The 104310-nt window shown below is 43.3% G+C and overlaps 2 protein-coding genes across 15 annotated transcripts; both read left to right on the forward strand.

The window, feature by feature from the left end:
• The first annotated feature begins 32126 nt into the window (after positions 1 to 32126).
• On the forward strand, positions 32127 to 50215 carry TIAL1 (TIA1 cytotoxic granule associated RNA binding protein like 1). Of its 10 annotated transcripts, none has more exons than XM_019725284.3 (14): positions 32149 to 32635; positions 34730 to 34795; positions 35306 to 35367; positions 38871 to 38967; positions 43595 to 43744; positions 43984 to 44038; positions 44194 to 44281; positions 46185 to 46260; positions 47452 to 47560; positions 47875 to 47970; positions 48084 to 48168; positions 48424 to 48547; positions 48886 to 49025; positions 49838 to 50215. In XM_019725284.3, the coding sequence occupies exons 4-14, from the start codon at positions 38956 to 38958 to the stop codon at positions 49962 to 49964; spliced, it is 1062 nt and encodes a 353-aa protein (XP_019580843.1). In that variant the 5' UTR covers positions 32149 to 32635; positions 34730 to 34795; positions 35306 to 35367; positions 38871 to 38955; the 3' UTR covers positions 49965 to 50215. The 10 variants fall into 10 exon arrangements, with proteins under 10 accessions (XP_019580841.1, XP_074195076.1, XP_088647958.1 ...); XM_019725286.3 differs by having other exon boundaries at positions 32150 to 32635; positions 43646 to 43744; XM_074338975.2 differs by lacking the exon at positions 35306 to 35367 and having other exon boundaries at positions 32142 to 32635; positions 43646 to 43744.
• Positions 50216 to 68331: 18116 nt separating this feature from the next.
• Positions 68332 to 103669, forward strand: RGS10 (regulator of G protein signaling 10). Of its 5 annotated transcripts, none has more exons than XM_074338976.2 (6): positions 68332 to 68463; positions 68955 to 69047; positions 79536 to 79654; positions 80844 to 80930; positions 90576 to 90719; positions 103318 to 103669. In XM_074338976.2, the coding sequence occupies exons 2-6, from the start codon at positions 68999 to 69001 to the stop codon at positions 103462 to 103464; spliced, it is 546 nt and encodes a 181-aa protein (XP_074195077.1). In that variant the 5' UTR covers positions 68332 to 68463; positions 68955 to 68998; the 3' UTR covers positions 103465 to 103669. The 5 variants fall into 5 exon arrangements, with proteins under 5 accessions (XP_074195077.1, XP_074195078.1, XP_019580835.1 ...); XM_019725276.3 differs by lacking the exon at positions 68332 to 68463 and adding an exon at positions 98892 to 99037 and having other exon boundaries at positions 68914 to 69047; positions 103318 to 103448; XM_074338977.2 differs by lacking the exons at positions 79536 to 79654; positions 80844 to 80930 and adding an exon at positions 98892 to 99037.
• Positions 103670 to 104310: the final 641 nt, after the last annotated feature.

Here is a 104310-nt window from a genome sequence, read left to right on the forward strand (position 1 = left end):
AGACAAGGGGAGGCCAGAGCCACTTAGATGGACACTGTGGCCTCTTTCTAACATCCTGATGGTCAAGTGAGTCGGGAGATAGAGGTCATGGCAGTGAGTGTTAGAGCAGAGAGGGGAATAGGCAATGTGTGTTCAGATTATGCCCTGAAGACCTCGACGATAAGCTCTAGAAACACACCCTGGTGGAAGGGGAGGGGGAAAATCAATATGGCTCAGCTGCAGAGTTTCAAATTTCAGCATTATCTTTGCATCTGTTTATTATTAAAAGTTAAACTCCACCCTCCCTGTGCTCTGACCTCCTGTGACAGGTACATCCTGTACCAGGCCTCTGGGCCTTTAATCATAAACTATCCTGTTTTGCTATTTAACTGTCCACATTCTTCCCTGAAAGGACAGCAGGAGCCATAAAAATGGGGACTCTAGCTTTAAAAGCTAATTTTTAAAAAATATCAGGCCTTGTGCTAAGCATGTCAGGACCTGATCTTATTTTTATTTCATCCAGCAACCCTAGGAGACATTAAGCCCATTGCACAGATGAAAAAACTGGCTTTGAGATGTTGAGTAACTTGCACAAGTTCACAGGGCTGACCAGCAGGGAGAACCAGGATTGGAAACCAAGTCTGTCTGATTCCACAGCCTGTGCTTAACTGTCAACTTTAACACTCCTTTATCTTTTGCTGCTTGCTTCTCTGTCCTCAGTGAGTCTTAGCTCAGCAGCTGTACTGGGTTGAATACTATTCCCCTCAAATTTGTGTCTACCTGGAACTGCAGAAGGTGACCTTATTTTGCAGATGTAATCAAAGTTAAGATGAGAACATATTGGATTAGGGCGGACCCTAATCCCATGACTGGTGTCCTTATATGAAAAGGAAAATTTGGACACAGAGTCCCACACATGGAGAATGTCATGTGATGGTGGAGGCAGAGATCGGAGGGATGCGTCTGTAAGCCAAGGATTGCCAGCAAACACCAGAAGATGGAAGAGGCAAGGGAGAATTCTCACCTTGAGTCTCCCAGGGGGCATGGCCCTGCTGACACCTTGATTTCCAATTTCCTGGCCTCCAGAGCTGTGAGACAATAAGTTGTTTTAAGCACCCAGTTTGTGGTACTTTGTTAAGGAAACAGATATGCAGCCAGACCATCCTTCTTTATCTCCCATCGCAAATATCACCTTAATCCATAGCAAGAACCATCCTTTGGAACATGATTGATAGATTATTTCATTTGTCCCTCATCAAGCACAGCAGCACGCAGGGAGCCTTTCTTGATTCCTCATCTCCCCACCAAGCAAAAATCAACCCTCTTCCTGTTTGAAAAACTATCTCCCCTGAAAAGTACTATGGCCGGCCCGGTGCCTCAGGAGGCTGGAGCACCATGCTCCTCAAACGGAGGTCGCCTGTGTGATTCCCACATGGGCCAGTGAGCTGTACCCTCTACAGCTAAGATTGTGAACAACAGCTTTCCCTGGAGCTGGGCTGCCATGAGCAGCTGGTGGCCAGCATGAGCCCCATGAAGAGTTAAATTACATTACAACCTGGTAAACACTGTTGCAAAGATAAAATATTTTCAGAGTCTAAAAGATAGTGCAATCAACCCAGTCTGGTGAATCTGGGAAGGCTTTGGGGGTGAATGGGCATTTGCATTGAAAAAATTTTTAATTAGTAATAGAGGTACATGATACAGAACTCAAAAGGCACCAAAGGATACTGTATTAGTTGGGTGGTTTAGAACAATAGAAATTTATTGTCTTACAGTTCTGGAAACTAGAAGTCCAAGATCAAGGTGTCTGCAGGGTTGGTACCTTGTAAGGACTGCAAGGAAAAAATGTGTTCCGAACCTGTCTCCTGGCTTCTAGTGGCTTCCTGAGAATCAGTTCAACCTCTGCCTTCATCTTCACACAGTGTTCTTCCTGTGTCCAAATTTCCCCTTTGTATAAGGAGACATATATGGGATTAAGGGCCCACACTACTCCTCTACAACTTCCTCTTAACTAATTCCATCTGCAATAACTCTATTTCCAAATAAAGTCACATTTTGAGATATTGAGGGTTAGGCCTTCAGTATATGAATTTTGTGGGCCACAATTCAATCCATAATAGGTACTCAGTGAAAAATAAATCTCCTTTCCTCTGATGTCCCCAAGCCTCCCAGGTCCCTCCCCTGAGGCACCCAGCATCCCCAGCATACTAGGTATTCTTCCAGGGTCCTCTATGCATTTACCAACATATATGTGCACATTCTTCCCACACACAAATGTTAGCACACCACGTGCTCTGGCGTTCTCCTTACTCTTTTCTCTTAACAATACCCCTGCAAAATTTTCCACATCAGTCCATACTGACCTTCCTTTTTCCTTTAAGTGGCTGGGTAGGAAAGAGTCCATTATTTATTTAACTGGCCCCCTATTAATAGACATCTAGATAGTACCCAATCTTCAGCTATTACAGACAATGCCACAATGTATATTCTTAGGCATGTGTCATTTTGCATGAATGTACAAGTAGGTCTATTAATACCTGGAAGTGGAAGTGCTTGATCAACGGATGAGGGCATTTTAAAATTTGAGATGTTTTGCCAAAGTGCTCTCCAAGAAGGTCAGAGAAGGATGGCCTCGTACCAGCAGTGTTCACAGCACACATTTCCCCAAAATCTTACCAGCTGTGTTAACTAACATTCCAATCTTCCCTAACCTTGTATATTCCCTTTGTACTTTTAATTTGCATTTCTATTATTATGAGCATAATTGAGCACGTTTTCATCTGTTTCATGTTTAAGAGACATTTGGAATTCCTTGTCTTTGAAAAGGCTGTAACTTTTCTTTGCCCCATTTTCTGCTGGGACTGAGGAAGAAATAAAAGGATTTTTACGGTTGCAGAAAAGGGAATCAAAAAGGGCACCCAATAATTGTGGGGCACTCGAAGATAGAGACTGGCATTGGAAACGGCTTCAGGACCTACCACCTCTCCAGCTGTTTGAGATTTCTGGCCCAGGCCTTCCTCCTCCTCTGCCTAAGCAACAGCCTGCTCCGGAACCAGGGGAAGCCTGGAAATTAGATTCTGGGTTTAGAATTGCAAATTTGAGCTGGGACTGAAAATTTGGCTGAGAAAGCACTAGTCCCCCCGTCCCCCCCCCCCCCCCCCCCCCCCCCCCCCCCCCCGCCAGTCTGGTTTAGATCTAGGGGGCTGATTTAAGCTGATTTAAGCTTGACTGGGGGTTGGGGGGGAGAAGAGGTGAGAGCTTGTTGCACAAATTAATAATAGGCTTCAGAGAAAGATAAAGCTTGAAACAGATATATATCTTGTGTGTGTATATATGTATATATGTGTATATATGTATATATATACATATATATATATCATAAAAATATGGTCAGAGACCAGGGTAAGAAATTTCTCCCAAGGCCACAACATGCTTCTGTGTTGTTGTTTTGTTTTTACTGGCTAGGGTACAGAGTTCAAAGTCAAATAAACAGACATTTCTGTCTAAACCTATTCTTGTCTTCAAAGATATGACTGAGTATGGTTGAAGAGTTGTTTGCCCAACAGAGAAAGGATAAAAGTTACACTGTTGGTTTCTCGGCCACCATGTGGTTTGCACTCTGGGGATTAGCAGATATTGGTCATACGTCCTATGTTATTTCCAGTAGGTACACGAGGTTGCTTCCAGAGGGTCTGTCCAGTCTCACTGTTGTATTCTTCCACTCTTTGGGGATTTATTGAATACCTCCGGACAATACTCCCTAAATTTGGTGGTGGGGAGGATTCAGACGTGAAAGCACTGACCTGTGCCTTTCAAGATGATAGACTCTAGTTAGGGAAATAAGACTCCTGTGGGGTTTCATTTTATATGTCAACTTGGCCATAGTGTCCATATATTTGGTCAAATATTATTCTGGATGTTTCTGTAGAGATGTTTTTTGGATGAGATTAAGGTTTAAGTTGGTGAGCTTTGAGTAAAGCAGCTTACGCTCCTTAATGTGGGTGAGCCTCATTCAAGTAGACTGCTTTTGAACTTGGACTATAACTCTTCCTTGGGTCCCCGGCCTGCTGGCCTACCCTGCAGATTTTGGACTTGCCTCTCTACAATCCCATGAGCCAATTCCTTAATCTCTCTCTCTCTCTCTCTCTCTCTCTCTCTCTCTCTCTCTCTCTTTCGCTCGCTCGCTTTCTCTCTTCCCCGCTGACCGATACAACTACTATAGCTACGTGATCCTCAGAGAGTACCTGACATACCACAGGATGAAAGAGATGCTGAAAGGAGGGAGGAAGTGAGAGTCCCAGCCGTAAGGGAGGCCTTGAGCAGGATTCTGAAGCAAGGTCAAGTTTGAATAGGTGGTGGGAGAAAGGGCTTTCTGGGAGGGAAAACAGCAAGAGGAAATGTGTGGCGCTAGGCCCCAGCAGGGGACTCATTCCAGAGACACTGGTTCTCCTAGCACTAGGTGACTTCCCCATGGTAGTTGTCGCAATTGCAACTGGACACTTGTTAGTGGGAGTATATATTTAATGCCTATCTCCCTCTTAGGCTATAAACTGGTGTTTTTCGAGCATATGTATCCCCCATGCTGACACTGATCAACAAGTCAGTGTTGAATAAATATTTCTGGAATGAATGAATCTACTTTGTCCTCCTATTGAATTGTAATCTATGGCAGAATTAATTCCCTACCTTGTTTCAAAAGGGGTCAAGAAATTGGCGATGATGGTTACGAGGATTACTTTTTTCATGATGGGGAAATAATGTTACTACATCTCATTTGAAAAAACATACTCGTAAATAATTTAGACTATGCACAAAAATAGAAAATAGAGCATCTGTAGTTCCATGAACCAGAAACGAGATGTGAATGAAAAAACAAATCACCATTAACTGTAAAGTGTGATACGTTATCATGGCCACATTATCAGATTTTTTTCCTTGCTCTTGAGCCAAGACCATCATATTTATTGAGCACATACTGCTGTGTATTAGAGACTGAAATGTAAAGGTAAAGTGAATAGACATGGGGTTTCCCTGCCTTCTGGGAGTGTCTAGCTGATTAAGGAAAGTCTTCTAGAACCAAAGCTGTTCCCAGCTTTGATATTTCTGTGCCATTGCTTGGCTGCTGGACAGACAGTCTCTTGTTACTGCGCTTAAATACGCGTTTTTCTTTGCCCTTCCAAGGCTGTGGGGAACAAACTTCTCAGAGCATTTCTCTGGAGACATTTCCATTCTTTACAAAACGGGTTGTTAAATTTGAAGGGCTTTTTCATTTCTTTCCTTAGATCCCTCTGGAAACAGCCTCCGTAGTTTAATGATTTTTTGGGGGGTTGTTATTTATGTTTAAAGATCACATTTTTCTACTGAACAGGAGCTATTCATCCTGACAGGCCAAACCAGTTTAGTTTTTTTCACTTTTCACTAAGAAAAAAGAAACATTATTCTCAGTAAATAGAGAGGAGTAATTAGCACCATTTTCTTTGTTCATGTTTGGATTTTCAAATGTTAATACTTTTTAAGTACGTAAATAATATATAAAATATATCTTTGTGTGAAAGTGTGTTTTAAATTTTACACTCACGTGTAAATCAAGCATTTCATCCCACAAGACGTATCTGGCCTTTCCTCACATTCTTTGGAGTTGTTCTTACGAGGTGTAGGCTAGAGTTTAATCTACTTGCACCTGAGAAAAACCTGTTATGATTTCCCAGAATTCCTCTGTTTCCCAGATTAATTTCATTCAAAACCTATGGATTATCCATCCAACTATGCCATGCTGTTGACTGGTGAATCAGAGCAGGTGGCATTTGCCTTCATGGTGTTTATGACCTTCTGAGGCAGCCTGTACCCTCTGGGACAGGCTTGGTGCCCCCCTGGGAGCCCATACAGTGTTCCAGGCCCAGAGCACCCCCATTTGAAAGTCGGGAAAAGCATGCACCAGCAGATAATTGGTGCCATTTATTATTAGTGCCGTTTATGATTCTCAAAGTGAAAATCTGTTGCAGGTACAGCTTAATGGGAGAAAAGTTGCAAGTCAATTAATTTACACTAAAGTAATAATAATAACAGCAAACACTTATATGGAGTTTTCTATGTGTCAAGCACCATACTCTTAATTCACTTAACCCTCCCAAGAACCCTAAGAAGGAAGTGTTAGTGTTATCCCTACAATGGTCTGACTGTTTGTGTCCCCCCCAAATTCATATGATGAAATCCTCACCCCACCAGGTGATGATATTAGGAGGTGGGGCCTTTGGGAGGTGCTTAAATCAAGAGGGTGGAGCCCCCGTGAATAGGATTAGTGCCCTCATACAAAAGGCTCTGGAGAAATCCCTAACTCTTCCACTGTATGAGGACACAGCAAGAAGATGCCAGCGATGAACTGGGAAGAGGACGTCCACCAGAACGTGACCATGCCGGCACTTTGATCTTGGACTTCTGGCCTCCAGAACTGTGAGAAATAAAGTTCTGTTGATTATAAGCTCCTTAGCCTGTACTGTTGTGTTATATAACAGATTGAACAGACTAAGACAATCCCTATTTCACAGATGAGAAACAGAGGTACAGAGAGCCCAAGTAACTTACCTAAGGTCATACAGTTGGAAATGTCAGAGCCTGGATATAAACCCAGGGGAGCTGGCTACAGAGGGTGGGCTCTTAAACAGGCCATGCAACTTCCAGAGGCTTCTGCAACATAATGGTTCCCCTATCCAAAGCCAGACTTCACCAAAGCAACCCATTTCTTTGTTTTTTCCCTTTAAGTCACTCTACAAATGTAGTCTGAGACATGAAATTGGTCCTAGGAATTTAAATAACAAAACCTGCAACTGGCATACTTGAACTTCACTCACTAATGTGGGAAACTTGAGTCTGCTGCAAGCTGCTTATTAGTAGGGCCTGAACTACTAAAAAGGATTTCTTTTCCAGACATTATTTTCTGAATTGGTTGGGAGGTTGTTTGTAGGAGAGTAAGTTATTTGATGAGGAGTCCACAGGGAGACATTTCTTAGGCTTCTGATTAAACCTTTCATTAGGCAGATGTGGCCGTCTTGGTGCTGAACAAAGCTTTTTGCTTAATTTGGATGCCTGTGGAATTATATTCAGAGGGATTGCTATTAAAGGAAACCAGTGAAGGAGCAGTCATTAGTTCCTCATAAGCATGGATGTCTTTTTGTAATGGAGACTACCATTTTCCTCAAATCATACATGGCCCCTTGTGAACGAGAACCTGAAGAGGGACGGATGCTTGTATGTTTAAACAAGTCTTCAAAGGAAGCTTCAGACCTGGCCTCCCTTCCAGGGTTGCTGTTGTGTAGGCCCCTGGAGCTGCCCCCAATCCTCATTCCTGTTTCAGATCCTTTAAAAACTTCCCACTGCTCTCTGGAAGAGCCCAAGTGCGTCACTGAACCCGCCAGGCCCGTCACAGTGTCACCTCAGCCGACTTGCCAGCGTTTCTCCCACTCAGCCTGTCCTCAGTCCCACTACAGCATCTCACTTTCCCCCACACTAACCAGTGCAGGCTGCTTCCTGCTGGAGATGCCATTCTCCCTTCTCTTCGTCCGGGTCCTCTCCGTCTCACCTTTCCAGATCCTGGCAGAAGTCTCCTTAGGGAGTCTTCCCCATCTGCCCAGATACTTCTAGTATAGCCTTATCATACGCAGATTATAATTGTTTGGTTATGGGTGTCTTCATGTCTGAACAGAGCGGCCAGGGACCAACCTGTTTTCATTTTTCTTCCTTCTGTCTACCTGTGGCCCCTCCATCCAGCACAGTGCCTGGTGAGCAACAGCTGTCTCAGGCAGGCTACGCTCCCTCAGTTCTGTCCCACCCATTATGTCACCTTAGCAAGACTGTCCTGACCACAGCCCTGTGCCAAGATATCCATGTTTTGGACCACGTGAACCTTGCCTCCCCCACATGTCTGGGCTAGGAGTGGATCTCAGCAAGCCAACCCACAGGCTGTGATGACCTGGGAAAAAAGATGAACTGAGCCATCTTAGTGTGCTTTTAGGGATATACAGTAAGAAACGTGGAAATAACTGGCAGGAGGAGATAGGAGGGGTGGGGCTGAGTCACATGAAAGGGAGAACACAGGAGTGAAGACTTAAGGACACCTGACACTAACGTGCCCAGAGTGGCCTTGGCTCCAGGGTACCCTCCAGCGGTTGTCTCTAGGAGGCCTGGCTGGGCTGTGGCCACTGTTCTTGATTTGTGAGCCCCAGTTCCCCTTTGTGGTAGCCAGCCCCCGAGATGGCCACAGCCTCCTGGTACTCGCCTGCCACCCTGAATAAGGCGGACCTGTGTGACTAATGGGGCCTGCAGAAGAGATAGCGCATGGCTTCCAAGTTAGAGCAGAGATAGAAAGATACTGCAGATTCTGCCTTTGTCTCCTGAATGGTTCCTACGGTGGGAAGCCCGTCATCATGTTGTGAAGACACTCACGCAGCCATGTGGAGAGGCCCACACCAGGAGGAGCTGAGACCTCCCACCAACAACCAGCACCAACCGAAGCTGTGAGTGAGTCACCTTGGCAGTGGTTCCTCCTGCCCCAGTCGAACCTTCGGATGACTGAGGACCTAGCTAACATCTTTTTTTTTTTTTAATTAAAGTTTATTATGGTGACTATTGTTAGTAAAGTTACATAGGTTTCAGGTGTACAATTCTGTAACATATCATCTGTATATCACATTGTGTGTTCACCATCCAGAGTCAGTTCTCCTTCCATCACCACATATTTGATTTTTTTTTTTTTTCTGGCTAACATCTTGACTGCATGAAACACTGAGCCAAAACCACCCAGCTAAGCTGCTCCCAAATTCCTGACCGTGAGATAGTAAATGTTTCCTATTGTTTTAAGCCACTAAATTTGGGGATAATATGTTATGCAGCAATAGATACAACTAATGCATCTGTCTGTTTCTTTACAATAAAAATTCCTCATGTTGTCTCTGTGGAAATACTTGCTCTTCACTCTATGCTGCCTTGTGTGGGTGGTGGGTTCCCGTCTGCATAGAGGGCAGCTTATGTCCTGGGGTTAGCATCTGCTCTGCTGGACCCAGAGAAAAGGAGTAATGTCATTCGTTCTCTCTCTCTCTCTCTCTCTCTCTCTCTCTCTCTCTCTCTCTCTCATTATCTCTCTCTCTCTATTATACATATCAATAACACATTACATATATTTTATGTGTTACAGTTTTTGAAGAGTTTTTCATATCTCGTGATGTAATTCTACATCTCAGGTATACTTACAGCTATAGATGAGAACTTCTGCATTAATACACGGATAAAGCACTTTTGCTTTTCCTCCACATACATACAGGATCAACAGGTTTGCTTTTTCAACAAATATTTACTGACTTCCTGCTATGTGTAAGGAATTAGAAGATACAGAAAGGAAGGATAAATTAATCTTGCCTTCGGGAAGTTTATAATCTAGTAGGAGCATTAAAATGTGTACATAAATAACTAAAATATCATGCAGAAACTTCTAAAGTCTTAAGACCCAGAAATGAGTCCTGGCCTTGTCCTAAGTGTCACACTAAAAGCTTTAAATGGATAATCTTCCTGGCTAGAACGTGACATCTATGAGGACAGGGATTTGTCCATAACTCTGACACCTGGAACAGTACTTGGCATATAGGAAGTATCTGTTTAGTGAATCTCACTGAATACTCACAGCCTTATGAAAAAAGCAGAGTAGTTAAGTGGTTGAAGAGTAGGTTCTAGAATTAGTCTTCTGGATTTGGAGCCTGTCCTCATTACTTGCCGGCAAGTGATCTTGGAAAAGTCACTAACCACTCTGTAACTTGGTTTCCTGACATGAAAAGTGAGGATGATAATAGTACCTGGTTACAGGACCTAACAGTGGTACGTCACAGAATTATCCTGAGGACCATATAAACCAATTCATGTAGAATACTTGGAACAGTGCCTGACACGTAAGCACTGAAATGTCAACTCTCATTACTGTCACTATGATGATTCCCATTTTACAGACAAAGAAATAGAGTCTTGGAGATGTTTAAGTGAGCCGTACCCATGCTTTTAACTGTATCACTCATGTATTTCCCAAAAAGGTGGTAAAGGAAGGCAGACCAAGATTCGTGTCAGTATATGTTCTTATAGAGATAAGGAAGAGTTGGTCACATCTGACGATGAAGATCAAATGAGTAGAGAACCTCCTCTGAAAACAGTCTGTTCTAAACCAAGGTCAACTAGAGTCTGGCCACAAATTGCTCTCACTACTTCCCCTGTCAGGGTTGGGTGTTACTGGCAGGAAGCCCCACTGAGGGGGTGGCCAGAGGGGCTCCCTGTTGGAGCAGCCAGTTTTGCACAACGCAGGACTCATAGGGCATTTATAGCACCATTTAGCTACATCCAGGATAGCAGGAGTAGTAATCACACTGTCTGCTGCTGTAAACTCTATTTGGATACAATAATGTTTTTAAATAACCTCAAATACAATTACCACCCTGAGGACGGGGATGACTGGAGGAATATCATTCAGATCATTCATTAAGTAATTACAGACCTCCACAAAACAGCGCATGCCTGGAGGGCTGTGGGGATGAGTCACAGAGCTGAGCTCAGGGGCCAGAGGGGTTCAGCGCTCTTGTGGCACCAGCATCAGGAGGTGGCATTCTTGATTGACAAAGAGGGACTCTGTCGCTCCTTGCTGTCTCCCTAGCACCCGAGGGAATGTGCTACGGGAGGCTCAGAAATACTTCCATGGCAGGGCCACCTACAGGGCTTCAGAAAGCTCCACACCTCTCCCTGGTTGCTCAGTGCACTTATAACCAAAGAGGAAGCTCGGAGAGCTGGGAGGGGGCAGGCAGGGGGCCGGCAGGTGGTTAATGCCTTTGTTGTCTTCAGCACTGTGTAGAAGAATGTTTACTAGCAGCAAAAGGGCACCTCTGCCCTACAGCCTGGGGAGCCCTGTGGATCTCCCAGCCAGAGGATCTTAAATTCCCAGCACATAGGACAGGGGTTTTGTTTAAAATTGTAAAAGGGTTTGCAAAGCAGTAGGAGGCCTGCCACCTTGGACAAGTCACCTTTCGAACCTTGGTCTCCTCAGCTGTAAGTGGGGATAATATTGGTGTCCACCTCAAAGAGTTATTGGATCAAATGATGTAAAGGGTATAAAGGTTTTAGCATAATGTTTGGCCAGAAGCCAAGACTCCGTAAATGTGAGCTATTCTTCTTCTTGCTGTCATCTGACCACAGGCACAGGCTTACTTATATCATCAGAGGAGAATAGATTCAGATCTCTGTTCCCTCCCCCTGGCGTGCTCCTTCTGGCAGCTTTCAGGCCCTCTCGACATTTGGCCCACCTTGTGATGGCTCAAGACTGACTACCCGAAATTCTTTCCCTGAACTTTTAAAATCAATGACAATTACACACTTGTCTCCTGAACAGCAACAGTCCCCCAACAATTCCAGGTTAAAATTGGCAGGCACCACCCCCCGGACACACCACCACCTTTGTTTTGAAAAGACATTCTTTAAGAGAAGTATAATTGAGCCTAGCTGGCTATCCTACCCTATTTTTCTAGTTTCCTCCGAAGTTAATGTCAGACATTTCTGGGGCCAAAGACTGGATTCGCATTTCTCAGCCTAGGAAACACACCCATCTGGATTCGGCACAGGGAGCATTCGTGCTCCAAGCATTTCCTGTAATCCAGGCCGCAAGCTTGGAAATTAAATTCTAGAAGTGATTTTCCATCCTGGAAGCTGTTTCAATTACAGCTTCTTGCAGATGAACCTCGGATAAGCAGCAATCTTACAAGCTCTGGCACTTATGTAACACAATGAAGAGACCACCTGGAGGCTGAGAACATACCTGCTGGACAGAGCGACATACCTGCTCCAAGCACCTGCAACGTGCCAGACATCAGGTGAGACTCTGAGCAACTGTAAGGGACCCAAACCTGAGCCCCGTCCTTAAAGACTTACAGTCCAAGGGGGGAGGCACATTTCAATGTAACAGGAGCCTTGTAATCGGCGGTAAACCCTGGTGCTACGAAAGTATTAGCCCAGCTTGGGGTTGGGGATGTGATTGATATCTGAGCTGAATCTCCAGACTACGTAACAATCAGTCGTGTGAAGAAAGATGGGAAGGGCATTTCAGGCAGAAGGAAGAGCAAGCTAAGACCCAAAGGTCTGAAGCTGTGTGTGTGTGTGTGTGTGTGTGTGTGTGTGTGTAAAGCCAGGAGTGTATTCAAGTGCAAGGAAGGGAGTAGCAGGAGACCAGCTGAGTATACCTTGTCCATCACCATCGTTTTTAGCATCAGCAAGTCCTCTAGGAACTGCCCTAAGATACCTTCAAGACACCAGATTTCTAGGGCGTGAGATTCAGTGTGATGAGCCCTCCCAAGATGCTCCCAGGCCAACCATTCACATTTCTAGGCTCTACCTTTAGAGGGCAATGGGACCTAAGGATTACAATTAGAGTTCAATGGGTGGCAGGTTCAGCCAGGCAATGGAGACTGAGGCACCAGAGCCTGGAGGGAAACTCCAGGACACCGCAGGCTGTAGATCCCAGGAACAAGATTCAGGGCAGTTTCAGAGGTCATTAGGCAGGTGGCCACTTTGCTCAGCGTTCCGCCAGTGCAGAAGCAGACAGATCCTGGCTCACGAGGCAGGAGCCTTGCACCAATTCGGTGTTTTTTTTTTTTGTATCCTACTCGATTTCGGTGAAGGGTGCAGAGTAAGGGAGGGCTGAACATATAAGCTGCGACGTCTGGCTGCCATCAGCTCACCCCTGGCAACCCCAGTGCGGGAGTGAACAGGGAGCCAGACAGACCCCAGTTCAAGTCCTAACCTTGCACTTGGCTGTGAGAGTTAAATGACTGAATTTCGCAAAGTGCCAGATTCTTTGCTGTCAAAATGGGGATAATGCAGCTCGTGGGCTGTTGTGGGTGTCGAAGGAAGTGTTAGCATGAGGTCCAGTGTCACAATGAGAGTTGAATAATAGTGGATTTTATCCAGATGCCACTGCATAAAAGGTTCCAGCCAGGGGCTAATCTTGAATTGTTCAGGCTACTTGGGGACAGCGTTACCTGATGTCACCGTGGTAGGCAGCGAGGTCAGCTTGTGGGTAATCACACACTTGGGAAACCAGAGTTGGTTGTTCCGAAGGGCCTCCAATGGGCTTTTCCTCCTTCCTGCTCTCCTGCTTCTACTGAGCTCTGCTTTTGATTCCAGCAGCTTCTGACCACCCTCTCCAAACAAGGCTGCCGGAAAAAGGGCGCCCAGCTGGAAGTGACTCAACCTGGGTTTTCATTCACTGTCATCATAGAACCTGTTGAGACTAAACCCTTCCACTGCCCCTCTCGGTTTCAAAATCCCAGACAGAATGATTTTAAACTATTAACAAGGTTGTTTTTTCATGATAGAAGAAATGCAGATTCAGGGTTTAAAAAACAAACAAAAAAACACCTCAAATAACCAGGTCACTAAAGTTGAGTTATGTTCTCCTGGCCTCACCTTCCTCATCTGTAAATGAGAGAAAATAGTAATACCTTCCTCCGAGGGCCATTGTGGAGATTAAACGAAGGCATTTGAGAAATGCTTGGAGCAATGCCTGGTAGACAGCAAGCACCGGATATATATTAGAGATTATCATCGGAGCCATTCTACTTCCAGAGATGACATAGGGTCTTTTTCCAGAAATAGTCCATGCTTACAAAAAAATGTATGTACATACACATGCACACAGAGGGCTGTTATAATTAATGCTCTGTAACTTACTGTTCTCACTTAATAATCTTGCATGTTTCCATATTAATGCATATTGGTTGCCCATATTCTTTTAGAATAATGGCGCAGTATTTCATTGGATGGGTATGCCATAATTTATATGACCAAAGGAGAGCATTTGAAATATATAATTACATATTTGTCTGGAGGTCTTATATTCAAAAATATATGCAACCATTTGAATAATTCAGATATCCTTTTTCGACATTTACAAGTCTTATAAACTTGACCCACATTGTATACCAATCGTGCTGCTGAGAGGCAAACCGGAATCTCAAATCAAGAGCTCTGTGGACCAGACTGGACATGCCTAATAGGCCGGTTAAAAACAGTGTATGTTACTATACATATTCCAGGTTAATTTGGAACAGAATAGAATGTTAAAGGAGGTGTAAAAGTTGTTTGTTCAAGTTTTTAACTACACCGTAAAAGGACCAGTGGTTTTACGATTAATTTTTCCACTTGGCTTCCTGGCACCTCAAATTCAATCAGTGTCCTGCTGTTCAGAGGATTTTGAAGCGTGCAGAGTCTTAATTGAAATGGAAGTCCCTGAAACCAGAGTTAATACCATGAGCAACAGGGAGTCAAATTTATGGAGGTAAACTGTTGCTAGCTCTGCATTTCAACAACTTTTGGCTCCTGGGGTCCATTTCAATTCTGATGGTAGGCTGGGTGGTTAGGAGCTGGATTAGGCCAGAGCAGAAGCTCCCCTGATTCTGCTGAGCTTTGGGTTGCCTTGGAGTGTAGGGTCCAGTGACTCTGATTGGGTAGCCCCTGGCATGTGACGCTTACTGAATGCACCACGCACTGTGCTGGGAGCTGGAGATACAGAGGACCACAGGATGAGACAGGGTCCCTGTCCTGTAAGATTCTAGTTGGAGAGACTGACAGAAACAAGCAAACAAACTAAATAGAGCTTGTGATTATACCAATAAGGAAATGGACGGTACTGAAATAGAGAGAAACTGCAGGAAGCCACTTTCCATGTTTGGTTAGGAAGGGGACACATGAGCTGAGTCTTGATAGATGAGAAGGGCCCAACTCCAGGAAGAGCTGAGAAAGACCTTTCTAGGTAAAAGGAAGAACAAGGGTGAGGCCCTGGGGTGGGAAGAGCTCAGTTTGTTTGGTGAACTGAAAAAAAAAGCCTGGGTGGCTGGATCATAGTGAGGAAGAGGAGGGGAGAAACTATACCAAAGGGGCCCATATCTTGCAGGGTCATATAGACCTAATCAAGGAACTTGGATTTTGTTCTCAATGCTATGGGAAGCCACAGAAGATTTTAATAAGCAAAACAGTGATGTAATCTGATTACCATCTTTTCAAAAAGATCACTGGACTGCTACTGTGATTCCCCAAAAATAAGACCCAGCCGGACAACCAGCTTTAATCCGTCTTTTGGAGCAAAAATTAATATAAGACCCAGTCTTACTTTACTATAAGACCAGGTCTTTATAATATAACATAATATAATACAATATAATACCACGTCTTACATTAATTTTTGCTCCAAAAGATGCATTAGAGCTGATTGTCCCGCTAGGTCTTATTTTCAGGGAAACACGGTATGTGGTGAATGCATTGAACGGAAGGAGACCAGTGGAGAAGGTGGCAGCTGTTTTCTATGCAAGAGGTGATGGTGATGGAGGCAGCGGCTATAGCAGCAGATGTCCAGCTTAGTTATAAATCCCTTCCAGCTGGTCAGAGCCCACGGTAGGCTCCAGGATACAAAGATTCTCCAGGGATTCCCAGTCAACCCACTCACCTATTGAGCGCTTGCCTAGCACAGAGAAATATGGTTGGTGCGATAGAGGTTATAGGACGCCTCTGGACAGACCCCTGTCTCTCTGGGTAGCCCAAACACCCCCACATGATAAATTATATTGTAAGTTGCCATGCCTCAGGCACTGGGGACCATGGGCACAAGAGCCACGGCAGCAGGAATGATTTATTCAACACCACGGGACCCTTGGCAAACCTGTCAACTATATACTCTCTATGACATGTTTCGTTTTCCCAGCCAGGAATACATGTTGACTCCATCCCACACTAATGCTCTACTCAGTCCCTACCTGCCAGCTTTAGCTACCTCAACACACTCTGCTTTTTATAGCAGTGCTGTAACCCAAGTGGATTTTTCATTTTTGGTCTGTGTAGGGGAGAGATTTAAGGTCTGCCTCTACCTGCTGACTTTGCCAGCACCCCTTTTCTGTGGGTGAACAGAAAGCCCATATCACAGGCTTGGGATTAAACGAACGTTACATACGTTTAGAGAAGACAAACCTCAGTGCAAGACCTCTTGGGGAGACAGGCCGGGGCTGAGCTTTGACAGCTTTTAGAAGCTGGATTTGAGGGTGCCCGGTAGGGAGACATTCTACAGTCAGGCAGCCTGTGGCACTTCTCTCTGGTGGCTTTTAAGACCTTCTCTTTGACTTCAGTGTTAGCAGTTTCATTACATCGTGTTGGGCTGCGGCTTTTTAATTTATCATACCTGATGTATAATACTGTGATTCCCGTTGTTAGGGCTGAATCATTCCTCTCTCAAAGAAGTGTGTTGAAGTCCTAAGTCCCAGTACCGTAGAATGTGTCTGTGTTTGGAGAGAGGGTCTTGAAAGAGGTGATTAAGTGAAATAAGGTCTTTAGGGTGGGCCCTGATGTCCTTATACGAGAGATGAGGACACAGATACGCACAGAGGAAAGACCATATGAAAACAAGGAGAAGATGGCCGTCTGCAAGCCATGGAGAAAAGTTCAGAAGAAACCAACCCTGCCTACATTTTGACCTCAGACCTCCAGCCTCCAGAATTGTGAGAGGATAAATGTCTGTTGTCTAAGCCACCCAGTCTGCAGTACTTTGTTAGGGCAGCCCTAGGAAACGAATACACCTATCGCTAAGGGTTTGTGTCTTTCAAATTCTAGAAAATTCTCAGCTACTTCTTTTCAGCTGTATTGCCTCTCGTTCTTTCTCTTTGTCCTCTTCTGGACTTCAATTTAATGTGTGCAGACTTTCTACTCTTTCATTCATACTCCATAACCTCTTTCATATTTTCCATCTCTTTCTGTGTGTGTTGGGTAATCACTCCATATTATGTCCCAGTTCATTCATTTTTCTTAATATCTGTGTCAAATTTGGTGTTTAATCTGTCCATTAAGTTTGTTTAAACAGTTATGTTTTTTTTCATTTCTAAAAGTTTCATTTCTTTTTCACATCTGGGCTTTCACTTCTTGATAAGAATCAGATCACTTACAAAGGAATGACAATAAGACTGCTAGGAGACTTCTCTCTACCAATAATAGAAGCCAGAAAAGAGTGGACAATATCTTTAAAATTCTGCGAGAAAGTAAACTGAAGAATGAAAATGAAATAAGAGAACAAGCTTTTTGGTTGCCTTCTGGTTATTAACTGGGAATAAAAGGATATTACTTCAAATCAAATAAGGGGGGCAAGAGGGTTGGTTACTAGAAAATTTTGGAACCACTATAGTAGTAACTGATTCAGGAAAGAATCGTCAATAGATGCCAAAACCATTGGTAAAACAACGTTGGGGAAAAGGATATTTACATGGACTCAAATTATTATCTCACAGGTTACTTATTAATTACAAAGGCTAAAAGTTATCTTTTCAAAACAGAAATCTGGAGGATATCATCTTCACCAAGTGATCAAACGCCACATGACCACTCAGGGGACAAACCAACAGGAAGTAGCTTCTGATGGGATGTATTGAGGACACAGCATCACCTATACAGGATTCCTACCAAAAATATTTAGCCTGAATCTAATTGTGAGCAAACAATAAGACTAATCCAAATCCAGGCCTAAACTTCTAGAAAGTGTTACTGTAATTAAAGAACAAATATAACTGTGACACATTAGTATTAGAAATAAGAAGGGAATGGAGGGGAGACAGGGCGAAGGTAATGTACTCGTTCTTAGGATGGATGGTGGGTTCTTAAGGATTCATTTTCTTCTCCTTAACAACAGCATACGTTAGATGTGTTCTTTAGTATGTGTTACATATTGCATCATGTTTTAAAATGGCATTTTGGCTAGGGGAAGCCAGGAATGCCCAGATTCTACCTTTGGCCTACCACTTCTCCCTAGACCTAGTTCCAAAGCAGGTATTTGTATAAAGGAGGCAATGACAGGTAACTGGGAGGTTAGGGGATCATTGATGGTTCACGCCAAACTCCAGTGCAGGGAGAAGAGGTAAGCTGGGCTGGACAAACACTGCTCCTTTTTCCCAAGTTGGTTGAACTGTGAGACCTGCTTACAGGTTCTGAGGTCTAGTATTTATACCCCAGAGCTCAGACTTGAGTCTCAGATTTTGCTGCTGTTTGGGAGGAAAAGTCAGTTTCACACAGATTCAGTATCATAGGGAGAATGTACCCAGAGGGCAAGATCAAGGGAGTCCCTCAGAGCCAAGTGCAGGGTTGCTGCAGATTGGAGAGTGGGAGAGGAGGGAGGAGAGGCAGGATGGTCAGCATTGTCTGGGGAGGGAGCAGGCCTGCCCTTTTTGACTCCTGTTACTATTTGACAGGAAGGGACTTAGGAAAGAGAACCACACTGTACCCTGTGCTGCCTTTTACTCAGTGACTGTCCACTGAGTGGGCAAATGTGGCCCACTCCAGAGAAACTGCTGTTAACACTGGGGTGGAATCAGGTGGGAGGTAGGAGGAGGGCAGGAAGGGACTCGGGATTCCTTCTCCCAGAGGACAATCTGCTTCAAACAGGGCAGCTCCAGTTTAAAAACATTTAAATTGACACAGTTCTTGAGTCTTAACAAATGTTACCTTGCTTGCTTGCTTTCCTTTCCCCTCAAGGAGCCTACAGTCTCCTCCGATGAAGTGCTTGCCCAGACCTTTAGGTGGGACAGGTATTGTCAGCCTTATTGGCTCCTGAGTGGGAGCTACTGACTGGGCCCTTAGGGACAGAGCTCCCTCTGCTGGCTCAGAGCTGGAGCCTTCAGGATGTTGAACACAACCCCTCCTATGGGTGACATCAACTTCAAATAATTGTCATCATCATAATCTACAAGAGGCTGTTTATTATATAGTACAATTATCTATTGCTGTAGATTAATAATGTTAATCTCGGTGAGCTCAGTCTTCTCATCTGTAAAATGGATATAATAATTCTGTACCAGTCAGGGTCCAGTAAGGAAAATAGAAATTACACTAGTTAAACATGTGTTGGAGGACGGAACAAACAAAACGGGGAGCTACCACCCCACTGGTGGAGGAAGAGGCTGGGATGATAAGAACTGTTTCAGTCATCCATTGCTGCATTACAAATCGCTCCAACGCTTAGAGGCTTAACATTCTCTGGGTTGGCCAGGCAGCTCTTCTGGTTTCACCTGGGCTCATTCATGCCGCAGTCTTCAGCTGGAAGGTTGGCTGGGCCTTCTGGATGGTTTGGCCTCCCTCTCTATGCCTCTTTCATCCTCAAGCAAGCTAAATTGGGCTCCCTCACGTGATGGTGACAGCAACCGTCCAAGAGAACAAGTCCCAGTGCTCAAGGGCTCATCCAGCCTCTGCTTGCCTGTTTGCTGATGTCCCATTGGCCAAAGAAGGTCACCTGGCTTAGCCTGAGTCACAGCGGAGGGCGACAACAGGAGGGAATGGATTTCAGGCAGCCTGATTCATCAAGGGTCGTTGGTGTAACAATCAGCAGAACCTACAAATTTAGAGGAGGGGAGCTTAGAGGAAGGGGGTCTCCTGGGGCTCAGACATCTGAGGAGTGGCCACTACCTGCTCTGCTGGAAATGTGAAAAGAAGTTGGAAACTGGAACTGTTTGCTGCTCTGGGGGAATCAGCAAGCAAATAGGAAGAAATGAATCCCTTCTCTTCTCCTGTCTTCCAAACTCCCCCTAGTGGCCCCTTATTGGCCAGCTGACGAAGAAGAAATGTCGCTTGCAGACCCCCAGCTCTTGGCAGATGGTGGGAGCTGAAACGCACCCTCACTGGCTTGCAGGCTTGTGGAAGACCGGTGCTGTTTGCACAGTGCTCAATTCAGAGGAAATGTTCGGTGAGGAATACCTAATTTTATTATTATTAACTCTTTAATTGTTTTGAAGCATAATTGCACTGAGCTCTCATTATACTAGGTGCCACGCGGTGGAATACAATTTGGAGACACCTGAGGTTTTATTCTATCCCAGTGTTTTCTTACCTCCCTCAGTCCTCATCCATTGAGACAGTAACATTTATCGTGTCAGGGGAGAATGTGTCAGGGGCTAGGCCTGTCCTAGAAGCCCACAGAGCTTTTGAGTGGATTTTTCAAACATTACTTAAGATAGTGGTCTTGACAACTACACCTTTCAATTGCAACAGCTGGGCTTATTGCGCGAGGAAAGATTTCCTGAGGTCTCAGAGACCAAGGGCCTGGAGGGCTCCGAGTACAGAGCTGATACCAAAGGTGCAGAGTGGAAAGGAAGCGATGAGGTCCTGGGGACAGTTTTTTTCTTACCCCGAAGGAGGTAATAGTGACCAACAAGTAGGAGAGAAAGAAATGGGGGTGGGGTAGGAGTGCTTTAGCTGGATCTGATATACTGGGCGTGACAGAAGCCCCACACTCTGGCCCTTTTCTGGAGTTATAAGCACACACATTGCCGTGGGAGTGCCAGGAAAGCAAAGGTCTATGTATTCTGTCTCCAGGAGACAGGGACAGCCTCATCTCTGTCCAGCAGGATACAGACAACACACTCCAATCCAAAAGAATTGAATCAAGGAGCTATTTACAAAAGTGTGGTCAGGGTTTAGTAACAGGAGTTGGTACGTACCCTGGTACTAATAATAGCTGGGAGCTATGTCCCACTTTTAGGCCCGATGCAGCAAGAAGAAGGACCAATTACTAGAACCTGGTGAGCTGTATGCTGAGGGCTGCCGGACAAGAGTTATGATTTGGGGGACACAGCCAGCCCATTGGCGACTCAGCAGGCAGGGAGTTGGGGGAATAAATACTGTCCTCTTTCTCTTTCTTCCTTCCTGCTGGTACCAGGGTTGCCAGATTACATGGGAAATACTTATGCTAAAACACTGTTGTTTATGTGAAATTCAAATTTAACTGGGTGTCCTGTATATTTTCTGGCAAGCTTGGCCATTATTCCCCGTTAGCTAAATCCAGACAGAAGCAGAGCCCAGGAAAATTTACTGAGACCGCCGCGAGGGTCCCCTTGGGTTTCATCCTTTCAGCAATGGGAATAATAGAAGATTTTCAGGAAAAGGATAAACACTTTATTAAATAATATTTTATTTACTATTCATAGCAACACTATTCATAATATTAGCATAATATTATGCACATTAGAGAAGAATGAATAAATTGCAATGGTAACACAATGGAATAGTATACAGCAGTGAAATCGACTTCAGCCACATGCAACAATATGGACTTTTTTTGTTTGTTTTTATCAGTCTCAGTTATTGGTGGATTTTTAAAAAATTTATTGGGGTGACAATTGTTAGTAAAATTACATAGATTTCAGGTGTACAATTCTGTATTACATCCTCTATAAATCCCATTGTGTGTTCACCACCCAGAGTCAGTTCTCCTTCCATCACCATATATTTGATCCCCTTTACCCTCACCTACCACCCCTCCCCCCTTACCCTCTGGTAACCACTAAACAATTGTCTGAGTCTATGAGTTTTTGTTTCTCATTTGTTTGTCTTGTTCTTTTGTTGTTTTTGGTTTATATACCACATATCAGTGAAATCATATGGTTCTCTGCTTTTTCTGTCTGACTTATTTCGCTTAGCATTATACTCTCAAGATCCATCCATGTTGTCACAAATGTTCCTATATCATCTTTTCTTACCGCTGAATAGTATTCCATTGCGTCTATATACCACAACTTCTTTATCCATTCATCTATCGAAGGACATTTGGTTGTTTCCATGTCTTGGCCACCGTAAACAAAGCTGCAATGAACATTGGAGCACACGTGTCTTTATGTATAAATGTTTTCAGATTTTTTGGGTAGATATCCAGGAGAGGGATTGCTGGGTCATATGGTAATTCTATTCGTAATTTTTTGAGGAACCTCCGCACTGCCTTCCATAACGGCTGCACCAGTCTGCATTCCCACCAACAGTGTATGAGGGTTCCTTTTTCTCCACAGCCTCTCCAACACTTGTTACTATTTGTCTTGTTGATGATAGCCATTCTGACTGGGGTGAGATGATATCTCATTGTGGTTTTTATTTGCATTTCTCTGATGATTAGTGATGTTGAGCATTTTTTCATATGTCTATTTGCCATTTGTATGTCCTCTTTGGAGAAATGTCTCTTCAGGTCCTCTGCCCATTTTTCAATTGGGTTGTTTGTTTTTTTGTTGTTGAGTTTCATGAGTTCCTTGTATATTTTGGATATTAGCCCCTTATCGGAGGCACTGTTTGCAAAAATCTTCTCCCATTCAGTTGGTTGCCTCTTTATTTTGTCAATGGTTTCTTTTGCTGTGCAGGAGCTTTTAAGTTTCCTATAGCCCCATTCGTTTATTTTAGCTTTTACTTCCATTGCCTTTGGAGTCAAATTCATAAAGTGCTCTTTGAACCCAAGGTCCATAAGTTTAGTACCTATGTTTTCTTCCATGTAGTTTATTGTGTCAGGTCTTACGCTTAAGTCTTTGATCATTTTGAATTAATTTTGGTACATGGTGACAGATAGCAGTCCAGTTTCATTCTTTTGCATGTGACTATCCAATTCTGCCAGCACCATTTATTGAAGAGGCTGTCTTTTCTCCATTGCATGTTTTTTGCTTCTTTGTCAAAAATTATCTGTCCATATTTATGTGGTTTTATTTCTGGGTTCTCAATTCTATTCCATTGGTCTATGTGTCTGTTTTTCTGCCAATACTATGCTGTTTTGATTATTGTAGCCCTGTAGTACATATTGGTGGGTTTCGATATAAATTCCTTAAATGACAATATTTAAATTTTAAAAATCAAAGCATATTTACTATCTGTAGGTTACATGTCTTAATTAAATGTAATGGACATGACATCATTTTTAAAATAACTTATTGCAGAATTAATCTCAATCTCTATGTATCATTAATATATTTAAGTAGGCAATTTTGTGTTACCACAGTTTCTTTTCAATAGAATAATTTTCTTTACACGTTTGCCTCCTATTCGTTTTAGCATATTTTTATGAAAGTGTAATTTGCATATAGTTATGTAACTATTACAGAATCAAGCTATAAAACAGTTTAGCACACCCCAAAGTCTCCCCATCCCATAGTCGCTCCTCCTCCAGCCTTCAGCCCCTGCAACCAGTAATCTGTTTTTCATCCCCACAGTTTTGCCTTTTTCGGAATTTCATATGAGTGGAGTCATACAGTACATAGCCTTTTGAATCTGGCTTCTTGCATTTAGCGTAATGCATTTGCGATTCATTCTTATTGCATGCCTGTTTCATTCCTTTTCATTGCTAAGTGTATTGCATTGTATGGATGATGTACCAGTTCATTTATCCATTCAGAAGTTTAAGGACATTTTGGATATGTTATCAGTCATGGTTCTCCAGAGAAACAAATCCAATGGGACATACATATAAACACACATACTTGTACATGCGTACATACATCTGTATCGCTATAAGTCTATATCTTCTGTAGCACTATCTGTATTTATCTATGAAGAAATAATTTTTTTAATGAATTGGTTCATGTGACTGTGGGGCTGTTAAGTCCAAAACTGTGGGGTAGGTCAGCAGGCTGGAGACCCAGGTAGGACTTTGGTTACCTTTTTAAAGCAGAATTCCTTCTTTTCCAGGAAGCCTCAGTTTTTGCTCTTAAGACCATCAGCTGATTTGATGAGGCCCACTCACATGATTGAGTGTAATCTCCCTCACTTCAAGTCAACTGATTGTAAACTTGAATCACATCTACCAAATCCTCCCATAGCAGTATCTGGACTAATGTTTGACCAAACAACTGGACACCATAGTCTAGCCAAGTTGACACACAAAATTAACCATGACAAGATATTTCCAGATTTTGGTGAATATGAATAAAATAACTATAAACATTCCTGTATGGGTTTTGTGTGGACATGAGTTTTCATTTCACTTGGGTAAACAATGTGGAGTAGGATAGCAGGATCATATGGTAAGTATATGTTTAATTTTACAGGTAAATGCCAAACTCTTTTCCAAAGTGGTTAAGGGGGTGAGGAATTAAGGTCGAGCCTCTTTACTGATGACTGTCGAGGTTTGGGTCCTAGTCTAACAGACTGTGAGACCAGGGAGTTGGAGGACTACAGAAAAGAGAACGTCAACACCTCTGGAGGACGTAACAGCTTCCTGCTACCCAACTGTAACAGACCACAGATTTGAGGACCCTTTACTTTTCATGTAGATCAGAGGTTTGCGATTTTTCTAAATGACTTTACACACCGAAGCTTCTGATAGCAGAAAAAGCTAAGATTGCTATGGGCTGTGTTTTCAACATGTTTGTTTCTCATTTGTCGAATTTCACATTTAGATCGGCCTTTTACCATTTATGTTTTAGTTGCCTGATTTTATGAAAAGTAGGGCCTTTCATCATCTACAGGGCTGAAACCTAGTAATGGGGAGGGGAGGGTTAGTTTTTCACCTGGTGCAGCCATGTCGATACTTTTCTTTTTAGATTAATTCTAATTTTTATCAGATCTGTGTACATAAAGAATCAAATTGATCTATAGGGTTTGTTAGGAAAGCAAACCTAACCTTTCCAATGTCCTGTTCCCTAGAATCATCAATTTTCGACTCTTAACTGAATTTTTAGTTTACCTCCCTGTCTTTAAATAGCTTGACTATATTGCCACTTCCTGCTTTCTCAGTTTTAGGTATTATCTGTTGACCTCACACTATGAAAGATAAGAATTTATCTTTCCTTCACCCCTCATCTACCACGCACTCTCACATTTTGTGACCTCCCATCCACCAATATGTGCTATACTATAATGTGGCGTAATTATACTATAATAAACATCAGTACTGAATGTTTTTGTTAGTATGACCATGCAAATGCTATGCACAACTGAGCCAAATCATACAATATAATTACTTTTCCTTTCCTGTACAACTTTCTTTGAAAGGAATTGGTAAATGTCTTATTTTCTCTTCCCTCAGTTTTCCATGGTTTTATTATTAACATATACCCCAATTCTCCCTCAGTTGTTTGCTCTCCTTTCAATCAGATGAAACAATTTAGGTATTCATTACATTTCATCTTCTTGAAGAAATCTCTCTCAGATCCTTTTAAAAGATTGTGGTAGAATGCATATAAAATTTACCACCTTAACCATTTTTAAGTGCACAGTTCGGTGGCATTACGGGCATTCACATTATTGTGCAACCATTACCACGATCCGTCTCCAGAATTTTTTCCTCATCCCAAACTGAAACTCTACCCATTAAACAAGAACTCCCCATTCTTTCCTCCCCCCGCTCCTAGCTCCCAGCATTCTACTTTCCTTCTCTCTGAATTTAACTATTCTTCATACCTCAGATAAGGGGAATTATACAATATTTGTCCTTTGTGATGGGCTTATTCCACTTAGCATGACGTCTTCAAGGTTCATTCCTGTTGTAGCAGGTGTCACAATCTCCTTCCTTTTTAAGGCTGAATAACATTCCATTGTGTGTATGTACCACATTTTGTTTATCCATTCATCCAATCGATGGACACTTGAGTTGCTGCCACATTTTGGCTATTGTGAATAGCGCTGCTGTGAACATGGAAGTACAGATATCTCTTTGAGATCCTGCTTTCACTTCTTTGGGATGTATGTTCAAAAGTGCAATTGCTAGATCAGGGGTGTCCAAACTGCGGCCCGCAAATGCATTTTTAATTGGCCCGCAGCAAATTCCAAAAATATATTTAGTTTACTTAAATAAACCACATGAGGCAGTACGTACTTCACTTTGAGTGAGTGGCCCGGCTATTTGTGTATTTTACCGCATATGGCCCTTGGTAAAAAACGTTGAAAAAAGTTTGGACACCCCTGTGCTAGATCATATGGTAATTCTATTTTTAATTTTGAGCAACTGCTATGCTGTTTCCACAGTAGCTGTACCATTTTACATTCCCATCAACAGTGCCCAAGGGTGCCAATTTTTCCACATCCTCACCATCACTTATTTTTCTGGTTTTGGATTGGGTTTTTTAGTTTTTTTGGATTTTTTTGATAGCTGCCATCCTAAAGGGTTTTGGATAGCAGCCTTTCCTTGTGGCTGTTTCTCATCAGTTTTTTTAAGGCAGTCCCTCTTCCTCTGATGCCTCCTTCTCCATTAGTGCCCTCACATGTTCTCAGCCCTCTTACCTACTATATCTTCCCCAGGTAATACATTCTCTCATGCTAAGACTTCAATTACACCAACACATTTATTACTCTCCAAGCAAGTCTGGGCTCCCACGTGAGCTTTAGACTCCTATGTCCATTTGTTCATTGTGCAGCTTTAAATACTTGCCCAGCCAGCAAGTGCAAAGCCAAACCAAATTTCCCTGGAACCTGTTCTTTCCCCTGTGAACAGCCCCACCATCTGGGTAGAGCCATAAACGGGGAGTTATCTCAGTTTTCCCTCTCTCCCACCTTTGTGCCTCCCTGTTATCTTGTATCCATAACTCTCTATCTTTTCTCATCGCTACTGGCTGAATCAACTCAACCTATGCCCCTTGTCTCTTGCCTGGACTATTGAAATTATGTCCCAGAAGCTCTCTCGCCCGAAATCTCTCATTCCTACTTGAGTTATCCTGCTACAATACAGATCTGACATTACTCCTCTGCTTAAAACCTCTGAATACATGTGGAAGAGTAAAGGACCGAGAATAGCCAGGACACTTCTGAAGAGCAGGAAGGAGACTAATCTATTAGGATTCAAACTTAATGGAGAGCCCAGAAACAAAGCTGTGCCTGTATGAAACTCTGGTATGGGACTCTGGTGGCCATGAAGTGCCCTGCTCAGACCTCCCTCCAAGATGGGAACCTGCTGTTAGAAGTCTAGTCAGGGGACAGCCTCCAAGTCTGCTCCAGGTTAGCAAACAGCAAGTTTACATCCATTGCAGAATTCACGCAGAGACCATGCTGTCTCCCAGGGCTGCTTTCAGCCAGTCAGAGATGGCGGGGGTACTGGAGCTGGGCCATTTCTGCCTGACATGGGACTCCTGTAAGGGGCAATCTCTGTTCTGGGGCTCCCCAGTGGCCTCGCCAAGGCTTTCTTAGAGCTGCACCACGGCTGAGGCAATTCGTAGCCAATCTTCCTTTCTCCCTTCTCTCTTTTCACAAGTGTCCAACCGCCATTGTGGGCATCCTTGCCTATTCCACTCCCTCCCCCTTTCATCCTTCACAAGAGTTGTCCTTAATACGTCTCTTACACGTCTAATTCCACCGTCTTCTTAGCAGTCAAACTGCACAATGACAGGCATGTCAGGTCCATTGGGAAAGGTTGGGTGGAGCTGTTCAATAAACGCAGTTTAAAAAAAATAATGGTTCTCCATATAGAAAAATATGAAATTGGACCCCTACCCCACATGTCTATAAAATTTAACTACAGGTAGATTAATGACTTAAATTTCAAATACAAATTTTTAAAACTTAGTAGATTCTATGGGTGAGTATTCTTAGAGTCTATAATTTAGACCTTGAGGTAGGAAAAGAGTTCTTAAACCACACACACACGACCACTTTCAAATGAAGAACTTTTGTTCATTAGAGGCATTTAAAAGGAAAGACAAATTATAAACTGGGAAAAGATATTTGCAATATACATAACTGAGAAGACTAGCTTTAGGAATTCCTTAAAGTCAATGAGAAAAGCACAGATAACAGAAAAATAGGCAAAAGATATCAACAGGCATTTTCAGAAGAGGAAACATAATAAAATAAATAAAATATGAAGAGATGCTCAATCTTATGTATTAAGTAAATGCAAACAAGGCCACATTGAGCTAACACTTGGGTTGATAAAAATGTAAAAAGTCTGACAAAAGCAAGTGTTGAGGAGGACGTGGACGCATCCATAAGCCCTTCCACACAGTGCTAATGGGAGGGCAAGTCCGTGTGTCTACTCTGGAAAAAATGCTTGACATTATCTTCTAAAATTGAATAGCACATACCCCATGACTCAACAATTCTATTTTTAGGTACAGACCTGAGCAGACCAAAGAAAGCTCTTGCACATCTCTAACCGGAGACACATACAAGAATATTCCTATCATATTTCCCCGAAAATAAGACCTACCTAGCTGGACAATCAGCTCTAATGCGTCTTTTGGAGCAAAAATTAATGTAAGACCCAGTCTTATTTTACTCTAATATAAGACCAGGTCTTATAATATGTAATATAATAATATAATATAATATAATATAATATAATATAATATAATATAATATAATATAATACAAATAATATAATACCAGGTCCTATATTAATTTTTAAAACTTAGTAGATTCTATGGGTATTCTTAGAGTCTATAATTTAGACCTTGAGGTAGGAAAAGAGTTCTTAAACCACACACACACGACCACTTTCAAATGAAGAACTTTTGTTCATTAGAGGCATTTAAAAGGAAAGACAAATTATAAACTGGGAAAAGATATTTGCAATATACATAACTGAGAAGACTAGCTTTAGGAATTCCTTAAAGTCAAAAGACGCATTGCTCCAAAAGATGCATTAGAGCTGATTGTCTGGCTAGGTCTTATTTTCGGGGAAACAGGGTAGCAGCACTGCTCACAATACTAAAAACCTGGAAACAACCCAAATGTCCACCAAGGAGAAATCAGACAAAGTGTGGCATGTTCACACACTGTAATATCATACAATAGTGAAAATGAATGAACTAAATACAGAAAATATAGCTGAATCTGAACCACGTTACATTAGGTGGAAAAAAGTCTCAAAAAGATACAAAGGAATATTTGCCTTTGAAATGCTTTATTTTTTAGAGCAGTTTTAGGTTTACAGAAAAAGTGTGCAGAAAGTACAAAGTTTCAATATACACTCTCCCCACCATGCATCCAGATTCCCCTATTATTATCATCTCATTTATGGGGTACAGTTGTTGCAATTGATGAACCGAGACTGATACATAATTATTAACTAGAGTCCATAGTTGACATTAGGTTTCACTCTTTGTGTTACACAGCTCTGTGGGGTCCACTGTTAAGTCATAGTTTTCCCACTGTAAAAACATGCCCTGTGCTCCATCTATTCATCTTCTCTTGGTAACCATTCATCTTTTTACTGTCTAGTTTTTCCTTTTCCAGAATGTCACATAGTTGGAATCATAGTGTGTAGCCTTTTCAGAGTGGCTTCATTCACTGAGCCATGTGCATTTAACAGTCCTCCATGTCTTTTTGTGGCTTGATAGCTCATTTCTATCTGTCACTGAATAATATTCTGTTGTCTGGATGCATTACACTTTATCCATTCACTTACTGAAAGACATCTTTCCAATTTTTGGAAATTATGAATAAAGCTGCGGTAAACATTCTCGTGCAGGCTTTTGTGTGAACGTAAGTTTTCAACTCATTTGGGTAAATACCTAGAAGCTATGATTAGCTTTGTAAGAAACTGTCAAAATGTCTTCCAAAGTGGCGTACTATTTTGCATTCCCACCAACAACGAATTAGGTGCCTGTTGCTCCACAGCCTCACCAGCATTTGGGGATGTCAGTTGTTTATTAGCCATCCATCCTAATAAGTGTGCAGTGGGAATATTCTTTTTATTACATCAAAAAACGATTCAAAAATGTGTTACACACACACACATACATTTTAGGAATACATATATGTGTATATATACGTGTGTGTATATATATATGTATATATGTATATGTATGTATATATATATATATATATATATATATATATATATATATATATAGAGAGAGAGAGAGAGAGAGAGAGAGAGAGAGAGAGAGAGAGAGAGAGAGAGAGAGAGAGAGAGAGAAACTTTGTAAAAAAAAAAAAGGGCCGGCCTGGTGGCTCAGGCGGTTGGAGCTCCGTGCTCCTAACACTGAAAGTTGTGGGTTCGATTCCCACAAGGACCAGTGGGCTCTCAACTACAAAGTTGCGGGTTCGACTCCTCGACTCCCGCAAGGGACAGTGGGCTCCGCCCCCTGCAACTAAGATTGAAAGGACAACAACTTGACTGGGAAAAAGTCCTGGAAGTACACACTGTTCCCCAATAAAGTCCTGTTCCCCTCCCCCAATAAAATCTTTAAAAACCAAAAAATGGTAATGACAGGATTCAGAATGATGATTACCCCAGGTGAGGGGAGGCAGCAGGATCAGTTAGTGTGTGCGGGAGGCAAACCACAGAATTAGATGTAATTGCTGTCATAGAACTTTTTTTAGGGTGGATGGTTCACAGCTATTATTACATTATTAAAAGTAACTACATGAATAAAGGTGGGTGTGGTAGGCTGAATAATGGCCCACGAAAGATGTTTATGCCCTAATCTCCAGAACCAGTGAATATGTTACGATATGGTACAAGGGTCTTTGCTGGTGTGATCAACTTAGTGGTCTTGAGATGGAGACATTATCCTGGCTCACAGAGATCACAAAGGGTTCTTGTAAGTCAAAGAGGGAGGCAGGAGGATCAGTCAGAATGAGATGTAAGGACAGAGCAGAGGTCAGACAGGAAAGAGGGTGCAATACTGTTTTTGAAGACAGAGGAAGGGGCCAAACACTAAGGAATGCAGGCAGCCTGCAGAAGCGGAAAAGGCAAGGAACCCATTCTTCCCTAGAATTCAGAAGGCACCAGCCCTGCCAATACCTCAATTTTAGCCTAGTGAAACCAATATCGACCTCCAGACCTGAAAGATACTACATCCCTGTAGTTGTGAGCCACTAAGTTGGTTACAGCAGCAACAGGAAACTAATGCAGTGGGCAGGCATGGGCCAATGATGAATTGCCTTATAGGTACAGCGCTATATACCAAGGTCCAATTAAAAAAATAAAACCTTTGAATAGCTCCTCACTACCTGGAAGACAAAGCCCAAACTCACCAGCTTGATATAAATCCTTAACGTGGATTCTGTAAAGCCCCTGCCCTCTAACTTAGCTCTCAAGACCTCCTACTCCATGCCTTCCCCCACTTCTCCCTCCTCCAACCATACGTTAGCTACAGGTCTTGGCCTCTGTGCCCCATTGCTGTTCCCACTGACTCTTAATGGGGCTCAACCCCCTTGTCATATTCTTTTTGAAGGTTGAGGTCCCTCCTCCCCCATATTGACATTACCACGCTTTTGCAGCACAGTGGACTCTCCTTACAGGATTGGGATACAGCTGTACGGCCCTCAGCATGTTTGTAGAACCAACACTTAAGGCATTAACCAGGACCCTTAAGTTTGGGCAGAAAAAAATAACACCTGTCTTCACCACCCTTCACTAAGCTGCTGGAGTGGAATGAACTCAGTAACGTTCTCCTAAAGATGCTTCGGGGTGGTGAATACCGGGAAGAAAGCATACCGTGAACTGTTGGGTGAAAAACCAAATTCTAGAGGGCTACTGAGCCAGTCTGAACACGGCTTCACACATGTTCATGCAAGAATTCATTCCCTGTTTACATGACGGATATCTATCAACACAACCTTAAGTTTGTGCATGTCTCCGCCCAAAGATTTTTTTTCACTCTACGAATTAAATAAGAGGGGAAGGAGGGCATTACCACCGCACCTTACGCAGCCTCAATGAGTCATCTTAATGGAGGCTTGCTTTGCTTACCCTCTTATCCAATGAGATAATGGATGGGGAAAACGCTGTAACTTGTAAGGCAACCTACAAGCAGGATACCTAAGCTAGGAATACCTATTTGCAGAAAAACGCGCCCCAAGGACGCGGCCGGCTCTTGGGAGGCTCGAGGGGCGCTGGCAGCGCAGCTCCCAGCTCGGCCCCGGCCCGAGGCCCGCCCCACATCCTCCGCGTGGGGCAGCGGTTGATAACCGCGGGCCGGCCGTTTTGCTTTACAGAGAAGGGAATGGAAGACCTGTTGGCTCAGACACCACGCGGAACCAGGGCACTGCTTCTGCCGCGGTTGAAGAAACCGCTCTCAGGTTGAACGGAGGCGGAGCAGCAGCTCAGGCTGAGCCAACTGAAGAGCCTTAAAATGCCTGGAGCAATTCACGGACAGCCCCCAGCGAAAGGCACTCTGGGGTTTGTAGTCTACTTCCCGGACAGCGTGGTTTTTTTTTTTTTTTTTTTTCTCCCACCTCCTTTCCTTGCCTTTTAACCTCGCCTTCATTCTCCCTCTCCCCACCCAGCACGCCGACTTCCTGGTCGCCTCACTTCCTCACGTACGACTACACTACCCAGAAGTCTCTTCTTCGCGTCCCAGGGCGGCGCGGGCGCCGACTGTCTCCTTTGGACTACAGTTCCCAGAAGTCCTCTGGAGAACTGCTTCTCTCTCTCTCGTTTCCAGGACCGCAATTCCCAGAGACTTCAGCTTCACGACAGTTGTCTTTTTACTCGCTGTCTTCTTGAGCTGGCTGGGTTTCAGCCGCCCAGCAGGCGCACAGTGACGACGTGATCCCTCGTGACCGGGCACAGGGTTTCCTCAGTTTTTCTCCCTACTCAGTTATTCCCTTTGCAGGCCGTCGCGGCTGGCCTGAGCGGTGACCTGGCGGGCCGCGCCTGCGCTCTGCCCCGTTTCCTGCCTGGCTGGTGGCGGCGGCCATTTTGTTCATCCTCCTCCTCCTCCTGCTCCTGGTTGGAGCGCAGTGTCCGGAGCGGGCTGGGGGGAGAGACCCCGAGTGCAGGGTTCGGTGCCTTTTCCTCTGTCCCCAGCTGGTGCCCGGAGCCCCCTCCCCTTCCTCCCCACCCCCTCCCCTCCCCAGCCCTGCCCTCCCCCTTGTCCCGGGATCGCTCCGTCGCACCCACCATGATGGAAGACGACGGGCAGCCCCGGACTCTGTGAGTACCCGAGATGGGGGTGCCAGGCGCCGAGAGGCCCGGGCACCGCGGGACGCTGTGGGAGGGAGCAGGAGAGCTGGGCCGAAGCCGGGACTCTCGGCGGCTCCCTGGCCGAGGTGGCGCGGACGCCTAGTGCTTTCCTCATCTGTCCCCTTTTCCTTGGAAAGGAAGCCCTCCCTTCTCCCACAGTCACTTCCTGGGGCCTGGGTCTTGTGTCGACCTTTTCCTCTCGCGCCTTTCTTTGCACACCTTTCTTAGGCCGGGTTTCTGCACAGCAGAGGCTGTCAGGCCCGGGAGAGCTCCTGCTCTCCCTTTGCTTTTGGGGCCCTAGGCTGGGCCGGGAGCTGTCCCCATGGGGGCAGGGCCTGGTGGAGGTGGGCCTGGGGGTGGGACCGCAGCCGCATCCCCTGCGGGCCCGGAGGAATTAGCACTCACTCCGTCCACCTTCCCAAGCTGAGCTCTCGGAGGAAGCCGAACACTCTTGCCACTTGAGCCCCGACTCTCTTTCTGCCCCACGTGCCCCCGCCCACGCTGTCAGAAACACTTGCCGAGCGCCTGCTACTTTTGAAGTGCAGAAGGGATGTCTTTTGCCACCGGAGCATCTTTCCCTTCTGGGATAACGAAGTTTACTTTGAGCACTGCCTACGCTAAAGTGACAACCAGTTGTTAAACTGCTTTTGTCCTTTTGGTGTTACCTCTTTTTAATCTGTGCGTCGAGACCTTCAGAGTTGGATAAAATGATGTCTGTATCCGCTATTCGGTGTGTGTCTTGTGAGCGCTCTTTCTTCTGTCTTGCTGTTGCTTTTCACCTGATGCCCAATCTAATGAATGAATTTCATCTTCCAACCGCTTATTCGAGTTTCCTTCCTAATGAAGACTGATGACTCAGCATTTGCATTCCTTTCCGGACAGTGTAGCACTCCTTTCTTTTTCCTGCATTAAAAAAAAAAAAGTCTGAGGAGTTTCTAATTAAATGTTTACATTTAGCCTTCGGTTTTCCTAATCTCTTGAAGCCCAACACACCTACCTCGAGTACAAGGAGTTAAATCACTGCTCTGTTTTGTCTTGCCTCTGCTTGGTATTGATATGATCGTAGTTCACTTGGCTCTGCTATCTGATGGGGAAATTACTTTCTGGGGAATAAATGAAGGTGGATGGGTACTCAGGAAGTTTGTCTAGCTGCCCATCTCTTCAGACCTACCAAGGAAAGTCCGTTCAGTAAAGCAAGTAGGTATCTGTTCCATATTGGTACAGGTTTGGTTTTTTGTTTTTGTTTAGTTTGTCTTGGGGGGAGGGCTTGCACTTTTTTATTCCTGTTTCTTTGATATCTCACTAAAGTATTTACCATCCTGTTTTGAGAATTGGAGGCCACCTTGTGTGCATCCAATGCTTGCATGAAAAGCCTGCTTAGTGAAACTTTTTTGTTTGTTGTGTGCTGTCTTCCATTTTGGCCTTCTTTTCCCAGAAAAGAGAGTTGGGACAAACTTGAAATTTGTCATTTAACATCTGTTGAAGCCAAGGCTTGGTATTTAGTTAGCCATGTGTACTTTGGTGGAATCCTGTGGGAAAGGTGGCTTTAGAGCCTGGCTAGCATGTAGTTAAAAGAAGATAAAAGTTACATTGTATCTAAAAATCTGAAATGTCATCATTGCATCATAATAGCAGTTGAATAATTGATAAATTTCCATGGCATATTTCTCATTAACTGTATTTATCTGTTGCTTATGAAGAGAAATTCCTGTTTTTGCTGTACTAATAATTTGCTATTTCAGTACCTTTAATTCATGTAACTATCTTTATATCAGCCAAGTCTTCATCTCCATGTCTTAGACTTTCTCCAATAGATTAATAAGCTGACTTCTTTGTCACTTACTTCTTACCTCTATCTTCTCCAATCTCCTGTTCTTTTTCTGAAACACACTTAGTTGTCTATATTTACAGTTGTCTAAAAATGTGACATGTATGCATATGACTGAGGAATCATCTTGAGCTTTGGTGTACCTGTATATCAGTACATGCTTACTATTCTGTCTTCCTTTTTCCTTCTCCCTCTCTTCTCATGGGAAGGGTTGTGTTTTTTTTTTTTTTTTTTAGACAAGGAGTGGTACATCTTCCTAGGTCTTACCCCTGCAGCACTTAGTTCTGCCTGGAACATAAGAGGTACTCAAACATTTTACAATGATTATACTTCTTTTCATTAAATTAGTATTAAGTCCGTTTTTTTAATTAAAGTCTTGATTTATTTAAAATTATAGGCAGACATGACTGCCAAACATGGTGCAGTCTGTGGATTTTAAATATTTTTTAAAACCTTCAAATGCAAAGTTTTGAGATAAAAGCAGATGTTTCACAATTGGGATTTTTGGTCAGATTTAATAAAAATAATGCATAGTAGTGTTTTTAAGTGTTCATTTTACATATTTCTCCTTAAAGGGTTCTTTAGATACAAGTAACATGATGAAAACTTTGAATACAACTTTAAAGGTTAATAGCTAGTAGTGTTTTATTTTGTTAGTTTATTTATGGAGGTCCTTTTAATTTACATTGTGATCTATGGATTAGGTTTTCAAATGGCTAATATGTTTTAAAAGAATGTACTCTTAACAAAGCTTATCTTAAATTGTTTTCTTAAAATGCCTGTGTGTTACTAGTGAGGTTTTTTTCCTGCAGACACACACAAGCTAAGACATATGGTTCTATCATCAGAAAACAATATGGTGTTTATAGCCTAGGTAGGTCTTTAAATATTCATTACCTACAGTATTACTAATTTATTTGATGGTATTTAAAGTAGTATAGAATTGCCTTGATATTGAGCCTAAAGTTTATTTGTCATGTAGTTGCTTTAAAGGTCTGTTTTCTGATGCTCTCTGTTATCATTTGACATTTATTTGGGGGTAATATGTATTGGGTAACTGGTGAGCTAACAAAACAAACAAAGGCGATCATGCTGTGTAATGCTGGTGTTGGACCAGGGCTTCCTGACACCTACCTTGTAGGACACACTTTAGACTTGTGTTGCGGGTAGCTTTGAGTGCAGTGATTAGATCCACAGAATCTGTAATACGACGTTAAGTTATAACGGGGTCCTACTGTAGTTTATTTTCTTCACCTATCCGGTGCACCAAAAAGAATAGGAATTGTGGATCTGGGATTATACCATGTGAGGCAATGCCACCCTTTAAGGCTGTTCTTTCTGATACTCAGTCAAAAGGAGGAAATAAACCAGTGATTTAGAGTATAATCTGAACAGCTAAGGGCAATAGCAGAAGAAAATGCTATTAAATCCCATTATAAAATTGACAAGCTATACCGTGGATTTGGCTTTATTGTGGCTGTAATTAAGCCCTTCGTTCAACTTAATCATATTCTTTTTTCCTTTAAAATGTATGTGAGTGTGTCGCTATCCCTATGTAGTAGGTCAGTTTACCTGTACCTCCTGCACCTTTCTTCCACCTTGCCTCCTTCCTAATAGGAAATATTGACCAGCTGATTAATTCCTGAGAGGCCCATTGAAGGGTCTTGTTGCAGTCTCCCCTCTTAATACCGGAACTTGTCAAGAACAAAAGCAAAAATGTTACTTTCATATAAATTTGGCTACAGTACCTTGTGTAAAAGTGCTGGTAATTTCAGCCTTGGTAGGGCTACTCTTTTCAGAGTGAGAGCACATTCAGATTTGGAAAAGTGTGATTAAGTCTTCTGAAAGGCATGATATTCTTAACTTAAAATTCTGCCCAGTTGGACATGGGAAGTAGTTTGGCAATGTGAACTTTTGCTTACTGTTTAACTGCCAAGTTTCTAGTCTCTCAAATTGGATTTTAACCCTGATGTTTAGGGATAAAGGCATCATTTTCCATTTTTAATGCTTTAGTTTCTACAGCTCCTGTTCTTAGAAGACAAAATAGACCTAAGGTATGCCTTTTTTTTTTTTTTCACTTAAGTTAAAAAATCTTTTTGGAATTTCCTAAATGTTTTTACTCTTTGACTTGATCTTTCAGTACAAGAATTTGAGCTGTTTGTCTCTTTCTGTTATTTATATATATATTCTTCAAGTAGAAATTTTGTATTTAAACACTTGGAACTTTGGAATATGTTCACTGCTTCATAACTAGAGCAGAAAGAAAGTGAAGCGTAGAAACTATAATTTAGGAAGAAAAAAAGATACCACTTCACTATAGTAAGAGGTGATATTCTTACCGGGTCAGTGTATTTTAAAATGATTCTCTGTGCATTATGATGAAGGTATACGTAAATGAATGAATTATAGAACTCTTAGTAAAGAAAAGGCAATCTGAGATTTGAGTAAAATTTGGGTGGGATTAGATAGTGAATTACATATCCTTTTTACCCTGGTAAATTAAGATGTTCTACAAGATGTTGTTGTGGAAAGCCTTTTTTATATAAGTTGGAATTTAGTTTGCTGCTTTACCACTGAACTTTCAGTGGGATATTTTTCAAAATGGGAAAACTTAAAATTAGGTTTTTTTGTAAGTATTTCATGACATTGTAAACTTCGATGAACAGTTTACTCTTTGGCATCAGTGCTGGAAATGTAAGTTAATATATCTAAATTTTTAAAAATCTATAAGAGATTGGAAGTAAGTTGACTTGGAATAAAAATCCAATGCAATAGTAACAGCTTTCATTGGACTGTTAGGTGTGGAAGGTAATTAATGCCTATGTAGTTTTTCCTGAACAAATCAGTTTCAAACAGTAATGCAAGTTTAAAACTATGTAAAATTTGTTATGTTAAAATGTCGTTCTATTTTAATTTTGTTACTAGTTAGTTTCAATATGTGAAAATCAGTTTTATCCACTCATTCTCTTAAAAATGAGCTAACCAGCACTTTAGCTTATAGATGAGTTTAACACTTAGCAGACCAGGGTTACTTGCTTGTTTTATTTCCTCTATAGGTAGGTCTACCTTGTACAAAAAGAAATTATTCCATGCTTGCATCCTCACAAACCCCTATGAGTTAAAAAGGGACAGGCAGTTGTCTGGCTAGCTCATAATCCTATAACCTTTCACTTTTGCTGGAAAAAGTGTGTCACTGCGTGGCCTGCCGATGGGCCTGTTCTACTTTAATTCTAAGGAAAAGATGGCATAGGTGGACTTAAACCAATTTGTCACATTGGGCTTGTGTTTCAGTTTTAGAGCATGTAAGTGAAAGGTATTAGTGCCCATTGCAATGAAATTCTTAGCTGAACTGGAAAATTGCTATTCATTCTTAATCAGATAATTTTCTTTTTTACATGTAACCTTACCTTTTTCAGTCTGTTTTTCCCTTTCAGAGTGTTCCATCTCAAAGCAGTTATGTATTTAGTATGGTAATAGATGCAAGGCTTATTTTGGTCTCAGTACTTAGTTTCCAGATGTTCTGTATTAGGAAAATAAAACTTCTGTCCATTTACTTTCCTGAAGAAACTGTGAATTTTTATATTTAATTGTTTGCTTGATGAGTTTCGTAACGGGCAAATTTTAGGAATTATACACTGAGTACCAGAAAGACATAAAAGTTTGACAATTTTTTAAGCTAAATTAAAATAAATCCATGGTACATGAGAAACCAAGGTGGTCATCTGTGGGTAGTGTGGTCTTTTTTTACTTTTTTGAATTTCTCTTTATTTAGGCTAGAAAGTTTTATTATTTTACCCTGCTCCAAAAACAAAACAATTGAAGACAGCATCAATAGTAACTTAGCAAGACAAAACAAAACCCTCCAATCTCTGTGTGTTTTGCTGTAGCTTTAATTCTGTTTTTCATTCATGTAATTGCTTTAGTTGGGGGTCTAAGATAAACTCACTTTATATCTAATACCCTTTGTGATCAGGTGCTTTAATGAATCAATATTTGTGGTGTGTGTGTGTGTGTTTGTGTTATACATTATTTTGAATTTTGTTTCACATCTAGAAATTGTAATCTGGAGATGGGTTTAAATTTTTTATTATTTTGATTCTAAACATCAGAAAATGATATATAGGGTACAGAATAATACGCAAAGTCACTTCGATTTGTTCTTTATGAAGTGTTTTGAAGTAGCACTTTAGTGGCCTAAGAACATTTGTTGCTTTCCTAGGTAAGGATTACTCTTACTTTCATAGGATCAGGGTTATTGGAAAATTTTTATTGAAGACAGGAAGTTAAAATGAACTAAAAGGTGATGAGTTAAATGATAACACATTAGATCCACAGATGAAAGAAAATTGCTGATGTTTTTTTCTTCTTCTTGTACAGATACGTAGGTAACCTCTCCAGAGATGTGACAGAAGTCCTTATACTTCAATTATTCAGTCAGATTGGACCCTGTAAAAGCTGTAAAATGATAACAGAGGTAAGGTCTTCCCAGTTCCATGTGCTGCAGCATGTTTAACATTCTGAGATACACAAGTTAATTAGTATCATTTTAAAATAGTATTGTAAGCCTCAAGTTATTCTGATGGAGAGATTCGTGTCTGTTGTGTCGGGGTATTACTTTGATCTGGCTGACAAACTGGGTTTGGAATGGACTTTTATTTTTGAGCACAAAGTTCCTGTGCTGTTATTCTCAAACAGTCGTTCTTCATGATGTAGTTATCGTCAGGTGAATCTGCTCGTCAAAGTCGTCACAGCTTATCTCAGACGATAACTTCCTACAATTCCAGTAAGGATGTTACCGATTTAGAGCGTGTATATTAATATTGAAAGTTCCGGGATTGGTTTACGTAAAAGAACATCGATCGGGTCATGAGCATAGTGCAGCCGCCTGCGTCTCGTGTTTTTAGTAAATACTAATAACTGAGCAGCTTTTTTGTAGATAGGAATTTAAATTGTTAGGGTGATAATTCTGTTTTCCTTCCCCCCCCCCCAAAGAAAACTACTTTTCATACTTTTCTGGTTAAGACTGTAGCAGTGCCCAGTGACTTGTGTTTCAGTTTGTTCTCTTCTTCCTTTTTGTTTATTCAACACATTTTTTGGTGGTAGTTGCTGTGTACCAGGTATTACGGTAAGTGCTAGGGGTACAGTGCTGAATAAGACAGTTCCTGGCCCCATAGAATTTTACAGTCTAATGAGAGAGATAGAGGAGTTAACAGGCACTAAGGATCCAGGATAATAAATGCTGTGGAAGCAGTTTCAGGTGCCGCCCCTGGATCCTAGTTCAGTCTTAGGCCTAGAAGGGCTTCTTGGAGGGGTCAGTGTCTAGGCTGAAACTGAAAAGGATAGTAATGGAAACTTGCTAGAAAGGAATTTGAAGAAGGGATTCTAGGTAGAGAAAGGAATGTTGATCCAGTCTGGTAGACAGAGTGGGAGTGCTTGTGAGAGAAGGAGAGGGAAAGTTAGAAATAGCAGCTTCGAGTTTCGGATGGGATTAGTCACAGAGATGCCAGGAAATGAGGCAGGAGTGTTTGGTAGGGGCCAGAAGCTGTGTTAAGGAGTTTGTGCTATATCCTGAGACAGAGGGGAACTGTTACAAATCTGTAAAGCAAATTGGCCTTTGACTTTTTTTCCTAACTAACGATAAACATCAGTCTGTTCTGGTATATTTTCTCCTTCCTGTCTCTGAATATTCATTCATTTATTCTTTCATTAATCAGAATTTCCTTTGTGGTAGGTACTGTTTAAAGCACTGGAGCTACGAAGAGAGGAAAACGGTTCTCTGATGATGCTTGGAGGGTTGGTGCTATGTGGGCTCGGTGGTGAGGGAAGGTGTTGCCTCTTTGAGCTGAGACAGGAGGAACAAGATGCTGCCATCTCTGAAGAGCTGGAGGCAGAGGGCAGTGCAAGTGCAGAGGCCTGGAGTTGGTAATGAGCTCGCTGTGTTTGTGGAACTAAAGAGCAGGGTAGCTGGAGCCTGAGCAGGGGAGGGACCTGGGGGGAAGTGAGTCTAACGAGGTAGGAGGGGCGCAGGTGGGGTTTGCAATCACGTCGGGCCGTACAGGCCATGGCAGAGTTTGGATTTTGCTCTGGTGGCGGTGGGGTATTTAGTAGGTTAATGTACTCTAATTTGCATTTTTAACGTTACTCTTATGTGGGGAATGACAGTTGTGTGGAGAATGGATTGTCGGGGACAAGAGTGGACAGAGGACAACCAGCTGGGTTTATTTCACTCGTCTCAGCAGGAGATGACGTGGACTTGTTCTCCAGAATGGTAGCCACAGAGATAGAGGTGGATAAACTTGGGGTATATTTTGGAGGTAGAATCAATAGGACTGGACTGGCTGTGGGACGGAAGGGAAAAGACGACATCAAGAATGACCCTGAGATTCTTGTTTGTCAATTGTGTGGATGGTAATTCTATTTATTTGCTAAAATGGGCGTGGCAGAGGGAGGCATAGGATGGATGGAGGGGGGTGGTGGGAATCAAGAGCTCTGTTTTGAGGTGCGCAGTAGACAGCTAAGGGGACATGATGTGTAGGCATTTGGATAAGCTCGTTGGGAGCTCTGCAGAGTCCGGGGCTGGTGATGCCAGCTTGCACAGCATCTGAAGCAGTGGCACTAGATGAGACGTAGTTCTTAGATCTAGCGAGTCTGATGGAGAAGAGTGCAGGGGCCTCGGAGCGAGCGTCTCAGCACTTAGTGACGCGTAGAGTTTGCGTTAAGGAGGAAGAACTGCCTTCTGAAAGACCCTCTAGTGAGGAGGGAGAAAAACCAAGAGAGCATGGCGGAATCTACAGGCGACTCCTTAGAGGAGGAGGAGAATTGTCAGCTGTTTTGAATTCTGTTTGAAAGTCAAGATGAGGACAGAAAAGGGATCACAGAGGTGGCAGAGAGGTGGTTGGTAAGTTCAACCCGAAGCCAGTGGCCTGGTTGGCGTGGCAGCTGCCTGGAGTGGGTTTAGGAGAGAATGGGATACGAGAAAGTGGAAAGAGTCACTAGAAAATTTTTGTGAAACATTTGATAAACATTTAGTGTTTTTTTAAAACCTGTGCGTGTACAACCATTTGAGGGAAGGGGGACTTGAAATGAATTTTCGTAATGATCCATACTCTATAACTCCCACACTTGGGCTTGTAAATAGTTGTAAGATCTCAGATTTCTCTTGTCTTGATCTTTCTGTCATCCAACAAAAATTGGTGCCAACAGTAATTTACGTAAGGACACAGTTGAATTTTAGTGTCCCTTGGTGGTGGTGTAAATGGGAAGCTTCCGAAGGGCATGGAGTCTAGTACAGACTGTCCAGGCATTTAATTTTCCTTTCCTGAATTTCATTTCAGTATATGGAAAACGCTTCCTTGCCCTTAGTTTTACGATTTTTTTACTTTAGGTATCGTTTGGTTTAGTTTCTAGCTTTTCCTTTTTGCTATAATAAATGTATATTGTCGATTCTGGGGAAAATGTTAAAAGAGTTTTACTCCTCTGACAGCTGGGATGTGACAGAAACCTGGTGTCTTAAATGAGATGAAGTGCAGTGTGATGTGAGTGTGAGCGCGTGTGTATAGATACATACGTTGAATTGAATCTGCGCGCTGCTGTGTACTACTGCTTAGGTAAACCGGGAGTCAGCGTGCAGGAGCGGACCAGGTTACTAGAGCCTGTTACACCTCTACCACTGGGCTACTGTGTGTTTTCCTACAATTATCGTTGTTTTCCTTAAAGGCCATCAGGGCAGAAGAGCAGGACTAAAAGGAAAAATCAACTAGCACAGTTTTAGCTTATTATTTACCTTTAAAGTCTTTTCTTCATTACTTGTAAATATTAACTTTTTTACAAGAGGGATTTAAGTGCATATTTTTATTTGGAGTCGTTTCCCCCATTTTCTTTCTCTACCTCATAAGAAACAGCGTTCATGTGACTGGGACAGTAGGACTTTGTATGGGAGCCCATAGTTTTCTTGTCAGTATTAATGATCACACTTTTTTTCCCCTCAAGGAAATGCCTCTGGTTGCTTCGCCACTATTGTTTTAGACGTCTTATTTTGGATTTTTCTTCTAAAACTTTCCTGGAATGAAAAACTGTGGTTGTTGAAAAGATCTTTATTTTATCTGGTATTTTTATCCCTTGTAAGTGCAACTAGAATTCCACATTTTAAATATTATTTTTTAGGGCATTTTACACTGAAAAGTAATTAATGTTTTTAACCTTATGTGAAAAATACATTTGTACAGTTGTGTAGCTCTCCAGTATTGGTTGCAGTTTTATAAATTTTATTTCCATTTTGGTTAGGTGGTCGAGTTGCTATAACTTAGGTAGAACTACTTTCTCACCGTCTTTATAAGTATCTATTTGTCAACTACTGTTAAGCATAATGTTGTAGAATATATTCAATAAAGATTTCTTAGCAGTATGTTTGTGATATAAAATTGTAGCTTTGTCCTGGAATATTTTATTTAGACACATTTCCAGAAATATTTTTCTTTATAACTAATGTATTTTTCTATCTTTGAATACCAAATTCAAAGTACATACAATTTCCTCCAATACAATAGACTATTTTGAAAGATCTGCACTTTTTCTATTTTTCTCATTTCTTACTTTTCTAGAAAAAAATACATGGTCTTGTTTCATCATATGTAGTGCTAATACTAGTTTTGATCAGGAGTAAAGTTTTTAAAGTTGGTTCATTTCTGTATTTTTTATAGTTGTGGGCTACAGTTAATGAAGGACTATGATGCATAAATAGAATTCATCCTTTTGAAAATAATGTTGGGAGAGAAGAGCAGTGGTAAGGAAGTGGTCCTTATCTATCAAAACTGAGCCTGAGGTTTTGTTTGGTCTAATATAATCTTCTATTTTATATTTATCACACTTCACCAGAATTCTGTATTTTTATTTTTTTTTATTTTTATATTTTGATTTAATACTGAGAGTCATGCTTCTACACTGCTTTGATAGTTCTGTTGGAGTACAACACTATTCTGAGGTACAAAGTGAGGTGTAGCTATAAATCTTATTTTTGAAGTATTAGGCTTTCATAAGCTTTTGCAATCTCACCTGTACTTTCCTAGCTATCAGTAATGTTTTCTCCTGGATTTTCTTCTCAGCAACCCGATAGCAGAAGGGTCAACTCTTCTGTTGGATTTTCTGTTTTGCAGCATACAAGCAATGACCCATATTGCTTTGTGGAATTTTATGAACACAGAGATGCAGCTGCTGCATTAGCTGCTATGAATGGGAGAAAAATTTTGGGGAAGGTAAGATAACAGAATGATGGCACCTGATGAGTGTATGTGTTTGCATGTCAAATTAGTTTGTATTCTTTCTTAGCAAGTTTTTAAACAAATATTCAGCTCTGCTGAGTGATCGTTTGCTTTATTCAGCCTAGTGCTTTTACAAAAATTATCCTGCTTATTAAGTGATTTGATAAATGGTAAGTGTTATGATTCATTATGACATGTCTAATAATTGTATTAAATATAATCTTTATTTTTAGGAGGTCAAAGTAAACTGGGCAACAACACCAAGTAGCCAGAAAAAAGATACTTCCAGTAAGTACGCCTGCTGCATTTTACTGTGGAAGAGTTCTGAAATTATCCTGGCAGCATTACCAGCTTAAATAGGGTTTTTCTTCCCTTAGTGTTGCCTATAAAAGGTTTAGTAGCTGATTTCTTAAGTATTTGATTACCAAATGCTTTGATTTCAGATCACTTCCATGTGTTTGTTGGGGACTTGAGTCCAGAAATTACAACAGAAGATATCAAATCAGCATTTGCCCCCTTTGGTAAAATATCGTAAGTATCATAATCAATACTATACTCAGTAGTGATAGGCAAAATTGTATTTGATTAATTTGTATCAGAATTAAGCTTTTCTTTCCCCAGTGTGATTTTTTTGTTTGTTTGTTTGTTTTGTTGTTTTGATTAGTAGTTGTTAAAAATGTTAATGTCATTTTAATGTTTTGGGGTCTTGTTTTCATCTAATCCTGTGTATAATAATTTTTAAGTGATTGTTTGTTATCTTTGAAGCAGATGTTTGGGTAGTAAAACCTATTATAAAGTCCAACTTTGTCAAATGTTTTCAACATTTGGTGGTTAAAGATAATGGATTAACCAAAAATAAATGATTTATACTGTGTATTAAACTTTTATAAGAGTTTATAAATGCGGCAAGTAGATCAATTTGTGGGTGTATTGTGGTTAAATTGGAAATGCGTATGTTTAATTATAATGATAAATGTGTTTTGATTTTTTTAGCTGAAAAGTAGTATATTATCATATTAAAATGTTTCAGTGTCTGAGCCATAAATGTGGGATTAATTAGTAGCTTTTTGTGGGTAGTGCTATTTTAATTTGCTAGTTGGGGCCCAGATGTGGTTTGATTTTTAACAAAGTTTATGATCAAATTTCACTGTATTTTGATCAAATATGTTGGGAAATTAAAAGTGGTTATAAGTTCTATAAAATGTTTATCAAAATTTATCTTTCTGATTAAGATGTTTATTTTATGTATTTATTTCCTATAGAAATGTTTTACTATTACTAAAATTTAGAAGTTAAATGTTTTAGTATTACTTTACAGGAGTATGTTTCAACTAAGAACAACAGTATTTTTCTGTATACAATTTGTTGTTCTATAGATTTAATTTATTTGAAAGAAAGGTTTAATTCTTAATTTTCTATTTTGATATTTGCTTTGCTTTTTAATCTCTAAATGTGGTAAGTAGTACTGTCTTAAAAATCAGTATAAAAAAATAATACAGGTTGCTGTTTTTCAATCTTTATTTATACCTGAGACCTACAATTTTTCTAAAGTCCAAGTCACAATTAAAAGTAATAGCATTCTGGTTATTTTGCAGAATTGCTCATAAGAATGGACAGGATCTTGAAGGCTAACTGCAAGGAACTGTGCACACTGGAACTCAGTTGTAGATTTTTTTCTCATTTCTATTTATTCTTATTATACATTATTTATATATACATATTTTAGTATTTACATTTTAACATTCTATATTCAGTGGAGTTCTATATTTCCAATCATTTTAACTTACTCACTAAAATTTCTGTGTAAATTTGTTGTTTTCGTACTGGTGTGCTTAGCATTGTTGTTAGTTTTTTATTCTCCTTTCTTAAATTTCTGAAAATGTCAATTTTTCAAAATTTACAGCTGCCCAAACTCCAAAATGATGGTAGAGAATTGACCAAGAAAAATAAAGAAATCTGTTAACAGGCCATGTATGCCTTTTTAATTCCTATTTTTTCCTCTTTTTCAATTTTTTAATATTTCATATATTTTGTATCACTAGGCAGAAGACATTTAACTATTTAGAGTTTGCATGGTAAAGTAGTTAGCATTGTGACAGTAATTTATAGAATCAGTAAACCTTAGCAGACACTAGCCAATAGAATATTAGAAAAGGAAACTATTGTTCCTATTAATCTTCAAATTTGAGCATTTATATTAGAAAGCACAGGCTATTTGATTAGGTTGCATGTTTATTACATGTTTTTGTCCTACTGCTTTTTTCTAACAGGTAAAGAAGCGTTAGGGAGAGTACAGGAATGGCTATAGTTAATTAGGGCTAACTGAAATTTTATTTAAAAAAAAATGCTCACAATACAGTGTGTGTGGTTCCTTTTAGTTTTTATTTTGAGGATGACTCTTACTTCCCTCATTTAGCTGTGCTTCTTTTCACAGGGATGCCCGAGTAGTTAAAGACATGGCAACTGGAAAATCCAAAGGCTATGGTTTTGTATCTTTTTATAACAAACTGGTACGTTCTTTCAACTCAGTTTAAAAGATTTCGTCAGAAATTAATTTCAAACTTGAACATTTTCAGATGTTAACTGCAAACACAGCTTTTATGTAATTTTGTGTGTTTTAATAATAGAGAATAATTCATTCTTTTTTCATAATCTTGGAAATAAATAACGGGAAAGATAGGCCAATTTAAGGAATAGTATTAAAGTTGCATTTGTGCATTGGTGAGGGTAAGATGTGTTAGAAGTAAAGCTCAAGACTAGGACAAATGAACCAAGCTCAGAATTTGGAGGGAAGTTGAATTATATTTAGTTTTAACCATGAAAATCTCTGTTTTAACTTTTTAATTATTATTCATACTTTTGTAGCTGGGATATTAATGACGACAGCAAATTATGTAAATGAAAATTAAAGCTATTCATCTTGATTTTCACATGTATTCTTTAAGAAAGGCACCAAACTATCTAAGGATTTGCATTAACTATAATATAATAAAGTGGGCTTTGGTATTAGCATTTTAGAATAGTTTCAGCCACTTAAATTACCTACATTTTATTGAAGCAGTAAAACAAAAGGCAGGAGTTGTATTCTTTTTTTGCTTAGATTCATTGCAAATTCACATTAATTGTGAGAATCTCAACTTATTTTTTATTGGTGGCAGCCATTTAAAAGCATTCTATAGCAATGCTGAAGTCTTCTTTCTTAAAATGAGTCTTTAATCTTGTATCATAGTTATAATCCATTTTACTAGAATGTGGATTTCTGGGGGGGGGTAGGTGATTTAGACTATAACATTAGAATTTTTACATATTCTTCAGTAAAAGTTGTATTACAAATCATTCATAAAATTGTTTGAAAACAACTTCGTCTTGTAGGATTTCTGCTTGTTTTTTGTTGTTTTCAATCAATGGGATTGTGATTTTTCCTTGCATATTTGAATTACGATAAATTTTCCATAATGCTTAAGTGCTGTGCTGGTGTTTTGAAATCTATAAATAATAATAGCTTTTATGAACCACTCAATTCAGATCATTTTCTTGTGATGCTAGTTCAGTTTTGTTTGTTTAGGATGCTTAGTGAGTTCATTTACTGATAAGATTTATTGAATCCAGCAGTGTCAGCATTTTGTTTCATCTTACTGGGTTTTATATACGACTGTTTTCTGTGTTTGTAATTGCTCTTTCTTTCTCTTTTTTCTCCACAGGATGCAGAAAATGCAATTGTGCATATGGGAGGTCAGTGGTTGGGTGGTCGTCAAATCAGAACCAATTGGGCCACACGTAAACCACCTGCACCTAAAAGTACACAAGAAAGTAAGATGTGTCTATTGTATGTGTTAAAATTAAGTGTACTTCACAAAATCATGTGCTAGTATTGTCTTAATTTCTTAAAATTTTATTAGCATTGTAAGACTCATTTCATCTTAAATTTAATTGTCTGAAAATAATTGAGGTTTGATATATAAGTGTATTTGGAGCTGTGAATCAGCTGATTTTATAGAGCAAATCATAGTGTCAAGAAAAAAAAATTCCATTTTCTCCCCTAAATGAAGCGTATGTTAAGTAATATATAGTAATCAGTTTTATAATACTGTACAGCTGTCAACATGTTTTCTTTCTGCATATAGATAACACTAAGCAACTGAGATTTGAAGATGTAGTAAACCAGTCAAGTCCAAAAAATTGTACTGTGTACTGTGGAGGAATTGCTTCTGGGTTAACAGGTACAGTGTTCGGTTTTCTAACCCCCTTCTCTGTGGAGCTTCATCACTGTTAGTACCACTTTCATGATAAACGTGAGCTTTAAATATTTTATCCATATGTTTTTGTTTTTCAGATCAGCTTATGAGACAGACATTCTCACCATTTGGACAAATCATGGAAATAAGAGTTTTTCCAGAGAAGGGCTATTCATTTGTCAGGTAAAATTCTACCTGTGATATTATTACCCTTACATTTGATCCATTCCTTTCAGTTATATTATTTGATCCGCTCAGGTATCAGAGTTTGTTATTTTCGTACTTCTTTGCAATGTAGAACTTTCAACTATCTATAGAGTGTACCTTAGGATACCAATACCAAGTTGACAGTTATAAACTAAAGAGTGTCTGTGTTATCTAGTGTGTTAAGTTTCTTTAAAAAAAGAAAAAAGAAAAAACTCATTATCTTCCTCTCAGATTTTCAACCCACGAAAGTGCGGCCCATGCCATTGTTTCGGTGAATGGCACTACGATTGAAGGACATGTCGTTAAATGCTATTGGGGTAAAGAATCTCCTGATATGACTAAAAATTTCCAACAGGTAATTCCATTTTTCATAGCACTTTTTAAAGTTTCCATCTTACATTATCTACATAAAAACTTGAGAAACTGTAAAATAAACAACAACAAAAAGCAGATAGCTGCTTTCAGTTGATTTTATTAATGCTATTTCAAAAGTGATTATTTTGCGGTATTAACTGAATCTTAATACTTTCTTTTCACAGGTGTCACCACCCCAATAAACTTAGACAATGATAAATAACAGAGTCCTATTCACATAAGGGTGCTTACTTAGTTTTTCTTTTCCTTGTGTCCCACTTTCTTCAAATACTGTGTTTCCTACTTGTTCCCTAAAAGAGTAACTTGCTTTTTTCCTAGGTCGACTATAGTCAGTGGGGCCAGTGGAGCCAAGTTTATGGGAACCCACAACAGTACGGACAATACATGGCAAATGGGTGGCAAGTACCGCCTTACGGGGTATACGGGCAGCCATGGAACCAACAAGGATTTGGAGTAGAGTAAGTTTGTCTTTTTCTAGTACAGAAACAGATACGGTTCTGACAAAAGAAATAAGAGTGTGTCTTCCTGGGGAGAATCTATTTAAATTACATGCCTTGAACTATTTGGAATTATAAGCATTTTAGAAAAAGTGATTTATGATGCTAAAAATGTGCTCTTTATTACCTATGGGAAAAGGGAGGTTGGGGTAACTTTTGGTGTGTCCTACCTCTGTAAGCAGTTGGTAGCTTTTGATTTACCTTCTTAATGTATTATCTACTTGTTTAGTTTTGCATGGAAAAGATAACTTTGTCTAGATATGTTCAGAAATTCAATGATTTATGTCTGTTGGCTTAAGTGAGAAGACTCAGATTTATCTGATACCCAGTAGCTTGCTTTTTTTCCTTTGTTGGTGGAGCGGGTTGGTCCCTTGTACTTTTTTCCTCCTAGGCTAGTGCAGACTATTATTTTCACTCCTTCTTTCTCTTTCTAAGATGAACTTGTGTTTTTAAGATTTCTTGTGAATTTGCATACCATGTGCAATATATGATAGGCAGATGATGTGTTGAATCATTTGTCATTTTTTAGAAATTAGTTTTGAGATGCTCTTCAAGGAGTCATTGTGTTAAGTTGTCGTTATCACAAAAACTTAAGACTAATATTGGAATATATATTCTACATATGTAGCTATGTATCATTTATTTCTTTGCTCTTTGTTATAGGTTTGTTGATTTCTTATTGTCTATTCTGTGATTAGGCTCTGCTTGATTTTTGTAGCAACGTATAGGTAATTTTTCCTTTGTGTTGCTAAACATTTCATTTATTTCTTCAGTCAGTCACCTTCTGCTGCTTGGATGGGTGGATTTGGTGCTCAGCCTCCCCAAGGACAAGCTCCTCCCCCTGTAATACCTCCTCCTAACCAAGCTGGATATGGTATGGCAAGTTACCAAACACAGTGAGCTGGGACTCGAAACAAAATTGTAATTCATGAATGCTTCGGTTTCCTGTGACACTCGGAAGACATGGAAGTAGACATCGGAAAATGAAAATATTTATTTTAAAAATGGAAATGTTTGGAACCTTTAACACAGCTTTGCTTTGGTGAAGGACACATGTCTTCTAGTTCTGCCTTTTTAAGTTTTTGTTCATGATGGATATGAACATGATTTTTCTTTGTGTACAAAAACTAAAATAAAGTCAATAAAGACAATTCTGACTACCAATTTTGATATAATAGGAGAAATGGGTAATACATTTTGATTCTTAGATACTATTCCATTTTTATCTTGCTGTTCAGTATTTTAACTCACTGTGTTTTTAAAAGAGCAAAAAAAAGGGAGGATCGTGAAAAACTGGGAATCACATATAAGTTCATCCTGAACCTTGATACTCCCCTCCCCTCCCCTGAGGTGGACCACATTCGAAGTCAGCAGAAAAAAGTGTGATTTGGAGAAGAAATGCATGGTTTTGGAGTCGTTTTGGAGGAAACATTTACAATCTATGCCTAAAGAAACTGACACCAGACTGCTGCAACCTACTAAATAAGGAACAGTGTTGTCTGAGTTACTTTGAGCAAATGGTAGTGGTGATCCACATTAAGACATATTTTTAAAACTTTAAGAAGTGTTATTAAAACTGTAGTAAATGACATTTCATTTGGGGGGGAAATGCCAAGTATGGTGTTTGTATTAAAGTCAGGCAGTCATACTTGTGCTTTTACATGGTTTAGATGATATACTTTGTAAATATTAAGTAACTACAGTGTTTCAAAAGCATGCTTCAACATAGAAGTAGCAACAGTGTAATTATTTAAAGTAACACTTAACACACTCCACTGCATTGAATGCAATGGATTGATAAGAATATTTAAGACTGACATTTCCAGGTTGGCTACTATGTAAAATTAAAACTACACAAATTATACAGAAAAAGCCTTAAATTTTAATTTCGTACAAATATTTGATGCATTAGTACATTTTAAAATGTCACTGGAAATTAGATTTTTTCCCCTTTTTTTCCTTTATATCACTTGGTATGTAAATACCTTGATTAAAACCTTGTAAGCCTATTTCAAGGTTCCTATAAGTTGTATATACAGGTGTTTTTTTAAAATCTTGAGGTGTTTTTAAAAATCAGATATATTTTGCCCAAGAATTTTTTTAACAAGATTGCTAAAACATCTTATTTAAGACAGTTCAATCTACCAATTTATAATTGGATATTCAGCTTAAATAGCACATGGAGTTGTGACTTTTATTTTTAACTTGTTTTTCTTGTGTGGGTATTGTGCATGGGATGACCAGCCTGAAGAGGCTGAGTTGTGTGAGTGCAGACAAAATGAATCAATTGGGTAGATGTATCAATTGAAGTTTACTTTTGAGGTATTTTTCAGCCTATGTGGATAAAATTTTTATCATAACAGGTATGCAGAGGAGATAAAAATCTCTGTGTTTGAGTTCTGACAGCTAGGGGGTGCAAATGTTCAGGCAGTGTATTTAAAATGTTTTGAGGCCTGGGCACCAAAAGGAGAAAACCCTTTACAGTTTAGTAAGTTGCAACTAACCAACAGATTACTATTTTTTAAACTTTTGAAGTCTTACAATTAGCTTTGAAATAATGATGGTTTTATAAATTGGTGACCACAATAATTTTGGTATTATTTACCTTCTTCCCCCATTTAGAAATACAGCCAAATGTTACTAAACGAAGATTTCACAAGGTCTGAAGTTCTTTATCCTTGGGCCAAATTTTTATGGCACTTTAATTTTAACCACAGGACTCTTCTATTACAAAATTTACCCTTATTTCTTTTGTTCATGGTTAGTGTCTTTGGGGATATTACAAAAAAATTATATTTTATAAGGAGAACACTCAAATTATATCAATTATGCCTCCTAGGTAAACATTTCTTGAATATATGTGAAACTTGAACAACTAAAGACTTTTTTAATATATTGATAAAAGCCTATTAAATTCTCAGTTTGCCTTTTTTTGGTCCGCCAGTAAATTAAGTAGCTTATTGCGATAACAGCTAAATAAAGCTGCAGTGTTTCCTAGTTGTGTATTCTATGACTTAATAGAAGTATCAGGACTGGTTATATTGCCATAGTAAACATGACTGAAGTGTCCTTCCTCCTAATCTGAAAGAACAGGATTTCACAATCAGGTCAGTTAGTGGAAGTCATTTCATATTAAATGGTTTTTTAAATATGAAGCTACTTATCCAAATGAAATGCACCATTTTAGAGTACAACTGTCAAGCTAACACAGACTGGAGATGATTTTGTAGCAAAGTGAAGTCAGTGCTATCTTGATCAATTTCAGCCTAAGAATTGTTGCCTTTTCCATGTTCATCACAAACAGCAGCAGAGATTCTTTGGCGTGCAACACATGTTTCTTATAATTATTTTGAGATTTATTTCGGTGATGTGTTTTTTGACTGCCATCTTCTTTGCCCTAATAATCTGGTATTTCCGCCCATGCCGTTCCCACTGAATTTTTATGTCTACTAGCAGTAAGGGGCTAAAATTGCCTGGCCAACGAAAGCCAAAGCTGTAAACCACAGTTGAAGTAAGTCTTTCAATAAAGACTAGACTATGATAAGTGGCCTTTACTTATTGTCGTTTATTACATAATTATTCCTTCCAGGCTGCCATGAAATAAGCAATTTTGTTTTAAGTTATTAAAGTATGTGTAGTATTCATATATTTAGGATCTATTTCTGTGTTCCATGTAAGGGTTAAAAGTCCATTAGCTTTATTGAATTAAATTTCGATTTCTGGATATGGAGGAGTAGAAATTTGTATCCTTATAAAAATGTATGCTCTGTTAAATATTATAGTAAAATCTCGTTTAGAGCACAAATAATGGAAATCACTATACCATGTTTGGGTTAATCTTTGGTAGTGAATAAAGATTGCATTCAACAAATAGAAACTAAGAATTTAGTAAACTAGCCAGACAATTTTCTAGCAGGTATGCCCAAATTAAATCTTAACCTATTAATTAAAAGTCAGCATTTGGGCTTCCACTTAATATACTATAAACATTGAGTTTGCATTTTTAGAATGTATTGGAAAGATGCAAAAATGACTTACACTTTTACTAGTTTATGTAAGGCTCCTCGTAAGTGGTTCAAATGAGTGGGTTTTGTTACCTATGAATTCTGCTATTGTATAGTAGTAAAGTGTCATACTTAATTGTGTTCAGATAGGTTACCATGAATTAGATTGCCATCTATGCCATTTTTAAACACGGAGATAATGTGAATAATTATGACTTTAAAATAATGTGTTATTCCAAGTTGTGTTTAATGTGGTATTTAAATGCCATATTAATATGAAACCTGGGCTACTTAAATTGGATCTATTTTGAAAATTAATGCAGATAGGCTCGGAACTGTAATTCACAAACAAGGTACTTTGTGTAAAGATCTCTTTTAGGGGCAAGAATGACTTGGTTTCAGAATTGTCTCAGTGTGAAGGAAGTTCAATTTATGTATAGGAAATAGAGGAGGGGGAAGTATACATTTGGGTTTTTTAAAATCTTAGGCAAATAAAGGGGAGGAGACACTAATAGTAATTGACCCTTTTGTCAAGTTAGGCTTTTGTTGGAAGGAATAGAGGTTAATCCATATAACATTTCATAGTTTGGTTTTTAAATGAATGTCAATTAGAGTAACAGCTGGCAAAAGGTATGTTATCTAATCTATGATTTCCTTAATGTTTCAACTCAGTTGTAATACATAAGCTAAAGTTTTTTTCCAAATTGTTGCTTTTTTTTTGGAAATTCACTAACCATTGTTTGTCTGAGCTGTTCCTCTGGGAAAGTGATCCAAATCTAAGATCTGGAAGTCAAAACTGAAGTGTATTGAGTAGGGGGGTAGAGGAAAGCCAGGGTAATTGTATGTTGAAAAGTAATCTGTCCAGTTGCCGACTTCGCAGCTGTGCTTAGCTTGCGTGTGAGCCTCCCGTTTTGATTCCGCTTTGTTCTGGTGGATGGACAGGAGCTTGCAGAGAGCCTGGTTATCAGGTGGTAACTGCTTTTTTGAAGTAAACCAGGTTCTGCTATATACCACGTTTGTCCAATTGGGATTTTTTTTGTTTTCTGTTCGTGTATCTTTCTCCCTTGGGTTTTTGATATAAAGAGATGTCCAAAACCATCTGGACAAAGAGGGCATGAAATATGGAGCGATATGCAACCGGGCCTCTTCTGAGAATTGACACTAATAGTGTATAAATTTCAGATTTTCACAGTTCATTTTATTGGTTAAAGAGGTACAAATTGAATTGTTCAACTTGTACGAGTTGAATGTGATTTATGGTTACTTTTGCTCACAAAAATGAAGCTAATTCATGAGTCTTAACATAGCTAACCAAATGGAGAATGCCCATGTAATCATTTTAGTTTGCTTATTTTTGAAAAGGACTAAACTTGCCCAAACATTTTTAGCTAATTTCCTTTGGCTGGGTTGTATGTCAGCATATGGCCCGGCTCGTACTTGGTTATTTAATGAGGATTTGGGTTGGGAAAGGCGTGGTGTGACTAGGATAATGAAGGGGGATTGATTCAGAAGAGCGTTGATGTGGGAATAGACAATCCTAGGCAGGTGCAGTAAACCATGCGTGATACTGACAATCAGATTGGGTGTTGACATTTAATATGGTATTTAGTTTAATACTGCATATTTCATCAAGAAGACTTAGGAGACTTACCAGGTTATTGAAAATATTACCAACATCTTTGTCTTATTTACTGGCTCTGATCATTTTTTTTTTGGGTTTCCTTTAAGGCATGTTTTTATTAATGTATCTACCTGTGTGTTAGAATGTCAGGCAAATGCTGTTTTAAAATACTGCTTTTGAGCATTTTTAGTAAAATGATGGGATTAGGATATTCTTCCGAATCTATAGTTTTTTAAGTCCAGGAATTATTTTTATTTTTTTTATTGGGGAATATTGGGGAACTGTGTGTTTTTCCAGGACCCCCAGTCATTGTTTTAAATCCAGTGGTGGAGGGCGCAGCTCACCGACCCATGTGGGAATCGAACCTGTGACCTTGGTGTCATGAGCACTGTAATCAACTAAGCTAACCGACTGTCCATATTTTATTTTTTAAAATGGGTGCCCTCACTCCTGGGTTGCTTTGCTATTCTTGTGTCTTTGGTTATGTCAGTCTGTCTCCATTAGAGTGTAAGCTCCATGGGGCAGGGACTTTTGCTAACTACATGAACCCTAGGACTTAATTAACAATACTTGGCTCGTGATAGATGTTCAGTAAATGCTGAATGTATGAATGTGCTTGAGGAAATGAAGGTAAACGTGTAGTTTAGTCTCCCTCATAAAACCAGAACACCACTTGGTGTCTACTTGAATATAATTTGATCAGAGTCAAATGGGTGCTTGTTAAAATGCAGATTCTGAAGCTACCCAGTTGTGGTTGAAGATAATCTGAAATAAAATTAATTAGCATGGGTTCCTTTTTTCCTCTTAGCTCTTGTCAGGAAGAAAACCATATTGGCCGTGGTCACACATTTTCCAGAAAAACAGGTTTTTTGGAGTTCTTGATCTCTGTAATGCTACCCAATATAGTTTGTGAAGCATCTTTCAAAGGACTAGGCTGTACTCCTAATGGTAATGTACCTGGGTGTACCCTGTAGGAATCATTGCCATCTTCAAGAAAGTGAGGGATACTGGGCCAGGTGCTGAATAGCTGGGGGTCGGGGGCAGGGAGGGCGGTATTATTTTAGGAAGAGGGGTGACCAGCAAAGCAGGATTGTGTTCCTGTACAGGCACATGTGAGTATAACAGACAATGTGCATGTCCCCTTTCTCTTCCCTACCACTGTCAGCTGTCACTGTGTTACTGTTGAATGGGCCCGTACTCATCTCCTGCTCCCTGATGGACTAGAATAGGACAGGTGTTCAAAAGAAAGAATAAGTAGAAATCTAAAATTAAGAAAAAGATCTTGATATTAAAATATTTTTAGGTTCTGGGAACAATGATCTAGTCAACTATAAACATTTTTAAGTATTTGAAAAATTTTAGGCAATCATTTCCAATTTTCAGTAACTTAACCTTAAACTGAAAATTTTACTGTGGATATAAAAAGCAAAACCAGAAAATATTAAGTATTAGAACCATATTGGTTCTAATATGGAGAAATTAGAACCCTTGTGCACTGTGGGTGGAATTGTTAAATGGTGTTTTTGTTTTGAAAAACAATATGGAGGTTCTTCCAAAAATGAAAAATAGAATTACCGTATGATCCAGCAATTGCACTTCTGGGTCTGTATCCAAAAGAACTGAAAACAGATACTCGGAGAGATGCTTGTATACCCATGTTTATAGCAGCACTAGTCACAATAGCCAAGAGGTGGAAGCAACCCAAATGTCCCTCAGCAGATTAATAGATAAAATATAGTCATACAAGGGAATATTCAGCCTCAAAAGGGAGGAAATTCTAACATCTTGGATGAACCTTGAAGACATGTTAAGTGGAATAAGCCAGTCACAAAAAGCCAAATACCATGTGATTCTACATCTATGAGGTATGTAGTCAAACTCATAGAGACAGAGAGTACTGGTTGCCAGGGGCTGGGGGAGGAGGGGTGGGAATTATTTTAAGGGGTACAGTTTTAGATTTGCAAGATGAAAATGTTCTGGAGATGTGTTTCACAGCAACGTGAACGTATGTAACCTACTGAACTGGACATTTAAATTGGCTAAGATAGTCAATTTTATGTTGTGTATTTCATCACAATAATGTATGTAATTTTTTAACCTTATGGGTCACATTCAAAAATAATAATAAAGAGGATAATCATTACTGCTTGGGCCTAGATACTATTTTCCTTCCAGGTTTGACACTATTCAAATTCTTCTCATTTTCTCCCTGAGAAAATGAGTCTCCGTGTAAATTTACTCAGCGTCCTGTTTGTCAGGTGACTGTTCTCAAATACTTTTCCTTTTGAGAAACCGTACTCTTCCACATTTTCTTTGCCCCATCAAATGTCCATTTTCTATGGCAGAACATAGGCATTTAAGATGTTCAGTGAGTTTAAATCTCAGCCAGTCATCGCTTATGAGTGGATTCCCCCTTGATTCACATTGCTTTAGGGCGACGGTAATCTGGCATTTTTAATCTAATGGCATAAAAATATTAGACGTGAAGAAATAAGGGGGATCACCAACCTCAGTGATATGCGGGGGTACTAAGTGCCTGCAAAATGGAGCAGGTCATATAGTCTTCATTCCTCAACTGCCATATATCCACTTAGCCTATAAAGTCAAGAACGGTATGTTTGCACTTGGAGAATTTACTGCTGTTTATATTAAGGGTGAAAGAGCTTTCTGGTGACCCTGACTAAAAAAGGTTGAGGGTGGTGGTGGCTGAGCACAGACTCGGCCTCAGCAGGAAAGAGTGTTTGCAGCTGTAAGGCGTGCCTGGCAACACATTCTACCTGCACATATAAATCTCTTCAAAATATGGACTGGATCCCAAGTGGCATTTGACAGCCTGTTATGTAAATGCGTGGGATTGACAGTCACTAAAGAAAGTACCGTGGCATTTATGCCTGGGAGCATATGAAAAGCTCTGTTAACAGTCCTCCTGTGTTTGTCACTGGAGATCATCTGATGATTCTGATAACCAGAAATCTGTGCTATTTGCTTCCTAACTCCTGTTTAGGAAAACATCTTGGGGCTTCAAACTGTGGATCTGATGATGGTTCAGTTTCTGGAATTAATGCCTCCTTGTGAGAGATGTAAGCTGTAGAGACCGTCTCTAAAATACATTTATCCAGCTGCTGTGCCAATGACCCTCACTAATGTTCAGCCTGCTTGCAAACTCATTTAAACATACGTATGTATATATGCATAGATATGCATGCAGACATGTGCATATACACACACATGTTCGTATGTGTAGACACATACATACACACGCACACATGTATTTTTCCACCCCAAGTATCTTTAAAATCTGAGTTTTTTCCTTTAGGGTGCAAAAATTCACATAATGACTAATTCCTTTAACAGCTGATAAAAATATCAAGCTTGTGAGCTGAAGTACATTTTCTGAGAACTTGGTTAGTATATATCTAGGAAGTAGTGATTCAGGAAAATTTCCATGTGGCTAAAATTTAAGCAAGAACGAAATGATTTGCTGTCCCTGAATTTTTGTCAGATGAATTTTTTATATGTTTACTACCTTTTTTTTTTTGACTTATTTTCTACAACTACGTGTAAAACAGGTATAAAATAGCTTTTTGGTGAGGTTTTTGGCTGATCAAAATGTAGGTGGAAATCATAAATGGGAACATTTTGATCAATCTTCTCTCTTTTGAATATTGCTTTCTAGTTCTCAGTTGGGTTTTATGATTTTATAAAGCATTTTAAAGAGTTTTAGAAACCAGCTTGTAAGCATTGATGAATAACCAGGAGACTTTTAATAAAAGTCATTAAAACTTCCATATTTTTAAATATCAATTAAAAACATAATTTAAAAAAATGTTTTTTATTGAATTCTGCCTTATGGGGCTGATTAGTTCACAAAATATCCATTGTTTTCATTAAACAGTAATGAACATTTGTGGGTGTATTATATGATGTCCATAAACTTGAGTAACATAACCTATTGCTTTTACAAAATGAATCTTTTAAATATGTCAGTTTTTACATATCAAAAATGTAAAATGTGTGTTTGTCTTAAAAAGTAGTCATCTGTAATCCTCTTCCCAAATGCCAATTTTTTTGAAGTTATTTTGGGGCATGGTTTATAAACCATACCAGAAAATGGCCCACCGGTTCTATAGCTGTGTCTCATATACCCCTCACCTCTGCGTTTCACCCCTGTATCACCCACCTCATTCTGCCAATTTTCATCAAATAGCTTTTGGCAGTTTCCAGAAATCAGTTAGGTCCACAAGCTATCGTTCACTATTAGAAATACCCAGGAGACTGTGACATTACAAAGAAGTTTTCACAAGGTCTGAGCAGTGGCGGCTGCCCTGGTGCCTGGGCAGAGTGTCTGTGTGATCACCCTGAGTGGGCCCGCCCTTCGTGGGAGATGTGTGTTTCAGTCCGATTATTCAAAAAGCCCAGGAACAGTGTTATTGTATTATGGTCATAGTTTGTATGTGTACACAAATACACTTTTTTTTTTCTTTTCAGAGGACATTTTTGTAAGGAGGGTCTTGGTTACGATTCTTGGAAATGCCAAACCCTTTTTCCTCTAACATTTAAAAATAACACGCGGGTACAGTGTCACAAAGTAGACACCTGGAACAAGGCTTTCCTTTGAAATCATTTTTTGAAAGGTATGAAGCAGTTGTGGAAAGAGCACCAGGAGGCAAGAGGCCTGAATTCCAACCAGACTGTGTCACTTGTCCCTGTGACACTGAGCAGTTCTCCAGACTTCTGAGACTCAAATGCTACATCTATAAATTCCTCTATCACGAGGGTCAGTGAAGAGCAAAGGAAAATATGTGTGACTGTGCTTTTTAATCCATGCAGACGACAACTTTACTAGCAGTTGGTGTTCCAGCCCCCATTACAGGTAGCCTAGAATAGTAGTTAAGACCCCCTGAGGGTTTGTTAAATGAGAACAGTGTTTAACACAGCTCCTAGAACAGTGCCAGCACATAGTAAGTGCTCACTGAAATCTGTTACTGTTATTGGTGATATCACCAAGTCTTACCCTCTTTTGTCGTGCACTAGGCACATGGTGATTAGTAGAATGCTTTAAAATTAAACTTTGTCATTAGAATAATATATATGTGTACAATAGTGTAAGAATGCTTTAAAATTAAACTTTGTCATTAGAATAATATATATGTGTACAATAGTGTAAAAGTCGATGAAAAATAACACTCCTTTTCAGCATCCTCTTCCAGGCTTATTCCTCAGAGGCCACCATTGAAAATTTTCAGCTGTTCCTTCAGACGTTTACCACCCTATATCATGAACAATATACATATATATGGTTGTTTCTTAACGCAACAATTTTAGAATTTTTCTGCTGAATTCCCATTATGGTAGATGAGGATTTAGCTGTCTTGCTTTCATTCTCCTCAATTCCCCTCCCGCAAATGTATCAAGGCTGACAGTGTTTACTAATTGACTATAATTACTGATCACAAGTAGTATATTTTTATGGTTCTCTTTTTTGTGCTGTTTGGGTTTTTTCTATGAGTTAACAATTGTCTGATTTTTCGTGGCTTAGTTTTTTATATACTTGTCACTAATTCTAACCAAATAACAGCAACAGATTTATCAAATGCTTTTCAGTACAATTTCTAAACCTTCTGACTCATCAGACAAGGCTCCTGGGACCTTCTCTGTCATGCTTCCCTCTGGACCGGCTGTCCTCACCCTGTCACACACCCATCCTACTAATGGGGGCTTTGCTTCTCTCCCTTATTGGGTCCCCTTTCCCCAGGAGCCTGTGTTTTCCTCCCTTTTTGTGTTTTCTCATTTTGTTGCAGTGTATCCTCCAGTAGCTTTCCAAGAAGTTCAGTGACAATCTGATTTCTGAACCTTAGAAGGTGACCTGTTTTTGATCCTGTAAGTTAAACTTTTTTAAAACAATTTTGTTGAGATATAATTCGTATACCATTGAGTTCACCCATTTAAAGTGCACAGTTAGATGGTTTTCAGTATATTTACAGAGTTGTGCAACCATTGCCATAATCTTAGGGCTTTTTCATCATCCCAAAAGAAAGCTTGTACCTATAGAACAGTCGGTCACTCCTTGTTTTCCCCGGCCCTCAAGGCTTACGTAACCACGAATCTGCTTGGTGTCTCTACACATCTGCCTATTTTGGATTTTATATAAATGTGATCGTACAATATATGATACTCTATCGTGTTCTTTCATCTAACGTGATACTTTTTAGGTTCATGTTGTAGCGGCATCAGGACCTCAGTTCTTTTTATGGCCGAGTGATAGTCTGTTGTATGGATATAGCACACTTTTTTGTCCGTTCATCAGCTGATGGACATTTGGGTTGTTTCCACTTTTTGGCTGTTATCAATAAGCAGTTAGGGGCGGCCGGTTAGCTCAGTTGGTTAGAGCACGGTGCTCTTAACCACAAGGTTGCCATTTCGATCCCCGCATGGGCCACTGTGAGCTGCGCCCTCCACAACTAGATTGAAACAACTACTTGACTTGGGGCTGATGGGTCCTGGAAAAACACACTTAAAATAAATGAAAGTTTAAAGAATAATAATAATGCAGTTATGAACATTTGTGTAGAAGTTTTAGTGTGGACATTTGTTTTTATTTCTCTTGCTTGGGTAGATACGTGGCAGTGGAATTTCTGAGTTATATGGTAATTCCATGTTTAACTTTTTGAGGAACTGCCCAACTATTTCCAAAGGGGCTCCAGCATTTTACATTCTCAACTCATAGGTGATTTTACAAACAGCTTTTTCCAGGTATAATTGGCATACAATGAAATGCACATATATAAAGTATGTGACTTAAAGTGATTTTTCTTTTTTTTTTTGGAAAGCAGAGCAGAAACTTTACTCTTTGATGAAGGAATTGAAGAAGGGGGAGCTCATGCTATAAAGGTATCTTCTCCACGATTTAAAATAATTTAAGTTTTGACCTACGTATACCTGTTAACCATCACCACAATCGAGATAATGAACCTATCCATCACCCCAAAACTTTCCTTGTGCCCCTTTGAAATCCATTCTTTCCACCACCCCAACCCACCCTATTATCCCCAAGCAACACTCACCTACTTTCTGTCAGATATAATTTAGTCTGCTTTTCTAGAAATCGATGTAAATGGAATCATACAGTATGTATCCCTTTTTGTGTGGCTTTTTCACTGAGCATAGTTGAGATTCATCCATATTGTTGAATATATGAATAACTCATTATTCTTTTATTGGTTCTGTCGTACCACAATTTGTTTATCCATTCAGCTGTGGATGGACATTTGGGTTGTTTCCAGTTTAGGGATATTACAAATAAAGATTCTATGAACATTCACTTACTAGTCTTTGTATAGACCTATGCTTTCATTTTTTCTTGGGTAAATTCCTAGAAGTGGAACGTTTGCATTATATGGTAGGTGTGTGTGTGAATTCTAAAGAAACTTTCAAACTGTTTTCCAGAGTGGTTGCACCATCTTATGTTCCCACCAGCAGTGTGCTCTTTGTAAGTTTTTTGGAGATTGTCTACATTTTGAAATTTCATGCTGGTGTACATTGTTGTAGGTCTGGCATTGGGCCCACGCTATGGGCTCTTTCAAGTTGGAGATGTTTTCCTCAATCTGGGCAATTTTCTTGAATCATAGCTTTAATATCCTCCCCGCTGTTTTCTCTGTAATGTCTTTCTGGAACTCCCATTACTTGGACTGATTCTCCAATTTTTTTTCTCTCTCTCCTATTGTACATGTCTTCATTATCCTAATTTTTAGGAGATTTTCCTAACTTTTTCTTCCAACCCCTTTTTTGAAATGTTTTGTTGCCACTTTATTTTTATATTCCACGCTGTCTTTCTTGTTTTATGGATGCAATAACTTCTCTCTCTCTAAGATAATTACAGTTTTAAAAAAGATTTATTCTACTCTCCTGTCTTTCTCCTGAATTCTTACCTTCCGTTTGTTGTGATTTCTCTCTCTCTCTCTGTCTCTGTCTCTGTCTCATGCTGGAGGCATTCCTGAAATGGCTGTGATCCTTGAATCTCTCTCATCTTTGAGAGGGAGGGTCAAAAGCTCTTGGAAGCTGTACGTGTGAAAGAGGCCTGTGGACAGTGTATTTCTCTGTATTTAGTTAGGTGTGCTAGCTTTGGGGAATCCTAAATGTTAATATCTATCATGTTTTGTTTATTTCTTTGGAGAGAGAGATTAAATTTTTCTAGGACAACTGGCTGCTGGCCTTCTGGGTGCAGGGAAGGGAAGAAGCCTCACAGTTCGAGACGCAGACCTTCACTCAGCTCTCCTTGTAAAGCCCAGGGCCTCATCTGCGCGTCAGCTCAGCCAGGGGTCCCCAAGACCCCTCTGTGCCTACAGATATTTCCCACAATGATTTCTGGTTTTCTGGGGTGGGGTGGCAGGTCGCCTGAGGCCTTACACAGACCACTTTCCAACCACTGTTGGTTGAAATCTCCGTTATCGCTTCTTTTTCCCATACACTTTGCCCAGGTGGGTCTATACCTTATTTTTAAAATACACCTTATTTTTAATGTCTTTCCTGTTATCCTAGTGGAGTTTTGGGAGAGAGGAGACACGTATTTCTTCGTTTGATCATTAATACATTTTTGTTGAGTGCTTACTGTATGACAGGCACTCTTCTAGGTGCTGGGACAGCAAAGCTTAGATTCCAGGGAGAGTGGAAGGTAGGATGGAAGTAGGGACTGCACGGAGAAACAGACGACACACGTACAAAGCAACATATACTGTGGTAGGAGGTGATACGTGCTATGCAGAAACGTATGGGAGGGATGGAGGAAAACGGGGCAAGAGGGGGGGGGTTGCCAAGTTAAACACAGATGGGATGACATTTGGATAAAAAGACCTGAAGAAACTGAGGCTGTGTGCATGCAGCATGCACGCACCCAGGTGCAGTATTAAAGCCAGTGCCAAGGCTGGCAGGCACAGACAAGCAAGGTGGGGAGTGGGAAAGGCAGTCAGGGGAAAATGCAGGTCTCATCAGTCTTTATAAGGTCTTGGGCTTTGTTTTGGGGCAACATGGGGAGCCCCCGTGCAGAGTGTAGAGCAGAGGGTTGATATGGTGAGACTCCCCTTGTTTCGAAACGATCATTCTGGCTGCTGTGTTTAGAACAGATGACAGTGAGGTGGAGGCAGGGCGCCCTGGGCGCAGGCTGCTGCCCTCATCCAGGCAGCGTGAATGAGGGTGATGGGCGTGGAGATGGAGATGGTGGGAGCGTGGGCTTCTGGGTTCAGTTTGAAAGTAGAAGCTGCAGGATTACTTGTGGATTAGATGCGAGCTGTGGGGAAAAGGATGATCAGGAATGATTCCAACGTAACTGGTCTGAGCAACTGGAAGGTAGAGTTGCCTTTCATTGAGACAGGAAGGCTGCAGGTGGGGCAGGTGAGGGCAGGAAGAGGAGGGTCCCATTTGGACACAGTCAGTTTGAGATGTCTTACGAGGTGACCAAGAGGAGATGTCGAGCAGGGAGGCCCAGGCTGAAGATATGAATGTGGGAGTTCTGTGGTATAAAAACGGTATTTGATATGGGACTTTGGGTGATAATGATGTGTCACGTGGGGTCGTCAGTTGTAACAAAAGTAGCCTCGGGTGAGGAAGGTTGATACGGGGGCATATATGGGAGACCTCTGTACTTTCTGTTTAATCTTGCTGTGAACCTAAAACTGCTCTACAAAAATAATGTCTGTTTTTTAAGAAGTGGTATTAAAATCCACATGGCTTGATAAGATGGTCAAAGGAGTACATGTACAAGAGAAGAGAGGAGATCCACAGACTAAGTGTGTGGACATTGCATTGAAGAGGAAAGGGAGGTGGCAGTGGGAAAAGCAAATGTGACAGAGGGAAAACCAGGAGACATCAAAGGAAGAAAGTGGTTCAAGAGGGAGGGAGGATCGACAGGGTCACTCCTGACAGTGGGTCCAGTAAGACGGAGTCAGAAGGGACCGTCAGGTTTCCCAAGGCGGAAGTCATCATGACCTTGCAAGAGCAGTTCACTGGGGTGATGTGGATGGGAGTCAGACCAGAGAGAGTTTAGGAAGGTGGGAGGAGATGAATGGGACACAGTGGGTACAGACAACGCATGTGAGACACTCTGCTGAAAAGTTCTGTGCTGATAGGGCAATAGAGGAGTTTTGTTTTTGTTTTGAGATTGGAGAAATACAAGTCTGGCTGCATACCAATATAACTGATCTGCCTTGCTTAGCAGGCATCCCAATATAATCTAAAATGCACATAAAGGTCTTCCTTTTTAGGTGCCTCTCTGTGGATGCAACATGGCACAAGACAGAATGCCATATGTCAGGAAGACCACTGCCTGTGACTGAGGAAATATCACTTCAGGTCACATTCTGGCTAAAGCTGTCTGGGCCTCAATTTCCTGATCTACGGGATAATATGCTCATCTCCAAGGCCCCCTCCAGCTGTGATATGGAATGAATGTGTGACTTGAATTGCAAGGGAGATCAAAGATGGGAAAGGCAATCGTGTCTGTTTGCTCCTTCCATGGGAAATTAAGAGTTTAAAGAAAGCAAAACTAATATTGGAAAATGTGGGTTTAAATATTTATAGATGAAACCCAGCAGAAATTTTGACTCGTTTCCAACTACCGATTCTCCTCTTCCTGATTTAAAAGTATATACACTACAGAACTTTTTCCAAACAGGAAAACATAATAATGAAAATTAAACTCAACCATTATCCCATCATCTGGAGATAAATACAGACAGACCTCAGAGCTATTGTGGGTCCGGTTTCAGACCACCACAATAACGTGAATATTACAACAAAGTGAATCATAATCTTTTTGCTGGTGGAGAGTCTTATCTTCAATCTTAAAAAACATACATCTATAATGCGCAGTGAAGCAAAGCACAATAAAATGTATGCCTGTACTAGTAACATTTTGGTATAGTTTCTCGCAAGCTTTCTATACATAAATCTACTGTATTTTCTCCCCTCCCTGACAGAAATGTTTCTCTGTATTTGTATCCTGGTTTTTGCAATGAAAGCTTCATCGTAAGCATGTTCCCATATCACCAAATATTCTTTACACAATTCTTACAACTAAATAAGAATAGACTACTATAACTTAATAATTCCATCAATGGGTTTTTATAGTTACCATAAATAGCACTGACACAAGAAGTATTATGATGTTCAACTTTGCACATAAATCTTTGCAGCTCTTATTTTTTCTTTGGCATAAATTACCAGTTGTAGAATTATTCACTGGTCCAATGGGTATAAACATTTTGAAGGTTCTTATACATGTTGCCAAATATGCATCTTAACACATCTGCCTCGCTTGCCTTCCAGAGAAGTAGCAATTTACTTTCCATCCTTCACTGCGTGTGTCAGTCACATCACTGTTACGAACCCTGCCGACTTTCTGTAGTTGCTTTTAAGAATGCCACTTAAGGCTAAAGTTTATTGTTTGTTAAAACAGCACTGTAGGGAGAAGAAGAGTAATTCAGATTCCAGTAAATTTTGTGTGCCTACATGTGCTGGGCACCTTGCCAGGTGCTCTCTTGTTTATTGAGAGTGAATGCCACACCCTCAGAATGTAGGTGGCAACCTCTCCTTGTCCAATCCTATGAGGCTATGAGGCTGTTTGGGGACCGCTGGTCTGCAACAGCCAGGATGGGTATCCAGATCTCTTACGTCAGACATTGATTTATTTACTTATTGTATTATATCTCACCTGCCCCCAAATGGATTAGAAGAGTCTTTACAAGAGAATTGAAAATATATTTTATTATAAGAGACTCTATAATCTATTCCCAGCTTACCCATTTTTAAAAGTTTCTGAGTAGAATAAGAAATACTGAACTCTAAAGTCTATGGTCTCTGAAATTCTGCTTTACCAGAAGACATCTTGGTCTCTCGTTCCTTGCCTGGTCTGAAAGACGGTTGTTCAACCAAAGGTGAGACCAACAGGGGTAGGAAGGAGCCAAAGTCCTTGTTCTCTTCTTGCCCAGACTGGCTGCGGTGTTTGTGAAGGCTTGAGATGAGCTACAGAGTGAGTGATGCTCTGTAGGGCAGGCATCTTCAGCTCATGTGAAAAACAGGCTGAACTGAATCGTGCTGTGTGTGTGTTTTCTTTTGGCAAGCCTGAGGAACAGTGAGATTCTATACTTTTATACTTGGTCTTTTAGACAGTGCACGCTGAAAACTGGCTCTTAGATCTCTAGACATAATAAAACAGATACTTACAGCAATTTCAGGACAGTCTTTGCCTGTCCTGAAACAATTTTTAAACCGTATACATTAAACCTTCACCATGGGCCTTTATTTTTATACTTACTATCTGATATGCTAACGGGACAGTAAAAGTGATTTGAGGCTGTTCTGTTTTCACTTTATTTCAGAAAGTCCTGGCCTCTTTCTATCTAGCTCAGGTGAGACTCATAAGGATGTCGCAGGCCACATAGGGTTTTGTCCAGGGCGGCAGGAGTGGACCTGGCAACCCGCATAACAATTAGCTACGCCAAACTCTTCGCCCATTGTGCCTCCTCCTTAGTCCCCGGGTTACGATTACTTGCAATTTTGGGGGGAGGGGTGCCGCACAAATTCCCCTGTCATTGTTATAAGAATGCAGCGACCTCGTCTGGATCCAGGACTCTGCCAGAGTTTAAAAGTCTGACTCTTACAGAAGGTGAAACTGTTGCCTGTAGCCGAAATATCACATCTTGATCCCATTACGACGGAGTGGAGGCTTGATTCCCCGTGGGGGCCGACAGCAGGAGACTTTTTTTATATGGAGCTTTCGGCTGGGTTCTGACCCGGCTCCTAATCACGGGGGTCTCCTCGAGTTGCAGCTGAAAACCCCTGTAACCTTTATGATCCGGAAAAGCCTCTCCCCGCAGCAGAGGGGTAAAGAATTTAGAAATACTCCGAGGAACGGCTCTGAGAGGAGCAGCGTGTGGAGAGCAATGAGAAGCGATCGCAGGCCAGAGATGGGGTGGGACTGGGACTAACAGCGTGGGGAGCGGGAGGGAGGAAAAATTAGCGGAACGGGAAGCTCAGAATAGAAGATATGAAAGAAAGTGCCAACTAGTGAAAATACTGCAAAAGGATGGGAGGAGGGGGGCCAACGACGGGGGATCGGTTTAGAAAAACAACAATTAGTACAGCTAAAAATAAAGACCAATTTAGAGACAAAGCCAGATACACAAGGAGAAAAAAATAGGACTCGCCAGAAAGACAATTCCTCGCAAAGCAAATGCTCAAGAAAGTGGGGCTAATGACATCCCTTCTTGGGCTGTTTTTCAGAAGAAAATGAGATAATAGAGTGGGGAGTGAGGCGGGCGGGGCTGAGCAGGTGACTGACTGGCGGCGGGAGAGGAGAAATCAGAACCGTAGCGCTGTCGAGCGCTGAGCGCAAAGGCCCTTCCGGAAGGTACGCCACGTGTCCTCAAAGTTAGAGAAGTGTCCCCGCCAGCCTGTGTGCGGGGCAGAGGCATCGCTCTTCGCTGGAACCCATAAGGTTCCTACAGAATCCCCCCGAGGTCCGCCTCTGGAGCCTCAAGGCCGAGGGCAGAGGGCGCCCACCCGCGGCGGCTCCGCTCGCGGGTAGTGCCTTCACGACCCTGGCGACGCCCCCACTGGCGTTCGCCGCGGTGGGAAGGGCCAGCGCCCACGGAGTCGCGGGGCGGGCAGGTCCGGGAGCGCTGGGATCCTGGATGCCCCGGGCAAGGAAGAGAAGGCCTTGGGCTGCGCCCGGGTTTTGCAGAATCGCGAGCCCGTGGCTTCCCGGTCTGTGAACTCCGAGGTGACCCCCGGCCCCCGCGCTCGGTGAAGGCGCGCGAAGCCCAGCAGCGCCGTACACCCGCGGCGCCGTGCCCGTTTCTCGGGCTGCAGGGAGCGGGCGGGACTGGGAGGGACAGAGCCGGACGGGCGGGGCCCAGAGCGGCATCTGCCGCTCTCCCTGGAGCGGCGAGGGGCCCCGAGACGCGCGAACCTCCCGGGCAAGGTTCCTAAGTCCTGGGCGGCGCGGGCTCTTTCTGGGAGAGCGCGATGCATCCCCCGCACCGGACCGCGGCGGCGTTTGGAAGTCTCTTGGGACCATCCCGACCCGTCCGGGCACCCGGGGCGGGACCGCGGGGGCCCCCGCAGGGTGGGCGGGCAGGGCTCGCTGAGCGCGCCACGCGGCGTCTGGTGGGGAGGGCAGCAGGGCGGGGGCCGGGCGCGCCGGGGCGGCGCTGATCCGGCTCCTCCCCTCCTCGGCCTGCTCCTCCTCGCCTTCCTCCGGCTCCGCTGCAGCGCCGCCCGCCTGCGCCTCTTTCCTCCCCCGGGCGCCCGCCGCGATGTTCAACCGCGCGGTGAGCCGACTCAGCAGGAAGCGACCGCCGTCAGGTAAGCGGCCCCGGGGACTTGCGGGCTGGGGCCCCGGGCGCCGCGAGGAGCGGTCCGGGCATCCTTCCCTCCCGCCTGTGCTCGGGCGCGGCTCAGCGATGTCGCCCCGACGACAGACGACAACCTTGGCTGACCGCGCCACTTCTCCCTGCGCCGTCCAGCATCACTGCGGTTCCAGCCGCGACTGGAGCGCAGAGCCTTGAGAGGCGCACGGGGGAGGAAGTTTGGCTGAAAGGAGGAACAACCGCAGTTTTATTTTTAGTGATTGTCTGGGAGAAAAAGGAGATCCAAAATACCCCCAAACTTTGCAGTTAGCGTGAACTGTAGATTTCGAAAGCAGAACGGCGCGCGGGTCCCCCCAGTTCTGGAGTTCTCTGCCTGCGCTGAGAGCGTTGGTGCGAAAGATGCGTGCGTGGCGTGCGGAGGAGGCTCGGCTGGGTCCCCCGCATTCGACTGGGCATCAGGGCCTGGGCTGCCGGGCGCCCTCAGTTCTGCACCATGGAGCCGAGTTGGGCCGCGAGTGAACGTGAACACCAGGGTGGAGAAGGGCACCTCTGTAGTTTGCGGCAGGGAATCGCTGACATTACACAGGATTCGGCTTGGCTGTCACTCTGAGCCAGCCTGAGCCACAATTTGGGGCTACCTGATAGGACAAAAACAAACCCACGGTGGAGCTGAAACCATACCCTTAATTGCAACCTTTTTGTTCGTAATGATAGCTACACCTTTTTGAGCGCTTAGTGTGGCCCAGGTCTGTGTTCACACCCCGGTCTGTGAATTTTCCCTTCACCCTTAGGACAACCTCATAGGACAGGTATTTCTATGGCCACTTCACAGGGGAGGGAGCGGGATTTGTCAGGTAACTTGCCCCAGATCACACAGTAGCTTATGTGATGGGGAATCTTTCAAACGCAGGTTTGCCTGACTCTGGAGTTCAGAGGCTTTTCTGCGGCCTCGCACTCCAAGAGTCACTTTTGCATAGCAAGGGTCTGTACTCATTGGTCCCGACCCTCTTTTCATCTAATATCATATTTTATCAGGGGCATTGTGGTTAGTAGGATGGCCTGGAACCAGACTGGCTGGGTCCAGAATCTGCACCACTTAGGAGCAGGGGAACCCGTCTGTCTGTGCAGAATACGGATCTCCAGAATGGAATAATCATAGCTACCCTTCTTTGAGGACTTAATGGGAGCTGGTTTTCCATCTATCAAGTTATGCAAATCATTGCATTTAATATTTAGGACAACCCCAACAAAGTAGAACTTCATAGGGTTATTGTAAGTGTTAGTTGTCATGTAAACCTTACTTTGTTGCCTGTAGGTCAAAGCAGTCTCTTATGGGTGTTCATTTCAGCCGTTTCCCATTGTTGGATAGTCCCAGACCTGTGGAGTGGTGGTCAGAGCCTGTACTGTGTAGTTAAACTCCTGGTTTCCACTCTATCCTTCAGCAACCGTGGGCAAGTTACTTGACCTCTGAGCCAACTGCTAAATTATCGGGAAATTTGGCGCTGGTGCTAAACCATCCCTAGCCTGAAATTGGCTATCATTGAATATTTATGCCATGGAAATCAGCAAATGCTAAAAGTCAAGCTTTTTATTTCCCCCCTAGGAGAGCTGCTTTACCAGTACACATCTGCATCAGTTTCCCCATCTGTAAATTGGGTTTCATAGAGTTGTAGGATTACATACACTAAGACATATGACATCCCTAGTACAATGCCTGGCACATAATAAGTGAGTAATGGTTAGCTAGCTGTTTTCTTTCCCCCTTTTTCTATTATCATAAAGCTGCTGTGAACACCCCTGTACAGGTTATTCATTGCTTTGCATCATTTTGGGGTTGAAATCTTCCAAACAAAGCAACCGAATTATGGTACAGACATGGTTTTAGGGTACTGTTGCATGTGGGCAGGTTGTACCTCAGAAAGACTGGGGACAGTTTTAGGGACACCAGTGGGATGTACCTTTTTCAGGGCAACAAATTTTAAGACTGCTGAAATCTGGTTAGGGCACTGATAGATCAGCAGGTAAAAATCATGGGTTTGTATTGGATGCCTGGCATCCAAGAGCCCAATTTCCTTACAATTTTTAGGTTTAAAGTCTACCCCTCTGATGGGGAAGGACCAATGAGCCTCTGCCAGTTTGGTGATCACTACTCAGCAACAGGAAAAGAAGGAACTGAGTGAGAACCGGGGGGATGTGGGCCCCCAGGCGAGGCGGAGGTACTAAGAAGCCAGCCAAGTGATCCATGGGACCTGTACTGTTTGTTTTGTTTTGTTTTGTTTTGTTTTGTGTGTGGGGGGGTGATTTTAAATGAATTTTCCTAAAGTAACTCTCCAAATTGTGTAAGCTTCCGGCCCCAGAAAAGCAGGACCCGCCCCTGCTGGACCTGTTTTGGACCTGGCTGCAGTCCTGTCTTTTGGTGCCTTGTACTCTAGACTTTTCCTGCATTTCAGCAAAATCATATTGGAGACAATGTTTTTACGCTGAGGGTTTGGCGTTCCCAACCCCTAATTCCAAGGTTCCAAGTGTGATTCCCTTAGTCTCCTTTCTGAGGTTTCTCAAAGTGTGTTCACCAACCACTTGGAGTAAAGGAGGGAGGAACTTGATAAAATGCAGCTTTCTGGGCCATGCCCGGGACCCTTCCATTCAATCTTGGGGACTGAGGTGGAAGGGAGAGTGGGCTGCATTTCCACAGCGCCCCACTGAAATGCAAGGACCCCCTGAAGGATTCTGCCCACCCACCCTGCCCCTGTCATGACGGCCTGCACCGTTGAGGGTAACGGCAATGCTGCTTAGTTGAAAAACCACAGCCCTCTACCCGCTGTGACTATCAGGGAAATTCCCACCCTGCCAGCCAGGCCTGGGCCCTCCCTCTGGGGCCTGTTATACATTATCCCATTAAACCTTTGGGACCAGTTTCAGATTTATTGCTGGGCTTAAGTTTTTATTTAAAGCTGACAGTTGACATAGCAATTTAATGTCTTTGTTTTAACAATCCAGCCACAGAGTGTCTTGGCCTCTGGGGAAACTTTCCCTGCAGAATGTCACTGGCCCCCTCCTGCAGGTTCAGGGAGAGAAGAGCAGGGACAGAGATAGTGGGAGGGCTGGGCCTAGGGGTGTCTTTTTATTCCGGTGTGGTCAGGCCACAGCCAGCTGAGTCTGTGGTGACATCTCTGAGCATCACCATTGGCAGCCTGTAGACTAGTGCGTGGAGGTGCCAAAGATGCTGTATTTACCTTCATTGACTGTATTTGAACTGATGTCTCCTTTCCTCCCTGTTAGGAATTTTGGAAACTTAGGCAGATGCCCATTTCCTGGAGCTTCCGGGGTGAACTGAGTCACTTCCCCCTTGGGGTTGAGTAATCCCCTCGGCCCCCTGATGCTGCGTTCTGGGAACTTGCTGTTTAAATTGTAACTAAATTTACTCTGACCAGTTTCTTCTGCTTCCCCTAGATAGCTCTCCACAGCAGCTGCTGGAGGGACGGCTGTGGGAGCTGAGGGGGCCAGGCAGGCAACAACAGCAGCTCCTCGATAAGAGCTGTCAGGAGGCGTCCACAGGAGTGACACAGTCCCTTGCGGACTTCCGGGGACAAGTTTCCCTTCCAAGCAAGTTCCCTTCTCTCAAGGGCCCTGCTCAGTGCCTGTGGGTCAGCTTTTCTCTCTCTCCTGCGGGGTGCTCAGAGACCTCTGATCTGGCCTGCCCAGTCCCGTTCCCCCCTGCTCTCCAGTCTGCCCCTGGGTGACTGGACATTCCCACCTCTGTGCCTTTGCTCGCGAGGGTGTTGTCTGTCCTTCATCGTCTTCCAAAGCTGGGTCTCCCTTCTCCAACAGGCCCGCTCTTCCAGGCCTCCTGCCTCGCACCCTCCCTACCCCTGAAATGCAGTCTGTCCATTTCATCTCTCCCTGGACAGCTGCAGAGGCCGCCTAGGGCAGGGACTTGTCTGGAGCTGCCCATTTCGGAAGGGACAGAGCAGAGAACTCAGATCTGCGAGCCAAGTGCAGAGCTACCTGACCAACCTCACACAGTGCCTATTTAATCATCTTGTTAAAATATATTTAGAGAAGGAATATGGAGCATACGACTTTGCTCTTTCCTTCCCTCCCTCCCTCCCTGCCTGCCTTCCTTCCTTCTTTCTTTTTTTACTTTCTTCCTTTTTCCAGGCAGGACATTAAAAACAGACAAAGCCATCATTCACCATCTTTATCATTCCACAAACGCAAGGATGTTTTAACACCCAAATAGTCGGAAAGATATAATGTCATGTAAAGAACTATCCTGATACACAAGAATCTTCTAATAGGGAGAAGAAGTGGGTAACTGAGGGACAGAGGTAAGAGAAAGACCTGTTCCACTGTGCTCCCTTTTGTATCTTTTGAATTTTGTACTATGTAAATAAATAGAATTGGCTATTAAAAACAAACAAGCAAACAAACAAAAAAACCCCAGACTGTCCTTACTCTATCAACACAGCTCACTTGGTAACTATTTCCTTATTCTTAGTCTCATTTCCCCATGGACCAGTGAAGAAAACTTCATGCCCGTCTGTGGCATTGTGGGCAGACGGCCACCTGGGATCTCCTGGTCTCATCTTCTCAATTAATTTTAAGTTCTGTGAGAAAAAGGGCCCGTCTTTCATTTTTTGCAACTTTCACTGCCCTTCCCTTTCCAGGCTTTCTAGCCAGACAACCTCAGGTTGAATCCTACCTCGTCTACTTCCTTGCTTGCTCCTTTGGAGCAAGTTGTTTAACTTTTTTGTGCCTCAGTGTCCTCATCTGTACAATGGGCCAACAATGGACCTGATCTCCAAGGGCTGTTGTGAAGTTGAGATGGGATCTAGTAAGTGCCCAGTAAATGCCAGCTATTTTTACAGCTGTCGTCCTCCTCTCCGCCTCAGAAGTCATTTATGAATGCACATCTACACGTGAGTGCCAGACACAACTGACCCTGAGGAAGACACACCTCTTACTTTCGAGAAATGCAGTCTACCTGACTGTGATGGAGGGAAAATGTCACTTATTTGCCTCGTTGTAGGGGTCAGGGGAGAGTGACACAGAGTAGGAGAGTGAGGGCACATTTATGCAGAAATGTCACATCCCAGAGGAAGCACGAGGGCTTCTGGAAAGTGAAAAAAAAAAATAATGACAGGGTCTTCGCTTTCACCTCCAGGGTAGGGCTCCTGGGTAGTTTTATTTTTTCTGGGCCTTTGCCTAGAAAGTGAGAATTCTAGGGAGGCTACAAATAACAGTGCAGCGTTCTTATTTCCTTCCCCGCTGGTAGAAACTAGAAACAGTGGCCATCTGTTGTTTAGTCCACTCAAAAGAGGATGTTGAGGCTTGTTTTTCCTTCGGACCCAACGGTGCTTGGGAGCCCTGCAGCCCCCGGCCTGTCTCGCCCAAAGTGTCTCTCAGAAGGCAGTGGATTTTGGGGCTGCGTCCTCCCCCCACCCTGGTGGACCCCAGAACATGGAACGTAAGGAATGGTCCCCACCCCCTGTGGCAGATGTCCTCAGCTCGCCCATCGCTGGGGCAATGGTGGGGCAGAGTAGGCGCTGGCGGGGGTGTGGTGTACAGACACAGGTGCAGGCGACCTTTCGGGGCACAGCCTGAGTATTTGGCTTTCTCTGCGGCCTCAGACTTCGTGTGAAAACTGCCATGATGCCGTTTCTGAGCCGAGCCAACCCAACCCTCTTCAAACTGTTGGTCTGCTCTGCTCTTTGAGGTTTGCTATTATTATGATTATTTTAAAACTTTTCAATTTTTATTATTATTTTCTGCTAGTGGCAGTTCATGCAAACCTCCCTACCCAGGGAATTGCATGCTTGACGGGTAGTTATTCTCAGAAGCTAGATACTGGAGCCGATAAACACTTAAGAGATATTTAGATACAAGATAGAGTGTTTCCATGACCCAGTTTCTCTGGAGCCTTACATAGATCTCCAGTTTTAACAAACGGATTCACTGCTTCTAAGTTGGGATGACTTTTTTTCTTTAATTGTTTGATGTGATATAGGTAACAGGATTTAAATACGTTTGGTGGGGTGTGCACTTTCCTTGAGTATTTTAAAGAAGTATGGGAAGTGTTGTGTGTGTGTGTGTGCATGTGTAAGTGTGTGTGTGTGGGTTGTCCCAAACCACTTTAGAATTTAGGGTTAACATTTCTGCCTTTTCCTGGCCTTGAATGTTTAGTTTGCTTTTAAAAATATGCTGTGAGTTTTGGGGTACTTAGGACAGAGCTTTTGACGATGTAAGTTGATTCTGTTGTTGAGGAAGCTGGATATTGATTTTATTGAAATGTTATTTGAGTTGGGGAAATTGTCAATGCAGGACCCGTCGTCCAGACCTTCCTGCAGACTACTAGCAGGAATCCATGTTGCAAGCATTCAGTTCTGATAAGTGTTACAGATGCCTTTTGAGTACGGATTTCCAAGGAATTAATGTGTGGAGAACATCTCTGATAGATATGACATCATAGAATCTATGAATAATGCATTATGCAATATGCTGTGAGCACCCAGCCTCAGCCATCTGCGCCGAGATACTGCACCGTCTTTGAAATAATGGCTTTTATTGAAGCCAGAAACCACCTAGAACAGCATACATGTAAATGGAAAGTGTGTGTACATGTGTTTGCATGCTGGATGATTCTGGCCCAGTCTTATAGGAGTTTTTGTTTGCATGGAACTGGACTCTTACCCAGTTTTCTCAGTCTTTTCCCACAGCGTAATTGTTATCTTTCTCTTCAAGGCTGGTGTGTTCCGGCCTCTGAGTGTAACGATCAGCAAATAACAGAAATAAATACGGCAGTAGAGCTCTCTGGAGCAGGACTGCCTAGGCTTGGACCATGATTCCCCATTTCCTAAGCTGGACCACCCTTGCAAGTTACTGTACCTCAGTTTCCTCACCTGTGAAGTGGGGATATTAGCCACATCAGAGGGTCCTCGTGAGAACTGAATGATTTAACCCATGTAAAAAGCTCAGAACAGTACCCAGCACGTTGTAAACAAGTGTGTTTATTATTAGCTAATGATAGACTAATCTGAAGACAAGTTTATTGAAAAATAAGTATTGTGCCTGCAAAAATCTAAAGATCTAAAATCTTTCAAGAGTCCAGGAGGCACGATAACATTTTTTGTCATTGCAAAAATGTTTGACAGTTGAACTGCACAACAACAAAAGTAAACAGAGCTAGATGAAATAAAAACAAACTAATGTTATCACCAACTCCTTACGAGCTTGAGTGATGTTAAAGCTGCAAGAAAAACGTGAGTAACTTTTTTCCCACCTGTGCATTCCAAACTACCTTCTTGTGTAATCCATCTAAAACGGAAACTTTTATCTATGAAAAGAGAAAATAAATATATGGGATCTCTGTGGCTCCAAGTGCCATGAGTTGGGAAACTGTGAACACTATGTTTTGCTTTATTCTTAGGTTTAGAATAAACTGAAGTTCAGAAGTAAAGCTGTTTGCTATGGAGAAAGGTTATTTCTTTCTCATACACAGTATTGGGCTGATTATAACATTTAAAGTGAACTGACATGGCTTAGGACACCCTGACTTACATACATCAGCAAAAAGCGGACATCTCCTGCGCAGGAGACAGATCCTGAGTAATGGAAATGCCCCGAGGTAAAGGGCAATCTCTAGGGTAGTGCTTGTTGGAGTGGCCTCTGCTCAGTCTCATTGGAGGCTGGAGATAATGACTTGGAAAAGAGAGACACCATTAAGTGAATGGAGTAGGCAGATGCTGATCTATCCAGAGCTATCTATCTATATCAATAGCAATTAAGAAGGAATGAGAAAGGAAAAAAAAAGACATAGCCTTAGTCAAAATGGAGAGACAGTCAGGTTCCATCCAGCAGTTCCATTTTACCCTCTGGACCTTTATTTCCCTGGCTCTAAGATCACATTGGTGGGTTTTGAATTGTGAAACTTTTTGTTCAAATGAAAGTTGGCACAGAAACCTAACATGCCAAATAATTAGTGAATGAAATAAAGAGTGAGGGGAGGTAGTTGTCTGATGATGAGGCCAGCTCACTTAGGTCTCAGTTGAGCAGATCTGCTTAACCAGAGCACTCTTTTGGCTAAATGGGAAATCTACCCAGTGTATTTATTTGCATGACAGAGCGACAGTGAAAACCAAAATGTGGTTTGGTTTATGATTGTAAAGGATGTCAACAGTTTTGGAATCCTTTCAGACCAAGGTTGAAAACGTATGGGCCAGTCAGTGGGTCTGCAATGGCAAGAGAAGTTTGCAGCTGCCTCAGAATTGTTCCTGGAACAGCGAACTTGTTGTCCCTACATTTATTTCCTTAAGAGAAGCTCTGCTGGGGAAATGGAGTCAGCTGTCAAACTGTATTCTCCCGGTAAAGAACAGAAGAGTAAATTGGTGAAATGCTTGGCGGAATGAGCCCTGTTGCAGAAATTTCTCATAATAATGACCTTTTGATTTGATTTATACTTCACTGGGAAGAAACTCAGTGTTCAGAAGCTTGCCACTCTAGCATTTGCAAAGAGGGCAGGGAACTAATTTAATATCCACGAACTGAAGATTCACTTTAGAGAAGCGTCAGATCCATTTGTGATGTGTTCGAGTGAGTTTGTTTCTCAATTAAAGGAATGGATTTGTCCCAAATAATTCCCTTACGTGCTCCATCACCAATGTGTATTAAAACACAAGCTCTGCCAGGCTCCTGGCTTCTGCTTTATTTAGTCCAAGTCTGCCAGCCAGTGTCTAAATTCCAGGTAGTTCTCCCAGAAGCTGGGAGACGGAGCCTCAGCTGCTTGAGAAATTAAAGTATGTGTTGTGCCCCAATAGAATATGAGTGATCCTGGAAGCTGAATTACTGTAAAGTCCAATGTATTCTGATACAACTTTCCTCCAAAAACCTTTTAAAACTGTATGGTGCCCTAGTTATTTGCAATGACGATCATTTATAAGATGTTTTTCATTTATCCTTTTAAGTGAGTCACTTAGCTGATTTCTTAATTTCAAGCTTATTTTTCTCCTAGATTCGAACCTTTCTTTATAGAAAAATGTCTCTACTTTGAAGGGAAAAAAAAGGGCAATTGAGAAGACAATATTAGGTCTAAAAATAGTTCACCCTCAGATCCTTATTTTAAGGAAGAGGAGAGAAGAACTAACTTTTGCTGAGAGTCCACTCTGAGCTTCTGGGTGGTCTGGCACGCTTCCTCCTGTATCCTTCTGATAACCTGAGAGATAGAGGGGTGATCTTTATTTTACACACAGAATTTTGCCTGTGGTCACACAGTCCGAATTGGCCAAACTGGGTTTGGAACCTGGGCCCCTCCAAAGTGACAGTCCATGGTTTTTCCTTGAGTCTAGGAAGGGGCCAAGTTCTATAGAATGAGATATGTTTGGGTTGTCACTTCCTCCTTCAGGCAAGTGGCCAGGTGTGTTAGTTGGAGGTCCCCTGTCCCCTATCCTTTAGTCAAGAGGCTTTTTAGGTGTCTTGAGTAAGAGAGTGTAGCAGAGGTGCAGGTACAAAGATAGATTCATTCATTTCATTCATTCATTCATTCATTCATTCATTCATTCTCTACCTATAGTAACAGTGTGATGCTGAGCCATATTGAAGCCTGGGGCAAAAGAAAAAAATCAGTTATAGTGATCCTGTCTTTATTTAAAATTTTGATATTTTCTTCATTATGGAATGTCTTTCATTAATTTTGATTTTTCAAAATATTGCATGAAAATATCATTTATCTTGATGCCTGAGTGTCTTAAGGCAACTCCCTTAAATTTTGCACCTGCGGCCAGTGTCTCCCTTTCCCCACCTTCATCCTGGCCCTGGTACATACTTTTATAGGTGTGCCAGGCAATGAGCTATCAGCTGGAGATGCAAGATAGAGATTTATGGGGTGGCCTGGCCCAGCCCATCTGCCCACGACCTCTTCTCAGGCCGCCAGCATTGTCTCTTCTCTTTTTAAAAAGGAAACACCCTTGTTTGTAAACCCTTAGATGCAGAAGAATAAAATCCCTCCCTTTTATTCCAAAAAAAAAAAAAAAAGAAAGAAGATTATGGGAGCTTTCAGACCAGTCAGAGTCAGTTGTGCAAATAGTCACAACACCCTAGCATGATAATTGTAAGACTGTGCACAAAGTGTGATGGGGAAGGAGTCGCTGATGCACCCCCGTGCCTGGCAGGAGGGCTTGAGTGGGACCCGAGGGCTGCCTGTGGTTGGCCCGTGGACAGGTAGGGGAAGGATGTAAGGGGAATGTCCTTTCACCGCTCTAAGCCTTGGGTTGTCTCACCTGTAAATGGAAGAAATGGTAGCATCTACTTCATAAGATTGTTGTCAGGACTAGAATGAGTTCCCTGGGTTAAGAGCCTTGAATAGATTCTGGCATGGAACTTCACATCTGTTAGCCACCGTGGTGATGACGACACGATGACCATTATACGCAGATGTTTTTGAAGGACTGCATCTTGGAGCCACATACACAGTCTGAGCTTTGCTTTGCAGACATCCATGACAGTGACGGGAGTTCCTGCAGCAGCCACCAGAACCCCAAGGGCACAGCCAAGTGGGCAGCCTCGCTGGAGAATCTGCTGGAAGACCCAGAAGGCGTGAAAAGATTTCGGGTTTGCCTTTTTCATTGTTGGAGGGATTGATGCGACACGTGAAGAAATTGAGATGTGGGGGGCTGGGGGGAGCACAGGCCAGTTAACACTGTCTGGAGAATAAGGAATTCTCACCTGTGGTGACCGAGATGGAAAGGCTTTCCCAGGTGGTCATGGACCAATATGGCGGGCGCACACAGACTGTTTCTGGGTTTTGTATGGCTGGATGGGAGGGGGCGGGGTGGGGAAGAGGTACCGTGCTCATTGGCAAAATCTACAAAGACTGTCCAGCTCGCTGACACCTGGGAGGGGGTGGTCTGGAGCTCTCTGATGTGAAGGTTTGTTCTCTTGTGTGTTAGGCTTGTAACAGAACGAGGCCGACTGGACAACAGCTAGCAAAGTGAAGTTAAGCTCAGAGAGGAGGCTGAGGGATGGGGGGACATGTTCGTGCTGCTTAGAAATAACTTTTCTGGCCAGCAGCAACCCCAGGTGTTTGTTAGCAGGAACACGTGTGAATTTGAAGAATGCCTGTGTCTTCCTGAGTCCCATCGTCTGTTCTTAGGCCTTGGGTCAGGCCAGGACAAGCCCTCAGGCTGTTAGTCCCGAGGTCCCCAGGGAGGGGGCAGCGGGCAGGGCTAGTGACGTTCCTGGACCCCAGGCCACTGTGAGTTCCCTCTAGATCTCCTCTCAGGGAGGAACACCCTTGTGTCCAGCAGAATAAATACTTTTCTGGGCCACTGACCTGCCATTATCTACCAAAAAGGAAAAATACGCACCTCCAACTTGCGTATTTTTTCATCTTGGCGTTTCTGGACATGCTTAATATGTTTTCTTTTCTTTTGTTTAAAAAAATAGGCCTGATTTTAGAGGAATGTACTTTGTTTAAACACAGTCTGGAAGGAACCAATATATCTTCCACTTTAATTTACTTTTTGGTAATTTATTGTAAGCTTAGAACTGTGAGGAGACGCCTGCTTCATTTCTACTCTTCCTCCCAATGTCAAAGCCATTAAGTTGAAATGCATATGAAATTCTAGCTTTAACATTAAACATAAGCTTTGTTTTCAGGGGGTTGTCACAGGGCAATCAAATCATGCTCATTTATTGGATTTTGCCAAATCAGTCCTTGAAGGGAAATGCATTATTTGTTCATTTGTGGGGTTTTTTTAATTAGAATACTATTGATATTTTTTCTTCTCTGTATCCATAGGAATTTTTAAAAAAGGAATTCAGTGAAGAAAATGTTTTATTTTGGCTAGCATGTGAAGATTTTAAGAAAACGCAAGATAAGAAGCAGGTATTTCTTCCACTCTTTAATCACGTTCCTGATCTTTTTTTTTTTTTTTTCTCATAAAGTTACAGCTGTCTTTCCAGCAGATTGGAAATTGCCTAAAGAAATCTGATCCATACTGGATTTGGGGGAAAATGTAAGCCTCAGATTAGGCATCTTGTGTTGCTCAAATATTCATAACTTTAAAGAGTGTGTTAATCCATTTTTAAATGGAGCCATACAAATGGATAAATATTTAGAGTAAAAATAACAATTGGTATCATTCAGAGTTCATCATCATGTACGATTTTTTCCTTCATGAATAAGTTATCAGGATGCTCCCCCTGGAGTTTGACACGGCGGCATTTTGTGTGGAGGTAGTACTATGACAAGCAGATTTGGCAATAAAAGCAGAATGGGCATCAGATGGACGGTCAATTATTCAGTATATCTTTACGAAACACCCTGTGGTTGGCCAGCATCCCACATAAAACGTTTCTGACTGTTCTCCTGAGTAGATGTGTGCTCTTTGCAGGAGGTAGCCTTTAATTCTGATGTCAGCCAGATTTTCTGCCGCTGAAGGTTGGGTCTAAGGGGAGATGGAGGAGATTGTGGGAAAAGAGGCCTGTGATTTGGGTGTGTTTACCAGGCCTGTGCCTGTGGATTTCTAAGAGGCCACCAGCTAAAAGCCTCCAGGGTCCGGTAAGTAAGGTACATGAGTGAGGCTTTTGGTGTGAGCTGCAGGGAGTTGTTGGGGCCTGGGGCCATCGGGGGTAGTAGCTGCCCTGTCTCCAGGGGCTGCAGCTGGTTGTTGAGCTGACATTGGCAGTGAACACTTTGGGGTCTGTGTCTGTCTGGGCTTTCGCTGCTTCCAGTTCTGCCCACGTAGATCTTCGCTTGCCCACCCTCACCCCCAGAACACTGAGGGGGCCTTTCTTCCTAAGGCTTCTTCTCCTATCGTCAGCCCAGTGCTGCCTGTTTCTTCAGAGAAGCTGGACTTTTGGATTATGTGAACTTATCTGATTTTATAAGTGTTAGAACTAATTTTTTTTTTAAAAAATGTAAAACCTTTGCTGCCAAGCAAAACACATCCAGGTGGCTTGCGGGCTGCCAGTTACTGAGCATCTGTCTCCAGAAGCTGGAGTCCATGAAACCAGCGTCATTACGTGTTTGCAGGCAACAGCTTGAAAAAGGTTCATCATTGGTTTATGCAAAGACCCTTGTGGACTCAGGCACACTTTCCCCAAGATGGAGCAGTGTGGCCTTCCTCTCTGTAGGGGCAAGGATGGAGTCTAAGGTAGACCCCCTTTAGCTTGACTTTCCTAGGTCGGCCTAGAAAGCAGTCTGGGGCATGACCCTTGGCATTCGTTTCCTTCAGCTTCTTCTCCTCCCTGGATGACTTTGCCCGAGTCTCCCGGGTGGTGAATGGTTTCTGAGAGCAGGTGGGAGGGCCTGCTTTAGAAAGCTGGGATGCTGGCTGCAACCCTTCAGGCAGGAGTACTCAGCGTCCTCTTTTGCCCCCAGCAACCAGGACAGGGCCCAGGGACAACCTTCCAGAAATGCTGGACTGTGCAATTGATTCGTCCAGCCTCACGCTAAAACCCTACCTCAGAGTCAAGCAGACAAACAGATAGGTGTCCATTGCTCTGCCTTATTCTTTGCGTGTTGGAGATAAGAGGGGCCTGTGGGTTGAGCAGCCCACCCCTGCATTGGACAAACCAGGAAGCTGAGGTCCCCCTCCCCGCGGCCCAGCTGGGGCTTGACCCGGCACTCTGAGGGCACCCAGCTGTTTTCCTGCGTGCTATGCTGCTGTGACCTTCAGCTCAATTGAGTTCACAAGCTCTTTGTGGAGGGCCTGCTCAGGGCCAAGCCTGGAGAAAAGCACGGGAGACACACAGGGATAAGACAGGTGAGCTTCTTTGGAGAACAGGCATGGAGAGGGAAAGCTGCTTGTAAAGCCTTTGCAAGCGTGACGAATCTAGAAATGGGAAGTGCATGCAGGTTCTGTGGGAGCACAGGCAGTGGGCAGTCTGGAAAGCCCCCAGGGAAATGCCTTTTAAGCTGGCATGTGAAGGGAGTTTTGGGGGTGGGCGTCGTGTTCCTGGAAGAGGGGTCAGCCTGTGGGGAGGAATTCCTGGAGAGAAGAGCTAAATGAAGACCAGATGGCAGGAGGGTTGCGCTTGAAGGGCAGCCCCGCTCTGCTGTGCCGGAGGCTGGCAGGCCGGTGGGGCCACCACTGGAGAACCTGGGTGCCAAGGTGAACACTGGAAAGCCGTGGCGGTGGGTTGCATTGGCCCATGTACATCTGGCAGATTGAGCTTCCAGAATCTGTCAGCTGCTCTCTGTACCCCACACCCTTGACAGCCAGCATATGACTCCTGGAAGGTTTTGTGTCCTTAAGCCTGGAATGTGCCTGGTGATTACTTCAGTGCAATGAGTGCTGCCTCACCATCAACTGCCTGAGAATACAGATGGTACAGGAAGGGAGGAAGCATCCCTGACGCCCGTGGTGTCCAGCCCTCGGTCTGGGTGATTACACCAAGCCTCCTGAGCACTCCCATCCTTCCGGAGCTGTGTTGCAGAGATGAGCAATGGCTCAGCTCTGCCGCCTGCTTGGTGCGGACAGAGCCAGGATGCAGACCAGCTCTTTGACTCCGGGCCTGCGAATTCTCTGGTGGGTCTGGCTGCAGGGGAAGTCAAACCGGCAGTAAGTTCTAAGTCACTAATTTAAAGATGCAGAGTAGGACTGAAGCACAGGGAGACGTCGGCCCCCCTGAATTGCACAATCAGACTTACTGTGTTTGGTCCAACATGGAGTCTGTGGAGGGTTTATCTCTACAGTGAACTAAGGCAGTTGTGGGATTGATGCGAACCTCACTTTTGGCTCCGTGATTTTTAAGAGGACCTGTGCTGGTTTGTCTTTCATTCTTTTACAAGGATTATCCAGCCAAATCTTTCCATAGCACTTACTGGCTTAATCTGAACACTTGTATAATTTCTTTATTTATCTACAGTATTGTTTGCTTTTCCGTCTGTCGTGCAGGCTCCATAAGGTTTGAGATCTTTGTATCTGAGTGCCTGGAACAGCGCCAGGCACACTATACTTCCGGTTCTTTCCACTCAGGGCAGCTCACACCTGAGCACCTACCATGGATGAGGTCCTGGCCTCCCTCTCACCTTGTCGCTACAGTGGTAGCCGTAATGAGTCCATCCAGTTGGAGATCATATTCTCAGAGGCTCCAAACAGTAGAACCTTGCTGTGTGTTTTCACTGTCCTCCCTGGTTTGTGATTCGCCCCTTGGCAGGAAAGCAGCCCCTTAATTTGGGAGGGTGTTCACACCGTGCATTTATGGTGGGAATGCTGGGGCTTTAGGAACCTGGGGGATGACGCCCCCCCACGCCGCCCTCCTTGGAGTTCCTGGGCTGGTTGTACGTTCCAGGTGTCCGTATTCAGCAGTCCGCTTTCAAGGCAGTTCGCTCCCTTTGTCCTTTCTTTATGGTTTAAAATTTTTCTATGAAGTGCCTCTTCCCCATGAATTAGCACGTGAGATATAACTATCTTCTAAAACAAAGCACCGTTTATGTTTTATAAAACCTCAGAAAAAGCTCCAACAAGATGCTCATTCTTTGGCTACCCCTGAATTCATTCATTCATTCATTCATTCATTCATTCATTCATGCATTCGTTCGTTCCTCAGCACACTGGGCCAGTTTACTATGTGACAAGGACTGAAATGAATATGGCAGCTGATACAGATTTGTAAAGACCAAACTGTGAGTGGGAGCGGGGATGTGGGACGTGCCAGGTTTCTGACGACTTGCAAAGGTATTAGATATAATAACACGAATACATTTTTATTGTGTGCTACAGTTAACAGAGTTATGGGGAGGGGTCTAGCATAGTTATTATTTTTGTTATTATTTTATTTACTGCAAAAACATGATCCAGGATTTTAGAGTGTTTGATATTCTTATTTAAATTAATAGCAAAGGTTTTCCTAAAAGGCTAAAACACTACCTTCTTTATTATTTAAAAAAAAATCCAAAAATAATACATACTGCTTCTGTGAAATTCATTCACTTCACAAAGTGGGTGGAGTAAGAAAGATTCATTCCCTTCATCTCTCAGCACCCTCCAGATTTCGCTCTCCCTCTGATTTGGGCTGTGTCTTCCCCAGCTTTGCCTGTCGCGGTGGACTTGGCTGGCTCCAGGCCCAACCTGATCAGAGTGTGGCCCCGCTCGGGTGGTCTAGGGCCTGGCAATGGCCTGCCCTGCGCCTCTGTTCCTTCTCTGCTTTCTTTATCACTTTCAAATGGTATCTGCCAACTTCCTCTTACTGTAACTGAGGTTTCACCTACTTATATACCTGTCTACTGCATTTCATTATGAAAATAGTTATTGTTTATTGTTTGTTGCTGAACCGAAGAGGACGCTACAATTCCATTTTTTTCTCCTTGGACCATCTTGCTTTTTTTATTTTCGATATGGTGTTGCACAGGCTCAGCCTCTCAGCTCCTCTCTGCATTCGGGGTTCACCTGGGGACAGTCCTCCTGGGACTCTCGGGTCACAGCTCCTACTGTGGTGTCCCCAGGTCTTCCTTTGCCACGACTGGCCATTCCGTTTGCCCTTCTCCTGTTTCCTGGACCCAGGTCCTCCTCTATGCTGAGTCATTTCCTCATTTTAGTGGAGCATGGCCAGAAATAGCTTCTTGAGAAAGGGGACCTAGCAGGTAGATGTTTAAAGATCTTGGTGAATGAAAGTGTTATTTTATTCCTGCTCTTCCACTTCATTGGTAATGTGACAGAGCATAGAACTGAATTGAATTCTAGGTTGAAACTCCTGCAGAGACTTGAAGACACTGTCTCATTGTCTTCTGTTTTTGTTAATAATCGGTATTTTATATGTAAGTTGATTTATTTTGTTTTGTTTTCTTTTTTTCTCTCTTTAATAGTGTAGGATCCACTTTTCATCACCAATATTCTAAAACTGCACAGTTAGAAGCTTTGGACGGGGTGGGGTTCATTCATTTTGTGGGCATTTTACAGAGCCTTTTAATCAGGAAATTTATAATTCTGGGAAATGTTCTTATGTTCTTCTTCTTATTATCAATATTGTTTGGTAACTTCTTTCCTCTCATTTTCTCTGGTCTCTTTTCCAGAGATGGGCCTCCTTTCCTGGACCGAGCCCTTAATTTTATCTTTTTTCCCCTCCTGTTGTTTTCATCTCTTTGGCTTTTGGTTCCTACTTTGGAGATCTCAACTTTATCTTTAAACTCTTCTGTTGAATTTTTTCTGCTTTGTTTGTTTATTTGTTCGCTTTCTCCAGACTAGAACCCTCTAGTCTCTTCCTGGTGACCACAGCCCCATATTATGTTTATAAATGAAACACGTCTCTAGTCAACTGGACTGGGAAAAATGTGCTGGGGAGTTTGTACGCACAGTTTCACTTCGCCCTTACACTGTTTAGCGTCTTATCCTTGGCCGGCTTCGTGCCTCAGTTCAGCAGCTTCCCTGAGTCAATTTCTGTAGAAAACTCCAGTCTGGAGGAGAGAGGAGGAGCAGGAGAGGGAAAAGGAGAGGGGAGGGAGAGGGACATGATCACCTGAATGCCCAGGGTTGGGGCAGCAGGGACCTGGGGGTCTAAGGGCTTGTTTCTGCTGCCCTCCTCATGTCTTCCATCAGGGGACCCGATGCCCAGGTCTGTGACTCTGGATGTGACCTGATGCCCCTGAGTTCCTGCCATTTTGGGATGTTTCCTCTTGGCACCACCTCCCCAACCTTGCAGGTGCTTAGATTTGTTCTTGCTCTCTGTGGAGTCACTCACTGTCCTTCCAACTGCTTTCCACTTCCTGAGCCAGTTCTCGGAAATATTCTTGAATCATTTGCTTGATATTTTCTTTGCCTCATTCTCTATCTGAAGCTGATGTTAGAAAACGTAGTGGCTCGATGTTTTCATTTTCTTATGTGTCTTTTCCCACTGTCCATCTCTGGCAGAGTGACGGGCAGCAAAGTGAGCAGAATTCAGTGACAGGGCAGCGTGTGGGGATGAGGGACGTATTGGGGGATCCCTCTTCCCAGCTGCCTGGAATAGAGACTGCAGGATCCACCAGCCAGGAGGAGGCCACTTCTTTCCTTGGTATTTGAGGTGTCTGTGGGACACCTCACATTTTTAGAAACCAGTTGGCTACGTGGTCAGTAGCTTGGGGGGCAGTTGGGCTGAAATCTTGGGGGAGAGCATATGGAGGATAGCAGCCAGCCAAGGGAAACCCCAGAATTTATGGGGGAGGGGAACAGAGGGACAGGAGACAGATCAAGACACAGAGGCACTGGAGAATCCGGAGAAGGCAGCAGTGCTGGGCAGGGCTAGGGCTGGAAAGCAGTCCAGAGGAAGGTCTGAGGGACTTAACCACGTGGAAGACATCAGTGAGCTGGGGGGAGGCGGGGCTGCCGGTGGGCAGCAGCCAGACTGAGTGGGCTAAGAACTGGGTGGGAGGGAGAAAATGGAGACACACAGCCCGAGCTTTTCTTTTGTGATGTTTCAATAAGAAATCAGGGGGTGGGGAGGTTGTTAGCTCTAGGGGGGCGTGGAGCAAAAGGAGGTTTTGTCCTATTTTCCCAATGGGAAAAGTTTAAGCACAGGTATTGGATGAGGGAGAGGAACCAGAACATACTGCTCTTCTGAGCTTTGGATGGCTGGCGTGTTTGCTGCTCTTCGGAGTAGATTTCTGTGTCTGGAGCTGATATCCAAGTGAATTTGCTTCCCCTAAACATTCACTGGCTGGAAGCAGCAGTTGAGTGGTGACTTCTGCCTGAGCGTCGTTATGGCTGATGCCAGGCTGGTAGCAAGGTCCCGGACTCGTGGGGAGGTGTCTGGGGGAGCTCCTGTGGGTGCAAACGCTCCCACAAACAGTCCTCAAGTTGATGCCAGGAGTCGCCACGTGGGCCTAGGTGGGGTCCTTTTCCAGAACCTTCTGGGGCAGGGTGGGATGTCAGTACATTGACCCTCCACAGGAGGGTGGAGAACAGAAGCCGGCCATCCTTCCAGGTCACAGCCAGAGTCACAGACCTGGGTGCCTCCACCAGCGGGGGGATGTTCTTTCTGTTCCTATCCTGACAGGAGCCAGAATAGAGTTAACTGAGAGTTAACTGGAAAAATCTACTAAAATAACTCGAAAGACCCGGTTCTTCTTTTTTGTTGAGTGTTCTCAGCGTGGACACCAGGCCTTCCCGTGACCAGCTTGTGGTCGGTCGGCAGTCTCAGGGTTTCCCTTTTCAGTCACGCTTCCTACCCCAGCCCAGATAAGTTCTGCTGCTGAAGACATTCCCCTGTGCGTGGTCAGTCAAAGATGGGGTGCCTCGGGGACCCCACCCCGTTCCCTGACCGAACTCAGGAGGGGTGGCTGGGGCCATGCAAGTAGGGCTGAGACAGCCAGAGCAGGCTCCCCAGGACCTGCTTCCTGTCCTCCTGGCCCCTCCCATCCCCCTTTAAGCTTCAAGCTACTCATTACACTTCTCCTTTTCAGAAAGAACCGAGACAGCCTGGATTCATCTGGAAGCCGTGTGTGTGTGTGTGTGTGTGTGTGTGTGTGTGTGTGTGTGTGTGTGTGTTCATGGAGGAGGGGATGCCTGAAGTGATTTCTGCCTCCAGAGCTCTATGGGGAGTTTGCTAATCTGACTGGTTGATAGTTTTATAAAGTATTAAAACAGGAAGTGGTTTTCCAACAATATTCCTTCCACAGAATGTGGGTGGTGGGAGGGAAGCTCGTGGCTTCGTGGGTCTTTGAGAGGCAAGCAGACCCACCTGGGCCTCCATGATGGTCTCCAGACTTGTCCCTTGGAATAGCCGTATTTATCTTAAGACGCTACTTGTGTGTCTTTGAACGTGGCATTGATTAATCGTTTGTGTCGCTAGTCGATCAAGAGCCGATACCATGGCCTTGGGTGTCGACCTCCACTTGGACAGTCTTTCTGGGGGACAGGAGATGGCCAGGCCTTGATCTTATAGGGACTTTTGTCAACTAGGCCTTGGAAACAAAATAAGTTAAAGGACTGCTTTTCCCCTCCTTCCAAGCACCAGGTATTGAAGTCTTCTGGTATTTTCCATAAGGCCAAAGGTTTTCAGAGCCTGGGATTTCTTAAGCCAAGCTCTGCAGCATGTGTGGAGCCCCAGGTGGACTCTCTGGGGGAGAATGGCAGCTTTCCAGGCCTCTAAGCCCCCTGACTCCCCCCACGAGTCATAGCTCTGCGGTTGCATTTCAGAGGCATTTATCATCTGGCTTGCTCTTTACGGTGAGGTAATAGTTTAAGACTTAATGTTTAGAGAAACAGCCCCCATCTTTGCTGCTGGGAGGTGTGAGTACAGGAAGTCTCCTTTCTCTAAGAGAAAATAGAACCATCAGGGGACCAGGCTCCCTTCTGCAGCCCCAGCAAGGAGGCAGGCTGTGTTTAAGACAAAGCACTTGCCGCAAGCATGTTCCTGAATCCACCAAGGTTGGTTTTCAGTGTTTTTGGAAGCACAGATGTGCACACCTTTCCAACTCTGCTTACAAAGCTTTCAAGGGCCGGTACCTACTTAGGGCCGACGCTTTCCAGCAGGACTGCTCTCAGGACTCAGATGGGCAGCCACTCTTCTCTCTTTTGCTCACACTCATATCTTGTTACCTGGAAAAAAACACCCAGTCCTGGGAGGCTGACAAACCACACAACCTGGAGGAGATAATGTATCTCGCAGGTGTGGAACTGAGCAGAGACGCAAGGCTTTGGAGCCACTCAGTCCTAAGTCTCCCCACAGGCTCCTGAATAAGCCATGTCTCCTCTCCTAGCCTCCACGTCCTCATCAGGGAAGTGGCACTAACAGGAAAATGGACTTTGCTTGGATGCTCATGGGATAAAGAAAACGGACCATGGCTGTAAAACCCCTGGCATGTACCTGGAGCATAATACGTGCTTAATAACTGGTTGGGATATGTATGCACAGTTTATTGTGATAAAATACACATAATGAATTTTAACCGTTTTAAGTGTTCTCGTTTTTACCATTTTAAAGTGTATAGTTCAGTGGCCTTAAGTACATTCATAGTGTTATACAGCCATCACCACTATCTAGTTACTGAATTTCTCACCATCCCCAACAGAAACCCCTGACCCATGAAGCAGTTACTCCCATTTTCCCCTCCCCCAGCCCCAAGCAACACTCATTTTCTGTCTCTCTGGGTTTGCATATTCTGGATATTTCACATGAATGGAACCATGTAATATGTGGCCTTTACTGTCTGGTTTCTTTTAATTAGCGTAGCATTTTCCATGTTCATCCGTGTAGCATGTATGAGGGCTTCATTCCTTTTTAGGACTGAATACTATTTCTATGAACCTTTAATTTGGAGAATTCATAGGGTGGTCCCAAATGGTACCGAATGTCACTCACTCTGGGCCAGGAGTCTTTCCGTCATCGTTTCTGAATGGCTAATGTAGCAGTTCTGTGACAGGAGATGTGGCTGCAGGTACATGGAAGGGGCGGGGTGGGGGCTGGGCTGACCATGAGTGTCCCCAGATGGAGCTTAGCTCTGGAGCAGCAGCCAGAGCCCCCAGGCCTGGACACAGCAGAGAGCTGGGCTCAGGCCGGGAAGGGCTGAGCTCGCAGATGACGGACAAGCTCCCTGTATCTCCCACAGATGCAGGAAAAGGCAAAGGAGATCTACATGACCTTTCTGTCCAGCAAGGCCTCGTCACAAGTCAATGTCGAGGGGCAGTCCCGGCTCAACGAGAAGATTCTGGAAGAACCGCACCCACTGATGTTCCAAAAACTCCAGGACCAGGTAACCTGACTTCCTTACCTGCACCTTGATTTGAACCCAGCATTTATCCCCAGCCTGGAAGAATGCAGTGAAACATTACATGTGAGACACCCTAGAAGCCGCCCCATCCAGCTGGGCAGGCTGAGGCCCAGTGAGGAGACATGGTTGGTAAAAGACAGAGGACTGGAAGGTTTGACCCACAGTACGCTCCCTTAGGTCTGTTTACTCTTGATCTACACACAGTTTGAACCAGCAAGGTTATCTGTCTTCTCAACCCATGTTAGAAGGGAGGCTGGGGCCATTTGAGGAACCCACACTGAAGAAGCAACATGTGCTAACTGCTGAAGGTAGGAGCTGACATAAAATTCTGGAAAGCAAAGATAAGGATTCAAAGTGGCAAGGAACCTGGGGTTGTTTTTGTGCAAATACACAAACATCGCCACCTACCGCTGGTGGCCCAATACCATAACCTGGTTCGTAATGAGACCCCTGAGTCATAACGAAAAGGTCAACATCTGGCAGCATACACATTCCACTTAAAGAGGAAAAATTAGGTTTAAAAAAACGGACCTATAAGGGGCAAACTGCAGTTTTCTGGCAAATTTTGGTGGTAATAGGCAAAGGGATGAAAGTGCGTTCCAGAGATATTTCTTTTAGACACGACTTTGCCGACGTGATTATCCACAGTGTGCTCCATTCTTCTGAGATGTCACACACACACTTGCAGACAGTGGCACACAGACTGATTTCAAACTTTTGCTGGCGCTATCCTTACGGAGGAAGCGAAGGCCTCACTTGGCACATGGGTGGACACTAGCTTTCAGCTTCATTCAGCAATCCTCAGAGGGGAGCCAGCCCAGCACCACCTGGAGGAGTTGTTAAAGCGGATACTGGGCCCCAGCCCCAGAGGTAACTGTCAGATCTGATGGTCCCCAGGCGAGCTGAGACTTTGCCTTCCCAACACAGTTCCAGGTGGTGGGGATGCTGCAGGTCTGGGACCACACTTGGAGAATCACTGGCCCACGGGAGAGGTTGGCCTTTTTTTAACCACTTGGAATGTGCACAGAGTCCAGAGCGTGTCCCAGCATGCAGGAAGCCTCATCTTTGCTCAGCATCCCAGACAAAACAAATACACAGGTAGAAGAATACAAATAGGAGAAGTAGTTTAAGAATGTTTTCCAGTGGACACGGTGGCAAGTGCAAATTCCATATGAATCCTGAATCAAATTTGGGTGTTGAGTCAAGGCACCCTGGTTAGCATGGGTGACTTGCGGAGGGCCTCCTGGAGGTGGTGATTTTGAGACAATGGGAAGGATGCCGTGGATGTGGATTTGTGGAGGGAAAGAAGTGGAATGTATGGTCAGAAGGACATTTTCATGGCGGCAGCCACATGGGGATGTCTGCCCCACCTGGACCTCAGAGTCTTTTAAAATTTCCTATTGTACTTTAATGCATAGCCAGGGTTGAGAACCTGCACCGAAGCTAATTGTGTTCTAGGTGTTTTCAATAATACTATTCAGGGGTTGCCCATCTGTGACTGATGCCCACTTGGCATGTAGTATCTCATTTCATCTCCCGTGAGTGTTACTCCCATTTTGATGATGAGAAAGCAAGAGTCGGGGAAACCAAGTGGTTTGTTAGCACCATGTTACACAGGGAGTAGGAAGTACTGGAGGCCGACTCACTCTCATCCACCTGCCTTCAAAGACCACGTTCTCTCTGCCACACTCACAGCCTGGACAGCTGTCTCTGCTCGTCCGAGCCCCGTGAGTCCAGCTGGAGCAGAGGCGTTGGAAAGGCCAGGTGCATACAAGCAGTCCCATTTTCCAGGACCGTACACGCCAAGGTGGGGGCGAGGAATGAGACAGGCTGACAGCGCACCATGTGCTGGGACCTCGGGCTCCCAAGGACACAGCTGTCCTGCAGTTAGGCCTGTGACACCTCAAAATGGAGTGGACCTCGGTGTTACGGGCTTACCTCACTAGATTCACACGTCGGGAGGTTTAGCTGGTGCAGAAAGGAGGAAACACAAAGGACAGAGAAATATTTATTTTTTTTTAGTGACAAAGAAAAATATTTTTAAAATCACTTTTGTCTACCTAACTGTAAAAGTTATCCATGCTACATAAAAGCAACTTGGGAAACCAAAATATAGACAAAATTCATAATTCCATGCCTAGAGATGATGACCAAGGAACATTTGATCTCGAGACTTTCCTTCATTTTTGTGCTATAAATATGTATGTGCACGTACATATAACAAATGCAGCACAATGCAGCTCAAACTGTTTAAAGAAAGTACTTTTTACCCTGTTGTTGAAAGTTATTGATTTGAGAGAGAGAGAAAGAGGCACTATCCTCCTAAGGCATAATTGAGTGAAAACTGGTATTTGGAATCTGAGCTGATTCCACAGTGAGTCCCTGGGAAGGGCCTCTGGGTTCTGTTTCTCTTCAGAAAACTGCCTCTTGAGGGCCCTGCTGGTAACCACCAAAATGTGTACTCAGTGCAGTCTGTGGTTCTCTGCTCCCAAAAGGCCCCCATAAGAGCCCGGTTTTCCTAGTGAAGGAGTTTGAGGCTGAGGGGAACATGTTTGGAGCCACAAGATTTCACGTAACTTTAAGAAACCTCCTCAGCAGCTTTGATTTGACTTCACTGAGCCTGCTGGCTCTATGGCAGAGCTGTCTGAACAGGCAGCCTCTGAGCTCTCACAGGCCCCATGAAGGAAAAGTTCACGTGGCCTCAGCCCCTTGTCAACGGGCAGTGCTCTCTGCCCTGGAGGCGGCTGATAGGGCAGTGTGAACTGTGGCGGCACAGTCGGAACCTAGAAGAATGGGGTAATCGTCCCTGAGCATTGGAGGAGATGAGCTGACATCCATGCTTCTTATTTAGAGGAAAGCGTCTTGGGTCTTCAGGTCCTATTAATTCTTAGTTTACACTCAGTTCTAACAGGTTCTGTGGTTTCAGGTCACAATGGATTTGAAGTGCTGGTGGAGGCTGTGGAGTGAGTGGTGGCAAGAAGTGATAACTAACAGTCAGTGAAGAGAGAGAAAAATGATAGTCAAGCGACAGCACAGTAATGTGGAACCACCGAGCATGGGGACCCACAGCCCACACACCACACTGGGGTGCATCCCTGTGCTACGAGGTGGTGACATGGCTAGTGATCCTAATGACCCCAAAGCACCAAGCAAAACTGAAATCGTGCTCAGTGCATTCTATGAAGACTGTGTTAGGCGTTTTAATAAGCATTTCATCAAAACGATATCGCATGAGAAGTTTATAATTCTATCATTTGGAAAACTCATGTGCATGGATAGATCATTCTCTGATTTACTTTGGCGCTGCTGACATGGTCCAGTTGCCAACACGTGCTGGCAAAACCAGGCGAGGTGGGTAGAGCTGTGGGCATCTCTCTGGTGCTTTAGCCTAGAGTCAAAGGTGGGCTGTTGGATTAATTTAAGTTGTGGGAAGCAGAAGGGAGCAGGTGACCTTACAAAAAGTTGTTTTCTTCAATTACGATACTTTGCAGTGTCTGTTTTTTTATTTTTCCTTTAAAAAATCCACTCCTGGGTGGTCTATTTCAGTTCTGGTTGGTTTGCTAGTGTGTGGATTTGTTCTTTCATTCATTGCTTTATGCTACAAACATTGATGGAGGGCCTACTATGTACAAAGGACTGTGCTAGGAGTTGTGTTTGCAGCGAGGAATTCCATACCCCTCCGACCATGTAGACAGAAAAAGATAAATGCTAAGAAGGAAATGAAAGTGTTGATGGTCTAAGAGCTACTGACAGGGGCTACCTTTGGGTCTAGTAGCCAGAGAGGGCTCCCTGAAGAGGTGACTGAGACCTGAGTGGTAAGGGGTCTCCAGGTGAGAAGACTTGAGGGCAGAACTTTCCAGGGAGAAGCAACGGCAGTGCAAAGGCCCTGGGGCCGGTCTGCTGGGTGTGTTGTGGGAGGTCAGTGGCTGGAGTGCAGAGAGTGATGAAGGTGGTAACTAAGTGCAGAAGGACTGGCCGGGCCTAGGGCCCAACGCCGTGCTACCTGGTTTAATTTCAAGGATGTTGAATGGTGACTACTTACAGAATGTGCCAGTTAGGATAATAAGGTTTGATTCTCTTGATAGCTCGGCACCTTGGCTCTGCTCCCCAGCTCCGGCTGTGCCTGTCCCTCACCAGTTGGGCGAGAGAATGCGTATGACTTGGTACAGAGCCATCTCTGTTACTAGAAAGTCAGCTGCGAACCCTCGGCTTCCTGACCATGGCTCCATCTGTCCCCGGATGGCCTGCCCCCTGCCCCCTCCCTTACCCCGCCCTGCCCATCAGTTCCTGGACTCAGATTCACTGTCACTGTATGTTAGGATAGCAGGAGGGGGAAGTGGGAACTCGTGTTCCAGTCTTGCCTCCGTCTGACCCCAGGTGCGTCCTTTTCTTTGGTGTGGCTTCCGTATCCTCATCTGTAACATGGGGCTTTTGGCAAACTCTGCTGCCTCCTGGAGCTATGCAGGGGAGTCGTCACAAACCTCCAGTGCCCGGATGGGAAAAACTCGCTCTCTGGTACCCACAACCTCACTTCCTTACACCTGGCTTTTCCTCCTGTTCTTTGACTCTAGAGTGTAGTAGCTGTGAAACTTTGGGCAAGATGCAGTCCCTTTCTGTGCCTCAGTTTCCTTGTTCGTGAAGTACGGGTTATGATAAGGTGGTTGTGAGGATAAAATGCAGTCATATCTGTGCAATGCCTAGTGCGCTGGCCATAAAGGTTAACTGTGTGCGTCCTTCACGGGTAACAGGAAGATGAACTTTGGCTTAATGCAGTGGTTCTTAATGGGGGAAGGGGCTATTGCACCCCAGGGGACATTGGGCAGTGTCTGGAGACATTTCTGGTCGTCACAACTGGGGTGGGAGTGCTGCTGGCAGCTAGTGGATAGAGGCCAGGATGCTGCCAAAATCCTACAATGTTCAGGTCAGCCCCACACAACACAGAATTATCTGGTCCAAAATGACAGTGGTACCAAGGTTGAGAAACCCTGGCTTAATGTGGCTTCCAAAAATGTAGCAGCTTTCACGAGCCTTACCTTCGCTGAATCTCAGGTCCCCACCTGAAAAGCAGCAAATAATGTGTATGTCAGTTTTCTACACTACAGTGAATTCTGGGAAAACATTAAGAAGGAATCTCTTCACAATGCTTTGCAGGTACATCTCCATGACTCTCAAGTAGCCCTGGGGAAGGTAGGACCTGGCACCTCAGTTTACAAGTGAGAGCGTTCACTAGATGGGAAGGTGACATGACCAGCCCGAGGTAGCAGAGCTGGGAGGGGGAAACAGCATGAGTCCAGGGCTTCTGGTTTAGCCAGACTCTTCCTACCGATCCACCAGGCTGTAAGAACCCTTCCTGACATGAGGCATCAGTATTTGTTCTTCCTGTCACCCTTCCAGACTGTGTCCCCATTTTCCTTTCATAGACTCTGCTACAGGCAGCATTGTTTTTGGCATTTAAATACCAACCACCACTCTCGTCTCCTTCTTTTCCACGTTCATCTCCCTTGCTCAGTCATGTTCTCCTGCCCCTCCAGCCCTGGCTAATTCTAGAACATTCCCAGCAGTTACCAAGGCTATGAGAGTCAGCCGCAACATGGAGGGATCAACCCAGTCACAGCGGCCTCACATGCTTGCTTTGTACAAGAAATGACAATGTCAGTCTCTCCTGGCCTTGCCAGCTTAGTGGCTGGAACACATGTGTCCTGCCCACCCACATGGCTCGGGACTCTGGGGAGGAAGACCCACCCAGGAACCCGCTATGCCAGCAGGAGCTGTGAGTACACCCTATTGCTGAGTTCCTCAGGCTTCTGGACAAGTTAGCCTTAAAAAGTATTTTTAATGGTCCAGTTACTACGTGTTCATTGTTAAGAGGAAGAAAAGAAAATTCACACAACCCAGCAGAGTGTGAAGTAAAAAGTGAAAGCCCCCAGGCCCTGGGGGCAACGCCCTGTGGCCATGTGTCCTTCCAGACCCTCGCCTGCCAGTTTCAGAATGGAACACTGAAATCTTCCCCGTGGCCTGCAGTTGTGTCACATGAAAAATTTAAAACAAAATTCTGCTCCTACAAGTTTCTCAGTGTCCGTTTACACAGCTTTTTTGCTCTGAAGCCTCTGGTTTGAGTAGGATAGTAAGGAGATTGGAGAAGATGGAAGGGTCGAGGTCATTGCAAACAGCAACTTGCGATCTTTGCTGTCTCGGAGGAGAAAAGAGAAGGCAGCAGGTTTGAGGCGGAGCAGGGAGCTCATTCTTCTCCCTTGACTCTTAGGGATCCCAATGCCTACACTTAAAGCAGATTGCCAATATTGCCAGGACGCCCTTACCCAGGCTTCGGGGTTTGTGCTAAGTCTGGTCTGGGGAGGTAGAGTGGAGGTGGCCTTCTCCACTGAAAAGGAAGCCTTCGACCTCTGATGCTTAAAAAAAAAACAATTTAAAAGACTTCAGTGAGATGTCAGAGCTCCCAGCCACATCCTTCACAGAGAAAGGAGCTATGCATTGGGCCCCTTTTCGGCAGTGTTGTTTCTTTGAATTTCCCCAGAACCAAGAGTGAGAAACACTTCCTTTTTAGACATCGATAAGAAGGGTTGGACCAGCTGGTGAGGACCCAGAGCTGGGGGAGGGGCTGCCATGCCTCCTGGGTCATTTGAGGCTCAAGTCCCTCCCCCAACCCCATGTTTCTCCAAGTCTGCAGTGGTGGCTGGAACTGGGAATTCTGGATGCCTCTGTCTTGTGGATGCCAGCTGACATTCGTTCCCAAAGATCCAGTCCAGCCCAGAAACCAGCATTTTCCAACATACGCGTATAAAGCCAGAAAGGGCAAGTCGTCGTCGGTCTTTGTTCAAATGGAAGGAAAGTTGGCTCCCCATTTCTACCACAGCTGTTTGCCTTATGAGAGGTGGGGTGGGAAAGACAGTATTTGAAAAAAATTTTTTAACTTTATAATGGTGTTTAGATATAGAAGGGGGGAGGGGATGAGAGCCAGAATAACATGTAACTCTCCTGATGGCAAAAGACAAACATAAAATACCTTCACCCTGTGTAGAAAGCATGTCATTCAGGCTTTGGATTGGAGTATAATGAACTCCAGGAAGAAGTAGACAAATTGCCACCACCCACTTGACAGCACAGGGCCCATTGGCCAGTGAGGGGATTTCACCCCAAGCAGGGTTCTCTGCCTCTGTCCATGTCTGGCCTCTTTCTGGAGTTCTGATCCCACCCTGTGACATCGTCCATCTCTGGTGGGCCCGTCCAGGAAGCAGGGGCACTGTCCAGGGCAACAGAAACTTCCGGTGGCCCACCCTGGCGCTTTGGGACAAGGGCTGACCTAAGCTATTTTGTCTTCTCACCTGCTCTCTGCCAGCTGCCCTCAGACCCTTTCCTGGATACACCCCATTCCCACTTTGGAAGAGAGGGAGATGGTTTTCAACTCTAGCGGGGGATGTCCCGGTTGGTGTCCTTTCCCAACAGGTTCTGTCGTCATGTCGTAGCTTGAGGGCTGGAGGGCTGGAGGGCGAGGGACTTCCTTTCTTCGCATTTTCTGTCTGTCTGTGTGGGTATGAACGCATGCCTGTGGTCTAGGTGTGTGAGGAGAACACATTCTAGAACTGCGGCGCAAAAATGGGAGTGCTTTCCACCTACTTTTAGCAATTTTCGTATAAAAACTAAACCCAGTTCTTGAAGCAAATATGAAGTCCCGTTAATAAAACTTGCATTAAAGGATTTAATTTCCCTCCTTGTCCCCAGTTGAAATAGCATGGCGGAGGGTTTTGAAGAGAAGGGAAGATGTATGTTTAGTTTAGTTCTTTTAACGTCCTTGTCTTCTGAGAAGTGTTAAAAGATTTATTAGGCTTGAAATGCGCTTAATTGAGAGAGTGTGGAGGGGTCTTCAAAGCTAGTTGTGCTTCTCATTTTCTGCAGGGATGAGCATGGTTCAGGGAGGGCGCCCTTTCCTGGAGCAGCAGTCTCGGAACATTCTTCTTAATAAGTTGGAGCACCACATGCAGATTTTCCCTTGCAGAAAGGCAGAACCCCATCAGTCACTGTCTGGGATCCGGAGATGGGGGCTGGGGGCGGGGGAGAGTGGGGGGTGGCGTCTTGGCTGTGTAATGACCCTGTGTAGCTGCACATGGCAGGAAGGCTCCTTTCACCTTTCTTCCCAAGAGTCCCACCTCCAGCTGCCTGCAGGACTGGCTCCCAAGGCAACGATGCCAAACCGTGTACAATCCAGGCATGCAGCTCACAGATGTGGGGCTGCCAAGCCCCGAAACCTGCTGAGCCACAGCTGTCTTGGCCAAAAAAAAGAGAAGGTATGGAATTCAACTGAGCTGCCAGCTTGAGTTTTCTGCCTCATCGGTGGCCTCACTCTGGGAAGGACCGGCTGCCTTACAGCTCTGCTCAGAGGCTTCTGCCCACCTGGAGCCCCACCCCAGATTTGTTTCCATCTTCTTCTTTCTTCTTCCCTCCAGACAACGTGAGGCATGTTGGTCAGGTGACAGTCACAGTCCAGCCCCACTGAAGCCAATTCTCCCCATCAAGGAGTCCTGGTTTTGTAGAAACCGTCTCATTTTCTGTGCTCAGGTAGGAGTGAGCTGAGATCAATAAGCCAACTGTGTTAGTTTCCAAGCGCTGTCATAACAAATGATCACAAACTGAGTGCTTAACACGTTGCGTACGGATCACGAGAATCTTCACGAGGGATTTAAACCCCGCCATACGCAATGTGTTAAAACAACAGAAATGTTTTCTGTCACAGCTCAGGAGGCCAGAAATCTGAAATCAAGGTGTCAAAACGGCTCTGCTCAGGCTCTAAGGAAGAATCCTTCTTTGCCTCTGCCTGTAGCTTCTGGTGGCTGCTGCGTTCCTCGGCTCGTAGCTACATGACTCCAATCTCTGCCTGCGTCTGGTCATCACCTTCTTCTCCCTGTGTCTGTGTCTGTCTCCTTTTCTTATGAGGACACTATTCCTTGGATCTTGGGTGGACCCACCCTAACTCCCAGATGATGTCATCTCAAGGTCTTCAGCTAACCCTATTTCCAAATAAGGTCACGTTCTTAGGTTCCAGGTGGACATAAGTTTAGGGGGATACTGTTCAATCCACCACACTGACCTTTGGAGACATTTGGTTTCCATTTATACACACACACACACTCTTAAAGAATATATTTGGAATCATTGTCTTTAGATTCAGTGCATTTTAAATGTTGAGTGTTTAGTCATTTAATGTTCACGTACGTTTTTCCATGCTGAACTCCTTTTGCAGACTGCATGTTTAATGACTGGCTGTTGGTCTGCATACGAAGGACAATATAGCTTAATGGTTAGGAGTGCGGCCTTCGGAGCTAAACTGCCAACGTTTCTATCCTGCTTGTCTCTTTCTGTTCCGGGCTGAATCGCTTACCCACTCACCCCAGCCCCAATTCATATGTTGGAGTCCTAAGCCCCAGTAACTCAGAATGTGACTGTGTTTGGAGAGAGGGTCTCTAAATAGGTATTTAACATTAAATGAGGTCATTGGAGTGGGCCCTAATCCAATATGGTGTCCTTAAAGAAGAGGAGATTAGGACACAGACATACACAGAAGAAAGACCACGTGGGGACACTGTGGGGAAGACAGCCATCCACAAGCCTCAGAAGAAACCCACCCTGCGGACATCTTGATCTTGGGCTTCCAGCCTCCAGAACTGTGAGGGAAGACATATCTGTTGTTTTAAGCACTAGTCTGTGGTACTTGTTATGGCAGCCCGAGCTGGCTGATACACCAACCATTCTTCTGTGTAATCAGGGTTCTTGTAGGGTTCTGGTGAGGGTGAAATGAGGATTAACTGCTGCCTGACACATGGGCAGAAGGCACTTGCGGCACGTTGGTACTACCCTGATTCATTTCTCCAGCCTTCTGTTGTTGCATGTTGGGTGGCTTCTGTTCTTTCCCTGGATGAACACTTATTGGACCCCAGTCATGGCCATTTGCCCTGTGATCAATAAGGCAGTGGGCAGCAGCTGGGTCCACTATCTTTGGCCACTTTCTTGGAAGAGATTTTTAGGACTGTTCTCTATCCTCTAAGTCATCTTCACTGAGCATCTCCCCACAGGGACCCTGTGACAGGAACACCCTATCACCATGTGCTCCTAGACCAGTGCCCAGGAGACCCTTTGCCAGTGGATATCAGGCAGCTCACAGCCCCAGAAATTAAGGCCATTGAGCGCGCCATTCCTTTTCTTTTGAAAATCGGTCCGGGCCTGATGGCTACAGCTGCCACCGGGGGACTCCGCAGCATCAGAAGATGCATTAGGAAGTGCGGGCTGCTGGAGAAGGGTGCCCCAGGCTGAAGGACTGCACGGCACCTCACACCTGCCCACACAGGGAGTGGCCCTTAGGCTCCTGTTAAAAGTGTTCATAGCTCCCTCCCCTCGAGCTCGCTGGCACCAGGAAGGAGCATCTCTTGGGATCTTCTGGAGGCTGAGAGGGTTCTGCCAGCCCCTGAGCGGCTCCCCAGCCTTCCCCTCCCTCCCCCGCCTCCTCTGGCCCGGGTGCCTCCAGCCCTGGCCTTTTTTCTTCTCCTCTTTGAAGTGTGAGCCTCAGAGCCACTACAGGCAAACAGGATGTTCCACTCCCACGCACAGAGGCTTCCGACGAGAAGCCTGGGTCGAACCGCATCCTGCTGGTAGTGGTGGGTCCCATCTGCTGTGGACCTGGTGTGGGAGGGCTGGGTGCCGGGGGGGGCATCACAGACATGGCTCCATTAGTCACTCTCTGAGCATCCGTTGCAGACTGGGAACTAGGCGGGCATCTCAAAGTTCCCTGTGGGGCTCTCGTGCCTGGAAGGGCTGAATCATGCAGGTGGTGAGGGATGGTGACACCTGCTTGGCACATTCGTGGAAGGCCATGGAATGATAATGGCATGCCTCATCCCCTGACAATGATTTTTGTATTTTCTGAGACTTTTTTTTTTTTTTTTAATGAATGGTTTCTCCAAATCTTAGCACATTGGTCTAGGATGACAAGATTGCCACAAAATAGATAACTGCTGGGGGTTTAGGGAGGCCTGGCCTTTCTGAGCAGTTGGAGATCTTGGGCAAGACTGGGAGGGCGCTCAGGGAAGGGCAGGCAGTAGTTTAAGAATTGAAAGAAAACCCGAAGTCCTAAATCTTTCCCTGGGTTGTGGACTCTGCTGATAGCAAAATGATTGAGGCAGCTCTCCTATGGTTGAAGCCGTCTTGGGTAAATGAAGGTGTGAAACAGAAGGCTTCAGTTCTCCCGTCCCTCGGGCAGACATTCTGAGTCTTTAGACTCCATCAGACATTTAATTTACAAAATAGTTGGTGTGCGTGTTGGGAAAGGACAGATTTAAAAGATGTCAGGGTTTTACCACCCACTTGATAACTCCGCCTGGCAGTGAGTGACATTTTAGATACTTCTGGAACTTTCCACGCATTGAGCCCATGGTAGTGCAGTAGGTGAAGGCACCAGGTGCAGTGTGGATTTTCAGTCTGCAGAACGTCCTGAAAGTTCAGTCACAAGGTCTGAGAGAGAGATAAAGAGAGATTTCTCAAGAGGCTGTACCCATCGACAGCAGAAAATGCTTTCCTTTTTGCTTCTCCTTTCCTCGCCCCTTTTGTAGGGCAAAGGAGGAGGGTGGCATAGGGTCAGGTAGGAGTGGGAGAAAGGGGACGCTGGGAATAGGGACTGTGGCTAGGAGAGGGGACAACTCTTTGAAGACCTGCGGTGTGGCAGGTGGCAGATCTCTAATCCAGAGGACTTCGGCTCCGTCCGGGGGTCTTCCTCTTGCACCTGACGAGCACACCTTAGACTCCTTTCTTTCCCAGAGAAGTGCTCCTGAGCCTGTGTGAGTTTGCATTCTGTAGCCAATTGCTATTTCTTTAATTAGGGCCCTGTTCCTGAAGCCTCTCCGGGCTAAGACTGTATTTTCTCTTCTCTGTCCTGCATTGAATCAGCTCCATTTTGTTTCTTAGCATAGGTTTGAGATCTTGGATGCCAGACTTCTGGGGGTCTTAATATTAGCATAATCGGACATGATGTGGCCTTTACAACATCCCCGTTTATACAGGACTGGTTTCTATTTCACTTTCTCAGGTTCCTGGAGAAACACATCCCTGTATCTACCCAAATAAAGTGGAGATTCTTAAAGGACCTCTTGACACAAGGGTGTGAATCAGCATTGTGCAAATCTATACTTCTGTGGAAAATAAAGATAGATTTGTTCATGTGACTCTCTAAGCTATTATATTCCACTGAGATTATTTCATAAAGGCCAGGAACATCCAGGAAATCCTCCTTGTCTAGGCCATGACTTCCCATGTTTCCCTGAAAATAAGACCTAACCAAAAAATAAGCATGATTTTTCAGGATGACATCCACTGAACATAAGCCCTAATGCGTCTTTTGGAGCAAAAATTAATATAAGACCTGGCCTTACTTTTGGGGAGACATGGTACTTTCTCTTTCTTTGAGTGTGTCTCGCATGTATTTGCATTCTTTGGCAACAATAGGCATTTAATAAATATTTGATAGGCTGCTTCACGGCCCGATGGGCCTCACCTTTCAGACTCTTTTTCTCTTTCCTCTTAGATCTTCAACCTCATGAAGTATGACAGCTACAGCCGCTTCTTGAAGTCTGACTTGTTTTTAAAACACAAGCGAACCGAAGAAGAGGGAGAAGAGTCACCCGATGCCCAAACTGCAGCTAAAAGAGCTTCAAGAATTTATAACACATGAGCCCCCCAAATGCTGGCAGGACTGGCAGCTTTTGGAAGCAAAGGAAATCACTCTCAGGACCATGCCGGGTTTAATCATTGCTTTGTTATCTGCAAGGACTGAAATGTACAAAACCCTTCCATGGGATATGTGTATTTTATTAACTGCTTGACCAGTAAGTTTTGCATGATGGCTAATCTTACATAAAAAAACAAATAGCTTTGAAGTTTTAGTTTACACGTATACACACAGACACACACATACAAGGCAGAAAGAGTCCTTAAACACTGGACACTGAGCATTTCATAGCTTGATTAAACTTCATGTGAGGCCACCAGGTGAAACTTATAGCCACCTCTGACCTTTTAAGTCTTGGCCCTGCCTCTGGGGAATGGGGCGTGTGTGTCCCCAGATTACTTGGCAAATCAGCTTGAGAATGTGTTCATCTGACAAACTCAGGCCACGGGGGGTACTGTCTGTCAGGTGCCTTTTGAGTTAAATTCTTCTCAAGAGCAAGTTCAATGCTGAGAAAAGAAAACGCATCAAGGACAGCCTCTGCAGATGTGGGAGCTGTGTGTGTCATCAGAGCATCATCATTCCTTGTGTATGGGTTGGTCCTGGTTTTGCCCACAGTCAGTGACATTTCATGCAACACAAATACATACTTCATCTTGACAGAAACAAGACCTCAACCAGGAAGGAAGACAAATGGGATATTGTGCAGGGTCCCTGTAGCCATGCAAGGTGGTGTTGAATGGGATTGTGGCACATGGCCTATGCCAATGCTGGCACTCATGCATGTCCCCTTCTCCCACAGCCCATCTGGCGACACATTGTAACCCTTTCTTCTCTGTGCGTACACTTTGC

The sequence above is a fragment of the Rhinolophus sinicus genome, chromosome 15 (genome assembly GCF_057876585.1).
Source record: "Rhinolophus sinicus isolate RSI-liver-muscle chromosome 15, RSI-T2T, whole genome shotgun sequence".
NCBI classification, from domain to species: Eukaryota; Metazoa; Chordata; class Mammalia; order Chiroptera; family Rhinolophidae; genus Rhinolophus; species Rhinolophus sinicus.

What these genes read in the sequence shown, in the direction of transcription:
- TIAL1 (XM_019725281.3), top strand. Translation starts at nt 32,604, where the DNA reads ATGATGGAAGACGACGGGCAGCCCCGGACTCT. An exon ending in GCCCCCTTTGGTAAAATATC is followed by an intron (nt 44,282 to 46,184) that starts GTAAGTATCATA and finishes TTCTTTTCACAG; the next exon opens with GGATGCCCGAGTAGTTAAAG. An exon ending in CAACAAGGATTTGGAGTAGA is followed by an intron (nt 49,026 to 49,837) that starts GTAAGTTTGTCT and finishes TTATTTCTTCAG; the next exon opens with TCAGTCACCTTCTGCTGCTT.
- RGS10 (XM_074338976.2), top strand. Translation starts at nt 68,999, where the DNA reads ATGTTCAACCGCGCGGTGAGCCGACTCAGCAGGAAGCGACCGCCGTCA. An exon ending in CAGGAAGCGACCGCCGTCAG is followed by an intron (nt 69,048 to 79,535) that starts GTAAGCGGCCCC and finishes TTTGCTTTGCAG; the next exon opens with ACATCCATGACAGTGACGGG. An exon ending in AAGGCGTGAAAAGATTTCGG is followed by an intron (nt 79,655 to 80,843) that starts GTTTGCCTTTTT and finishes CTGTATCCATAG; the next exon opens with GAATTTTTAAAAAAGGAATT.